General features: G+C 42.7%; 1 protein-coding gene across 9 annotated transcripts; it reads left to right on the top strand.

Moving 5' to 3' along the window:
* The first annotated feature begins 61,532 nt into the window (after positions 1-61,532).
* On the top strand, positions 61,533-136,765 carry SPIN1 (spindlin 1). 9 transcript variants are annotated; one of them, XM_056525329.1, is made up of 7 exons: positions 61,533-61,918; positions 113,920-114,135; positions 116,678-116,729; positions 123,922-124,175; positions 127,247-127,480; positions 132,725-132,757; positions 133,333-136,764. In XM_056525329.1, the coding sequence occupies exons 2-7, from the start codon at positions 114,084-114,086 to the stop codon at positions 133,530-133,532; spliced, it is 825 nt and encodes a 274-aa protein (XP_056381304.1). In that variant the 5' UTR covers positions 61,533-61,918; positions 113,920-114,083; the 3' UTR covers positions 133,533-136,764. The 9 variants fall into 9 exon arrangements, with proteins under 9 accessions (XP_056381304.1, XP_056381329.1, XP_056381276.1 ...); XM_056525354.1 differs by lacking the exon at positions 61,533-61,918 and adding an exon at positions 61,937-62,390 and having other exon boundaries at positions 116,681-116,729; positions 133,333-136,765; XM_056525301.1 differs by lacking the exon at positions 61,533-61,918 and adding an exon at positions 61,939-62,390.
* The last annotated feature ends 7,414 nt before the right edge of the window (positions 136,766-144,179 follow it).

The following is a 144,179-nucleotide window of genomic DNA, read 5'->3' as shown; positions in this document are numbered from 1 at the left end:
CCTGAAAGAAGGCTCACTACGAACGCCACCTTAGACCGTTCTGTAGGAAATAAGTCCGACAACATCTCCATATGCAGGGAACATTGAGACAAAAATCCACGGCAGAGTCTAGAGTCCCCATCAAATTTGTCCGGCAGGGACAAGCGGAGGCTAGGAGCGGCCACTCGCTGCGGAGGAGGTGCAGGAGCTGGCGGAGGAGATGGTTGCTGCTGTAGCAGAGGCAGAAGTTGCTGTAACGTGGCGGTGAACTGCGACAGCTGCTGTCCTCTTTGGGCAATCTGCTGCGATTGCTGAGCGACCACCGTGGTAAGGTCAGCGAGACTTGGCAGCGGCACCTCAGCGGGATCCATGGCCGGATCTACTGTCACGATTCGGCTTACAGGTTGTGGATCCACTGTGTCAGCGAGGGATTGGCGTGGACCGTGCTGGTGGACCGGTTCTAAGAGGCTACTGGTGTTCACCAGAGCCCGCCGCAAAGCGAGATGGTCTTGCTGCGGCAGTAGCAACCAGGTCGTATCCACTAGCAACGGCTCAACCTCGCTGACTGCTGAGAAGGCGTGGGACAGAAGGACTAGGCAGAGGCAAGGTCAGACGTAGCAGAAGGTCGGGGCAGGCGGCAAGGTTCGTAGTCAATATGGATAGCAGGAGATCAGGTAACACAGGCTTGGACAACACTAAACGCTTTCACTGGCACAAGGCAACAAGATCCGGCAAGGGAGTGCAGGGGAAGTGATGTGATATAGCCAGGGAACAGGTGGAAGCTAATTAAGCTAATTGGGCCAGGCACCAATCATTGGTGCACTGGCCCTTTAAGTCTCAGAGAGCTGGCGCGCGCGCGCCCTAGAGAACGGAGCCGCGCGCGCCAGCAGATGACAGCCGGGGACCGGGACGGGTAAGTGACTTGGGATGCGATTCGCGAGCGGGCGCGTCCCGCTATGCGAATCGCATCCCCGCCGGCAAAGTCAGTGCAGCGCTCCCGGTCAGCGGGTCTGACCGGGGCGCTGCAGGGAGAGAGACGCCGTGAGCGCTCCGGGGAGGAGCAGGGAGGAGCTCGGCGTAACAGTCAGGAGATGGAGGCAAATTTGCCTAATAGTTGTATTTAGAAAAATATTTAACTTATTGTGCCCTACAAGTTTTAATGGGTTAGTTGAGAGGAAAATACCCCTTTAACCCCTTAACCCTTTAACCCCTTAAGGACTCAGCCCATTTTGGCCTTAAGGACTCAGACAATTTAATTTTTACGTTTTCATTTTTTCCTCCTCGCTTTCTAAAAATCATAACTCTTTTATATTTTCATCCACAGACTAGTATGAGGGCTTGTTTTTTGCGAGACCAGTTGTCCTTTGTAATGACATAACTCATTATATCATAAAATGTATGGCGCAACCAAAAAACACAATTTTTGTGGGGAAATTAAAACGAAAAACGCAAATTTGCTAATTTTGGAAGGTTTCGTTTTCACGCCGTACAATTTATGGTAAAAATGACATGTGTTCTTTATTCTGAGGGTCAATACAATTAAAATGATACCCATTATTACATACTTTTATATTATTGTTGCGCTTAAAAAAAATCACAAACTTTTTAACCAAATTAGTACGTTTATAATCCCTTTATTTTGATGACCTATAACTTTTTTATTTTTCCGTATAAGCGGTGGTATGGGGGCTCATTTTTTGCGCCATGATCTGTACTTTTTTTTGATACCACATTTGCATATAAAAAACTTTTAATACATTTTTTATAATTTTTTTTTAATAAAATGTATTAAAAAAGTAGGAATTTTTAACTTTTTTTTTTTTTTCGTTCACACCGTTAACCGTACGGGATCATTAACATTTTATTTTAATAGCTCGGACATTTACGCACGCGGCGATACCAAATATGTCTCTAAAAAAAATTTGTATGCTTTTTGGGGGTAAAATAGGAAAAAACGGACGTTTTACTTTTTTATTGGGGGAGGGGATTTTTCACTTTTTTTTTACTTTTACTTTTACATTTTTTTACATTTTTTTTTACACTTGAATAGTCCCCATAGGGGACTATTCATAGCAATACCATGATTACTAATACTGATCTGTTCTATGTATTGGACATAGAACAGATCAGTGTTTTCGGTCATCTTCTGCTCTGGTCTGCTCGATCACAGACCAGAGCAGGAGACGCCGGGAGCCGCACGGAGGAAGGAGAGGGGACCTCCGTGCGGCGCTATGAATGATCGGATCCCCGCAGCAGCGCTGCGGGCGATCCGATCATTCATTCAAATCGCGCACTGCCGCAGATGCCGGGATCTGTATTGATCCCGGCACCTGAGGGGTTAATGGCGGACGCCCGCGAGATCGTGGGCGTCGGCAATTGCCGGCGGGTCCCTGGCTGCGATCAGCAGCCGGGATCAGCCGCGCATGACACGGGCATCGCTCCGATGCCCGCGGTTATGCTTAGGATGTAAATGTACGTCCTGGTGCGTTAAGTACCACCGCACCAGGACGTACATTTACGTCCTGCGTCCTAAAGGGGTTAAGGACCAGGCCCATTTTGGCCTTAAAGGGGTACTCCGGGGCTTACACATCTTATCCCCTATCCAAAGGATAGGGGATAAGATGCCTGATCGCGGGAGTCCCGCAGCTGGGGACGCCCGGAATCATGCACGGGGCACCCCGTTTGCAATCAGTCCCCAGAGCGTGTTCGCTCCGGGTCTGATTACCAGCGACCGCAGGGCGGGCGACATGTGATGTCACGCCTCCGCCCCCGTGTGACGTCACGCTCCGCCCCTCAATGCAAGCCTACGGGAGGGGGCGTGATAGATATCACGCCCCCTCCTGTAAGCTTGCATTGAGGGGCGGAGCGTGACGTCACACGGGGGCGGAGGCATGACGTAACACGCCACCGGCCGTACGGTCGACCATAATCAGACTGATTACAAACGGGGTGCCCCGTGCATGATCCTGGGCGTCCCCAGCTGCGGGACTATTGCGATCAGGCATCTTATCCCCTATACTTTGGATAGGGGATAAGATGTGTAAGCACCGGAGTACTCCTTTAAGGACCAGACCAGTTTTATTTTTGCATTTCCGTTTTTTCCTCCTCGCCTTCTAAAATCATAACTCTTTTATATTTCCATCCACAGACCCATATGAGGGCTGGTTTTTGCATCACCAATTGTACTTTGCAATTACATTACTTGTTTTACCATAAAATGTACGGCGCAACCAAACAAATATTATTTGTGTGGGAAAATTTAAAAGAAAACCGCAATTTAGCAAATTTTGGAAGGTTTTGTTTTTACGCTGTACACTTTATGGTAAAAATGACATGTTTTCTTTATTCTGTGGGTCAATACAATTAAAATGATAACCATGATATATGATTTTCTATTATTTTACTGCTTAAAAAAACAATCTCAAACCATTTTAACAAAATTAGTATGTTTGAAATTGCCCTATTTTGACCACCTATAACTTTCTAATTTTTCCGTATATTGGGTGCTATGAGGGCTCATTTCTTATGACATGATCCGTATTTTTTATGAATACCACTTTTGCCTAGGTTTTACTTTTTATAAATTTTTTATAATTTTTTTTGGGAATAAAATGTGACAAAAAAGCAGCAATTTTGGACGTATTTAAATTTTTTCACGTTTACGCCATTCACCGTACAGGATAATTAACAATATATTTAAATTGTTCCGACTATTACGCACGCAGTGATTGCAAATATGTGTATTAATAATTATTTTTTACGCTTTTTTGGGGGTAAAATGGGAAAAACTGACGTTTTACCTTTTTATTGGGGAGGGGATTTTTCTAATTTTTTCACTTTCTTATTTTATATTTTTTAACTTTTTTTTTTTTACACTTTAATAGTCCCCATAGGGGAATATTTATAGCAATCATTTGATTGCTAATACTGTTCAGTGCTATGCACAGGGCATAGCACTGATCAGTATTATCGGTGATCTTCTGCTCGATCTCAGACCAGAGCAGAAGACCCCGGGAGACAGCCGGAGCCAGGTGAGGGGACCTTTGGCTGCAATGCTGGATGATCGGATCCCCACGGCAGCACTGTAGGCGATCCGATCATCCATTCTAAGTACCACACTGCCGCAGATGCTGTGATCTGTATTGATCACGGCATCTGAAGGGTTAATGGCAGACATCCGCGCGATGTTGCGGATATCCACCATTACCGGCGGGTCCCTGGCTGCTGATAGCAGCCGGGACCTGCCGCGTCATGGCGGAGCGTGAATGTACATCATGGTGCGTTAAGTGACCATGACATACATTTACGTCCATTGTCGTTAAGGGGTTAGGGACCAAGCCAATTTTCACCTTAACCCCTTAAGGAGGCATGGTTTTTCAGTTTTTGCATTTTCGTTTTTTCCTACATCCTATCACCCTTTGTATCTATGGGGAGGTGGCGATGTCGTCACCCCCCCAGGATCGCTGCTATTGGCCGGACGATCGTCCGGCCAATAGCAGCCGGCAGGGGAGGGGTTAACAGCCCCTTCTCGCGGCTCTGCTTGCTCCCTGAGTTCATTCAGCGGCCAGAGCTGCGAGAAGGAGCCAGGGACCCCCCCTCTGTGAAGATCGGAGCCCCTCACAGAGGAAGACCCCCCCTTAGAGCAGGGAGAGAGTACAGCCCCAGGGACAGGTAGGGTTAACCAGTAAAAAAAAGTAAAAAGTAAAGTAAAAAAAAAAAGTGTAAAAAAAAGTTAACATTTTTTTCCCCCCCCTGACCCCCTAATAGGACCTAAAGGGTCCGCAACAATTTTTTTAGTGTGACCCGGGCCCTATTAGGGATTCAGGGCGCTGCATTTGGCCATTTCTTTTTTTTTTGGCTGCAGCTCTTTTTTCCCCCCCCCATACAGTTAGTTACACTAATCACACACACTACATACTCACCCCCCCACACACACACACCCCACCAACCCCCCCCCCCACCACCACCGTAGAAAAAAGGCGATGGCTCGCCAGGCATTTTCGGCAGCGGAGGCATATGCTTTTCTTGCCTCCGACTCTGAATCTGTCAGTGAGGACGATGAAGATCCAACATTCCTGTGTTCTTCATCGTCCTCCTCATCATCTAGTACTGATGATGAGTCACCTATACGGCGGCGGAGACGCCGCCAGGCGAGGCCACGCACCCCCCATGATAGTGGCCCAGTGGCCGACACTAGTGCGAGTGGTGATGCTGCTCGTCCTAGGAGTCCGACCCCCCCAGACAAGTTTACCAGAGCCCCCTTCCGGTGAACCTGTCTGGAGACCCCCAGAGGCTTATCAGCCACGGGTTCCGGAGTTTGTTGGCGACTCCGGAATCCGGATTGACAATTCTGGATTCACTGAAATTGACTATTTCAGTTATTTTTTCAGTGACAGTTTTGTCAATCTAATGGTGGAGCAGACGAATCTGTACGCCAGGCAGTTCATCGCCCACCACCCTGATTCTGTTTTGGCCAGGCCCAATGAATGGTACGCCATTGATGCAGCAGAGATGAGGACATTTTGGGGCCTCTTACTGCTTATGGGCCTGGTCAAAAAACCAAGTGTCAGACAGTACTGGAGCGGGGACATCTTCTACCAGACCCCGCTTTACAGTATGGTCATAGCACGGAGGCGGTTCGAGGCCATTCGGAAATGCCTGCATTATGCAGATAATGCGGCATGTCCGCCCCGAGGTGATCCCGCCCATGACCGGCTTTACAAAGTGAGGCCGGTCATCGATCACTTTGGGGCCAAATTTTTGGAGGCCTATGTTACCGCTCAGGGACCTCTCTGTTGATGAGTCTCTTATCAGTTTTAAGGGGAGACTCATCTTCCGCCAGTATATTCCCTCGAAGCGGGCGCGGTATGGCGTGAAGCTCTATAAACTTTGTGAGAGTACCTCCGGGTACACTCTCAAGTTTAGAGTGTATGAGGGACGAGATTCCCGTATTGAACCCCCAGATTGTTCCCCCACTCTGGGTGTTAGCGGGAAAATTGTTTGGGAGCTTGTGCACCCTTTGCTGGATAAGGGTTACCACGTGTACGTGGACAACTTTTATACCAGCATTCCTCTCTTCACATCCCTTGCCGCCAGATCCACGTCCGCTTGTGGGACCGTGCGGAAAAACCAGAGAGGCCTCCCTCTAAATTTTCTGCAGACACCTATGCCCAAGGGTGAGTCCTGTGCCCTTACTCATGAAAACCTGTTGTTGGTCAGGTATAAGGATAAGAGGGATGTCCTTATGCTGACCACTATTCATGGTAACGGCAGCTCACCTGTCCCTGTGCGAGGTACCACAACACCGGTCCTCAAGCCCGATTGTATTCTGGACTACAATCGGTATATGGGGGGAGTTGATCTTTCTGATCAAGTCCTCAAGCCATACATGGCCATGCGGAAAACACGGGTATGGTACAAAAAAGTTGCGGTCTACTTGGTACAGGTTGCCATGTACAACGCTTTTGTACTGTCCCAGTACGCTGGCAACACAGGGACATTCCTCCAGTTCCAAGAAGAAGTCCTAAAGGTCCTGATCTTTGGTGACCGGGAAAGAGCAGGCCGGACTTCCCAAGGAACTGGAGTTATAGGTGCCAGGATCGTCCCAGGCCAACACTTTCCAGGTAAAGTCCCCCATACTGGAAAGAAGGAACGATCCCAGAAAAAATGCAGAGTGTGTAACAGGAGGGGGATTCGGAAGGACACCACCACTCAGTGTGACACTTGCCCCGATCATCCGGTCCTCTGCATTAAAAACTGCTTCAGGGAGTATCACACTTCCATGCAGTACTAAATTTTCCCTTTTCATTTTAATTTTCCATAATTTGACCCCAATGTACCATGTCCAGAGTACATTCCAAATTTTAACACCATAAAACCACTAAATTGCCCCAAAAAACTCATCTAAAAAAAAAAAAAATGATGAGACCTCTGGGGGTATTTTTTTCTCTGGGTCATGGGTTACTGAGTCACTATCATCGGGGACTTTTTTTGTTGCCTCAAATGCGCAGCGCTCTCTCTCCACCTGAGCGGGGTGCGCATTTGAGGCAACAGGTTAGGGACGGCCACACACGTCACATTCCCAGAATGATGATACAGAGCATAGGGTTTGGGGTGGGCATATTTTTTAGTTTTGGCCATGCTCTGGGTCATCATTCTGGGACCATAACCTGTTTTATAATTTTATGTCCCACTGTACCCCATTTTAGTTATTTAGTGTACTCCAGTTATTTACCCCATGTAATGCCCCTTGAGGGGGGGTCCCACTGTTCTGGCTCCATAGGCCGAAACACAGAAGCTCAAGGCCCCTGAATGCGACCTGCTCCTCTCAGACCAGTGTGCAAGCTGTTTACGCCCAGACTTGAGGTATGTCCTTACTCCAAAGAAATGTATTTACAAACTTACGGTGACATTTTCTCCTTTAACCACTTGTGAAAATGAAAAATTTGGTGTAACCCCAGCATTTTAGTGTAAAAAAATCAAATTTTTCATTTTCACATCCCACTTCATGAATATTTATCAAACACCTGTGGGGTGTGAAGACTCACTGTACCCCTTGTTATGTTCCTTGAGGGATGTAGTTTCCGAAATAGTATGCCATGTGTTTTTTTTTTTTTTGCTGTCCTGGCACCATAGGGGCTTCCTAAATGTGACATGCCCCCCGAGCAAAATTTGCTCTCAAAAAGCCAAATATGACTCCTTCTCTTCTGAGCATTGTAGTTCGCCCGTAGTGCACTTCAGGTCAACTTATGGGGTACCTCAATACTCAGAAGAGATGGGGTTACAAATTTTGGGGGGTATTTTCTGCTATTAACCCTTGCAAAAATGTGAAATTTGGGGGGAAACACACATTTTAGTGAAAAAATAATAATATTTTTTTACATATGCAAAAGTTGTGAAACCCCTGTGGAGTATTAAGGCTTACTTTATTCCTTGTTACGTTCCTCAAGGGGTCTAGTTTCCAAAATGGTATGCCATGTTTTTTTTTTTTTTTGCTGTCCTGGCACCATAGGGGCTTCCTAAATGTGACATGCCCCCCGAGCAAAATTTGCTCTCAAAAAGCCAAATATGACTCCTTCTCTTCTGAGCATTGTAGTTCGCCCGTAGTGCACTTCAGGTCAACTTATGGGGTACCTCAATACTCAGAAGAGATGGGGTTACAAATTTTGGGGGGTATTTTCTGCTATTAACCCTTGCAAAAATGTGAAATTTGGGGGGAAACACACATTTTAGTGAAAAAATAATAATATTTTTTTACATATGCAAAAGTTGTGAAACCCCTGTGGAGTATTAAGGCTCACTTTATTCCTTGTTACGTTCCTCAAGGGGTCTAGTTTCCAAAATGGTATGCCATGTGTTTTTTTTTTTTTTGCTGTTCTGGCACCATAGGGGCTTCCTAAATGCGACATGCCCCCCGAGCAAAATTTGCTCTCAAAAAGCCAAATATGACTCCTTCTCTTCTGAGCATTGTAGCTCGCCCATAGTGCACTTCAGGTCAACTTATGGGGTACCTCCATACTCAGAAGAGATGGGGTTACAAATTTTGGGGGGTATTTTCTGCTATTAACTCTCGCAAAAATGTGAAATTTGGGGGAAAACACACATTTTAGTGAAAAAATAATAATTTTTTTTACATATGCAAAAGTCGTGAAACCCCTGTGGGGTATTAAGGCTCACTTTATTCCTTTTTACGTTCCTCAAGGGGTCTAGTTTCCAAAATGGTATGCCATGTGTTTTTTTTTTGCTGTTCTGGCACCATAGGGGCTTCCTAAATGCGACATGCCCCCCGAGCAAAATTTGCTCTCAAAAAGCCAAATATGACTCCTTCTCTTCTGAGCATTGTAGCTTGCCCGTAGTGCACTTCAGGTCAACTTATGGGGTACCTCCATACTCAGAAGAGATGGGGTTACAAATTTTGGGGGGGTATTTTCTGCTATTAACTCTTGCAAAAATGTGAAATGTGGAGGGAAACACACATTTTAGTGAAAAAAATAATAATTTTTTTTACATATGCAAAAGTCGTGAAACCCCTGTGGGGTATTAAGGCTCACTTTATTCCTTGTTACGTTCCTCAAGGGGTCTAGTTTCCAAAATGGTATGCCATGTGTTTTTTTTTTTTTTGCTGTTCTGGCACCATAGGGGCTTCCTAAATGCAACATGCCCCCCAAAAACCATTTCAGAAAAACGTACTCTCCAAAATCCCCTTGTCGCTCCTTCCCTTCTGAGCCCTCTACTGCGCCCGCCGAACCATTTACATAGACATATGAGGTATGTGCTTACTCGAGAGAAATTGGGCTACACATATAAGTATACATTTTCTCCTTTTACCCCTTGTAAAAATTAAAACATTGGGTCTACAAGAACATGCAAGTGTAAAAAATGAAGATTGTGAATTTTCTCCTTCACTTTGCTGCTATTCCTGTGAAACACCTAAAGGGTTAACACACTTACTGAATGTCATTTTGAATACTTTGGGGGGTATAGTTTTTATAATGGGGTCATTTATGGTGTATTTCTAATATGAAGACCCTTCAAATCCACTTCAAACCTGAACTGGTCCCTGAAAAATTGTGAGTTTGAAAATTTTGGGAAAAATTTAAAAATTGCTGCTGAACTTTGAAGCCCTCTGGTGTCTTCCAAAAGTAAAAACTTGTCAATTTTATGATGCAAACATAAAGTAGACATATTGGAAATGTGAAAAAAATGTTTTCCATTTTCCTTACAAGCAGAGAGCTTCAAAGTTAGAAAAAAGCTAAATTTTCAATTTTTTCATCAAATTTGGGGATTTTTCACCAAGAAAGGATGCAAGTTACCACAAAAATTTACCACCATGTTAAAGCAGAATATGTCACGAAAAAACAATCTCAGAATCAGAATGATAAGTAAAAGCATTCCAGAGTTATTAATGTTTAAAGTGACAGTGGTCAGATGTGCAAAAAACGCTCTGGTCCTAAGGTGTAAAATGGCCTGGTCCTTAAGGGGTTAAGGACTCAGCGTTTTTCCGTTTTTGCATTTTTATTTTTTCCTCATCACCTTCTAGAAATCATAACGCTTTCAATTTTGCGCCGAAAAATCCATATGATGGCTTATTTTTTGCGCCACCAATTCTACTTTGCAGTGACATTAGTCATTTTACCCAAAAATCCACGGCGAAACGGGAAAAAAAATCATTGTGCGACAAAATTGAAGAAAAAATTACATTTTGTAACTTTTGGGGGTTTCCTTTTCTACGCAGTGCATTTTTCGGTAAAAATAACACCTTATCTTTATTCTGTTGGTCCATACGGTTAAAATAATACCCTACTTATATAGGTTGGATATTGTCGTACTTCAGAAAAAAATCATAGCTACATGCAGGAAAATTTATATGTTAAAAATTCTCATCTTCTAACCCCTATAACTTTTTTATTTTTCTGCGTACGGGCCGGTATGAGGACAAATTTTTTGCGCCGTGTTCTGAAGTTTTTATCAGTACCATTTTTTGTATTGATCAGACTTTTTTTTTATCGCTTTTTATAAATTTTTTCATGATATAAAAAGTGACCAAAAATACACTATTTTGGACTTTGGAATTTTTTGCGCGCACACCATTGACCGTGCAATTTAATTAACGATATATTTGTATAGTTCGGATATTTTCGCACGCGGCGATACGACATATGTTTATTTTTATTTACACCATAGGGACCTATAACACTGCACACACTGATCTCCTATGCTGATCCCTGCAAAGCCGTAGCTTTGCAGGGATCAGTCAGATAGGGGCTCGATTGCTCAAGCCTGTAGCTCAGGCTTGGAGCAATCAATCCCCGATCGGACGCCACGGAGACAGGTAAGGAGACCTCTGCCTGCGCCCCAGCTGATCGGAACATCGCGATTTTATCGCGATGTCCCGATCAGCCCGACTGAGCTGCCGGGAACCTTTTACTTTTGTTTTCAGACGCGGCGGTCAACTTTGATCGCCGCGTCTGAAGGGTTAACAGCGCGCCGCACAACGATCGATGCCGCGCGCAGTTAGCTCAGGGTCCCGGCTATCATTAGCAGCTGGGACCGACCCGGTGTGATGCGGGGTCACGTCGCGACCCCGTTTTTCACACCGGGACCGGGCTTAGGGCGTACAGGTACGCCCTAAGGGGGAGATTTATCAAAACCTGTGCAGAGAGAAAGTTGCCCAGTTGCCCATAGCAACCAATCAGCTCGCTTCTTTCATTTTTAACAAGGCCTCTGCAAAATGAAAGAAGTGATCTGATTGGTTGCTATGGGCAACTTTCCCTCTGCACGGGTTTTGATAAATCTCCCTCTAAGTCCTTAAGAGGTTAAGGACCAGAGCATTTTTTGCACATCTGACCACTGTCACTTTAAGCATTAATAACTCTGGGATGCTTTTACTTATGAATTTGATTCCGAAATAGTTTTTTCATGACATATTCTACTTTAACAAAGTGGTAAATTTTCGCCTATACTTGCATCATTTCTTGGTGAAAATTCCAAAATTTCATGAAAAATTTGAAAACGTACCATTTTTCTAACTTTGAAGCTCTCTGCTTGTAAGGAAAATAGACATTACAAATAAATGTTATAATGATTCACATATACAATATGTCTACTTTATGTTGGCATCATAAAGTTGACATGTTTTTACTTTTGGAAGACATCAGAGGGCTTCAAAGTTCAGCAGCAATTTTCAAATTTTTCAAAAAAAATTAAATTTGGAATTTTTCAGGGACTAGCTCAGTTTTGAAGTGGATTTGAAGGGCTTCATATTAGAAATACCCCATAAAAAAACCCATTATAAAAACTGCACCCCTCAATGTATTCAAAATGACATTCAGAAAGTTTGTTAACCCTTTAGGTGTTTCACAGGAATAGCAGCAAAGTGAAGGAGAAGATTCAAAGTCTTTATTTTTTACACTCGCATGTTCTTGTAGAACCAGTTTTTGAATTTTTACAAGGGGCTCTAGGAGAAAAAGCCCCCCAAATTTTTAACCCAATTTCTCTTGAGTAAGGAAATACCTCATATGTGGATGTAAAGTGCTCTGTGGGTGCATAGGAGGACTCAGGAGGGAAGGAGTAGTGTTGAGCGGCATAGTCCATATTCGAATTCGCGAATATTCGCGAATATATGGACGAATATTCGTCATAGATTCGCAAACATTCGCATATTCGTTATATCCTCGTTTTATTTTCGCATATGCGAAAACTAACGTATGTGAAAATTTGCACATACAAAGTTAGCACCCGCGGAAATTCGTATATGCGAAAATTAGCATATGCTAATTTTCGCATATGCAAATTTTCGCACGGCAGTCTCACACAGTAGTATTACAGCCTTCTTTACACCACACAAGCTGGAAGCAGAGAGGGATGATCACTGTGATGTGTACTGTGAAGAAAAAAAAAAAAAGAAAAAAACGAATATTCGTAATTACGAATATATAGCGCTATATTCGCTGTTACGCCGAGCGCTCCGGGTCCCCGCTCCTCCCCGGAGCGCTCGCTTCACTCTCCCCGCGGCAGCGCTCCGGTCACGTCCTCTGACCCGGGGCGCTGCGATTCCGCTGCCAGCCGGGATGCGATTCGCGATGCGGGTAGCGCCCGCTCGCGATGCGCACCCCGGCTCCCCTACCTGACTCGCTCTCCGTCTGTTCTGTCCCGGCGCGCGCGGCCCCGCTCCCTAGGGCGCGCGCGCGCCGGGTCTCTGCGATTTAAAGGGCCACTGCGCCGCTGATTGGCGCAGTGGTTCCAATTAGTGTGTTCACCTGTGCACTTCCCTATATCACCTCACTTCCCCTGCACTCCCTTGCCGGATCTTGTTGCCTTAGTGCCAGTGAAAGCGTTCCTTGTGTGTTCCTTGCCTGTGTTTCCAGACCTTCTGCCGTTGCCCCTGACTACGATCCTTGCTGCCTGCCCCGACCTTCTGCTACGTCCGACCTTGCTTTTGCCTACTCCCTTGTACCGCGCCTATCTTCAGCAGCCAGAGAGGTGAGCCGTTGCTAGTGGATACGACCTGGTCACTACCGCCGCAGCAAGACCTTCCCGCTTTGCGGCGGGCTCTGGTGAAAACCAGTAGTGGCTTAGAACCGGTCCACTAGCACGGTCCACGCCAATCCCTCTCTGGCACAGAGGATCCACTACCTGCCAGCCGGCATCGTGACAGTAGATCCGGCTATGGATCCCGCTGAAGTTCCTCTGCCAGTTGTCGCTGACCTCACCACGGTGGTTGCCCAGCAGTCACAACAGATAGCGCAACAAGGCCAACAGCTGTCTCAACTGACCGTTATGCTACAACAGTTACTACCACAGCTTCAGCAGTCATCTCCTCCGCCAGCTCCTGCACCTCCTCCGCAGCGAGTGGCCGCTCCTGGGATACGCTTATCCTTGCCGGATAAATTTGATGGGGACTCTAAGTTTTGCCGTGGCTTTCTTTCCCAATGTTCCCTGCATCTGGAGATGATGTCGGACCTGTTTCCCACTGAAAGGTCTAAGGTGGCTTTCGTAGTCAGCCTTCTGTCCGGAAAAGCCCTGTCATGGGCCACACCGCTCTGGGACCGCAATGACCCCGTCACTGCCTCTGTACACTCCTTCTTCTCGGAAATCCGAAGTGTCTTTGAGGAACCTGCCCGAGCCTCTTCTGCTGAGACTGCCCTGTTGAACCTGGTCCAGGGTAATTCTTCCGTTGGCGAGTATGCCGTACAATTCCGTACTCTTGCTTCAGAATTGTCCTGGAATAATGAGGCCCTCTGCGCGACCTTCAAAAAAGGCCTATCCAGCAACATTAAAGATGTTCTGGCCGCACGAGAAATTCCTGCTAATCTACATGAACTTATTCACCTAGCCACTCGCATTGACATGCGTTTTTCCGAAAGGCGTCAGGAACTCCGCCAAGATATGGACTCTGTTCGCACGAGGCGTTTCTTCTCCTCGGCTCCTCTCTCCTCTGGTCCCCTGCAATCTGTTCCTGTGCCTCCCGCCGTGGAGGCTATGCAGGTCGACCGGTCTCGCCTGACACCTCAAGAGAGGACACGACGCCGTATGGAGAACCTCTGCTTGTACTGTGCTAGTACCGAACACTTCCTGAGAGATTGTCCTATCCGTCCTCCCCGCCTGGAAAGACGTACGCTGACTCCGCACAAAGGTGAGACAGTCCTTGATGTCTACTCTGCTTCTCCACGTCTTACTGTGCCTGTGCGGATGTCTGCCTCTGCCTTCTCCTTCTCTACAGTGGCCTTCTTGGACTCTGGATCTGCAGGAAATTTTATTTTGGCCTCTCTCGTCAACAGGTTCAACATCCCGGTGACCAGTCTCGCCAGACCCCTCTACATCAATTGTGTAAATAATGAAAGATTGGACTGTACTATACGTTTCCGCACGGAGCCCCTTCTTATGAGCATCGGATCTCATCATGAGAGGATTGAACTTTTGGTCCTCCCCAATTGCACCTCGGAAATTCTCCTTGGACTTCCCTGGCTTCAACTTCATTCCCCTACCCTGAATTGGTCCACTGGGGAGATCAAGAGTTGGGGGTCCTCTTGTTCCAAGAACTGTCTAAAACCGGTTCCCAGTAACCCTTGCCGTAACTCTGTGGTTCCTCCAGTAACCGGTCTCCCTAAGGCCTATATGGACTTCGCGGATGTTTTCTGCAAAAAACAAGCTGAGACTCTACCTCCTCACAGGCCTTATGATTGCCCTATCGACCTCCTCCCGGGCACTACTCCACCCCGGGGCAGAATTTATCCTCTCTCTGCCCCAGAGACTCTTGCCATGTCCGAATACGTCCAGGAGAATCTAAAAAAGGGCTTTATCCGTAAATCCTCCTCTCCTGCCGGAGCCGGATTTTTCTTTGTGTCCAAAAAAGATGGCTCCCTACGTCCTTGCATTGACTATCGCGGTCTTAATAAAATCACGGTTAAGAACCGATACCCCTTACCCCTCATCTCTGAACTCTTTGATCGCCTCCAAGGTGCCCACATCTTCACTAAATTGGACTTAAGAGGCGCCTATAACCTCATCCGCATCAGAGAAGGGGACGAGTGGAAAACGGCATTTAACACCAGAGATGGACACTTTGAGTATCTGGTCATGCCCTTTGGACTGTGCAACGCCCCTGCCGTCTTCCAAGACTTTGTCAATGAAATTTTTCGTGATCTGTTATACTCCTGTGTTGTTGTATATCTGGACGATATCCTAATTTTTTCTGCCAATCTAGAAGAACACCGCCAGCATGTCCGTATGGTTCTTCAGAGACTTCGTGACAACCAACTCTATGCCAAAATTGAGAAATGTCTGTTTGAATGCCAATCTCTTCCTTTTCTAGGATATTTGGTCTCTGGCCAGGGACTACAGATGGATCCAGACAAACTCTCTGCCGTCTTAGATTGGCCACGCCCCTCCGGACTCCGTGCTATCCAACGCTTTTTGGGGTTCGCCAATTATTACAGGCAATTTATTCCACATTTTTCTACCATTGTGGCTCCTATCGTGGCTTTAACCAAAAAAAATGCTGATCCCAAGTCCTGGCCTCCTCAAGCAGAAGACGCCTTTAAACGACTCAAGTCTGCCTTTTCTTCGGCTCCCGTCCTCTCCAGACCTGACCCTTCCAAACCCTTCCTATTGGAGGTTGATGCCTCCTCAGTGGGAGCTGGAGCTGTTCTTCTACAAAAAAATTCTTCCGGGCATGCTGTCACTTGTGGTTTTTTCTCTAGGACCTTCTCTCCAGCGGAGAGGAACTACTCCATCGGGGATCGAGAGCTTCTAGCCATTAAATTAGCACTTGAGGAATGGAGGCATCTGCTGGAGGGATCAAGTTCTCCTGTTATTATCTACACCAACCACAAGAACCTCTCCTACCTCCAGTCTTCCCAACGGCTGAATCCTCGCCAGGCCCGGTGGTCTCTGTTCTTTGCCCGATTTAATTTTGAGATTCACTTTCGTCCTGCCGATAAGAACATTAGGGCCGATGCTCTCTCTCGTTCCTCGGATGCCTCAGAAGTTGAACTCTCTCCGCAACACATCATTCCACCTGACTGCCTGATCTCCACTTCTCCTGCCTCCATCAGGCAGACTCCTCCAGGAAAGACCTTTGTTTCTCCTCGCCAACGCCTCGGAATCCTCAAATGGGGTCACTCCTCCCATCTCGCAGGTCATGCGGGTATCAAGAAATCTGTGCAACTCATCTCCCGCTTCTATTGGTGGCCGACTCTGGAGACGGATGTTGTGGACTTTGTGCGAGCCTGCACTATCTGTGCCCGGGATAAGACTCCTCGCCAGAAGCCCGCTGGTTTTCTTCATCCTCTGCCTGTCCCCGAACAGCCTTGGTCTCTGATTGGTATGGATTTTATTACTGATTTACCCCCTTCCCGTGGCAACACTGTTATTTGGGTGGTCGTTGATCGATTCTCCAAAATGGCACATTTCATCCCTCTTCCTGGTCTTCCTTCTGCGCCTCAGTTGGCTAAACAATTTTTTGTACACATTTTTCGTCTTCACGGGTTGCCTACGCAGATTGTCTCGGATAGAGGCGTCCAATTCGTGTCTAAATTCTGGAGGGCTCTCTGTAAACAACTCAAGATTAAATTAAATTTTTCTTCTGCATATCATCCCCAGTCCAATGGACAAGTAGAAAGGATTAACCAGATCTTGGGTGATTATTTGCGACATTTTGTTTCCTCCCGCCAGGATGACTGGGCAGATCTCCTCCCATGGGCCGAATTCTCGTATAACTTCAGGGTCTCTGAGTCTTCCTCCAAATCCCCATTTTTCGTGGTGTACGGCCGTCACCCTCTTCCCCCCCTCCCTACTCCCTTGCCCTCTGGTCTGCCCGCTGTGGATGAAATTTCTCGTGACCTTTCCATCATATGGAGAGAGACCCAAAATTCTCTCTTACAGGCTTCATCACGCATGAAGAAGTTCGCGGATAAGAAAAGAAGAGCCCCCCCCGTTTTTTCCCCTGGAGACAAGGTATGGCTCTCCGCTAAATATGTCCGCTTCCGTGTCCCTAGCTACAAGTTGGGACCACGCTATCTTGGTCCTTTCAAAATTTTGTGTCAAATTAATCCTGTCTCTTATAAACTTCTTCTTCCTCCCTCTCTTCGTATCCCTAATGCCTTTCACGTCTCTCTTCTCAAACCACTCATCCTCAACCGTTTTTCTCCCAAATCTGTTCCTCCCACTCCTGTTTCCGGCTCCTCGGACATCTTCTCGGTCAAAGGAATTTTAGCTGCCAAAAAGGTCAGAGGGAAAAAATTTTTTTTAGTGGACTGGGAGGGTTGTGGTCCTGAAGAGAGATCCTGGGAACCTGAGGACAACATCCTAGACAAAAGTCTGCTCCTCAGGTTCTCAGGCTCTAAGAAGAGGGGGAGACCCAAGGGGGGGGGTACTGTTACGCCGAGCGCTCCGGGTCCCCGCTCCTCCCCGGAGCGCTCGCTTCACTCTCCCCGCGGCAGCGCTCCGGTCACGTCCTCTGACCCGGGGCGCTGCGATTCCGCTGCCAGCCGGGATGCGATTCGCGATGCGGGTAGCGCCCGCTCGCGATGCGCACCCCGGCTCCCCTACCTGACTCGCTCTCCGTCTGTTCTGTCCCGGCGCGCGCGGCCCCGCTCCCTAGGGCGCGCGCGCGCCGGGTCTCTGCGATTTAAAGGGCCACTGCGCCGCTGATTGGCGCAGTGGTTCCAATTAGTGTGTTCACCTGTGCACTTCCCTATATCACCTCACTTCCCCTGCACTCCCTTGCCGGATCTTGTTGCCTTAGTGCCAGTGAAAGCGTTCCTTGTGTGTTCCTTGCCTGTGTTTCCAGACCTTCTGCCGTTGCCCCTGACTACGATCCTTGCTGCCTGCCCCGACCTTCTGCTACGTCCGACCTTGCTTTTGCCTACTCCCTTGTACCGCGCCTATCTTCAGCAGCCAGAGAGGTGAGCCGTTGCTAGTGGATACGACCTGGTCACTACCGCCGCAGCAAGACCATCCCGCTTTGCGGCGGGCTCTGGTGAAAACCAGTAGTGGCTTAGAACCGGTCCACTAGCACGGTCCACGCCAATCCCTCTCTGGCACAGAGGATCCACTACCTGCCAGCCGGCATCGTGACATTCGCGAAATTCGCAAATTCGCGAATATGCGATATTCGCGAATAATATTCGAATTGCGAATATTCGCGAGCAACACTAGGAAGGAGCGACAATGGGATTTTGGAGAGTAAATTTTGCTGAAATGGTTTTTGGGAGGCATTTCATATGAAGAAAGCCCCTAAGGTGCCATAACAGAAAAAAAAAACACATGGCATACTATTTTGGAAACTACACCCCTCAAGGCACGTAACAAGGGGTCCAATGAGCCTTAACAACCCACAAGTGTTTGATAACTTTTTGTTAACCCCTTAAGGACCCAGCCCATTTTCACCTTAAGGACCCATGCATTTTTTGCACATCTGACCACTGTCACTTTAAAGGGGTACTCCGCTGCCCTGTGTCGGAAGCTCCGCTTGCAGCGTCCGGAAGTTTATTGTTCCAAACGCTGTGTGCGGGCTTCCGTGTTCAGGGCCGCGCCTCGTGATGTCACGCCCGCCCCCTACGTGACATCACGCCCGCCCCTCAGCGAAAGCCTATGGGAAGGGGGCGTGATGGCCATTGCACCCCCTTCCCATAGACTTTCCCCGAGGGGAGGGCGTGATGTCATGAATGGGGTGGGCGTGGCGTCACGAGGGGCGGCTGAGTACCCCTTTAAGCATTAATAACTCTGGGATGCTTTCACTTTTCATTCTGATTCCAAGACTATTTTTTCGTGACATATTCTACTTTATGTCAGTGGTAAATTTTTGTCCATACCTGTATCATTTCTTGGTGAAAAATTCCAAAATTTGATGAAAATGTGAAGATTTTGCTTTTTTTTTTACTTTGAAACTCTGCTTATAAAGAAAATAGACATAACAAATACATTATATATTGACTCACATATACAATATGTCTACTTTATATTTTCATCATAAAGTTGACATGTTTTTACTTTTGGAAGACATCAGAGGGCTTCAAAGTTCAGCAGCAATTTTGCAATTTTTCATGAAATTTTCAAAATCAGAATGTTTCAGGGACCAGTTCAGTTTTGAAGTGGATTTGAAGGGCCTTCATATTAGAACTACCCCATAAATGACCCCATTACAAAAACAGCACCCCTCAAAGTATTCAAAATCACAGTCAGAAAGTATGTTAACCCTTTGGGTTTTCACATGAATAGCAGCAAATGAAGGAGAAAATTCTAAATCTAATTTTTTTTACACTCGCATGTTCTTGCAGACCCAGTCTTGAAATTTTACAAGGGGTGAAAGGAGGATAAGCCCCCCAAAATTTGTAACCCACTTCCTCTAGAGTAAGGAAATACCTCATATGTGTATGTAAAGTGTTCGGCAAGCGCAGTAGAGGGCTCAGAAGGGAAGGAGTGAGTTTTTCTGAAATGTTTTTGGGGGGCATGTCATATTTAGAAAGCCCCTATGGTGCCAGAAAAGCAAAAAAAAAAAAAAAAACAACAACAACATGTAATATTATTTTGAAAACTACACCACTTAAGGAATGTAACAAGGGGTACAGTGAGCCTTAACACCCCACAGGTGTTTGATGACTTTTCATTAAAGTCGGATGTGTATTTATTATTTTTTTTTACTAAAATGCTGGTTTTAGGAGAAAATGCCCCCCCAAAATTTGTAACCCCATCTCTTCTGAGTATGGAAATACCCCATGTGTGAATGGTAAGTGCACTTCGGGCGCACTACAATGCTCACAAGAGAAGGAATCACATTTGGATTTTGGAAAGTAAATTTTGCTGAAATGGTTTTTGTGGGGCATGTCGCATTTAGGAAGCCCCTATGGTGCTAGAACAGCAAAAAAAAAAAAAAAAAAAAAAAAAAAAAAAAACACATGGCATACTATTTTGGAAACTACACCCCTCAGGGAAAGTAACAAAGGGTACAGTGAGCCTTAACACCCCACAGGTGTTTGACAAATTTCCGCTAAAGTTGGACGTGAAAATGAAAAATTAGATTTTTTTCACAAAAATGCTGGTGTTACCCCAAATTTAACATTTTTACAATGGGTAATAGGAGTAAAAACCTCCCAATATGTGTAACCCCATTTCTTCTGAGTATGTAAATACCCCATATGTGGATGTAAAGTGCTCTGAGGGCGAACTACAATGCTCAGAAGAGAAGGAGCACCACTGAGCTTTTGGAGAGAGAATTTTGTTGGACTGGAAGTCAGGGGTCATGTGTGTTTACAAAGCACCCCGTGGTGCCAGAACAGTGGACCCCCCCATTTTGGAAACTACACCCCTCACAGAATCTAATAAGGGGTGCAGTGAGCATTTACACCCCACTGGCGTTTGACAGATCTTTGAAACAATGGGCTGTGCAAATGAAAATTAAAATTTTTTAATTTCACGGACCACTGTTCCAAAAATCTGTCAGACACCTGTGGGGTGTACATGCTCACTATAACCCTTGTTACGTTCTGTGGGGGGTGTAGTTTCCAAAATGGGGTCACATGTGGGTATTTATTGTTTTGCGTTTATGTCAGAACTGCTGTAAAATCAGCCACTTCTGTGCAAATCACCAATTTAGACCTCAAATGTACATGGTGTACTCTCACTTCTTAGCCCTGTTGTGCGCTTGCAGAGCATTTTACGCCCACATATGAGGTATTTCTGTACTCTGTAGGAGAAATTGCATTACAAATTTTGGGGGTCTTTTTTTTCCTTTTACCGCTTGTGAAAATTAAAAGTATGGGGCAACACCAGCATGTCAGTGTAAAAAGTGTTAGTTTTTTGCACTAAGATGCTGGTGTATGCCCCAACTTTACCTTTTCACAAGGGGTAAAAGGAGAAAAAGCCCCCAAAATTTGTAACGCAATTTCTTACGAGTACGGAAATACCCCATATGTGGCACTATACTGTTGCCTTGAAATACAACAGGGCTCCAAAGGCCTATTTTGGGGATTTGAATCCACCACCAAATTACCCTACAGCAGTGTTTCCCAAACAGGGTGCCTCCAGCTGTTGCAAAACTCCCAGCATGCCTTGACAGTCAGTGGCTGTCTGGCAATATTGGGAGTTGTTGTTTTTCAACAGCTGAAGGCTCCGTTTTGGAAACAGTGCCATACAAGAAATTATTTTTTATTTTTTTATTGGGGGTAGGGGGACTGTGTAAGGGTATATGTATATGTAGTGTTCTACTTTTTATTTTGTGTAGTGTAGTTTAGCGTAGTGTTTTTAGGGTACATTCACACGGGCGGGGTTTACAGTGAGTTTCTCGCTGGGAGTTTGAGCTACGGCGGAAAATTTGCCGCATCTCAAACTTGCTGCAGAAAACTCACAGTTTGTTTGTTAACTCAGTGCTTCGCAACCAGTGTCCCTCCAGCGGTTGCAAAACTACAACTCTTAGCATGTACAGTCTCTCAGTGCATGCTGGGAGTTGTAGTTTTGCCACAGCTGGAGGCACACTGGTTGCGAAAAACACTGAGTTAGGACTAAAACTCTGTTTAACAACCAATGTGTCTCCAGCATGCATTGACAGTGCGTTGACAGTCGAAAGGCATGCTGAGAGTTGTAGTCTTGCAACAGCTGGAGGCACACTGCTACAACTCCCAGCAAGCCCTTTGGTAGTCTGTGCATGCTGGGAGTTGTAGTTATGCAACAGCTGGATGCACACTTTTTCATAGAAAAAATATGCCTCCAGCTGTTGCATAACTACAACCCCCAGCGTGCCCAGACTACCAAAGGGCTTGCTGGGAGTTGTAGTTGGAACTCCAGCTGTTGCAAAACTACAACTCCCAGCATGCCCTTTGGCTGTGCATGCTGAGAGTTGTTGCTAAGCAACAGCAGGAGGTGAAAAGGCCTCACCTCCTGAGGGGACCCCTGCTGGACACGATCGCCGCCCCCGATTACCACCTTGATCACCGCTCAGCAGGGCAGTGATTGGTCGGTCGTTCTGACCAATCAATCACGTGATCGTGAGGTGGCACCCGTGCCACCTCATTCCTGCTGGGTAAGGGTGAATGGGGCTGTCTTGGACAGCCCCATTCATCCTTTTTTTCTGGGTCACCGGGTCACCAGAGATCCGATTGACCTGGAATCAATTCATTAAAAAAAAAAAAAAACGTGGAGCTCACACTAAGGAACACGAGGTTAACTGATGTCCTTCACTCAAAGGATAGGGAGAAAAGTTAGAAAATATAAAAAGATCAGTCCTCAGTGTTCCACTCACGAATGAGTGTGTAATGGATATCTGGTGATAATTGGGAATTTTCCTATCCATTGTGACGGAAAATTTGGATTTTAATAAAGACAAAACGCGAGTATTATGCTAAACCGACTTCTTTACTGACACAGCAGCAAACACATACTGTATGTATTAATGAGAAAAAATGTTTTTTATACATGTAATGCATGTAAGCATGAATCTTGTGACGTAACCTAGTATGCTATATGGTTCAGCCAATCAGTCCACAGCCCAGGTAATAAAAGTATTCCACCCATAGGTATCTTCCTCTTCTTTGCTGTGAACTGGTCAATGTGGAGAAAAAACCAACTCGAACATGGTAAACACTCAGGAAGACGGTGGATAGGAAACTTCTGAACAAATGAAGGAGGATATTTGAAGGTATTCAAGATGTACCACTCAATGTCCGTATCAGGCGAGGAAGTAGGTGAAGATGAAGAACAGTGATGATTTATTGTTGAACTGTTGACAGAAAAAACAAAATAGTTATAGGGATGGGTTTATTATCAAAAAAGGGGGGGATAATACTCGCGTTTTGTCTTTATTAAAATCCAAATTTTCCGTCACAATGGATAGGAAAATTCCCAATTTTAAGGCAAGACAAAACGCTCCTATTATGCTAGTTTAAAGCTAGATGTAAAAGACAATCATGAAGAATTATCAGATAACATATAAACATGCATTGTAATAAAATTCATTATAATAACACCATAGAAACATGAGATTCAGGTCTAAAATAAAAAGTTTTAAAAGTAGACTCAGATGACCAATTGGCAGCTTGTAATATCTCAGAAAGGGATGCTCCTGATTGAAAAATTTTGGTAGACACGGCTCCTCTAGTAGAATGAGCACCAAATTTAGAAATGTCAATACCAGCCATTTGCATGGTCTGTCTGACCCATCTAGCGAGAGTAGATGAGGAAACTGGAGCATGAGGTTTGCAAAAAGAAATAAGTAATTGAGATGAATAAGGAAGTCTAAGAGATTCCGTTTTTGATTCGTAAGAACGTAGACAACGGACGACGCATAATTTGTCATTATATGGGAACGCAGGATAGAAAACAGTCTGAAGATTGTTTTTTGTACGACGAAAAATAGAGAAAAGAACTCCCTGAGGAGTAAACTGTCTACGGGTAATGTCTAGAGCATGAACGTCCGATATACGTTTAATAGAGATGAGACAAAGAAGAACCGTCAGTTTGAAAGATAGAAGTTTAAGTGAGAGAGAAACATTATCTTCCCAATTATTGAACATGTTGAGAATAAGATTAACGTCCCAAGTAGTTGAATATTTGGGTAAAGGTGGACGTCTGAATCGAATACCTTTAAGTAATTGGCATACTAAAGGATGTTTGCCAATAGGGATAGAGTCAATAGGAGGATGATTTGACGAAATAGCAGAGCGGTAAAGATTTATTGTTCTATAAGCTTTACCCTTGTCAAACGAGAAAGAAAGGAAATTCAGGATGTCGGTAATAGATGCATGTAAGGGATCCACATCCCCTTGATTGCACCAATGAATCCATAATCCCCAGGCTGATCTGTAAGCCTTTCTGGTACCCGGGGCCCAGGCATCTGACAAGATGTCTCTAGTCGATTGAGAAAATTGGAAATCCGGTCTGGTTGACCTGATATCAACCAGGCTACGAGAGGTAGTTGGTTGGATAGAATCAGAGGATGAAAGTTCCCTTGGGGGTCTAACAGAAGATGAGGGAGGGATGGTAGCATTCGAGGGAAGTCGATGAGAAGACCCAAAAGTTGAGGATACCAGGATTGTGTCGGCCATAGAGGGGTAATTAACACTAGCGTGGTTTTCTGAACCATTATTTGAAATAGAACTCGAGGGATGAGGTTGAAAGGTGGGAAGGCGTAGAGTATCTCCCGTGGCCAGGATTGGAGGAAAGCGTCTACTCCCAGAGCTTCTGGGTTCGGACGCCAACTGAAAAACTGAGGGAGTTGTGTATTGAGGCGTGATGCAAAAAGATCCAGATGTAAAGGACCCCATAGAGAATTGATCATTTGAAAAACTGGAGGATGAAGTCTCCAATCGCTGTTGTCTGTAAGATAACGAGAATACCAATCCGCTATGGAATTGGAAATCCCTGGTAGATATTCTGCCTTCAGGACAATATTTTTGTACAAGCAAAAATGCCAAAAATCTTTTGGAATTCGTACCTCCCAGATGATTGATGTATTGGACAGCAGATATGTTGTCCATACGAAGGAGGACGCAACAATTTGAAGAGTTCCTTACAAAGCTCTTTAAAGCGAAGAAACCTGCCAGGAGTTCTAGGCAATTTATGTGTAGAGAAGATTCTGAGGGAGACCATTTCCCTCCGGTCGAAAGAGGACCACAGCGAGCTCCCCATCCAGACAGACTCGCGTCGGACTCTATAACTATATCCGGGTTCGGATGGAAAATTGCTTTTCCGTTCCATGATTCTATGTGAGAGAGCCACTAAAGAAGTTCCTCTTTGGCTTCGGAAGATAAAAGAATCTCGTCTGAGTAACCCAGACCCTCTCTCAGATGATGAATCTTTAATCGTTGAAGAGCTCTGTAATGGAGAGGAGCTGAAAAAATGGCCTGAATGGAGGCTGCAAGAAGACCCACTATGCGGGCTATCGTTCTCAGGGATATCAAGTCTTTGCAAAGAACTTGGCGAATCTCTTTTCGGATAGTCTTCAATTTCCTGGATGGAAGATTTAGAGTAGTTAACTGTGTGTTGATCAGGAAACCCAGGAATTCGATTTCTTGTGACGGGATAAGAACTGATTTTTTGAAGTTTATAAGGAAACCTAATTTGGTTAAGAGAGATATAGTCCAATCCATATGAAGAGATAGAAGATCCTTGGACTGAGCCATAAGGAGGATGTCGTCGAGGTATATTATAAGGCGAACCCCGCGACTTCTGAGTAATGCAATTACTGGTTTGAGAAGCTTTGTGAAGCACCAAGGTGCTGATGAGAGGCCAAATGGAAGGCAAGTGAATTGCCATCTTTGGTTGTTCCATATGAATTGAAGGAAAATCTGGGATGAAGGATGGATCGGAACTGTAAGGTAAGCATCCTTCAGATCTATTTTTATGAGCCAATCGTCATTCAGTAAAATATCCCTTAGGAGGTGAATACCCTCCATCTTGAAATGACGATAAACAACCAGGTTGTTGAGAGATTTTAGATTGATGACCGGTCTGTGACCACCGTCTTTCTTTTTGACTAAAAAGAGATTGCTCAGGTAGCCTGTGGAATGATACGGAATCGGAATGATTGCGTGTTTTGAAAGAAGTTCTTTGACTTCTAGGTCTACTAGATTTTTGTCTGTCAGGGAGAATTGTATTCGATGAGGAAAAAACATTTGAATTGGAGGAGACACAAATTCTATCTGGTAACCCTTGATCGTGTTTAAAATCCAGGAGTCTGACGTAATCATACTCCAATTTGTTGAAAAATGTAGGAGTCTCCCTCCTAATGGGATATGAGGGGTAGAACACAGCCTGGATCGTGGATACCCTCTTTGTCCTCGGGCGCGCCAAGGTCTGCCCCTGTATGGAAAAAATGGTGTTGGGGTGGGTGCAGGGAATGAGGGTTGTGGTTGATTGTATGAGGTTCTATACTGGGGTCTATATTGAGTTGTACGGCTGGAAGAGCGGCCCCGACCTCTTCCAGCCCTTCCAAAAATCTTTTGAGAAAAGACCTTTTTCATAGAGACCTGTGCTTTATTTAAAGATGAAAACAGGCCTACATATTTGTTCATTTCCTTTATGAACTCATCTCCAAAAAGAAACCCTTTAGTAGGGTTAGGTGGCTCCGTAGAGGCCAAGTTGGTCAGTTGCGGATCAATCTTCATCAAGATGGACCTTTTCCTCTCTGTAGAGAGAGCGGCATTGGCATTACCGAATAAGCATATTGCTCTTTGAGCCCATCCCTTCAACGTTTAGGTATCCACCGAAGTATTAGAAGTGGAGGCTACCTCCGCTAAATTCAAAATTTTTGTCAATGGACCTAGTAAGTCCATGAGTTTGTCTTGGCACGCTTTGAAGCTGCGATCTATTCCCTTTTTAGGATTTTTTCCTGTCTTAAACAGGAATTTTGTGAGTAGGGGATCCAATTCCGGAGTGGCCGAGGAATTATGTGGGAGAGATGGACTCGGATTTCAGTTTGCTTCTAGAAGCCTTATCCAAGGATTTAAACACCCACATGGCCAAATATTCAGCCACTTTCGGTTCGGGTAACCATTCCCCCGAGCGGGGATGATAGATCAAAGAGGGATCAAAGAAGGGGCCATTCTGTTCACCTGTGTTGGTGTCGTCCTGTAAAACAGGGTCATCATGGTCTGAGCCACCTTTCTCAGAGATATACAAAATATCGTCAACATCCTCGATGTCTGACTGATGAGACTCATCAGATGTAGAGTCTCTGAAGGAGTCGGGTTTATTTCTGAAATCTACTTTTTTCCCTTTAGAGGAGTGAGCCTCTTCCAGGGTGGAGGATGAATTTCCTGGCGGGTTAGGTCCCCGCATAGGTACAGAATCCTTAGGTTGAGAGTTAGATGGGATATCAGAAGGGTATCTAATAGGTTTGGAATATGGACCTACAGACATATGTTGTTTTTTAGATTTGGACTTTCCAGGTCCCTTGAAACCTTTAGCCAACTCAGAAACTGATTCCTTGGGAGACCAGTACTGATCAGATGGAGTTAAAGGGGGGATATCTAACGGATTCTGAGGTGTGGTACGTGCCAGTACCAAATTCATAGATTTTGTAATTGTATCTTGTAGTGTAGCAATGGCTGCCTGAACAGATTTGGACACAGATGCGTCCACCATTGCCTGCATATGATCATGGGAAGGGTCTGTTACTCCTTTATTTTCCTCAGACATGTTAGGATAAGGTAGAGTGTAATATGAAATGAAGGAATATACTGTAATAAAATATTAAGGAAAAATAATAATAATGTAAAAATATTAATTAATTAAATATCAATCAATTGAAAAGAAGATAATTTATAAATGTATATATATTAGTAGAGAAAATACTATTGTGAAGGGAAATATATAATATAATTTTTTAACAACTTGTAAATATGAATTAATTCCAAATTATAAAGGATAAACCAGAGTGAAATTAAGGTATAAAAAGGATATAAGATATATATTCTTGAATATATATATAGCAACCAAGTATATAGAATGTCCTTGTACTGTCACTCGTTCCGCCGCTCTGAGGAGAATGACAGAATCCCGTTCAATCCTGACAGGAGATCACCTCACTGCCGGATATCGCGAGACTTGAGAGATGCGCTCGCGCGGACGGGACCTAAGATGGCGGCGGTGACGGAGGAGATAGGAAGAAGATGAAAGAAGGGGAAAAAACGGAATGAAATGAATTCGGGATGAAAACCGAAGATGCGGTGTACGGAGGGTTATCGAGCAGTCAGCGGTAAGTATAAACCAAGTGGGAATAAGATAATTGATAGTTGAAGTAACGTATTACTAAAGAGGAATAAATAAACTGAGTGGAGGAATGGAATATGAAATACCAGAACAAAGGGAAACAAAATGTAATGAGATAAAAAACAATTATGAATGAAATAAAAAGGGATAAATAAATAGACAATACATAAATAAAATCAGTCAATAATTACTGAAGTAAATTAAGCTGTAATGGTAAAAGGTATCTATAATTCAGTCACATATAAATTAAATGGAGTATATATATATATGTATATATATATGACACAATTTTTATATGAGAGAATAGCAAGCACTTATCTGAACAACACTGCTGAGCAGCAAAGAAGAGGAAGATACCTATGGGTGGATTACCTTTATTACCTGGGCTGTGGACTGATTGGCTGAACCATATAGCATACTAGGTTACGTCACAAGATTCATGCTTACATGCATTACATGTATAAAAAACGTTTTTTCTCATTAATACATACAGTATGTGTTTGCTGCTGTGTCAGTAAAGAAGTCAATTTAGCATAATAGGAGCGTTTTGTCTTGCCTTAAAATTAATTTTTGTAAAGCCAGTTCGTGTACAAAATTAGTAATATTTATTACACAATTCTAAAAAATCTCTAGAAGTCTGCCTGCCGCTGGGCCCTTGCAGTATATAGGCTCGCTTCAGAGAATATATAAAACAGTATGAATTAAGATAATATCATGCGGTTCACCTCTGTAGTTATAGTAATTGCAATATATATAAAATAATCCTGTAATAATCCTGCAACAAAGAAAAAATTGTAAAACATAAAAGATGAAATACTTTTTGATAAAAATTGTCCTGTAACAAAGGATTTAGTAAGAGTGTCCTGTAAAGTAAAGTCCAGATCTTTTTAAAAAAGAAAAAAATAGAAAAAAATATATTAACGAATCCAATGAGAATATGTGCTAATCCAAAATATATCCTGTATAGGTGTAGATCTCTTTAAAACACTGCCGTTATATCTGTCAATCAAATTGTTGCAATACGCTTAAGTGATACAATTTTTGCAATATAATTCAAGCCAAGCAGAACCTGTGTTAGTGAGAGTCCTGTTAAAGGAGAAGTTTCGGCACACTGTGCCACTCACCGCCCTTTAGTGGAATTGATGATTCTCAAGGATGGTAGCCGTCTGGCTGGAGGTGGCGACACCTGATGTCAGGGTCTAGCCCCTTCTTGCAGCCTAAAAGCACTGCTCGCCGGTGATTGCCGTAGACGTTGTGGATGTTCACTCCGATATAATGGTAAACTGGTGAATGGCGTCCAGTAGATACGGCAGATAGTATCGGCGGCGTGTGATGCAATCGGTCAGCTGCTTGCAGGTCAGCTGACCTCGGCTGTATAGAGTCCCAATATGTCTCGGAGATTGTAAGTCCACTTAGCGGGAGATTCAGAATAGTGCAGGGTCCGGTCGTGATCTTATGATTCACGTGCTGGATTCAATGACTTATAATTTCATTTTATATTTTATATCTATTTTATATTTATTTAGTTCTTATTTTACATTCTATCATTATTATCACACCTTACCTTCCTTTACACACTTTTTATATGGATATTTTCTGTCTTTATTAAGTATGTTTTGGTTAGATGTATTACCAATAATTAGTCATTTAAAGCCAGTGTTCACATTGTGAATATTGGACCTAATTTAGCAGACTCCTTGTTTTCCCCATTATGAACACCGGATCCTATTGATCCAGACCAGTTTTTCCAATGACTATCATAAGCCCACAGGTGTATTAATTACAAACATATAAAAAGCCAGTATCGTAACTCCACAAGCATTAAGTCTCTTGTATGCACCACTGAGGAAGGGGTCAGGATATCACCTACGGGTACCCCAAAACGCGTTTGGGATTGCTACAAGTTCACATTTAATCTGCGGTTCTCCTGCGGTTTTATCCTGCGTTTATTTCATTTTTTTATTATTTAATTTTTTATATCCTGCTTCTAACATCGTTAAAGAGGACCTTATATTGGCCACATTCAGATCCAAAGGACTGCCTATATATATTGGATTAAGGACTACAACTGCCAGCAGACCTTTATAAGTCATTGAATCCAGCACGTGAATCATAAGATCACGACCGGACCCTGCACTATTCTGAATCTCCCGCTAAGTGGACTTACAATCTCCGAGACATATTGGGACTCTATACAGCCGAGGTCAGCTGACCTGCAATCAGCTGACCGATTGCATCACACGCCGCCGATACTATCTGCCGTATCTACCGGACGCCATTCACCAGTTTACCATTATATCGGAGTGAACATCCACGACGTCTACGGCAATCACCGGCGAGCAGTGCTTTTAGGCTGCAAGAAGGGGCTAGACCCTGACATCAGGTGTCGCCACCTCCAGCCAGACGGCTACCATCCTTGAGAATCATCAATTCCACTAAAGGGCGGTGAGTGGCACAGTGTGCCGAAACTTCTCCTTTAACAGGACTCTCACTAACACAGGTTCTGCTTTTATATTGCAAAAATTGTATCACTTAAGCGTATTGCAACAATTTGATTGACAGATATAACGGCAGTGTTTTGAAGAGATCTACACCTATACAGGATATATTTTGGATTAGCACATATTCTCATTGGATTCGTTAATATATTTTTTTCTATTTTTTTCTTTTTTAAAAAGATCTGGACTTTACTTTACAGGACACTCTTACTAAATCCTTTGTTACAGGACAATTTTTATCAAAAAGTATTTCATCTTTTATGTTTTACAATTTTTTCTTTGTTGCAGGATTATTACAGGATTATTTTATATATATTGTAATTACTATGACTACAGAGGTGAACCGCATGATATTATCTTAATTCATACTGTTTTATATATTCTCTGAAGCGAGCCTATATACCGCAAGGGCCCTGCGGCAGGCAGACTTCTAGAGATTTTTTAGAATTGTGTAATAAATATTACTAATTTTGTACACGAACTGGCTTTACAAAAAATTATTATCACCAGATATCCATTACACACTCATTCGTGAGTAGAACACTGAGGACTGATCTTTTTATATTTTCTAACTGGAATCAATTCAGACTGGTGATTTGCTGCGATCGCTGACATGGGGTGGATCTCAGGATCTCCCTAGGTTTGCATGGGGTGCCTGCTGAAAGATAGTACCAGGGCGTCGGGGCATAGCTGTACACCCTGGGTCCCTAAGTGGTTAAACAATTTTTGCCAGCGTCACTCTTTGGCATATGTTTACAGTTCTGAAATCCCTAATGGCCTCAGAGTATTGAAGTTTACATTGAAAGACAATACATTTTCAATGATAGTGCGGAAAAGACCGGAGTAGAGCTCTCGGGCATCATTGGCGCTCCCATAGAAATGAATAGAGCGTGTGCTGTCTACCGGTAGACGACACCGGCTCCTCACTGAGAACGCCGAGGTCCCGTCCTGAAGATCACTAGGGGCCCCAGTGGTCAGACCCCCGCGATCAGCTACTTATTACTTATCCTGTGGATAGGGGATACATTTATTTTCACCTTTAATAGTCCTTTAATTCATTATTTATGTTTATACTGTATTATACATCATACACATGAATTAAGGATAAGCCTGTGATCTGAATTTGCACATGGAAAAATGCAGAGTACTAATATGCAAATTTTCTTGCATAGCGCACTTTCATGGTATGCCATTTATGCTGGAGAAAAAATGATAGATTATAGAATAAATTATTTTATTGCAATGTCCTAATATCTGGAGTGACATCTAGTGGCTGATGTGGAGATTGAAGGTTTAAATTTACTTATATGAGAAATGTAGCTGGTAGCGGAGAGCAGTGCATGCTCCAGCGGTTCTCTGTTCATGTGTCGAGTATGGCTACAGACTATTTAAACAAGGTAGTAGAATATGCATACTTCTCCAGATGAAGAATCAAAAGGTATCTTGAAGTGTTTGCAGGGATCCCCCACAGGTTGCAATGTCTACTCCAGGTAATATACTTGAAATGATCAACAGAAATGGTTTATTTTTCCCTTTAATGTACTGCTTATGGTATTCTGTGCAATGTTTATGTATGGACCAGTTTGCTGATTATAGCATTTTGGGGGAATTTGTGTAATAACATGTGAACAGATTGTCTTGTGCACATACCATATTGCTGGGAAAAATGTAATGCAATAGTGTATTTCTGTATTATTTGGAGTGGGATATTGCTAAAACTGATACTGTATTGTAAGGTATCCATCCCTCTATTAGGTTATGTTTAACTGATGAATTAATAAAAGGTTTAATTAAATAATGGTTGTGTTATGTATGGGTAATTGGCTTGTACTCAGCTTATTTCTTCCCCCCCCCCCCCCCCCCCCACCTTCCTGCTCAAATCTTCTCAGAAAATCAGACCAGCTTTGTCCTGAGTCTGCGAGACAAGAAATACAAGTCTTTGGAGAATGGGGGGGGGGGGGGGGGGGGAGCTACGCTAACAGCTCTGGGAGAACTGGAGAACTGCAAATAAGAGATGAAGCATGCTGCATAATGAAATACACAGGTTAAATAGTGGTCAGACATAGTGCTGCTCCTGATTTACACACACAAGGCACCTTGTCCTGAAAAGCCACTCAAAATGACAGGTATGCTTTTGTTTGGTGAAACTTTTTATTTAACTAATGTGCCCAGGCGAGATAAAGGTGGTAGGAGAACGAGAGGGGATTGACTATCTGGGAGTGAAAAAAAACTGTGGAAGCAAAGTATCATGTGACATTGAATATTAGACCCATGATTAGGAAGGTAGAAGAGAAAGTCAGGATTTGGAATAAATTACCACTCACTATGGCGGATAGAATTGGATTAGTTAAAGGAGTTTTACTACCACTCATTTTGAGTAGCCCCGATCTGGATTCCAGACACATTTTCAAGGAAATTGAATGTAAGATAAACAAATCAATTTGCGAACGTTCACACGTCCGGATGAAGCAAAGCTATCTAAGCTTACCGATAGCAGAGGGGGGCTGGGAATTCCAAACTTCCGCTTATACTACGTAGCATCTGCATTGGAACTGTTAGGGCAAAGAGATGGTCTGAAGAGGGACATAAGCCTTAGAATGTGGGGCCATAATATCTTGGTATGGTTGGAAACGGGAAATGCAATAAGGATTGGAAACGGGAAATGCAATAAGGAAGGGTGGAGATTAATCCTCTTTTCAATGATACTTTGGGAAAATATGAGCATTGGTGAGTAAAATTGTTAGGTTCACAGCTAGTTTTAATTGGACACCTTTATGGGGAAACGAAAAATTTTCTGAACTTATTAAATGTCAAAATGATGTGGGTTAGGAAAAACTAGGTGTATGTAAAGTTCATCAAGTGGTGCGGGACAAGAAATTATTGGCTCGGGAAGAAATTAAATCACTGTATCAGATAGGGGAAAATCACAAATTTGCATATATGCAATTACACAATGCATTTCACAAGGATAAAGAGAATCCAAGATGGGTGATTAGGAGTCTTGTGGTGTTTGAAATGCTAGAAGGGGACATGGGGAAGGAGAAGAAAGTGGGAAAACTTTACAAGAAATTGTAGGAAAGTAGGATTTTTTTAAATTATCCTAGGAGAAGAGAAAAATGGGCACAAGAATCAGGGGAAATAACAATAGATGATTGGAATGCGGTGGTTAATTATATCTCAAGGGCTTCAGTTAATAATAATCACAACATCTCGCTTTTTTAGATAATTCATAGATTACATTATTCACCTTTGTCACTAGGTAAAATGGGTTTGATGAGAGACCCTACAGTAGATGTTCAAGGTGTCAGAAAGAGGAGGCAGGATTAGTTTATATGTACCTTGATTGTGAGAAGCTACAACATTTTTGGAAAAAAAGTGCTTGAAATGTGAAAATACATTTTTTGGTTGTGAGTCCATGGTCTGCAAGAGCGCTCATCTTAAATATTGGGCTGGAAGAGGTGAAGTATAGAGATATTATTATAAAACTTTTTGGGTTGACCAGACTTATAATACTAATAGTTTTTTTTAGCTAATTTGCACCAGTTTCACTATAAAGGTGCAATTCAAAAGATGCCATATTATATATCGCACATTGAGCAGTAACTTTATGAAGTTATCACGAGAGCTAAACTCGCTTCATAGACAATGAGTAATTGAAGCGTGATTGCTGATGTTTGTTATTAACCTCTTAACCCCTTCCCGCAGAATGGCATATATAAACGCCGGGTTGTGCAGTGCGTTCGCGCATCCCGGCGTTTATAAATGACATGCAGTTAACCCGGCGATGCGCAGCATCGCACGGGTTAACTGGCAGAAGTCCCGCTGTTTCCAGCAGGGGACAACTTCTGCTTCACCCCCAGGACCATCAATTGATGGTCCTGGTCAGCGATCACTGTGATTGGTCCCTGTGGACCAATCACAGTGATCTGGGGGTGAAAGTTCAGATCCCCCGCACTGCCCGCCCCTGGAAGTCGGGCAGAACGGGGGACGAAGGCTGCAGGGGCTCGCGGGGACCTGCGGCATTCGGGGGGAACACGTGGGGACCGGCGAACTTACCTGATCCAGCGGCGGGACCGAGGAGCAGCGCGGGACCGGCCACGTGGACGAGCAGCGACGGGTAAGTATGTGGTCCTCAGAGGCAGCAGTGAAGATCTTCACTGCTGCTTCTAGGAGTCTGAAAACTACAACTCCCAGCATGCCTAGACAGCCTTTGGCTGTCTGGGCATGCTGGGAGTTGTAGTTTTGCAAAATCTGGAGGGCCTCAGTTTGGAGACCATTGTATAATGGTCTCCAATCTGTGCTCTTCCAGCTGTTGCAAAACTACAACTCCCAGCATGCACTGACTGTCCAGGCATGCTGGGAGTTTTAGTTCAGCAACATATGGCCCTTCAGATGTTGCCGAACTACAACTCCCAGCATGCCCTTCAGCTGTCTGGGCATGCTGGGAGTTGTAGTTTTGCAACAGCTGGAGACACACTGGTTGGGAAACATTGTTTCTAACTCAGTGTTTCCTAACCTGTGTGCCTCCAGCTGTTGCAAAACTATAACTCACAGCATGCACTAAAAGACCATGCATGCTGGGAGTTGTAGTTTTGCAACATCTGGAGGGCCCCAGTTTGGAGACCATTGTATAATGGTCTCCAATCTGTGCTCTTCCAGCAGTTGCAAAACTACAACTCCCAGTATGCACTGACTGTCCAGGCATGCTGGGAGTTTTAGTTCAGCAACATCTGGCCCTTCAGATGTTGCCGAACTACAACTCCCAGCATGCCCTTCAGCTGTCTGGGCATGCTGGGAGTTGTAGTTTTGCAACAACTGGAGACACACTGGTTGGGAAACATTGTCTGTTTCTAACTCAGTGTTCCCTAACCTGTGTGCCTCCAGCTGTTGCAAAACTATGACTCCCAGCATGCACTAACAGACCATGCATGCTGGGAGTTGTGGTTTTGCAACAGCTGATGCAAGCCCCCCCCCCCCCCCGCCCCGCCACCCCCGTGAATGTACAGGGTACATTCACATGGGCGAGGCTTTTACAGTGGGTTTCTCGCATCTTGAGATGCAGCAAATTTTGCGCTGGGAAACTCGCTGTAATCCCCCGCCCATGTGACTGTACCCTAAAAACACTACACTACACTAACACAAAATAAAATAAAAAGTTAAAAACACTACATATACACATACCCTTACACAGCCCCCCTCCCCCAATAAGAACGTCCGGTACACCACTGTTTCCAAAGCAGAGCCTCCAGCTGTTGAAAAACAACAACTCCCAGTATTGTCGGACAGCCGTTGACTGTCCAGGCATGCTGGGAGTTTTGCAACAGCTGGAGGCACCCTGTTTGGGAATCACTGGTGTAGAATACCCCTATGTCCACCCCTATGCAAATCCCAAATTTAGGCCTCAAATGCACATGGCGCTCTCACTTTGGAGCCCTGTCGTATTTCAGGGCAACAGTTTAGGGCGACATATGGGGTATCGCTGTACTCGGGAGAAATTGCGTTACAAGGTTTGGGGGGCTTTTTCTTCTTTAACCCTTCATGAAAAGGAAATGTTGGGGTCTACACCAGAATGTTAGTGTAAAAATTTTTTATTTTTTACACTAACATGCTGATGTTGCCCTATACTTTACATTTTCACAAGAGGTAAAAGGGAAAAAAGCCCCCCAAAATTTGTAACGCAATTTCTCCCGACTACAGAGATACCCCATATGTGAGCGCAAAGTGCTCTGGGGGCGCACAACAAGGCCCAGAAGGGAGAGCGCACCATGTACATTTGAGGTGATTTGCACAGGGGTGGCTGATTGTTACAGCGGTTTTGACAAACGCAAAAAAAACAAAACCCCACATGTGACCCCATTTCGGAAACGACACCCCTCACGGAATGTAATGAGGGGTGCAGTGAGAATTTACCCCCCACAGGTGTCTGACGGATCTTTGGAACAGTGGTCCATGAAAATGAAAACTTGTACAGCCCACTGTTCCAAAGATCTGTCAGACACCAGTGGGGGGCAAATGCTCACTGTACCCCTTGTTACGTTCCTCAAGGGGTCTAGTTTCCAAAATGGTATGCCATGTGTGTTTTTTTTTGCTGTTCTGGCACCTTAGGGGCTTCCTAAATGCGACATGCTCCCCGAGCAAAATTTGCTCTCAAAAAGCCAAATCTGACTCCTTCTCTTCTGAGCATTGTAGTTCGCCCATAGTGCACTTCAGGTCAACTTATGGGGTACCTCCATACTCAGAAGAGATGGGGTTACAAATTTTGGGGGGTATTTTCTGCTATTAACCCTTGCAAAAAGGTGAAATTAGGGGGGAAACACACATTTTAGTGGAAATTTTTTATTTTTTTTTTACATATGCAAAAGTCATGAAACACCTGTGGGGTAATAAGGCTCACTTTATTCCTTATTACATTCCTCAAGGGGTCTAGTTTCCAAAATGGTATGCCATGTGGGTATTTTTTGCTGTTCTGGCACCATAGGGGCTTCCTAAATGCGACATGCCCCCCGAGCAAAATTTGCTCTCAAAAAGCCAAATATGACTCCTTCTCTTCTGAGCATTGTAGTTCACCCATAGTGCACTTCAGGTCAACTTATGGGGTACCTCCATACTCAGAAGAGAAGGGGTTACAAATATTGGGGGGTATTTCCTGCTATTGACCCTTGGAAAAATGAGAAATTTGGGGGGAAACACACATTTTAGTGAAAAAAAAATTTTTTTTTTTACATATGCAAAAGTCGTGAAACACCTGTGGGGTATTAAGGCTCACTTTATTCCTTGTTACGTACCTCAAGGGGTCTAGTTTCCAAAATGGTATGCCATGTGAGGGTTTTTTGCTGTTCTGGCACCATAAGGGCTTCCTAAATGCAACATGCCCCCAAAAACCATTTCAGAAAAACGTACTCTCCAAAATCCCCTTGTCGCTCTTTCCCTTCTGAGCCCTCTACTGCGCCCGCCGAACACTTTACATAGACATATGAGGTATGTGCTTACTCGAGAGAAATTGGGTTACAAATATAAGTATACATTTTCTCCTTTTACCCCTTGTAAAAAATGAAGATTGTGAATTTTCTCCTTCACTTTGCTTCTATTCCTGTGAAACACCTAAAGGGTTAAAATGATGACTGAATGTCATTTTGAATACTTTGGGGGGTGCAGTTTTTATAATGGGGTCTTTTGTGGGGTATTTCTAATAAGAAGACCCTTCAAATCCACTTCAAACCTGAACTGGTCCCTGAAAAATTGTGAGTTTGAAAATTTTGTGAAAAATTGGAAAATTGCTGCTGAACTTTGAAGCCCTCTGGTGTCTTCCAAAAGTAAAAACATGTCAATTTTATGATGCAGACATAAAGTAGACATATTGTATATGTGAATAAAAAAATTTTTTATTTGTAATATACATTTTCCTTACAAGCAGAGAGCTTCAAAGTTAGAAAAATGCAAAATTTTCAAATTTTTCATCAAATTTTAGGATTTTTCACAAGGAAAGGATGCAAGTTACCACAAAAATTTACCACCATGTTAAAGTAAAATATGTCACGAAAAAACAATCTCAGAATCAGAATGATAACTAAAAGCATTCCAGAGTTATTAATGTTTAAAGTGACAGTGGTCAGATGTGCAAAAAACGCTCTGGTCCTTAAGGCCAAAATGGGCTTGGTCCTGAAGGGGTTAAAAGGTTACTACAATACATTAAAGTACAAAAGTCTGAGTGCAGGAAGGCTGACTGCTGAGACTTTCTCACAATCTTCAGAATGGAGCCCATCTCTCTCCTGTGCATGGAGTATATGCTCCATTTCAGTCTATGAGATTGCCAGAGATACAGCACTCTTGTATCTCTGGTGCTCCCAGAGAAAATGCATAGAGTGTGTTCCAACACACACTGTATCCTTTGAATATAACATTATTACATGCTGTGCCACTTGAATTTAACACTGCTAAATGCTGTACCCTTTAAATATAATATTGCCACATACTGTACCCTCTTAATGTAACACTGTCAACAGCGTACCCTCCGAATATACAGTAATACTGCCACACACTCTACCCTCGGATATAACCCTGCCACAAAGTGTACCCCCTGAATATAACTCTACCACATACTGTGCACTCTAACTATAATACTGCCTCACACTGAGCCCCTTGAATGTAACACTGCCACACACTGTGTCCACTAAATATAACACTGCCACACACTCAGCCCCCTGAATATAACTCTGCCACAAACATTGTACCCCCTGAATATAAACCTGATGCACATTGTTCCTTCTGAATATAATAATGTCACATAATGTAGCCCCTGTAACCTTGCCACCCCAGAAATTCTTTACAATATATACCATAGCCCTGAAATTCAAAACACATTGTGCCCCTGAAATCCACTATAATATACTGTGTCCCACAATTAAATTATTACTGTACTATGCACCATAAATGTATTAATTATATACTGTGCCCCATAAACCAATACATTATACACTGTGCCCCATATTTGTATTAATATACTGTGCCCTCATAAATGAAAAAATTATATACTGTGCACCATATTTTCATTAATAATATACTGTGCTCCATATATAGTTTTATATATTGTGCACCATATATACAAATTTATTACAGTCACTGTGCTTTCATATATAGACTTTTTTTCATACACTGTGCCCCCATATATGAAAAATATGCTATGTCCCCTCATATGAATGTATTAATACACACTGTGCACAATATGTCACGTATGGGCAGGGAAGCAGTGCCGTACTGATCTCACCCACTCCTTCTATCCCTGCCTACTTACCTATCCACCCTAAATAGCGGATCGACAACCACAGTGACAGTTCCCCCCAAATATGTGATGGAAGTCACTGTCAACATAATAATCTTACAATACAGAAACAGGTCAGGATACAGTAACACAAACTAACAGAAATAATATCTAACATACACACAATACAGAAAAAGCACAACCAGCTCACCCCGCCTTGGCAGACAGACCTCACTACTATTTTGTGGCCAAACAACACATACAGAGGTATCAACACCTAACAACAAATGAACCCATAAGGGTTAAAAAAAAAGTCCTCTTGTATATGTGTTGATAAATAATACTTAACTTTTAATGTGTATAAATAAAAGGTGAGAACAAACATTTAAAACCACACCTCATATAGTGTCACTATTTAGCTATTAGTCCCTACTGTACACTAGTCAGTCTAAGCGCCACTGTTGGTCCCACTTTAGGGTATGTGCCACTATATCAGTCCACTATGAGAACATCACTGCAATAGACTCCAATTAGAGATTTGGAGTGGACATATAGTGGTAATAGCTTGTAGGCCGACCAGGGTAAATTTATTTTATGGCCAGCCCACCATTGAAGCCTGTGATGATTGAAAACATCAACCACTGTTCAAGGTAGAGTTAACCAACCCCCCACCACGCTGTGCACTGCGGGTGTGGGTTGGACGGTGGTGCTTAGGTAGGAATTAGTTATTTATGTACATTCACTATTTAGGACCCAATGAGGTGCAAATTTAAAATAAAATGCTGTCACCCCGACATGTTTCGCCCCTCACAGGGCTTTATCAAGGAGACAACTGACAGCAATGAGTGTCTCAGTGCTTCTGAGCTATTTATACCATTTTGGGAGGGTCTAATGTGGACCTCACCAATCAGAAACCGTATACATATCTGCCAATAAAGATGACACACAGCGCTTATTTCCAGCCAATCACCATGCTGTCTACTCTATTGTTGACTTACTAACCAATGTATCACTTACACATCACATGCCACCGCACTTCTGGCCAATCAAGGTATATGAACGTCATCTCTATGCACAACGAGCATGTGCCCAATCGCAGGGTCCCGCAGACGACGAGCCGTGGTGACGAGGAAAAAAGTTACGTTAAAACCAAGCACACCATTGTTTTTCTTGTGAAATTCCCAATAGGTTTGATGTGTCACATGACCCTCTTCCTATTGAAAAAACAAAAGTTTGATTCAAAATGTCCGACTTCAAAATGGCCGCCATGGTCACCACCCATCTTGAAAAGTCCCCCCCCCCCTCACATATACTAATGTGCCACAAACTGGAAGTTAATATCACCAACCATTCCCATTTTCCATATAAATGGCCCACCCTGTAGATTGTAATTGTTTAACTGATCTCTTTCCAACAATTCTAATCTATTAAGAGGTACACCAGTGGAAACGTTTTTTTTTTTGTTTTTTTAAACAACTGGTGCCAGAAAGTTAACCAGATTTGTAAATTTTTTCTATTTAAAAATCTTAATCCTTCCAGTACTTATCAGCTGCTATATACTCCACAGGAAGTTGTATTTCTTTCTGGAATTCAGTCTGACCACAGTGTTGTCTGCTGACAGCTCTGTCCATATCAGGAACTGTACAGAGTACAAGCAAATCCCCATAGCAAACATCTCCTGCTCTGGACAGTAGTTCCTGAATGGGACAGAGCACTGTGTTCAGACTGATAAGAAGTACAGAAAGAAATGCAACCTCCTGTGGAGCATACAGCAGTTGAAAAGTACTAGAAGGATTAAGATTTTTTAAATAGAAGTAATTTACAAATCTGTTTAACTTTCTGGCACCAGTTGATTAAAAAAAAATAGTTTTCCACCAGAGTATCCCATTTTTGCACTTTCGTTTTTTCCTCCTCACATTTTAGAAATCATAACTCTTTCAATTTTGCACCTAAAAATCTATATGATGGATTATTTTTTGCACCACCAATTCTACTTTGTAGTGACATCAGTCATTTTACCCAAAAATCTATGACGAAACGGAAAAAAAATCATTGTGCAACGAAATTGAAGAAAAAACGCCATTTTGTAAAATTTGGGGGCTTCCGTTTCTACGCAGTACAGTTCGGTAAAAATGACACCTAATCTTTATTCTGTAGGTCCATACATTTAAAATGATACCCTACTTATATAGGTTTGATTTTGTCGTACTTCTGGAAAAAATCATAACTACATGCAGGAAAATGTATACGTTTAAAATTGTCATCTTCTGACCCCTATAACTTTTTTATTTTTATGCATATGGGGCGTATCAGGGCAAATTTTTTGTGCCGTGATCTGAAGTTTTATCGCTACTATTTTTGAATTGATCAGACTTTTTGATCGCTTTTTATTCATTTTTTCATGATATAAAAAGTGACCAAAAATACGCTCTTTTGGACTTTGGAATTTTTTTGCACGTACGCCATTGACCCTGCGGTTTAATTAGTGATATTTTTTTTATAGTTCAAACATTTACACACGCGGCAATAATACATATGTTTATATTTATTTTTATTTTTTTTATGGGAAAAGGGGGGTGATTTGGACTTTTATTAGGGAAAGGGTTAAATCACATTTATTAACTTTTTTTCACACTTTTTGTTTGCAATGTTATAGCCCCCATAGGGGGCTATAATATTGCATACACTGATTGCCAACACTGTTCACTGCAAAGCCATAGCTTTGCATTGATCAGTGTTATCGGCGGTCGATTGCTCAAGCCTGAATGTCAGGCTTGGAGCAATTAATCGCAGATCAGATGCGCTGAAGGTGAGTGACCCTCCGCTCGCATCCTAGCTGATCGGGACACCACATTTTAGCGCGCGGCACCACGATTGCTGCCGTGCGTTATTAGCCCCGGCTTCAGTTACATGCCGGGACGGACCCGCGTTATATTGCAGGAGCCGGCCACGGACGTAAATATACGTCCGTGGTCGTTAAGGGGTTAACTATCCTACCTCTAGATTTTTACATCGGAAACCCAAAAATGCAGTTGATTTCCATCTTTTTACATTCTGTAGTAATACTGCCAGAAAATACATCTTAAAATTGGGCAGTCTTAGTCCACCTTCATCCTCAGGAAGAGTAAATTGCTCATATTTCAACCTAGATCTAGCTCTTCCCCAAATCAATCTGACCATTTGAATTTCCAGAGCGTTAAACCATTTATCAGCTATCCAAGCAGAAGTTGCATAAAACAGGAACAGCACCTGGGGGAAGGATTACCATCTTAAAGGGGTACTCCGCCCCTGGCATCTTATCCCCTATCCAAAGGATAGGGGATAAGATGTTAGATCGCTGCGGTCCCGCTGCTGGGGACCCCGGGGATCGCCGCTGCGGCACCCCGCCATCATTACTGCACAGAGCGAGTTCGCTCTGTGCGTAATGACGGGCGATACGGGGGCCGGAGCAGCGTGACGTAATGGCTCCGCCCCTCAAGACAACACAGCCCGTCCCCTTAATGCAAGTCTATGGCAGGGGGCGTGACGACCGCCACGCCCCCTCCCATAGACTTGAATTGACGGGGCGGGCCATGATGTCTCGAGGGGCGGAGCCGTGACGTAACGATGCTCCGGCCCCTGTACTGCCCATCATTACGTGCAGATCATCCCCCAGCAGCGGGACCCCGGCGATCTGACATCTTATCCTCTATCCTTTGGATAGGGGATAAGATGTCTAGGGGCGGAGTACCCCTTTAATGATGGCTGCCCGATCTGCTAAAGATATAGGCAATTTAATCCACACCTCTATTTTCTATTTAATTTGATTAATCAATGGTAAAAAATGTAGGTCTATATATTTACAAGCATCTACAACTAATTTTATCCCTATATAATGAAATATTTCATACCTAATGATGTTCACAGCCACTTGCCTCATTTCTATACCTTCATCCAGTAGCATAAGCGATGATTTTGCCCAAAATTACAGGGGTCTCAGATTATGAGGCTACATAACATACAGAAGTGGATTATTTTAAAATGTTGTCTCTTTGTAGCTCCTCTTAGTGATTTTACATGTGCATTGTAGGTGACTACCAGATATACCCAGTGGTTTTCTTGTCTTGTATTGTTTAGGGTTAATTTTTGTGGCTTTGAAAACTTGTTTTTTATTGTTCTTAGATAGTAATCTGGATTCACAAATGTTTTTTGAGGTTGATTGTCGACAATATAGAGGTTTTTTTTTATGTGTTTGGGATGGAAACTGGTATGTTGGATGGTCAGTTGTCTTAATACAGTGGTCTATATTTTAGTGTTATGTACAAGACCTTGCATACTGTAATTATTTACCCCCCTTGGACTTTTTGCTACGGTTACAAACTGTAATTCAAAAAGACAAACTTTTAACATTTGATCGACACAACATACATAATACTTGTACAGTGCAAAATACCTTTACTGTGACAAAACAATGTTGACATCTGTTGGATGCATAAGTATTTATTCCACCCCCCCAGCCCCCCCAATATTTAGAATCCCCTTTTGCTGCTCAGTCAGATTGCATGGAGTCCATCTGAGAACAGCAATTTTCAGGTTTTCCCATAGATTTTCAATTTGATTCAGGTCTGAGCTTTGACTGACCCATTTTAGGACATTAACATGCTGATTGGTTACTATGGGGAACTGGAAAACTTTTCCTTTTCACAGGCTTTGATACATCTCCTCAATTGTCCTGCTAAAAGATTAACCTCCGTCCCAGCCTCAAGTCTTTTGCAGACTACATCATACTGCCTTCATGGATTGCCCTTTATTTGACTCCATCCACTTTTCTATAAATTCTGACCAGTTTTGCTGTACCTGGTAAACATAAACATCTCCACAGCATGATTCAACCACCACGTTTCACTGAGAGGATGGTGTTCTCAGGGTAATTTTGAGTGTTGTATTTCATCCACACATATAGAGATTAATTTAAACCTGTGCAGAGGAAGAGTGGTGCAGGTGCCCATAGCAACCAGATTGTTGTTTCAGTTTTAAAGAGGACTGTAAACAATAAAAGAAGCAATCTGATTGGTTGCTATAGACAACTGCCCCACTCTGTCTCTATACAGGTTGTGATAAGTTTCCCTAATAGCATTTTGCACAAAATTTTTGTCTCATCTGACCAGGGCGCCTTCTTTTACATGTTTGCTTGGTCTCCCACATGGCTAGTTGCAAATTCCAAACAAGATTTATTGTGGCTGACATTCAATAATGGCTTTATTCTTGCCACTCTCCCATAAGGCTAGATTTGTGGAATACACGACTAATAGTTGTATTGTGGACAGATTTTCCCATCTCAGCTGTGGCTCCTACAGACCTCTTATTTTGCTTCTCTGATTATTTTCCCCTTGCCCGGCATTATCTTTGTAGGTTTGTGTTGGCATTGTCTTGGTAGGTTTGTGTTGTGCCATATTCTTTCCACTTTCTCATTATGGATTTTATAATGCTCATTGTTCAAAGCTTGGGATTTTTTATTTTTTTTCATAACATAACTCTGCTTTGTACAACTTTATACCTTAACTGTTTGGGGAACTCTTTATGCTTCTGTTTTTCAGTAATGCTGTCTGACAAACTATGAGGCCTTTACAGAAGAGGTGTATTTGTTCTGAGATTAAATTGCATTCAGATAAACCCTATTTACTAGTTATGTGACTTGCAAGTGTGACTTCTATAGGCAATTGGTTGCACTAGGTCTGCACTAGGCTGCACTTAAGGGTTCCACGGTAATGGGATAAACACATGTGCATTGAACATGTGAACTTTTAGGTTTTTATTAGTACATAATTCAGAAACCCTTGTAATATTTACCTTTACTTCCAAATGAGGGACTCTTCTTTTCGCTGACATCATCAGTTGGTAGAGTGTCTGGAGGCAGTCATACAACTTAGACAGTGGGCAAAACCCACCAAAGGTGATGGCTTCAGAAAGTTTAAGTCTGGGCACCTTAACAAAAAGAGGCTCAAGGCCTGATGGGAAGTAGGAAAGGAAGATATTAAAAAATATGGCTATGCTTATTGTGGTGCCATTTTACTTCCCATTGCTGTACCAGTACTTTCAACTGTACCATGGGGGGAGATTTATCATTGGCTGTGTGAAGTCATTCCTTCTGCCTTTTTTTTGCTGTGCTTTTACTTTTGCCAAATTTATCAATGAGGCGCACAGACTTTGATACATTTTGCACAAATGAAAAATAACCTCAGAACTTGCTGTAGAACGTCACTTTTCTAAGGCAAAGCAGATGTGGTATGAATTTGCTTTATTTTTCGAATGCTTGCTCACTTTATTTGCGCCTTTTTCAAAAAGGGGCACATGGCAATTATCTTCCACTGCAATGTCAATAATGATTTACTGCATTTCACAGTCAGCTTTGTTGAAAGTGTCCATTTTGAAATTGTGCAATGTTTTTGCGCAAAAACTAACTGCTAAAGAGTTTTGCACCAAATTACAGCCAATAAAATATCAGGGAGGCAATGATAATCTCCCACATGTGTCTGCTGTAACCAACAATCATACCGTATGATCAAGTGTGTTCTGCAACCTGTGTTGAAAGAGTGTTATTCGACTGTTGTGAGGAATATACATGTCTTATTAGATCAAAACAGTCTCGCTTTCCAAGAATTTGTGATGGACATGGTCAGCAACAATACTTAGGTAGAATGTGGCATTTGAACAATGCTCATTTGGCACTGAGGGGCCCAAAATGTGCCAAGAAAATGTCCCCACAACATTACACCAGAGGATGGTGGTGGACTAGCCTAAACTGTTGATGCAAAGCAGGATGCAAATTCTAACCATGCCATCAGAATATTTTAGCTAGAATAAAGACTCATCATACCAGGGAGCGTTCTTCCAGTTTTCCGTTGTTCAATTTTGGAAGGATGTGCAAATTGTAGCCTAAATTAGTGGCAGTCATCTGCTGCTATAACCCATCTGGGTTGGACATGCGTTGAGATGGTATTTTGCATTGCTTGCTGTCAGGATTCGGCAGGCTGGAGGTGGATCCTCTGTGTAAGAGAGGGATTGGCGTGGACCGTGCCGGCGGACCGGTTCTAAGTTGCTACTGGTTTTCACCAGAGCCCGCCGCAAAGCGGGATGATCTTGCAGCGGCGGTAGTAACCAGGTCGTATCCACCGGCAACGGCTCAATCTCTCTGACTGCTGAGATAGGCGCGGTACAAGGGATTAGGCAAGAGCAAGGTCGGACGTAGCAGAAGGTCAGGGCAGGCAGCAAGGATCGTGGTCAGGGGCAACAGCAAGAGGTCTGGAACACTGGCTTGGGATACACAAGGAACGCTTTCTCTGGCACAATGGCAACAAGATCCGGCAAGGAAGTGAAGGGGAAGTGAGGTAATATAGGGAAGTGCACAGGTGAACATACTAATTAAAACCATGGGCCAATCAGTGGCGCACTGGCCCTTTAAATCGCAAAGAGCCGGCGTGCGCGCGCCCTAGGGAGCGGGGCCGCGCGCGCCGGGACAACACAGACGGGGAACGAGTCTGGTAAGCGGGTCGGGATGCGCACCGCGAGCGGGCGCGTCCCGCATCGCGAATCGCATCCCGGCTGGGGATATTATCGCAGCGCACCCAGTCAGCGGGTCTGACCGGGGCGCTGCGAACAGGAGAACGCTGCGAGCGCTCTGGGGAGGAGCGGGGACCCGGAGCGCTAGGCGTAACACTTGCTTGTAACATGTTTCCTGTCATCTAGAGCCCACTCTCCTCTGACATTTACAAGGCATTTTTGCCCCCACTTTTTTTGTCCTTTTTGAACCATTCTCTAATAACCTAAGAGTTGTTTGCGTGTGAAAATGCCAGATCAGCAGTTTTTTAAATACTCAGACTTGCCTGTTTGGCACCAACAACCATGTCACATTCAAAGTCACCTAAAAGAGTACTCCAGGGAAGTTATGAAAAAAATAAAAATGCCCTAAAGCCATTACAATACCAGCTCTGTGTCCACTGTAGTTATTCATGTGGTTTTGGCAGCTCCTTTGGCCCCCGATGTCTCCTAAATATTATTTTTCCTTGCTTACAGCACAGACTACAACTCCCAGAAGTCAGCTCTGTGTAATTGCTGCCAGCCAACTGCTTTCACTATCTGTGTGCATGCTTACACTGCAGCACACACACACTGTACAGGTCTTTTCTTTCAGACTATCCTTCCTCCAGCAATAAATCATGCTGTGCTCTGAATGGCAGGAGTCAGTGATAAGATTTACACAGGAAAAGTGCAATTTATGACTGAGAATCTTCTTTGAGCTTCTCTCACGGCTCACAAGCTCCTCACACAGGGAGGGGAGGTGTGGCTGTACAGTCAGAGCTCTAGACCAGATTGAAATCATGTGGTGTTGTCTTGAAAGATGGGGGCTAGGTCTCACTGAGGAGACAAGGTGGATCTGAGAATTATGTTTTTCTCTCACTCCCTGCATGTAAGTGACAGCTGAAAGAAGGAAACTGTTGTATATAGCTAATGAATGATATTTAGACAAATACATAGGTTGGTGAGAGGGAAAGGATGGGCAATAGGTTTAGTTCCCTTGAGTACCCCTTTAAATCCTATTTTTCCCATTCTGATTCTCAGTTTAAACTTCAGCAAGGGGTCTCAACCATGTCTAAATGACTAAATGCATTTGGTTGACTATTAGCAATGACTAAATGCAAGTGATTGACTATTAGCAACTTGTATTACCAAGCAATTCAATAGGTGTATCTAAAAAAGTGTCCAGTCAGTGTAGATCTCCTGTTGTGTATCCACATCTGTGTTTAGCTAACAAAATAACTTTATGTTAGCTATCTGAAGAAAAACAGATGATTTTGCCCATAACAACCAATCACAGGTCAGCTTTCATATTTTAAAGGAGTTGTCTGGGGGAAACTATATTATCCCCTATCCATAGGAAAATTATTTGTTTGGCAAATTAAAAAAACAACAACACAGTTTTACATTTGCACAGAAAGGAAAAATGAGAATGCACTCACTGGTGATCATGAAAAAACTTGGTGTCGTTTATTGAAGAAAGCACAGTTACATATTCAATGGAGGAAGGGAGGGACACAGATAACCAGCTCTGAAGGAGCTGAAAGAAAAATGACGGTCCATTTTGCAGTAACCTTCGTAGCTGGTTATGTGTTACTCCCTTCCTTCATTGTAGATGCAACTGTGCTTTCTTCCACAAACGACACCAAGTTTTTCACGATCACCGGTCAGTGCGTTCTCATTTTTCCTTTCCATGCATATTTCATTGTTTTTTTCTGAGTTGATGCACCACCGCCTCATAGATACACATGCTGCCATTTGCCATCATTGCCTTCTGCCTATATATTTGTTGCTTTTTCCATCCGGTTTTCTCCATACGGTTTTTGACTTTGCACCGTTTTTTTCTTGGAATTTCAATCAAACAAGTGAAACGTAATTCTTAAAAAACGGATGCAACCGGACATCATTTTTCAAACCGTGTACGGTTGAAAACCGTATACAGATTAAAATTTGTACACACGTTTTGATACAGTCTAGCCAGGTTTTAAGGAATCCGTTTATTTTTTTTTTTAATCAAAAAAACTTGATACGGGAACTGTATTGCAAAAACGTGGTCTGAAGCCAGCCTTATTGTGATATTCTTGCCGGCTACAGAACTATGGTTTTAGGATTAGAGTAAATCAAATATGCTCCCTCACCTGACCACCTCCCAATTTTAACAGGTATTTTGGTAGAAATGTCTTGTACCAGCAGTTTAATCCTCCAAATTAACAATCAGGCTGGGTTACCACCACTTTTTTGCAATACAGTTCCTGTATACATTTTCAATTTGAAAACTGAGCGGAACCATATTGAAAACCATATGCATTGACTCTCCATTGAAAAACCATATGCCAAATGATGCATCGGGTTGTGTCCGTTTCGCATCTTGTGAGGTTTTGTCAGTTTTTTCCCTGTACCCAAAACAGTAGCCTACCACGGTTTTTGGTCCAGGTGAAAAACCGTATTAAAAACATATACTGTTTTTTTTAACATGGGAGTCAATGGGAACCGTACATAACCGCATGTGCGTACAGTTCCATCCGATTTGCACCATACGGTTTTCGACTTTGCACATGTGCAGTGCACACCGAAAGTAGTTTTTCTTGGAATTTTAATCAAACAAGTGAAACTTTAGTCATAATGGAGTGATAAGTTAAAAACGTATACTTTTTTGTCTTAAAAAAAGGATGCAACCGGACATCATTTTTCAAACCGTATACGGTTTTCAACCGTATACGGGTTATAATTTGTACACACGTTTTGATACAGTTTAGTCCGGTTTTGAGGAATCCGTTTTTCATCAAAAACTTGATACGGGAACTGTGTTGCAAAAACGTGGTCTGAACCCAGCCTCACTCAGTAACCAGCACAGTTAACATTTATTAAAAACATTTATAGCCACTAAAAACATACAGTACATACAGACAATGCAAAGGTCCATGCTCTAGGTTTAGCAGACTAGCATTGATCTACCCGACTGATACATAAATTTAAGCCCTTAAGGACGCAGGGCATATGGGTATACCCTTGCGTTCTGGTGCTTAAGGACGCAGGGTGTACCTGTACACCCTGGTCCCGTTACCGGGTTTTGAAGCTTGCTAACGAGCTGAGCACACTTCATACCCTGTGGTTCCTGACTGCAGCCAGCAGCCAGGACCCAGGGTTAATGCCAGACATCCCCGAAGAGGAGGAAAAATCGAAAATTATTTTTTCATATAAGGGGCAGTTTTTTGCACCTTTCTGTGGTTTTTATCTGTAAAATTTTTATTTTGATGGGACTTTTTGATCACTTTTTATTCATTTTTTTTCTGCTATATGAAGTTTACAAAATTCTGCAATTCTTGACTTTGGTATTTCTTTACATTAACACCATTTACTGTACGGTTTCATTAACATTGTAGTTTTATAGTTCAGACATTTCTGCATAAGGTGATACTAAATATGTTTATTTATTTATGTGATTTGAAACTTTTATCAGGGAAGGGGCTTAATCACATTTTATGACACTTTTTTAAACTATTTTTTAATCCCCATAGGGCAGGGATTCTCAACCGGTGGTATGCTACAGGTTGTGTGGGGGTAAGCAATGCTCTGACAAATACCGGCCATGCATCGGAGGGGGTATGGGTGGGGGGAGAGAGCTTATGGCACAAGGGCATTAAGATGGAGGGGGAGAGAGGGATAATTGCATAAGGGGTTCAGAGGGAGGGGGGAATTATGGTGCAGGGGGATTAAGATGAATGGGGTAATCTTTACCCCCCCTCTATCTTAATCCCCTTGTGCCATTATGCCCCCCCCCCCCTTTTGCCATATTGGATAATAATTAGATAATAATGGCACAAGGGGATTAAGATGGAGGGGGGGGGGATAATGGCAAAAGGGGGATCAGAGGGAGGGGAGAATAATGGCACAAGGGGATTAAGTATTGCCTTAGTATAAAGGTAAGCACACGCCTTTTGTCCGTGGTTACCCTTTGTGCGAATTTAGGTGCTGACGTGACGACTAGAGCTAGACCGGACGCAGCTCCGGACGGCCCCGCAACCTCAGAAGGCTCGCCAGCCGCGGGAGATGATGCTGCCTCGGGGGTAGCTGCGGGGACCCCTGAACTAGGGCGAGCCTCGAGGTTGGCTAGTCTATCTTCCAACTTATGCATGGAGGAGGAAAGCGTATTAAGCAACGCATGGATCTGCACCAGGGAGGGGGGATCCCGTTCTGCCTGATCCTGCGGGCCGGGTGTTCCCTGGGAACACAAAATCCTATACAGCTCTGCCTTCCTGGCTGTGGCCGGGAAGGGGATGCCTCGACGACGTAATTCCGCCGTAATTCTGGGTATGGTCCAGGTCCTAAGAGACTGGACACTCCCCTGCTCGGAGGACCTCGCTGGTGACAGGGGACCAGCTGCCTCTTCAAAATTCTCCGAAATATGCGACATCTCCTAAAACAAAGAATAATAGCTATCAGGCTGTGACCTGTACACCCCTACTAAATTACACCACGGGAGAGACCGACAGGAGGCGCGTGGATTGACTAGCAATCTGCCTCAAAAGTGCACATGAACGAGACAGGTGACTAATTCATAACTTAAGAATCGCAAGCCGGACTACGAGGCGCGGGGTTGACGGGCAACCCACCTCTACCGGTAACCCTTCTGTTACATAAGAACCTAAAACTGTAGACTGAGGACTCGAGGATTAACCCGGTAACCCGCCTCACATCTTGTGACAGATCTAAGAAAGGAACACAAATAACTGCTCCACCATTACACCGCGAGAGAGACCTATGGAAAGGCGCGTGGATTGACTAGCAATCTGCCTAAAAGGTGCTCATGAACGAACAGGTGACTAACACATAACTTATCAAAGCTTACACCACGAGAGAGACCAACAGGAGGCGCGTGGATTGACTAGCAATCTGCCTCGAAAGTGCACATGAACGAGACAGGTGACTAATTCATAACTTAAGAATCGCAAGCCGGACTACGAGGCGCGGGGTTGACGGGCAACCCACCTCTACCGGTGACCCTTCTGTTACATAAAAACTGCAGACTGAGGACTCGAGGATTAACCCGGTAGTCCGCCTCACATCTTGTGACAGATCTAAGAAAGGAAAACAAATAACTGCTCCACCATTACACCGCGAGAGAGACCTATGGAAAGGCGCGTGGATTGACTAGCAATCTGCCTAAAAGGTGCTCATGAACGCACAGGTGACTAACACATAACTTATCAAAAGCGAGCCAGATTACTAGGTGCGGCCAATAGTGCCTTAAGGTGTCTAAATACCAAAATGTATATGTGTATATATGTGTTTTTATTTTATTTTATTTTTTTTACTCACGGTGACTGAGCCGAAGTACAACTCAAGGCTCACTGCTTGCTGTAGGACAACTTGCTGTAGGAAAAACGCTAGGGTAACTAACCTAAGATGACAATGACATAACACATGCATGAGATACTAAAGCCCGAACCAACATTACCATAATAAAATAACGAAAGGGAAAGAGGAGAGAGAAAAAAAAAAAAAAAACTTCAAAAACCCCTACCACGGTAGTGTATAACCAAGGGATAAGGAATGGAGCGCCAGAACCGTCAACCGGGTCTAAAGAAACATGACATAAACACGCATCAAGCTAACAATACATGATGACTATCACACCTATTTAAGATATTGCGAAGTACAGGCGGGCAGATGCGCCAGAATCGTTCCTGCACCTAGCTATCTATCCCCCCCCCCTGTGCTAGATTGTTGAGGTTGCTCTACTTATTTAATGAAGAAACCCCCCCCCTTTTTTTTTTTTTTTTTCCGGATGCATGTACTGACCTCCATACACAGGAAAGGGGGAGTGAGGACCCCTCTCCTACCCCATCATGCAGTACCCCTCAGAACTTATGGAGCCCTCTACCAGCACTGGCAGGAAGCGCACCCTACGCCGCTCTGCTGTTGCCATGGAGATCACTAGGAAGTGGATCGGCGCGCCAACTGCCAGAGCCGGCCGTGACCGGAGCACCTGCTGATCAAACCCCCCCCCCTCTTATTTAGCAACCAACAACAGCCCGGGGGACGTGGTGAGCATAAAATTAAGCCCGGCACCGACACCCGCATATGAGACACATCTGATACGTACACGCTGGCTTCTTGACATATAGCTCCGGACCTGTGGGGTAAACAAAGTACACGTGCAGACGCCGCTCTGCACGTGTAGCCGCCCGTCGCTGACAGCGAGATCCTGCATGCGGCCGCCTCAAGGGAGCTCGGTACGGGTGTGAAGCCCCCTTTCCCGGAGCAAAACTAGCTTAGGAACATAGCAGAGCTACGCACTTACCTGCCCTGAGACTTTCCTGGACGACTGGAGCCGGAACCGGAAGTGGTAACTGATGCGTAGCCTGATCGGGAGCCGATACTCTGTGCTGTAAGCTGCAGGTGATATGTAGGTACCCAACCCCTCCCACAAATTCAATTAACTGTGCCAGCTAATTACCACTTATTTATGTGATTTGAAACTTTTATCAGGGAAGGGGCTTAATCACATTTTATGACACTTTTTTAAACTATTTTTTAATCCCCATAGGGCAGGGATTCTCAACCGGTGGTATGCTACAGGTTGTGTGGGGGTAAGCAATGCTCTGACAAATACCGGCCATGCATCGGAGGGGGTATGGGTGGGGGGAGAGAGCTTATGGCACAAGGGCATTAAGATGGAGGGGGAGAGAGGGATAATTGCATAAGGGGTTCAGAGGGAGGGGGGAATTATGGTGCAGGGGGATTAAGATGAAGGGGGTAATCTTTACCCCCCCCCCCCCCCTCTATCTTAATCCCCTTGTGCCATTATGCCCCCCCCCCTTTTGCCATATTGGATAATAATTAGATAATAATGGCACAAGGGGATTAAGATGGAGGGGGGGGGGATAATGGCAAAAGGGGGATCAGAGGGAGGGGAGAATAATGGCACAAGGGGATTAAGTATTGCCTTAGTATAAAGGTAAGCACACGCCTTTTGTCCGTGGTTACCCTTTCTGCGAATTTAGGCGCGAGGGGTACCCAAGGACATACTTTGGGGGTACAGTCGCCAAAAAGGTCAGCCTTTGGGGGTACAGTCGCCAAAAAGGTTGAGAACCACTGCCATAGGGGACTATTATCTGCAATCTTTAGATTGCAAACACTGCTCAATTCTATGCAATAGCATAGCATTTATTTTTTTCATTGGTACTCTACCTCTCAAGCCTGCAGAAGAGGGCTGGGGATGTAAAGAGATCTGCCGTCATGCTGGACCCTGCAATTGTACCGCTTGTTAGCGTGCTTCATACATACCTGTACGTCCTGTGTCATCTAAGGGTTGATAACAGAACTCTCTGAGCAGTGCAAAAGAGGGCTGGTTTTATAAAAAGTTCTTCTTTTAAAAACTCCATATTAATTTCAGATAGAACTGCACTTTTTAGCAAGATGTTAAAAAGTCCTGACTCATGTGTTAACAGATAAATAGAGTCCTATTCCACAACAGAGACCAAAAGTGTTGTTTTGGCCTCCGTTCGGGGTACTAACATCAGGTTTTGCCAGATGGAATAATGCAGTCTACTGCATTATTACCCCCCCCCTCGAATGAATGAATTATCAGCCGCAGCACGCTGTGCCCAAATAATTATCAGCCGTTGCGCTGTACTGTACTATCCTTGTGCCCGGGCTACAGAAAGTAAACTTTATCTCACCTTCCTACGTTCCCCCGTTCTTCCGGTACCGGCCTCACGCTGAGGATGGGAACGTCACAGAGCCGTCAGTGTATCAGGCTGAAGCCACTGTCATGTAAGGAGCTGGCCGGCTTATATATAAAACGTTTATATATAAAACTGTCTAAGATATTTTATATATAATATATTTATACATTTTGTATATAAAACTGCCTAAGAAAAAGACTGTCTGTTGCCCTTAGCAACCAATCAACGCTTGGCTTTCATTTCATTGTCTGCTCTTAAAAATGAAACCTGAACTCTAATTGGATGTTATAGACAGTAAAGACCATCTTTTAGTATCATAAATCTGCCCCTTAAAGACCAAGGCCGGCATTTATCATTGTAGGTGTAAGGCTAGGTTTCCACTTGCATTTGTCAGTTTCCTGCATTTTGGCAGTTTTTCTGGGGGTTTTTCTGGCGTTTTTCCTGGTGTGTGGAAACAGCCAATTTTATACCCTGTGGCAGTTTTTCACTGTCTTCAGGTACCACTCTGTGGGTCGGATGCTGAGCACCCGGTCCACAGAGTTTAAGGAGATGAGGAGTGAAGTGTAGCATCACTACTCACCTCTCCCGGCCCTACAGTATACAGGGGTGCATAGTGTACCCGTGTATACTATACAGGAGCCAGGAATCCTGTCACTATACTGACAGGACTCCCTGCTCCTATAGCCCCTTTGGGTGGTATACAGTATATACAGCTATCTATAGATAGTTGTATATAGTGTATACAGAAGCCGACGTCCACTTACCTCCCTTGTTCCTGTCCCGGCTGGGTTTGTGTAGATCCGCCCCCTAGTGATGACGTCATTAGGGACGGAGCTACACGGACCCAGCTGGGACTGGAGGGAAGTAAGCGTACTTCGTCTTCTGTATACACTATATACAGCTATCTATAGATAGCTGTATATAGTGTATACCGCCCAAAGGGTTAACCTACACTGTCCAGCAGTATAAGTTAACTCTTTCCTTGCTGGGCTGGTGCATAGCGCTCAGCAAGGGGTTAAGTGAGCCAGCAATGTGTATACTGAATACACATTGCAGGCTCACTGTAAGTTCTTGCTGGGCAATAGATATAGGACATATATCTACTGCTCAGCATCAGCTGTTCTCCCTGCTCTGCAGCCGTGAGCACAGCTGAGTCCCGAAATTGACATCAGGATGATCGCATCGGGTGTCAGGAGGAGTGACATCCGCTGTGATCTGTCCCTTACTGCAGGTACTACTGCTCCCAACATGGAGCACACTCTGCTCCATCCTGGGAGCTGCAGTACCTGCATTATTAGACAGATCGCAGCGAGTGTCACTCCTGACACCCGCTGTGATCCTCCTGGACCATCTGGCCATTCACAGCTCTCTGTGGGAAATATGAATAGGTGTATATATACGGCAGTGCAGGGGACCATAGAAGAGCGGCCGGCCGCATCTATACATTATACAGAAGGATCACAACAGACCTGGGGGGATCTGTCAATTAGTACAGGTACTGCTACTCCCATTAATATGGATGGTCTGAGGGGAGGCTTTCAAATGTGATTGACTGTGCTGCTATATATTTTGCTAAGTGTCGACACAAGAAAATATACACCACACAGGATGCTGGTATACACTCTTTCTTAGCAGAAAACTCAGCTGTTCCTCAAAGAGTTCTGTTTAATACAGGAAGTAAATTAGCTTTTTACATTCAAAAAAAGAGGAGGGTTAGTTATGACATCACAATTAGCATGTTACTTTTTGATTGGCTGTTTGATTATTGTGTCCGTATACATTAGCATATCAAGTGTCCATTAATTTCTTGGCAGAAGTTTCTGTTTGTCAGATATTTTGTCTTTCTACTCCTGCATGGCGTCATGGCAAGGTCTCAATCCGGAGTCACGAGCAGATAGCATTCTGATGTATATGGGTTAAGGGCTAGGGAACAAATATAGTTTTCCAGCAGCAATGGTATATAAGTATATTGATCAGTCATTAGAAACATAAGGGTCATCCCTATCACCATTATGGAACAGCGTTTCAAGCTGGGAGTACTACCTAAAAAAAATGTAAAAACATTATACTACACACTACATTTTTAGTGCCCAGCCCGCCCATCACTACTGTATCTTTATTATTTTTTTTATAATGGTACCCTACAGCATTTTTATTAAAAAAAAGGTATCTCAATCACTTTTTTGAGTCCAAAAAAGAATAAAAACCACCTGCAAAAACGCCACAGTTAAAACCCACATGGCGTTTTTCTTGGAAAAAATGCCAAAGTTTCAACAAGAGGTCATTTTTTAAAAACTACCAAGGAGCCCAAAAATGCCAAAAGGATAAAAAAAAAAAAAAAAGCCAAACTGAAAAACACCAAGTGGATATGGCATTTTGCAGTTAACTATTGACTTGCAGCTAACATCTGGCTGCAGCTTTTTTCACAAAAGAAAACAAGAATGGGTGTTTTTATTGGTGTTTTTGTCCGAAAAACAAGTGGAAACCTAGCCTTAGTTTGTGTGCTGGTAATGTGTAGGAGCACAAATTTATAAAATGGTCACAGAGCATTTGATACATTTTGTACAGGTCACATTTTCTGAAATTTCTCTCTTCACATATACCAAAAAGCTAAGCTAAGTCTAGGCTGGTGTAGTTTTAAAGACTTTTCAGTGGCTTTGCGACTTTTCACAAAAAGGTGCAGTTCATAAAACCTGTCCATATTATGTGTACTGACAAAATCAGTGGATTGCAACTCAAAATCAGCTGAAATGTATAAACCAAAAGGTGCAAATAACCCCTGCTTGCTCCTTTTTTTAGACACAAAAAACTGTCTACAGACAATGCTAAATGTCGACCTGAAACCTTAGACATGTCTTTCTAAGAAAGCTATTTTTTTTCTATGTAAACAGAGATTTAATCAAAAACTGTTTAAAAGAAAGACTGTCTCTGTTTCCTACAGCAACCAATCACAGCTCAGCCTTCATTTTGCAAGACACTTGGTTTTCAGATTAGAAGGGGAGGAGGAAAAAATTACATAATACGTACATAAAGTATTTAAGATATTGTAATATCCCCCTATTAGTAAAGTGCTCGGTGACCTCCCAAATATAATATGTATACTGAAAAAACTGGAGTCACTTATACATTTTTATAAGAAAATATAAACAATTGTATTTTATTCATAATCATATCACTTAAAAGGTAGGAGAATATCCCCCAGGAGGGGACAAGAATAAAGCAAAGGTGTCACTCAGGTATCCATTACAAAGTGCCTAGTGCATAATATATTAGAGAACTAACAAGCAGCATATATATAACAGGAAACACATGTAAAAAGAGTCTGTTGTGCCAAATAGTGCAATCACATAGGGTTTAAAGGATATACTTGTCCTGTGCCTTCTTTATTACCATGTATGGCTAAGTATATACTCGAGTATAAGCCGACCCGAATATAAGCAGAGGCCCCTAATTTCACCCGAAAAACCCAGGAAAAGTTATTGACTCGACTACAAGCCTAGGGTGGGAAATACATCATCCCCCCCATCATCATCCAGACCCCCGTCATCATCCAGACCCCCCGTCATCATCCCCCCTTCATCATCACTGCCTGTCAATCCCTTCATCAGTGGTCTTCAACCTGCGGACCTCCAGATGTTGCAAAACTACAACTCGCATGCTGGGAGTTGTAGTTTTGCAACATCTGGAGGTCCGCAGGTTGAAGACCACTGATGAAGGGATTGACAGGCGGAAAGTTCACTCGAGTATAAGCCGAGGGGGGGGGGGGGGGGGGGTAGTTTTCAGCACGAAAAATCGTGCTGAAAAACTTTGCTTATACTCGAGTATATACGGTACTTTAACCCCTTAAGGACGCAGGAAGTAAATGTACGTCCTGGTGCGGTGGTACTTAACGCACCAGGACGTACATTTACGTCCTATGCATAACCGCGGGCATCAGAGCGATGCCCGTGTCATGCGCGGCTGATCCCGGCTGCTGATCGCAGCCAGGGACCCGCCGGCAATGGCCGACGCCCGTGATCTCGCGGGCGTCCGCCATTAACCCCTCAGGTGCCGGGATGAATACAGATCCCGGCATCTGCGGCAGTGCGCGATTTGAATGAATGATCGGATCGCCCACAGCGCTGCTGCGGGGATCCGATCATTCAGAACGCCGCACGGAGGTCCCCTCTCCTTCCTCCGTCCGGCTCCCGGCGTCTCCTGCTCTGGTCTGAGATCGAGCAGACCAGAGCAGAAGATGACCGAAAACACTGATCTGTTCTATGTCCTATACATAGAACAGATCAGTATTAGCAATCATGGTATTGCTATGAATAGTCCCCTATGGGGACTATTCAAGTGTAAAAAAAAAAATGTAAAAAAATGTAAAAGTGAAAAAAAATCCCCTCCCCCAATAAAAAAGTAAAACATCCGTTTTTTCCTATTTTACCCGCAAAAAGCGTAAAAAATTTATTTTATAGACATATTTGGTATCGCCGCTTGCGTAAATGCCCGAACTATTAAAATAAAATGTTAATGATCCCGTACGGTGAACGGCGTGAACGGAAAAAAAAAAGTCCAAAATTGCTACTTTTTTAATACATTTTATTTAAAAAAAATATAAAAAATGTATTAAAAGTTTTTTATATGCAAATGTGGTATCAAAAAAAGTACAGATCATGGCGCAAAAAATGAGCCCCCATACCGCCGCTTATACGGAAAAATAAAAAAGTTAGAGGTCATCAAAATAAAGGGATTATAAACGTACTAATTTGGTTAAAAAGTTTGTGATTTTTTTTTAAGCACAATAATATAAAAGTATGTAATAATGGGTATCATTTTAATCGTATTGACCATCAGAATGAAGAACACGTCATTTTTACCATAAATTGTACGGCGTGAAAACGAAAGCTTCCAAAATTAGCAAAATTGCGTTTTTCTTTTTAATTTCCCCACAAAAATAGTGTTTTTTTGTTGCGCCATACATTTTATGATATAATGAGTTATGTCATTACAAAGGACAACTGGTCGCGCATAAAACAAGCCCTCATACTAGTCTGTGGATGAAAATATAAAAGAGTTATGATTTTTAGAAGGCGAGGAGGAAAAAATGAAAACGTAAAAATTAAATTGTCTGAGTCCTTAAGGCCAAAATGGGCTGAGTCCTTAAGGGGTTAAACCCTATGTGATTGCACTATTTTGCACAACAGACTCATATTACATGTGTTTCCTGTTATATATGCTGCTTGTTAGTTCTCTAATATATTATGCACTAGGCACTTTGTAATGGATACCTGAGTGACACCTTTGCTTTATTCTTGTCCCCTCCTGGGTGGATATTCTCCTACCTTTTATGTGATATGATTATGAATAAAATAAAATTGTTTATATTTTCTAACAAAAAGTTATAAGTGACTCAAGTTTTTTCTGTTTACATATTTCATTTTGCAAGAGCAGAATACAAAATGAACAAAGACAGTTTAACTCCCCCATTAACTAACTCATGATATTTATTTTTGTCATGGGACTGTTAAAGGTGTTATCCACCATAAGGTGATTTTAGTATGTACCTGGCAGACAGTAATGGACATGCTTAGGAAGGATCTGCACTTGTCTTGGGGCTAAATGGCTATGTCATTATATTACCATAACACCGTGGCTGGTATTTCCTGTTTGACTTTTCTTTTTTTTACAAATCCCACAATTCCATTTTCATCCCTCCCACACATCAGACACCCCACCCATTGAAACATAAATGAGCTACATCCATTCAAAAGACCTGTGGTTTTCAATCAGGGTGCCTACAGCAGTTGCATTATTTGCAGATTGATCTCTCTCCCACCAAGCGATCCCTTCACCCATTGAAGCAGACAGGCTCCCTGTCATCAGCTGACTAGTGAGTCAGGTCTCGGCCGCATTGCAACCTGGGAAAAATCTGAGACAACAGTCATTTTGTATGCTGATAAAAATAAATATTGGGGTGAAAATCACAGAAGAATTGTGAGAAAACATTCACACACAGGTACATACACTATATTATGAACTACACTAACTTTACAGCCCCTGTAGCATGGTCAAATAAAAAAAAATTCCTGGAATACCCCTTTAAGAGTGTATGGATCAGGTCCGGGACTTGTGCCTGCTTCTTACCTGATGGATCCCAACTGCTTCTAGCATCTTAGAGCCAGTGCTAATAGCCAGCACAGAACGATCCCAGATGCTATTGTTTAAATGCTGCTGTCAACGCTGACAAATTAAAACAGTCTTGCTGAACATCATTGGTGGTCGCATGGCTCAGATCAGGCTGTACTAATAGAGCACTGATCTAATGGATTAATGCAGTACAAAAGTACTGCATTGATCTGTATAAGAAATCAAATGATTGCTCAAACAAATCCCCAAGGGTGAGAAAAAAAAAATATTTATAAACCTCATAATATAATAAAAATGCATATCCCCTTATATATACCTTATATCATAATAAAATACATATCCCCCTATTCCTATTTTCCAAATAAAAAAAATGTAAAAGAAAAAAATATTTTTGGAATTACAAGTGTTCAAAAAAAGCCCAATCTATCCCAAAATTGTAATAATAAAAACTACAGATCCTGGCACAAACAATAAGCCCTAACATAGACTGAAAATAAAAAAGACAAAAAAAAAAAACTATATAGGTAAAAATGTAAGTTTTTAGCTTTTTTTTTTTATTTTATTTTTTTATTTTAGTAGTAAAACATAAAGACTATACAAATAAGTATTGTTGTGATCGTACTGACCCAATGGATAAAGATAACTTGTCAATTTTACCGCACAGTAAATGGCATAAAAGCAACAATTGTGCATTTCACTACACAATTTCACGACATTTTTTTTGTGTCCGTATATTTTTCAGTAGAAAGTACAATTGGTCGTGCAAAAAACAACCCTTCTTATGCCTCTGAAGATTTAAACAAAAGGAAAAATAAGGTTTATGGCTCTTAGGCTGAAAACGAGGTGTGAATGCAGCCTATGTTTGTCGGACCCGGCTGGGGGAGGGGAAAACCGGACACACCCTTACCCCAGCTGGACCGGCGCTGAAATCTATTTACTTTAATGAGCCGAACGGAGTCAAACGGTGACTCCGGTCAGCTTGTTTTTTACCCCTATCCGATTTTGTGAGCGGACCTAAAACTGTAGTATACTACGGTTTTAGGTCCGGTCAGGAAACCGGATACGGGTCAAAAATGAGCCGACCGGAGTCACCGTTTGACTTTGTTCGGCTCATTAAAGTAAATAGATTTCAGCGCCGGTCCAGCTGGGGTAAGGGCGTGTCCGGTTTTCCCCTCCCCCAGCCGGGATTGACAACCGTAGGCTGAAAACTAGGTGTGAATGCAGCCTTAGAAGGAGAGGAGGAAAAATGATTATGCAAAAGTGAAAATGTTATAGGTCAGGATGAGGTTAAATGAGCGGGTTACTGCTGTGGCATGAGCTCAAGTTGTGTGAAAAAGCAGCATAGTTTGCGTAAGGACACAATGAAACTGGAGTAGTTGCCATAGCAACCAATCAGGTCACTGCTTTCAATACAGGTGTGTTGTCTACCATTGGGGAAGGGGCGTGCCCTGTAAAGGGGCGTGGCTATCACGATGCACGTTACTGTTTATATATCCCTGAAGCCCATTCACAGAACCTGACTGTAGCCATGATACTTCCGCTCGCCTATATATCTCTGCAGCCTGGGCTTCTGGCTATTATTCAGTACCACGACCGGCTGTGAGGTTATTATGAAAACCTGTCTACCACACGAACACTAGACACGCTGGAAAAAATAATAAATAAATAGTAGCGAACATGCGCATTTAAGTCCTACCGCGGCGGAGAGCGGGCTCCCTAAACGCATGCGCGTAGCACAGTCCTGCACCAACACAGGGAGGAGAGATCATTATTTGGCAGGAAGGCGAGGCCTCATCCTGGCAGGAGAGACACAGCACACTGTATACTAGCAGCCAGCTCCAAATCTGGCAGTGTGTATGAAGGGGGGAGGGGGTGAGAGAAGAGTGAGAAAACGAGAACTGGAGTGTCTGAGGAGAGGGCTTGGAAGTTAAGGGGGAGAGCAGAGCGAGTCGGACCAGAGCTGCTGTGCTACTAAATACTGCTGACGGAATCTGACAAAGGAGGGAGGGGGGCTTCTTGGGAGCTGTGGCGCAGCCTTCACCTGGAGGAAAGTGGAGGGACCCCCTAGTTGTGAAGGTAAGCGCCCGTGTGGTGCAGGCACCCGGCCTGCAGCTCTTTGTTTGCCGGTATTCGCCACCATCCTCCTGTTGCTGCGAGCGCCACACAACTTCCAGCTCTCCCGTGGCGCGCAGCGACGCCCCCTTGTGTTCCCCGTTAGCCAGTGACGTCAGAGTGGCTGGAGAGTGCATGACGTAATAGAGCCGCCGCCACTGCTATTGTTCCACCTGGGCGCTGAGGAATCCTCGCTTTGTGATGTCATTTGCTGCGGCAGCCCCTAGTCAGCTAGTGAGGCGGGGATAGAGCCGGCCAGGCAGGGCAGCCTTGTCTGTGTCTCGGGCTCTAGGTTCCTTTGTCTGCCGCCTTCCGCCCCCTCCCCCTCTCGTCTCTTTCTCCAGGACGGAATCGCAGGCTGCTGCAGGTTTGTAAATAGTGGAGCAGCGCGCAACATGGCTGACACGGAGTGTCCGGGCTGCTAGGGATGGCTGTGCGGCCCCGGTGCCTCTCCGGATTGTGCTGCTGCAGCCTGGCATCCCACCGGGGTAAGAGCACAGGCCTTGGTACCCAGTGGAGGGGAGGGATGATCATACTGCGCTCCTTGGGATGCCCATGTTCTAGTGTGGGCAGACATGTCGTCTTTCCATTCTGGGCTATGCTGCCCTTATCAATCACGTCTGCTCCTATGTGTAGACAAGCAGGGAGACTATAGGGATGTGCAGCCTTTGTCATTGGAGGACTTTCATGTGAGGGAATGAGGATGGCTCCTTGTGATTGTGACCTTGATCAGGATGCACACAGTAGTTATAGATCATGATGAATCATCCCGAAGTATACAGCAGCTGTTCTCATCTCCTACATATGGTTATTGATCACATGCTGCTCAGGAGTCCTCCAAGTTGTGGACCAATAGGTTCATCACCCTAAGGCCCATTCATTGCATCTGGTAGACTATCAGTGGGAAAAGTGGCAATTTTATGACTAGGAACAGCAATGCAGGATATGATGAGTGAAGGTAAGAAGCCTAAGGGTATTCATGAGTTATTGTGTTTGCACAGCCAGATAGAAATCAGTGCTTGTCTTTGTATTCTTCCCTATCCCGTCTTGATCCTGGATCTTCTGTGCTTGTTGATGCGCCCTTCTGAGATACACCTTTGATGACCCCTTAGGGGGAAGGGATTTCACATTCTCCTAGCAGATTTCTGGTTAAGAAAAGTGACCCTCTTAGTATGGTTATATTTCGGGTAGCCCCCATTCGCTGAAGAAATTGACTAAAAAATTGTTTACACTCTTCCTATTGGACAGGTGAAAGGTTAGTCTAATGTTTGAGATGTCTTCCTCTAAAACCAGTCTGTGGACCTCCCAAATGTTGCAGACCTAAAACACCCAGCATCCCTGGGCAGCTGTTTGGGCATGCTAGAAGTTTTAGTTTCGGACCATCTGGTGGCCCACATTTGGAGACCACTACTCTAAGCTCCCCACTCATTACTAATATACCCTGCAGAATGGATAGTTACACCTGCATAAGGCCACTTTCACACCGCGGTGCTTAGGTTTGGGTCCAAATCTCTCCATTGTAGTTTTTCCATGTGTTTTGGTTAACACTTGATTTTGACTGATCCAACTACTGACAAATTAAAGAGGCCTAAAGCGAAGTCCTAATTTAGCTCATGACTTCTTTCTTTGTCTTAATTTATCAATATCACTTCTCGGAGCTGAGGTTTCAATGTTGGATAATCAGAACAAGATTTAAATGGTCACTGTCAAACAACTTACCTTCTTATGTGATTCCGAATATATTTGTATATCTCTTCATTTACCAAAAATGACAACCTTACCCCTGACAAACAGAACTAAACATTTGGCCATTAGTTGTCTGTTTCCTGCAATCTGCAGATCACTTCCTGTTGTTAGACTCAGTCAATCTCTATTAAAAGAGATCAAGATGGAACACAAGGAGTGGGGGCATGGCTTAGCTAGTGTTATGTGAGGGAGAAAGGAAGCCTGTCTGTCCTCCAGATGATCATGACTATCTGTGGGGAAAAAAAAATCAAGGTTTCCAAATCATCTCAGCCAGTTGCAGAAGTTCAATGCTTAATGCAACCCCTTCCTTACTGTGCTGCTGTCTTATTTCTGCTCACCTTGCAAAGCCAGTCCATCAGTAACCCCTTCTCTCTCTCCACATGCCTGTTAAAGTAGTGTACTAGAATTCATCTCAGTACAGCCTGCTCAGTTAATTGCACTTCAGCAGCACTATGCCATTACATAGAGGAGTAGGTGTTGTCCTGTGATCAGCCTGAGATGTAAGATAAAAGAATCTGTGTGTGCTACTGGCAAAAAGACAAGCTCTGGTTCTGCCCCTGAAAGAGAAAATGAGAACTGGCTGGTATGGATTCTTGGGGCTCAAAATAAGTGTTGAGAACACTGAACTTAGGGATGCTTTAATGGGCTATTTAAGAATTAAGCGGCTTCTTCCAGAATTAATTTTGCATACACAAAATAAGCACTGCTGTCAAGTCTGGCTGCGGTTTAGGCCTTAAAATGTTAGTGACTGCTGCTGTATACTGTTGAGTGTCGACACAGGGAATACACACCAGACAAAAAGTTGGTATAAAACTCCTCAGCAGGAAGCTGAGGAGCTGTCCCAAAGAGTTCTGTTTATTATACAGAAGCACATTTTTTTTTACATTTGACAAAAAGGAGAGGTTAGTTATCACATCAAAATAATCCTGTTATAGTTTGGTTATTTGAGTAATGCGGCTGTATATATTAGCATATTAAGCATTCATTTCATTCTCATTCTTGGCCATAGTTCATTTATGTTGCCTTTTGCCTATTCTACAAGAAAATTCCGGGTATATCTGTCCTTCTACACAGTCTATATTTCTTCAAATGTTTTGTCTTCCATCTTCCAACCTCTTGTTTATCTCGCGTCGTCTGGCCTCATCCCAACCTTACATATAATATTAGCTACAAATTGGGCTTGTTCTTGTGTTGGAGCTCTGTTTACAGAATCTGTTGACATAACAGGAAAGGACATAACAGGACAATGCAGATGTGCACTTAGCCTTAAAGCATTACTGTCATTAAAAACTTTTGACATGTTGACCTACTGGATCGTGAGTTATTAGCAGGAGAAGTGGGCAGCATTGCGTTCCGCTCCCCCGGCTGGCTGAGAGAAATGGACTGATCTCGTGGCTGGGAACTCACAATCGCAGCAGGTAGGGATGTCCCAATACCCTTTTTTTAAGACCGAGTACCCATACTTTAATTCTAGTACTCGCCGATACCAAGTACGAGTACTTTTATTTTAAAGGGAAGCAAGGTGACACTGTTTCTGGCGCTGTTTACTGTATATGTGGGTTCCTTGTGTACAATGGAGGCGGCTGCAGTAGTATGATCCAAGATTTCTCTCTTCTCCATTGGACAGAACAGGGAATTTGCATTGGCGGTGAGACCGATGACCACATGGTGAGCAGCAGTAGAAACCGGGTCACCTGCACTATCTACCTATAAATTCAAGTTAGTGCAGGTGACTCTGCTGTAAGATTGCCTTTAATAGTAGGTAGTATCCCCTTGCAGTCATTAGTAGTAGCTCCTCCAATGTAGACTGCAGCCCCCCCCCCCCCCCCCTTGTACACATTAGTAGCGGGCCCCCCTGTAGACATTAGTAGCAGCCCCCCCTCCTTGTAGACAGCTCACCTGCGGCTGTCCTCTGTCGGGTGCTGCCGCTCCACTGCCCAGTTCTCTCGTTCGCATCATGGCATCCAATGGAGGAGCATGTGACATACACGTCACCCTGCTTCCTCCGTAGCGTGACGTCACGGGGAGGAGGTGGAGTGATGTGTGTCACATGCTCCTCCATGGAACACTATGATGCGGACCGGAGGATGGGAGAACGGGGCAGTGGAGCTGCAGTAGGTATCGGGGACCTTAGACGAGTCCCCGATACCATGCAAATGGCTAGTATCGGTCCCGATAACGATAATAGAATCGATACATCCCTAGCAGTGGGTCTCAGGAGTGATACCTGTGGCAATCAACAACTTTTGAGCTTTGTACAGTTGTTTTTAATGATCACAATGCTTTAAGAGAAAAGGGGTATGTTTAAGTATTTGGTGTTAATCTGGCTACACTTAAGCATGGGTGTGGCTGTAATGCATGTAGTTGACAGCCCTTTTCTGTTTCAGGTAACTTTGCAGGATAAACTTTCCTGTTTGTGTACAAGAGTAGTACTAAATCTGTCTATTATCTATGGCATTTTCACCAGTTTCCCCCTCTATATGTTCCATCTCTAACTTTTTGTTGTCCCTTGGTGGATGAAGATTAGCCTCTATGATGTCTACCATAGACTGCACATGCGTAGAAGAGGGGATCTTCTCTCATATCTTTATAGCACATCCTAAGAAGCAGCATTTTGCAGAGCACTCTAGAGCAGCAGTGTACAGTCTAAGCTATGAATCAAGCTCTGGGGTATAATCCTTACAGTTTAGTCTCTGGGGGAAGTTATCATGTGGTTGTGGTATGCCCCTTTCTTGTGTAGATTTTGGCACACGGAATGTGATTAATTTGGTGTAGATTAAACAGCATCCAATAATTGCTCTGCACAGGCACTTTTCTAAGCGTGGATTGAGGTTGCATGAGTTTGCTCCTTTTAGGGCTATTTACGCCAGTATTATACAACTTTTCGAAAAAAAGCGGCATATAGTGAATTTGACCACTACATAAGCCAATCAAAAAAATGACTACTGTAGAACACCTTACCAATTTCTATATTTCAAAAGCCCCACACTTTCGACACACAAAAATTGCTGTTCCAAACAACTGCTCCAAAATAGACAAAATCCTTTCAAACATAATGGTAAATTGCCCCTCTTAGTCTGTCGACTCTGCTCTTTGAACTCGCTCCCCCTTTGTAACTCTTCTCTCCATAGAATGTATGGGAAGCATGTAACTTGTCTCTCAGTGAAATGCTAGTCTGCGTTGTAATAATAGGACAGAAATTTGCTTGTGACGGCAAGTTTTATCAGGGGTGGATGGGAAGAATTTAAGAAAGCTTTTTGTTTTTAAATTTTTATTAAAATAGTAGTACCCACTTAAGAATTTGGAGGTCGCAGTCAAACCACTGAATTGTAAAACCTAGTTTTATACATTTTGTATTTTTATGTCAATGTTTTACAATGATGTTTACAGTGATTTTATTACATAGGCTGAGAATAATCCATAGATACAGTCATGGGTGAACATTTTGGCACCCCTGAAATTTCTCAAGAAAATTATTTCTCACAGAAAAGGATTGCAGTAACACATGTTTTGCTATACACGTTTATTCCCTTTGTGTGTACTGGAACTAAACCAAAAAAGGTAGGAAAAGAAACAAATTGGACATAATGTCACACTAAACTCCAAAAATGGGCTAGACAAAATTATTGGCACACTTTCAAAATTGTGGAAAAATATTTTCAAGCATGTGATGCTCCTATAAACTCACCTAGGGCAAGTAATAGGTGTGTGCAATATACAAATCATGCATTAAAGCAGATAAAAAGGAGAGAAGTTCACTTAGTCTTTGCATTGTGTGTCTGTGTGTGCCACACTAAGCATAGACAACAGGAAGAGGAGAAAACTGAGGACTTGAGAACTAAAATTGTGGTAAAATATCAACAATCTCAAGGTTAAAGTAAAGGGGTTGTGCGCTGCCCTACCTTTCGAAGCTCTGCACGCAAGTTCGCAAGCAAGTTCATTACTCCGAACGCTGTGTGCAGGCTTCCGTGTTCGCAGCCGCCGGGCGTGATGTCACGGCTGGCCCTCTCGTGACGTCTCGCCCGGCCCCCTCGTGACGTCTCGCCCGCCCTCTCTACCAAAGTCTATGAAAAGGGGGCGTGACAGCGGTCACGCCCCCTTCCCATAGACTTTCGCTGAGGGTGCAGGCGTGACGTCACGCCCGGCGGCCGCGAACAAGGAAGCCCGCACACAGCGTTCGGAGAAATTAACTTCCGGATGCTTCGTGCGGAGCTCTGAAAGGAAGGGCAGCGCACAACCCCTTTTAAAGTCCATCTCCTTAGAACTAGATTTGCCTTTGTCCACAGTGTGCAACATTATCAAGAAGTTTGCAACAGATGGCACTGTAGCTAATCTCCCTGGATGTGGACAAAAGAGAAAAATTTATGAAAGGTGTCGACGCAGGATAGTCCGGATGGTGGATAAGCAGCCCCAAACAAGTTCCAAAGATATTCAAGCTGTCCTGCAGGCTCAGGGAGCATCAGTGTCAGCACAAATTATGCGTTGACATTTAAATGAAATAAAACTCTATAGCAGGAGACCCAGGAGGACCCCACTGCTGACACAGAGACATAAAAAAGCGTTTTTCCAAAATGAACTTGAGTAAGCCAAAATCCTTCTGGTAAAACATCTTGTGGACAGATGAGACCAAGATAGAGCTTTTTAGTAAAGCACATCATTCTACTGTTTACCAAAAATGGAATGAAGCCTACAAAGAAAAGAACACAGTACCTACAGTGAAATATGGTGGAGGTTCAATGAGGATTTGGGGTTGTTTTGCTGCCACTGGCAGGGGGTGCCTTGAATTTGTGCAAGGCATCATGAAATCTGAGGATTACCAACGGATTTTGGGTCATACTGTACAGCCTAGTGTCAGAAAGCTGGGTTTGCGTCCGAGATCTTGGGTCTTCCAGCAGGACAATAACCCCAAACATACATCAAAAAGCACCAAGAAATGGATGGCAACAAAGCGCTGGAGAGTTCTCAAGTGGCAGCAATGAGTCCAGATATAAATCCCATTGAACACCTGTGGAGAGATCTTAAAATTGCTGTTGGGAAAGGAAGAGCGGTCAAACATTCCGGCTGAGAGGTGCAAGAAGCTTATTGATGGTTATAGGAAGCAACTGATTTCAGTTATTTATTTAAAAAGGGTGTGCAACCAGATATTTAGTTCAGGGTGCCAATTTTGTCCAGACCATTTTTTGGAGTTTAGTGTGACATTATGTCCAATTTGTTTATTTTCCTCCCTTTTTTGGTTTAGTTCCAATACACACAAAGGGAATAAACGTGTGCATGGCAAAACATGTTACTGCATTCCTTTTCTGTGAGAAATACAAAATTTTCTACAAAAATATCAGGGTTGCCAACATTTACGGCCATGACTGTATAAGAGAAAACAATCTATAGCCTCTGTGTAGATGGACCTGTATTATGGCTACCAAGAAACAAAGGTTAGTTACATCTCCTAAAGCAGAAGCGGGTCTGTGACACTTAGTGCATGTTTACATGGACATAATAATCCAGGAGACGGGGAACCACAAAGAAATAAAGTGACCTGTCACTACTGTTCCACGTGGTTATGTGTAGAAGCTCCCATAGAAGTCAGCCTTAGACTTATTTCACACACAGTATTTTGTTCAGTATTTTTCCTGAAGCTAGGAGCGGAATGGACACAACTGTAATGAAAAGGTTTGCTGCTTTTTCTGTGTTTGGTCCTGTTCTAATGTTTGTAGTTTTTATCAGTATTTTAGTTTTAATGGAACTTTTTGAGTGTGTTCAAGGTATTCAATGGAATCCCATTGATCTGTATGAGGAATCAAATGATTCCTCCTAAAAGTCCCCTAAGGGGACAAAAAGTGTTTAAAAAAAAAAAAGTTGAAAAGTGTCAGTCAGTTTTTCCCATTTTACCACCAAAAAGCGTATTTTTTTTCTTCTTTTTTATAAACATATTTGGTATCGCCGCGTGCGTAAATATCCAAACTATCAAAATATAATGTTAATTATCCCGTATGGTGAATGCCGTAAACGTAAAAAAAAGTCCAAAAAGAGCTCTGGACTGCTTCTTACATGACAGTGGGCTCAGGCTATCACCGGCCAGGGTGGGACATCGCTGCGGCCGGTGAAATGCCAACGGCCCTGCGGTGTCCCTGTCCCCAGGAAGTGGAAGGAGGTTAGCACTGCCGGACCGTGAGGCCTGTGCTGGATCAACGAGGCTCGTGGAAAGGTATGTTAAAGTTTCTTTTGTTTATTTGAGAGACCCGGGCACGGGAATATAAACATGTTGCACTACAGTTGTCCTTTAAGGTGAAAATGGGCTTGGTCCTTAAAGGGGTACTCCGGTGAAAACCTTTTTTCTATTAAATAAACTGGTGGCAGAAAGTTAAACATATTTGTAAATTACTTCCATTAAAAAATCTTAATCCTTCCGGTACTTATTAGCTGCTGAATGCTACAGAGGAAATTTCTTTCTTTTTGGAACACTGATGACATCACAAACGCAGTGCTCTCTGCTGACATCTCTGTCCATTTTAACAGCCATGCATAGCAGATGTATGCTAAGGGCAGCATGGTGGCTCAGTGGTTAGCACTGCTGCCTTGCAGTGCTGGGGACTTGGGTTCAAATCCCACTAAGGAAAACAATAAATAAAGTGTTATTATTATAATAATGTCAGCAGAGAGAACTGTGGTTGTGATGTCATCAGAGAGCATTCCAAAAAGAGAAGAATTTCCTCTGTAGTATTCAGCAGCTAATACGTACAGGAAGGATTAAGATTTTTTAATAGAAGTAATTTACAAATATGTTTTAACTTTCTGTCACCAGTTGATTTAAAAGAAAAAAGGTTTTCACCGGAGTACCCCTTTAAGGCAGTGTTTCCCAACCCAGTCCTCAAGGCACACAAACAGTCCAGGATTTTAATTTTTCCCTGAATGTTGGTGTGCCTTCAGGACTGGGTTGAGAAACACTGCTTTAAGGGGTTAAAGTGGTACTCCTACACAAGGGTTGTGTTTTTTTTAAATAAAGATGCCAAGACCTTTACTTCTCACGCTACCCTCTGGTATTGCTGTTCCTGGGGCTAATGCTCAATGAGTCATTACTGCTCAGCAAATCGCTGGCTGAGGTGGGACACTGCTGTGGCATGGCTATTTTCTGAGCTGCTCTGTGATTCATCGATATCAGGGCAGCATAGGAGATAAGTTTAAGGTGTGTGTTTTTATTTTTATATATATATATATATTTTTTTTAAATCCCAGGCTTTCTGCAAAAATAAATAAATGAAAAGGAATTCTGCTGGATCCTTTTAACCCCTTAACGACACAGGATGTAAATGTACGTCCTAGAGTGGTGCCCGTGTCATGTGCGGCAGGTCCAGGCTGCGGTAATGGCGGACATCAGTGATTGTCAATCAGTACAGATCACAGCATCTGCGGCAGTGCGGTCGTTAAAATGGATTAGATTGCCCACGGCGCTCCTATCATCCATAATGGGGGACAGAGGTTCCCTCACCTGCCTCTGTCCGTCTCCAGGGGTATTCAGCTCTGGTCTGAGATTGAGCAGACCAGAGCAAAATATGACCGATAACAGAGGCATAGCACTGAACAGTATTAGCAATCGAATGATTGCTATAAATAGTCCTCTATGGGGACTATTAACCCCTTAAGGACACATGACGTACTGACACGTCATGTGTCCACTCCCGATCTATAACGCGGGACCCGTGGCTAATAGCGTCATAGCGGGACCCGTGGCTAATAGCGCGTGGCATTGATCGCTGTGCTGGGCGCTATTAACCCTTTAGACGTGGCGTTCAAAGTTGAATGCCGCGTCTAAAGTGAAACTGAAAGCATGCCGGTTAGCTCATTGGGCTGTTCGGGATAGCCGCGGCATCCTGAACAGCTTACAGGACAGCAGGAGGGCCCCTACCTGCCTCCTCGCTGTCCGATCGCCAAATGACTGCTCAGTGCCTGAGATCCATGCATGAGCAGTCAAGCGGCAGAATCATCGATCACTGGTTTCCTATGAGAAACCAGTGATCAATGATAAAGATCAGTGTGTGCAGTGTTATAGGTCCCTATGGGAGCTATAACACTGCAAAAAAAAAAAGTGAATAAACATCATTTAACACCCCCCCTTTTAAAAGTTTGAATCACCCCCCTTTTCCCATTAAAAAAACAGTGTAAATAAAAATAAACATATATGGTATCGCCGAGTGCGGAAATGTCCGAATTATAAAAATATATTGTTAATTAAACCGCACGGTCAATTGCGTGCGCGCAAAAAAAATTCCAAAGTCCAAAATAGTGCATTTTTGGTCACTTTTTATATCATGAAAAAATGAATAAAAAGCGATCAATAAGTCCTATCAATGCAAAAATGGTACCGTTAAAAACTTCAGATCACGGCGCAAAAAATTAGCCCTCATACCGCCCCATACAAGGAAAAATAAAAAAGTTATAGGGGTCAGAAATGACAATTTTAAACGTATAAATTTTCCTACATGAAGTTATGATTTTTTCCAGAAGTACGACAAAATCAAACCTATATAAGTAGGGTATAATTTTAACCGTATGGACCTACAGAATAAATATCAGGTGTCATTTTTACCAAAAAATGTACTACGTAGAAACGGAAGCCCCCAAAAGTTACAAAATGGTGGGTTTTTTTTCAATTTTGTCTCTCAATGATTTTTTTTGCCGTTTCACCGTAGATTTTTGGGCACAATGACTGACGTCATAACAAAGTAGAATTGGTGGCGCAAAAAATAAGCCATAATATGGATTTTTAGGTGCAAAATTTAAAGAGTTATGATTTTTTAAAGGCAAGGAGCAAAAAACGAAAATGCAAAAACTGAAAAACCCCCGGTCCTTAAGGGGTACTCCGCTGGAAAACTTTTTTTTATTTATTTATTTTTTTAAATCAACTGGTGCCAGAAAGTTACAGATTTGTAAATAACTTCTGTAAAAAAAAAAAAAATCGTAATTCTTCCAGTACTTATCAGCTGCTGTATGCTACAGAGGAAGTTCTTTTCTTTTTGAATTTCCGGTCTGTCTGACCATAGTGCTTTCTGCTGACAGCTCTGTCCATTTTAGGAACTGTCCAGAGTAGTAGCAAATCTCCATACCAAACCTCTCCTGTTCTGGACAGTTCCTGACATGGACAGAGGTGTCAGCAGAGAGCACTGTGTTCAGACAGAAAGGAAATTCAAAAAGAAAAGAACTTCCTCTGTTGCAGAAAGTGTAAAAATAAATAAATAAATAAAAAGCAAATAAATACATTCAAATTTGGCATTGCCAACATGCGTAAATGTCCGAACTATCAAAATGTTATTGATCCTTTACAGTGAACTGCGTAAACATAAAAAATTGACAAAATTGCTGCTGCTTTTTTTGTCATATAATTGGCCCAAAAAAAAAAAAAAAAAACAAGTGCAATCGCTACGTAGACTGCTTCTTCGTTACTTTATTTCTTGTCAATAAAGTAACGAACACCCCCTATATGTCGTCTCCCTGCATTATATCTTTTTGTGACAAGAAATAAAGTAACGAAGAAGCAGTCTACGTGGTGAGTGCACTTGAATTCTTTCTTTATTGGATTTCAACATAGCCAACAATCTACTGTATTGAACAGTTTAAGCCCACCAAGTTCTTCTAAGCTCTTCTAGCAGAGAGAGGTAGTTGGGCCGAAGCTGCTGCCTTCTCCTTTTTGTGTGCTGATCTGCTGCTGAAGATAGAGCAGTGGGAGGATCCAGGAAGGGGCATTTATTATAAAACATGATTTCCCTAGTAGAATACCATAGTAATGCTTAAAGTTTAAGCTAACAATCTGAGTTTACAAGTTTTTATAGCCTTAGCTGAATGACAGCAGTTTTTCCAATGGTTTACAGCTTCAGTCTTGAACTATTGACCCTCCATTCCCTTCACTTATACAAGTGTCTCTAGTCCTGCAAAAATCATATATTTACTTAATCCCTTATCAGAGAGAAGCGAGGTACCCATGGGTTCCCTATAACAGCAGAACACAACACTATGGAAAGTATAAGTATTGCCACTCCTAATTGTGCATTGCGTGCCATATAGTGAAGCACATGAAAAGCATGCTTCTTCACGGTCACTTAACGTGTTTGTTTTACCGTTACCTGAGGCACTGCATGCATTGGTCTTTATTATTGCAGTAGCGAAGTCATTAATTATAACTTTTTGTGAATTGGGACATTCCAATCTAAATTTTGTAGGAGTCGGTGCATTGTTTGCCGACTTCAGGTACCCAAAATTTCGTCCGACTCAGACTCCACAGCCCTGGAATAAAGACATGTCATTTTTACCATAAATTGTACAGCATGAAAAGGAAACCTTCCAAAATTTGCTAAATTGCAGTTTTCTTTTCAATTTCCCCAATTTGACCGCTGTCACGCTCCCTTCCCATAGACTTTGGTAGAGGGGGTGGGAGAGACGTCACAGAGGGGGCGGGCGAGACGTCACGAAGGGGCCGGGCGTGACGTCACGCCCGGCGGCTGTGAACACAGAAGCCCGCACACAGCGTTCGGAATAATGAACTTCCGGACGCTGTGAGTGGAGCTCCGAACTGCAGGGCAGTGCACAACCCCTTTAAAGGGGTACTCCGGCGCTTAGACATCTTATCCCCTGTCCAAAGGATAGGGGATAAGATGCCTGATCGCGGGGGTGCCACTGCTGGGATCTTGCACACAGCTGTCACGCCCCTACCCATAGGCTTGCATTGAGGGGCGGAGCGTGACATCACATGGGGGCGGAGGCGTGACGTCACATGCCACCGGCCCTGTGGTCGCCGGTAATCAGACCCGGAGCGAAAATGCTCCGGGGACTGATTTTAACTGGGGTGCTGAGTGCAAGATCACGGTGGTCCCCAGCAGCGGGACACCCGCAATCAGGCATCTTATCCCCTATCCTTTGGATAGGGGATAAGATGTCTAAGTGCCGGAGTACCCCTTTAAACTGTTGTTTTTATCGGTACCATTGGGGTATTGATCAGACTTTTTGACCACTTTTTACTTTAATTTTCTCTGGTATATGATTTGATAGAAAACCAAAAATAAAGCCAGTAATTTGGTAATTTTTCATATATTTTTTTAAATATATATTTTCATTTACATTATAGGGTAGATATTGTCAGGCCCAAGGCCTGATTATTAAAATCCTATATGTGTATTATAACTGTGTGATGTATTATTCAAGACATAGGTGAGAGGGCATTCAGACTGTGGGTTTGTGTATTGCATTTTATTGGGGGTCTGGCTGTTTGTTTACATCTCCTTTTGAAGTCAAAGGCTTTTTTGAAGTCATGCACTCTGGTCCCATCATATAATCAAACAGATAAGGGGCCAGGAAGAGAGAAGACCCCCTGGTGGAATCAGAGGGGAGGGGGGAATGGAGTCTCCTTACAAAAAGGCAGATATATAATATTTAACAATGCTAGTCTCAGTGTGTTCAATGCTGTGCAACAAGCTGACAAGACCATCCTAAGAACAGCTGGAACTCACTCTCATGGACTGCTATATCATCATGCTGTAAGAACTTCATCTTTTGTCTTCTGAACTTGCCTTGCTAAACTCTTTCATATTTTTGTACCTGTATGTCATTTGTTTATTTTTATGCATAGCACTGTGATACCTTTTATCAGATTAAATGTTTAATTAATCAGCTCTGGTCTTTGATCTCTAAATATAGGAGCTCACCTTTCTAAAGGCAGCTCTGGTGGAAACACGTTTATCTAAGGGTTAATTTGTTGACTTGCTGGGACTACTAGTGGATACCCAGAGGTCTGGCGGCTTTAGCCCTTGCACCATCACACTCTCTCTAATGTCTTGGCTGGACCGATAGGGTGTGATCGTGACAGATATGTTATGTTTTAATTGGACAATCGGGCACGCGGCAATATCAAATATGTTTATTATGTTTGCTTATAGTGTTTGTTGTTTTGTTTTTTTGTATACGAAAAGGGCAATGATTTAAGCTTTTAATATTTAAGAGATTAATGGTCCTTAGGGGACTTTTAGGAGGTCATTAGATTCCTTATACAGATCAATACAGTTTTATTAACCTACATTGATCTGTGTAATCTGTGATCTGTTGGTAGAGTCTGCTCCAGGCTGGCTTTATCAGTTGGAGAACGAGCCCTTCGGCTAACTCTTCAGTGGATCATCCTCGCCACTCTTGCCCTTACTTTGCATGTAGTATTGCAGATGAGTACCTGTCATGAGCGTGATACCTTTTATTTTCCTGCCAGTTCACTGCTCACATCATGATAAACCACCCCTGAATTTTTATTTTCTTTTTTTCTTCAATTTTCTAACTTTATATTGTTCTATATCTTCTGCTCCGTCAGACTGGGCTCTACGGACTGGGAAGGAGCATTCCCCAGCAGGTGTGACATTATCTGAAGCCCTGCTTGATAGAACTTTTTCTCTCAGCCTGCTATACACACAGCAGAGAGCAGTTCAGTGCGAGATGGAGAAGTACAGAAGAACGCACTCGCCCGTAATAAACTTGCTTGCAGAACTTTATTTAATAAAAGCAGACAGGTACAGTGGGTAGATACAGACTAGCAACCTCGCGGTAACAGACTGTTTCCTGCGCCCAAGCTCACATTCTTGGGCCAGAAGTGCGCTATTCTAGCAAACAGCACCCCCTGTTTATATAGATTTTGCCACAGCCATCAGTCTCACCCGCATCCTCACAGTAGCGGTGCCGGACAGACTTTCTCTACTTCTGCTTTCAATGTAAGATGGGTTGTGATTGGCTGAAACCACATAGACACACCCACCTCTGCACTGAACTCTACTGTGTCAGCTTTGCCCAGCAGCTTGCAAAGGGAGCAGAAATATTCAGCACAATTTTCATACACTGTGTGCTGAGCTGAGGTCCTGCCTGCATTTCCTGACACTTGTTTCTGCCAGACTGCTGCAGGTGACAATCTGCAAACAGGACCAGGAGGAGAATCTCTGATGGCCAAACTTTTAGGGGTTAATTTAACACTTAAAGTTACAAAATTTGAAAAGTAACTCAAATAGGCTAATCTATGACATATACCGTATTTATCGGGGTATGCCACGCACCGGCCTATAACATGCACCCTCATTTTACCAAGGATATTTGGGTAAAAAAAGTTTTTTACCCAAATATCCTTGGTAAAATGAGGGGGTGTGTGCGTGTGTATACCCCAATACACCCCCAGGAAAGGCAGCGGGAGAGAGGCCGTCGCTGCCCACTTCTCTCCCCCTGCGTTTCCTGGGGTCTAGAGCGCTGCTGCCACCGCTTCTCTCCCGCTGGCTATCTGCGCCGCGGCCCGTTCTCTCCCCCTGACTATTGATGCCGGCGCCCCATTGCCGGCGCCGATAGCCAGGGCGAGAGAAGCGGCGCCGGCAATGGGGTAGCGGCGCCGATAGCCAGGGGGAGAGAAGGGGCAGCGGCACCCATTGCCGGCACCGCTGCCCCGTTGCCTCCCCCATCCCCGGTTGTATAATTACCTGTTGCCGGGGTCGGGTCCGCGCTGCTTCAGGCCTCCGGTGTGCGTACCCTGCGTTGTTGCTATGCACTGCACGGCGCAATCACGAGTGACGTCATTGCGCCGTGCAGCGCATAGCAACGACGCAGGGTACGCACACCGGAGGCCTGAAGCAGCGCGGACCCGACCCCGGCAACAGGTAATTATACAACCGGGGATGGGGGAGGCAACGGGGCAGCGGCGCCGGCAATGGGTGCCGCTGCCCCTTCTCTCCCCCTATCTGTCGGCGCCGCTGCCCCATTGCCGGCGCCGCTTCTCTCCCCCTGGCTATCAGCGCCGGCAGTGGGGCAGCGGCACCGATAGCCAGGGGGAGAGAAGGGCCGGCAGCAGGGCTCTAGACACCAGGACAGGCAGGGGCAGAGACGCCGGCACCTGCAAAGCCGCTGCAGTTCATTGATTTAAAGCGCCCGCTTTAAATCATTGAACTGCAGCGGCTTATCGGCGTATAACACGCAGGTAGACTTTAGGCTAAAAATTTTTGCCTAAAAAGTGCGTGTAATACGCCGATAAATACGGTACTTTATTACTAATGATGGGTATCATTTAAACTAAATGGAGCACAGTTGTTATATCATACACAATCTTTTGTGCTGTGATCTGTAGTTATCTGTATCATCTTTGTTTAGATTGGACTTTTCGATTACTATCTTTTTCTTTTTTTTCCCTTGTATATGAAGTGACAAATCTGCAATTCTGCATTTCACCTTGCGGTTTCATTAGTGTTACAGTATATTTCAATCATTCAGACATTTTGCCCATGGGGATGCCAAATGTGTTATGGGGGGGGGGGGGGGGGGAAGGGGGGTATGGGTAATTTGAATTTGTTAGGGGAGGTGCAAACTTACATTTATTAACGCAGTTTTTTTTCCCCCCATTTTCTCATAAGGGACATTTGGGACTTGCATGCAATGCAATTTCTAAACCAAGCACTGTTCAATGCTATAGTATATCGGCACTCTGCTTTTGCAGCCTGGAAAACAGAGTGATGAGCAGACTGCACAGAAGCATGTGCGGGACCTCCGGCCATCATGTCAGCTGATCATTACCCTACATTTGTGCTGCTGAGGTCACGATTAGCCCCCCTTTGCAACCTGCAATGCTATTTTGACACTTTTTAAGATGCTTCAATCTACTTTTGATAGTTGCATCTGAAGGGTTAATGCCAGACATCTATAATCATGCTGGTATCTGGCATTAGCATGGCATTCGAACAGCTGATAGCAGCTGGTACTCACAGGTATGAAGCGGACCAGGGTGTACAAGGAAGCTTGTGGCTGTGCGCTTCACTTTCTGGTTGACTGCCCAATCCGACTACTTGCAGGAGACTGGCTCTGTAGTTTCCGGCAATCAGTTGGAATGAGCGGTCAGCTGGGGAGAGCCATTCACACCTTGTTCTATACCCGGCTATATCTAACAACTATAGGGGTCTCAGGATTGAGATGCCAACCAATCAAAGCTTTTGACATGTCTGTACGACATTCCATGAGTTCATTTAAAGGAAAACTGACAGCTGGTTCTTCCTCATTAAACTTAAAGCAGGGATGTGGAATTCCTATTGCCCGACGCCCGGGACATGCAGTTCCAGGCTACGGGCAGATGAATTTTTCAGGCCCTTAGCCCTGCTTATGGCAAGCACCTGAAAGCTCCTGACAAGTACTGTGGTACTCAGAGGGGTGTATGAAGTGGGCTCTGGACTCCTGCCTGCTCCATATTCTGCAGCCCCCAGCTGATTTCAGTAGCTGGTGGCCGCCGCTAATAGCCAGCATGCGGCTGGCTATTAACTCTTTAGCTCTAAAGGCACGTGAATATTCCCTAGTGGGGTGGATCGCCCCCCACAGCGTGATTGGGGGGGGGGGGGCAATCCACTATAGACGTAGTCGGAGGGCTTACCTCTGATTCCCTGGTGTCCATGGCTCTGTCATTGGATCTCACAGCACACAGATCAATGGAGTTCTATGGACCTATGATTGTACAAACTATTAAAATATAACATTGTGTATCCCGTACGGTAAATGACATAAATGGGAAAAAGTTCTGAATTTTTCTTTTAATTTAGTAAAACATTACGGAAACTATACAAATCTGGTATTGTTGTTATCAGGCCAGCCTAAAGTATCAAAACAACATGTTAGCTCAACCACAAGGTAAATGGTGTAGAAAAGAAAACCACCAAATTTGCAAAATTATCTTTTTACTATTTCAATCTCACTTCACCAATATATTTTTTTGTTTTGGGGCATATGTTATGGAAAAATGAAATTGTATCATTATAGTAGGTAGTTATGGCTATTATAGGGAGAGGAGGAAAAAACGAGTGTAAAAGCGAAAATTGGCAAGGACAAGTGGATCATCATGAGATTTAAATTAAATCTCCACACCCCTGCTAAAGGGGTACTCTCCTGAAAAAAAAATACATAAATATATAAAATAATTATTTATTAATATAATATTTTTTTTAATTTTTAATTTTTTTTATCAACTGGTGCCAGAAAGTTTAAATATATTTGTAAATTATTTCTATTTAACCTCTTAAGGCCGCAGGGCGCCACACCGGGGTATCACACCTAAAGTCTATCTGCGTGTTATACGCCGATAACCTGTTTCTGACCCACAGAAGCCGCTCCGTCGCTGCCCGCTTCTCTTCCCCTGCCTATCCTGGGGTCCAGAGACCGCCGCCGCCGCCACTATCCCATTGCCTCCACCATCCCCGGTTTTATAATTACCTGTTCCCGGGGTCTGCGCTGCTTCTGGCTCCGGTGTAATGAAGAAAACTGTGTCTTGAAGCGTTTCGTGTCCTGCGTTGTTGCTATGCGCTGCAAAATGACGAGTGACGTCTTCAACGCGACGTCACCGTCAGTGGCCCGGCGCACAGTGACAGCTAAGGATGCCTCCGGAGCCAGAAGCAGCGCGGACCCCGGGAACAGGTAATTATAAAACCAGGGATAGGGGAGGTAATGGGGCAGCGGCGTCGGCAGTCTTTGGACAGCCGGGGGAGAGAAGCGGCGGCAGCAGGACTCTAGACCCCGGAAAAGGCAGGGGGAGAGAAGCGGGCAATGACGGCCCCTCTCCCCCTGCCTTTCCTGGGGGCTTCTGCGGGGTCAGAAACAGTGTATCGGGGTATACACATGCGCGCACACACACACCCTCATTTTACCAAGGATATTTGGGTTAACTTTTTTTTACCCAAATATCCTTGGAAAAATGAGGGTGCGTGTTATAGGCCGGTGCGTGGTATACCCCGATAAATACGGTATATTGTTAATTAAACTGCACGGTCAATGGCGTACGCACCAAAAAATTCCAAAGTCCAAAATAGCATATTTTTGGTCACTTTTTATTTATTTTTTAGAAGTTTTTTTATTTTCATAATAAAACAATGTACAAATATAAAACTCAATAGGTAGCAGAAGGCACAATTGGTCACTTTTTATATCATAAAAAAATGGAAAAAAGCCATCAATAAGTCTGATCAATGTAAAAATGGTACCGATAAAAACTTCAGAACACGGCGCAAAAAAATGAGCCCTCATACCGACCGATACGTGGAAAAATAAAGTTATAGGGGTCAGAAGATGAAAATTTTTAAACGTATACATTTTCCTGCCTGTAGTTATGATTTTTTTTTTTTTTTTTTTTTTTTTTTTAACGTCAAAATCAAACCTATATAAGTAGGGTATCCTTTTAACCGTATGGATCTACAGAATAAAGATAAGGTGTCATTTTTACCAAAAAATGCACTGCGTAGAGACGGAAGCCCCCAAAAGTTACAAAATGACATTTTTTTTTTTCTTCAATTTTGTCGCACAATTAATTATTTTTTATTTTTTTTCGTTTCGCCTTGGATTTTTTTGTAAAATGACTGACGTCATTACAAAGTAGAATTGGTGGAGCTAAAAATAAGCCATAATATGGAATTTTATGTGCAAATTTGAAAGCGTTATGATTTTTAGAAAGTGGAGGAAAAAATGAAACTGGAAAAACGTTGAGTCCTTAAGGGGTTAAAAATCTTAACCCTTCCAGTACTGCAGTTCAGCTGCTGTATGTTCTTTTCTTTTTGAATTTCCTTTCTGTCTGACCACAGTGCTCTCTGCTGACACCTCTGTCCATTCTAGGAACTGTCCAGAGTAGGAGCAAATCCCCATAGCAAACCTCTCCTGCTCTAGACAGTTCCTAAAATAGACAGGTGTTAGCAGAGAGCACTGTGGTCAGACAGAAAGGAAATTCAAAAAGAAAACAATTTCCTGTGGAGCATACAACAGCTTATAAGTACTGGAAGGATTAATATTTTTAAATAGAAGTAGTTTAGAAATCTAAAAATATGGACAAAAAGGAATTGGGGCTCAAAGGTCAAAGATAGTGGATCCCAATGATAAGTATAAAATAGCAAGGGAACTAGCGCCGCATGTAACTAGCTAATAGTTTATCTACACAGGGTGCCTCCAGCTGTTTCAATACTAAAACTCCCAGCATGCCCTGACAGCCAATAGATGTCAGGGCAAGCTGGGAGTTGTAGTGGTGAAACAGCTGGAGGCACCCTGTGTAGATGAACTAAGGGCGGAAGTCCCCCCCCCCAGCAGGCATCAGTGACGTGGTGCCTGCTGGGGAAGTCTGCCTGGTAGTGAGCACACTACCAGGCAGAAAAAAAGTTATTTTTAATATAGTAAAAATAAAAATTAAAAGCAGGGAGGGGGTTAGGGATAGATTGGCAATAGGCAGGGACAGAAAAAAAAATAGGATGGTGGGAGCTACCCTTTAACATCGACTAGGGTGGAATCTGTATCTCTCTGTTGTTTAATTTGTCATACCGTTGGAGCTATTTTAATTGATAAATTAGGGGCTCTAGTGTAAACTAAGGGGGGTTTTCCGGAATAATATCACCTATAATTTTGTCTTGTTGTATTAGTGGCCAGTATCTTGATGATATTTTCTATTTTGCGATATTGGGTGTTAAACTGAATGATTAATTTTTGCATTGTCTATAGTGGAATTAGTAGAGGTACTTGGATTTTTTGGTTGAAAAAAGGTGGCCCTATCTAGTTTACGTATTTTGTCAAGGGACTGTTGTACTTTGTCAGGTGGATATTGTTTTTCCAAAAATTCATAAGTAAGGTCTCTTGCTTCGACTTCAAACTGTTCATTAATTGTACAGTTGCATTTGAGTCTGCGGAACTGACTACTAGGAACATTTGTGAGCGAAAGGGGCAAATGACAACTGGTATGAAGTATAAAACCGTTCTTTGCAACTTTTTTACGGAAAGTACTACATACCAGACTCTCCTCGCTGGCTGTAATCAAAAGGTCCAAAAATTCTACTGAAGACAAACTGATATTGGGTGTAAATTTTATATTTAAATTATTACTGTTTAATGAAAAAATGAAGTTATCAAGCTCAACTGCTGATCCTCGCCATTTAAAAAAGATATCATCTATATATCTGTGCCATGACACCAGATCCGCCCCCAGCTGTGCATCAATGGTCTTATCAGATATAGCCATCTTAAGTTCATTCATGGTTTTATCCAATTACTATGGTTTATTGACACTGACACTGGAAGTGATGATTTGAATAGAGGAGGAGTTAATGATATATAAGATCATTAAATACCATCTATACACTTTATACTGCTGCTGAAGAAAAAACAGTTTTGAAACGCATTGTGACCACCACAATCATCATTTATTCAACTTCTGTTGGCTTCTTACCCCGCTGACTAAAGGAGAGGCATCTATCTGCCACCCGACCTGTCACACGCGCACCTCGCTGCCATGAGGACGCCGCAGGTATCTACACCTATTCAGCAATTGAAGCGCTGCAGGACCGCCACCGGGAGACAAACGCTGTGCGACACTGCCCTTCTGGGAGACGGTGAACACTTCCTGGAGACTCGACCAACGCACGGAGAGCTTACCTGGGAGATTGCAGGCATCTGGAGGCGATCGCTACGTCCCCTGCTATACACATCGTGGCAGCCCCGGAGTGGTGAGAATACAAAGTATCGTTTTCCATTATCTAAGCGCTACTGTTCCACTCAGTTGAAACAGTGTAGTCATCTATCAATTGCATTTATGTCGGCAATTCATTTCTATGACTGATTGCTATTGCTTAACAAGCTAGCAGATTGTTGCTACAGGTTACCCCGGCTAGCTACTGACCAGCGTTATCAGACTTTGCACATTGTGATCCACAACTGCTGCTAGAATATTGTTTGGACTATTCTTGATTTTAGGTAGTTATCTTGGTGGACTGTTTATTTTATATATTTTTTTTTATATATATTTTTCTTATATTTTTATTGCATGTCATTTGCTTCTATATGCACATTTTAATTGTGATGGTCGCATTTATTTTTTACTATTAATTTTGTATTATTTTAACAGTGAATACCGTGATTTCACAAGGGCCCTGTGAGTCAGTGGTACCACTATATATTATACTATTCTAAATACCAATAAATCATTGCTATTTTATACTTATCATTGGGATCCACTATCTTTGACCTTTGAGCCCCAATTCCTTTTTGTCCATATTTTTAGATTTATCTGGACACCGTGGGTATTGTCAGTATTGGGTTGCCCAGGTCTATATTGGCCACTCCACCTACATATTGCATTAGTTCTGTTTAACTTTCTGGCACCAGTTGATTAAAAAAAAAAATGTTTTCCAGGGGAGTAGCCCCTTTTAAGGGTTATACACAAGGTTACAGTGCAGGTAAACCGGATCAGCACTGCTAAAGATACAAGGTGTATTAGGCTCCGTTGCTAATATGTAAATGTCATCCTTTGCACAATAGAGAACAGGATCTGGTATACCCAGCATCCCTTCATCTGTCTTCTGGGCTCTTAAATGCTGCCCACCTTGTGCTCAAAATTCCAGATTCTATCGTCTGCAGAAAGAATAGACTTGTCTGTTCTGTGGATTCTTCCCAGCAATGTATTGCCATCTATGAGACGGTGCATTTCCGAGCAGTCCTGGCCGAAATATTAAAATGTACAGAAAGTCCGTCCTTGTTTTTCAGGTGGACACTCCACACCTTTTTCGGCCTAATGAACCTTGCCTTAGGCAGGCCATACAAATTAAGTGTTTCTTTTGCAAACAACTATTTCTCCTCACCCCTCATGTGCTTGCATGTGTTCTGACTAGAGAGGGGGTAGTAGGGCACTTCCCTGACAGCAAAGAATGTTTATTCTATCAGCATGATCCTTCTCTTTCTTTACATTTGCGCTGGGAGTAAAGTTGTTTCATACACTAGAAGGAGGGCTGGTCCTTCCTATCCTGTATGGCCACAATTTTCGAATTTATATAATATATAATTATTATTATTATTTTTTTTTTAAGCAGTGCCACACGATGACTCTGGATAGTGGAATTTACCATAGTTTTGGTGCTTGTTGGATGCCATGTGGCCCTACCCTTTCCGTACATGATTTTATCAGGAGAATGTAAATAGTAGTGAAGTAAATTCATGTTCAGATGATGAGTTTATAAATGAAAACATTTTTGGATGTCTTAGTCTACCCCTTTCTTGCATTAGTTTTCCATGTTTGGATAGTGGTGTGTTGCAATAACGTTATGTAAACAAGGTAAATTTCTAGGAGTGTTTACTCTTTTGGAACATAAGTCATTTTTTCCCATGTACTGGTTTATGAGCTGCTGAGATTTACTAGTTAGGTGTGTTTAGGCTAGCAGAGTTTCATTTCGTTTTGCATGTCCTGTCCAAATTTTGGAGTAAAAATAAAAAAAGCTTGTGTTAGACCATGTAGCACTGGCAATGGTAGAAGGTTCCAGCTCCCAGGTAAAACAAAAATAAAATAAAAACTTTGCATGTAATTAATTATTCATTAAAATAATTTGCCTGGAAACTGTAACCTTCTACCATAGCCAGTAGGGATGCACCGAAAGGGAAATTTTTGTCCGAAAATTTAGGCTGTGCTTGGCCGAAAATGTATTGCCCCTTACATTTTCCTCAGCATGTTTTGATAAATCTATCCCTTATATCTTAAAACCTGTATGCTTTTTCTGTTACATTAAGTGAACAAAAATTGGCAATTCTGGATGTTGTTTTTTTATTTATTTTTTTACATGTAGACCATTGACTGTGCGGTTTAATTAACATTACATTTTAATGCGGCGTTACCAAATATGTTTATTTTTGTTAACTTTATTTTATTTGAAAAAAAGGAAGGGGGGGGGTGATATAAACTTTTTTTTTTTTTTTTTTTTTTTTTTACATTTATTGCCTTTTCTTTTTTTTTTAACAAATTTTATTTTTACAATATTTGTCCACATAGGGCAGTATTTTACAGTGTGTCTCAAGTTATTGCAAAACTACAACTCCCTGGGAGCCGCCGTGTGTATACGGCGCAGGCGGGTGTATGAAGAGAGCTCAGGAGCTGATTGCGGCGTCTAAAGGGTTAATGCCAGACATCGCATGGGTCATTGATGTCCAGCATTATCCAGTAGGAAGCGAGCTCAGCTCCTGAGCTCTCTTCATATGGCTGCACTGTATACACACGGCGGTCAGCCGTGTAAGGGTTAAGTTTGACCAAAAATGTGTATCACGGTATTTTTCAAACTTGTGGCGGTTCCACAATATTTGACAGTGTGTATATATGTATGTGTGTGTGTGTGTGTGTAATATATATATATATATATATATATATATATATATATATATATATATAATATATATATATTTTTTTTTTTTTTCACTCCCTCTCAAATGAATTATCAGCCACAGTGCACTGGGGAACTAATCATATATGACCCGCGGGTGCTGTCCTGCTAAAAGCCAGTGGGTCGCTGGCACTGCAGAACTTTTGAGTTCTGCAGCGCCCGCAGCCCATTGGCTTTCAGTGCTTGCAGGGGGAGGTGACGGCTTCCGTTCTCCGGCCTGCGCCCGCGGCTCACAACTCATTCATTTCCAGCGCCGTGGCTCACAGGAGGAGACGGAGATCAGCGTCTGCGGGTAACAGGATTAGTCCCCCGATGTGGGGACAGCGCTGCGGCTGATAGTTCATTCTTTCGTTGGCGGGGGGGAGGAAAAGCAGGACAGCGCCCACGGGTCATATATGATTAGTTCCCAAGCGTACTGTGGCTGATAATTCATTCATTCGAGGGGGGAGGGGCCCGACCGTTATTGCGGTATAGGGAAAAATTCATACCGTACAGAAAAAACATCGGTATTCTGTATGAACCGGTATATCGCCCAGCACTAGGTTAAAGGGGTACTCCGGTGCTTAGACATCTTATCCCCTATCCAAAGGATAGGGGATAAGATGCCTGATCGCGGGAGTCCCGCTGCTGGGGACCCCCGGGATCATGCACGCGGCACCCTGTTTGTAATCAGTCCCCGGAGCGTGTTCGCTCCGGGACTGATTACCGGCGACTACAGGGCGGGCGGCGTGTGACGTCACGCCCCCGCCCCCGTGTGATGTCATGCTCCGCCCCTCAATGTAAGCCCTGTAGTCGCCGGTAATCAATCCCGGAGCGAACATGCTCCGGGGACTGATTACAAACTGGGTGCAGCGTGCATGATCCTGGGGGTCCCTACGGCGGGACTCCTGCGATCAGGCATCTTATCCCCTATCCTTTGGATAGGGGATAAGATGCGTAAACACCGGAGAACCCCTTTAAGTCACCTCCTGCCAGTGCTCGGCACTGCTGGGAGGAGTGACTGTGGGCTAGATTCTTCTGTATCTCCCGGGCAATAGTTTATCTTGGCCAGCCCTGATTGATCTGGAGCAGGGAATACCAACTGCCCGAGTTCCCTCCCACGGCACAGGGAGGATAAGGCAGTGTAGCGCCGGTGTGAGGTGCCCATGTGCAGTTCTGCACCTCACACCGAAGTTGAAATTCACTCCTCTATTTTAGGCCACGCCCACCCAAATTATCGGCAGAAAATCCCCTTGGCTGAAAGGGGCATTTACGGCCGATAATTTTCGGCGGCTGAAATTTTCATGCATCCCTAATTGCCAGGGTTACATGGTGTCAGGCCCAAGGCCTGATTATGGAATCCTACATGTGTATTATAATTGTATTTGTGTATAATGTATAATCTAAGACATGGGTGAGGGTTCATTCATACTTTTTGTTTTTGTGTATTCCAGTTTTATTGAGGGGTCTGTCTGTGTTATACCTCCTTTTTGAAGTCGGGCACTCTGGCCATCATAAAACAAACTAAGATAAGGGGCTAGGAAACAGGGATGGCAGTCCTCCCCCGCCCCCCCACACACACATTGTGGGATCAGATGAATGGCCTTTTCCCTCCTAAAAAGCCACTATGTAACTGAGATGCAAAAGCTAAGATACAGATGGACTCTCACTCATAAGAACTGCTATACCATTATGCTGTAAGGACTTTCTTTTTGTTTTCTGAACTTGTCTTGCTGAATATTTTTTTGTACCTGTATGTCATTTGTTTATTTTATACCTAGCACTGTGATACCTAATTAATCAGCTCTGGTCTTTGATCTCTAAATATAGGAGCTCACCTTTCTGAAGGAAGCTCTGGTAAAATATGTTTATCAAAGCATTAAGTTGGTGACTTGCTGGGACTAGTAGTGGATACCCAGAGGCCTGGTGGCTTTAACCCTTGCACCATCACACTCTCTCCAACGTCTTGGTTAGACCGATAGGGTGTGATCGTGACACATGGTTACGGGGGATAACTGTCTCCTGCATCTGTGGTTCCAGACCATATACAAAGTGCTTGAATATCACACGTGGTGAGCTGACCTGCTCACCATGTGAAATGTTTTCTTTATTGAACTTTTGTGTTAGGCCACGTTTATGTATTATGCACCGCTACCACATCTAAAAGACTTGTAACAGCAAGTGGCAATATACATTCCTTAAAGGGTACCTCTCATCAAATAAACTTTTGATATATTTTAGATTAATGAATGTTGAATAACTTTCCAATAGCATGTTAATGAAAAATATGCTTCTTTCTATTGTATTTTTCCCGATCAGTCCTGTCAGCAAGCATTTCTGACTCATGCTGGAGTCCTAAACACTCAGAGCTGCCAGCCTGCTTTGTTCACAGCCAAACAGGCTGTGAACAAAGCAGGCTGGCAGCTCTGAGTGTTCTCCTTTGGGAACAAAGCAGACTGGCAGCTCGTAGTGTTTAGGACTCCAGCATGAGTCTGAAATGCTTGCGGACAGGACTGGTAGGGAGACCCCTAGTGGTCATTTCTTCAAAGTGGAAAATGAAATAGAAAGAAGCATATTTTTTAATAACATGCAATTGTAAAGTTATTCTGCATACATTAATCTGTAATATATCAAAAGTTTTTTTGATGAGAGGTACCCTTTAAAGGGAAATTGTCATCAGGTTAGAAGAATCTAATGTGCTAATACTACAGGGAACACTGATTATTAACATGCCTTTTATTATCCCTTTTCACTGCCAATTCTTATGTAACATACATTTTTATTAATATGCTAATAATGGTGTTCTTTGCAATCGGGTGTTACTTTACCCTGCCCTTCGCTGTAACACCACCTCCTCAGAAATCTTCATCTAGTCCTCTGCAATGCCGAGTGGCCTTGAGCTATGTCATTGTAGAAGGCTGAATAAAAATTCATCAGGAAGTGTTGTTACAGCAAAAGGAACAAAACCTTCCAAAAATATCAACAACCCAAAAAAAAAAAATGTTTTTTTTACTAATATTTTATGGTTATGAAGGATGTCATTAATGTACTATTGGTACCACTAAAAAAAATCTTCATATGGCTCTGGAGAAATAAGTTAAAACTCTGTCTTCTAACTAAGAAGATGTGGAGGAAAGATCAAAAATGGCAGTTCAAATAATTATTCCTTGAATTGTTTTACATGAACTGTGTCCCATTCTTTAGTTACAGCTGACCATGTTTCCTGGTCTCCAGAAGCCTATGAAACTTCAACATCATCCTCTCTGCCTTTTCATTCTGTATTCGTTGGTAGAACGGCACTTTTTTGTAGTTAACTCTTATCCTTTATGGACGCAGGGCATAAATGTATGCTCTGCACCACTCCCATTCTATGACGCACGCTCAGAAGTTGAGTGCATGCCAAAGTGGATGATCCTGGCTGCTATCGTTAGCCAGGACACATGGCTAATGCTGGATATCATCGATCAGGGTGATGCTCAGCAGTAACTTAGACGCTGCAATCAAAGTTGATTGCGACTGGGGGGCGTGTCCTGCAGTGCATGGCGGCGGTCGCATAAACCTTGTGCTCCGCTGCAGCCCAGGCCTAACAGCGGCTACACAGCATTGATCCTGAGCATATCGCTACGGCAACTGTGCCCACCGGTACCTGAACTATCGGGGCACCTGATGATGACCCGGAGGCGAGGGAAAAAGAGCCCACTGAAGCTCACGGCGTTCTTTCCTGCTGCAGAGGCCTCACAAGATGGCGCGGCTCAGTGCGGATCAGCGTCTCCGGCTACTGGAAGTGCCTCACCAGCGTCTTCATCCTCTCAGACGGGCTGCGCCCTAGAGGCTTCTCCTTCAACTCCTCCGATTCTCCTGACAGGCTGGTCGCCCTCGGTGCAGCAGGACCCGCAGGTAACGTTTTCCCCGATCTCCTCCAAGCCACTGGGAGCGGGGACACTGCATACTAGAGGCCCAGGAGGCCCTGATGGGAGCTCTCCGTCGGCGCCCCTAACTGAACCTATTATGAGGGGGCTTCTCGCTGAGCTACATACCTCCATTCAGGGTGACATTAAGACAGCCGTGTCCAATATACAGCATGAGATCTCCTCTCTTGGTCACCGCACTTCGCACATTGAGAACAAGATGGCGGAACTCACCTCCTCTCATAATGAAGTAGTGGACTTAGCTAATGGCCTGGAGGATGAGGTTGCCGCTCTTCAACTTAAGATAGCTGATATGGAGGACAGGTCTCGCCGTAACAACTTAAGGGTGAGAGGGGTGCCGGAGTCTGTGAAAACGGAGGACCTCAACACCTTCCTAACGGATTATTTTGCATTGTTGTTGCCTCAGGCTTCCACCCTAGATCTGCTAATGGACAGAGTCCACAGGCTTCCTAAGCCCAAAACCCTACCTGCTGCTACACCGAGAGATGTGATTCTGCGCCTTCACTTTTACCACATTAAGGAGCAATTGATGTTGGTGGCGCGCTCCTCACCCTCCCTACCAGAGGGTTATTCGGGACTCCAACTTTTCACGGATCTTTCTGCTGCCACTCTAGCCAGGAGACGTGAGTTCAGTGCAGGGACTAAAGCTCTCAGAGAAAAAGGGATCCCTTATAAATGGGGATTCCCTGTGAAATTGATTATCACCAATAAGGGGTCCAAACATGTGGTCTCTTCCCCGGAGACCCTTCTGCAACTGTGTGCGGAATGGAACCTGCCTGTTGATCTAACTGCTCAGAGGTCCCTGGACATACCACATGCTGCAAAGATAGCTGAAGAATGGAAGGTTGTCTCCCACCGCAAGAAAAAGATCAAGACATGAACTGTTCCTCTGCCTTTAGACAGGCCTGTCCGACTTGTCTCACTGGCTTGCGACTGGGGTATCCTTCCCCATCTTTTGGGTTACTTATCCTCTTAGTGCTCTGGATACTTTTCCTGAATGCTTAAACATTCGGCCTAACTGCAGTCGAATGTACTTTCCTACCCCCATTAAGACCTACCACATGGTCTTTACTACTGCTTGCTCAATTTATTTGTTCTTTGTTGTTCGTTCTGTTTACTTGTTTTCTGTCCTGTTGGTCCTCCATCACTCACTTTCTCTGATAATGGATATGAGAGGCTCCTCTTGCGAGCTGCTAAGTGTAGATGTATCCTCTTCGACGGGAGTACCTGCTCCTTTTCAGTTTACTGTGCTAATGGTTCTGCTTTGCGTTGATGTATACTTCACATATGGTTATTAAGGTTGTGTCTATGAATGTACGAGGTCTTAACTCACCGTATAAAAGGTCTCTGGTGTGGAAGGAGGCTAGACGCCTGGCGGCCGATGTCCTCTGTATACAAGAATCCCATTTATTAGCCCTAGATGCCCATAGACTCCAAAATAAGAGATACCCACATATCTATAGACGATAGAGGTCGTTTTATAATTATTGTGTGCTTACTAAACAATGTCCAATATACCTTAGGCTCCTTATATGCGCCTAATGCGAAACAGTGTACCTTCCTCAGGGCATTCTTGCGCAAATTGGAGTCCTTGAGAAAGGGACACTGCCTACTGCTAGGAGATTTTAATATGACCATGTGGCCTAGTGTAGATTCTACTTCGCCCAGTTTGAAGAAAGAACCCACAGGTTTCTTCACTAGTGTGTCCCAAAATGACCTATATGATGTTTGGCGTATATCCCACCCCACGGAAAGGGACTTCACCTTCTTTTCTCATGTACCTAAGATATACACCAGAATAGATTACGCCCTTACCTCCCGCTCTCTCCTATCATTGGTTTCAGAGGCCCAAATTATGCCCATAGAATGGTCGGACCACTCCCCCATAAGCGTAACCATTAAAGAATCGCATAGCACCCGCCCGACCCATATCTGGAGACTTAACCCTCTAATACTCCATAATCCTGAATACTCTGAAGCGACCAGGTTGGCGGTTGATGCCTACTTCCGCATTAATGATACTGGTGATGTTACAGACCCCATGCTTTGGTGTGCGTTTAAGGCTACAATTAGGGGCCATTTTATTAGCCAAACAGCCTATGACAGGAAGCTCCGCCAGACCAAAACACTAGAACTCCAGCAGCGCCTTGCGGAATTACATAGGCGTAATAAGACCTCGTACTCTCCATCACTAGTAGGAGAAATTTCTCAGGTTAGTGCTACCCTACACTCCCTCTCCTTACACAGCTATGAGATGGCACTGAGAAGGCTCAAAATGACATGGTATTGGCAGGGTAATAGATCTGGCTCTATACTGGCTAAACAACTTAAAAAACGTCAGGATAAGGGGAGAATCCCCTTCCTTACTAAATCTGATGGTTCTATAGTTACTGACCCTCAAAGTATAGCCAATTGTTTTGCAGATTTTTATAGTAAATTGTACAATCTTCAGCATGACATTGCTACTCCACAGCCTGATGAAGCAGTTATCTCTTCTTTTCTGTCCTCTATGTCCCTCCCCTCTCTGTCCGCGGACCAAGCATCTGATCTTTGCTCTCCCTTCTCCACAGAAGAAATTCTTGAATGTGTGCGTTCCCTCAAGCCCTCGAAGTCACCTGGCCCTGATGGTATTACAAATGAATTTTATAAGAGATTTGGCCTCTCCGTGGCTCCCTTTTTGACCAGAGCCTTTAACCATATTAAGGAGAACGGTGTGCCCCCTAAGGAGATGTTGGATGCTCTGGTCATTACCATACCTAAACCTGGTAAGCCATTGGACTCTACCCTAAATTACAGACCAATCTCTCTCCTAAATAGTGATATTAAATTGTATGCCCTGGCTCTTGCTGCCAGGTTGAATAGGGTCTTGCCGGACCTAATTCACAGGGACCAGGTTGGCTTCGTCAAGGGTCGTCAAACGGTGAATGGTACGAGACGCTTTCTCGACATCATCACAAAAGCGCATTCTGATCGGACGCCTTCTCTCTTGCTATCCCTTGATGCGGAGAAGGCGTTCGATCGAGTGCACTGGGGATATTTGCGAAGTGTGCTGCGTAAGTTTGGTTTTCCCCACTCTTTAGAATCCGCCATTATGGCACTATATACGCTCCCATCTGCTAGAATTTACACGATGGGTACCCTTTCTAATAGTTTCTCACTTAGCAATGGGACTAGACAGGGGTGCCCACTATCCCCCCTTATATTTACCTTAGTTATGGAGCCGCTTGCTCAATCCATCAGGGACTCCCCAAACATTGCGGGCATTCAAATAGGTAAAGTAGACCACAGGATTGGCTTGTTCGCCGACGATGTTATCATTAGTCTCTCCAACCCCCTGAGCTCTTTAGGCCCAGTTATGGACATTATTGATGCCTTTAGTCGAGTTAGCTTTTATAAGATTAACCCCACAAAGTCGTGTATCTTACCATTGCAGATACCCTCTGAGCAACAGCGAGTACTACAAGCTAAATATCCCTTCCAATGGGTCACTGACCAGATTCCTTACCTAGGCATAGTCCTTACTGCGTTGCCTGATAAGACAATTGCTTCTAATTTTGCTGTTATGAGGTCCCTGCTTACCAAAGAAATTGATCACTTCTCCAAGCTTCCTGTCTCATGGGCGGGACGTGTTGCCACTGCTAAGATGATGCTGCTCCCTAAAATTTTATATTTTTTTAGATGCCTGCCGATGATAGTTCCCGCCTCCTTCCTCTCGCAACTACAGAGAATGCTCTTACGATTTATTTGGGATGGTAAGCATCCTAGGGTTGGTGCGAATATATTGTATCGCCCTGTACATGAGGGGGGTATGGGGGTGCCGAACCTTAAAATGTACTATCACGCTGTTCTACTCGATCAGCTTAAAAAATGGTGGTGGCAGGACGCTCCCCCCCTGTGGGTAGATATTGAAGCTGCTGTCCTCAATGTTTCTACTTTCAATAACTTTCTCTGGGCATTGCGCTTTAACCCTACCTTTGCTCCCTCTTCTCCTTTCTCTACTATTGCGGCTGCTATCAGGTTGTGGAGTAAGGTGGCGCGAATTAAAAGTCTTTGTCCACCTAGAGTGAAGGATATCCCTTTAGCTGCTATAGGAGATTATATCCTAGATATAGATTTTAAGCCCTGGATAGATGCGGGCATCCTCACGGTGGCATTGATTAGCGATGCTAATGGGTTAATGCCTTTCACTGATATTGTACGCATATTTTCTATATCACAGAAAGACTTTTACAAATACTTGAGGCTTAGACATTTTTTGAGATCCCTCCCTTGGGATAGCTCTCGGCCTCGCACTGCGTATGAACATCATTTTCTGTGCAGGGACTCCTCTACTAGGGGTATCTCCCTTGCTTATGTAGCTTTGACTGAGGAGGAAGGGGGAATGGACAGTACGTTTAAGTCCAGATGGGAGGAGGACCTGGCACGCAGATTCACGACTGAGCAGTGGAGCTTTGTCTTTGACTTGCACAAAAAATATTCTAAATGTGTTAATCATTTCGAAGCTTCTAGGAAGCTCCTATATCGATGGTACTACACGCCGGTTCGTCTGGCTAAAATATACCCTACCACCTCCCCAGTATGTTGGCGATGTAACCGGGAAAGTGGTACCTTGCTACACGTGTGGTGGACTTGCCCGTTAATTGCACCTCTTTGGACCGAAATTAAGAAGTTATTGGACAACCTAGTGGATTGCCCCTTCCCATGGGGCCCAGAGAGTGCACTACTATTTCTGTCCCTAGAACAAGTTCCCCCGCATTATATGACCATTTTATATCATATTCTGATAGTTGTGAGGGCTCACATTGCTCGGAGGTGGAAGTCGACTGGGGTGCCGGGTCTTCCTGCCATTCTGGCGGAGGTGCATAGTAACCTCGTGTTGGAGGGATTGATAGCGAAGAGATGTGGGGCTTCTAATAGCCGTATAGCTACTCTGTCCCAGTGGACGGACAGATGTTCGACCTCAATTAGGGTCGTAGATTAGCTAACCGTATATGCACGATGTATCTCACTCTGATATGTGTATTATGATATGTGTATTATGATTATGATTGTATTGGTGGTCTCTCATACCTTGTTTTATACATCATATATTGAGGACCTTACTGTTGTTCTTGTTATATGAAAATTTATAAATAAAGTTTTAAAAAAAAGTTGATTGCGACTAGAGATGAGCGAAGTTACAGTGATTCGATTCCTCTCAAACTTCTCGGCTCGGCAGCCTGCATAAATTAGTTCAGCTTTCAGGTGCTCCGGTGGGCTGGAGACTCACCTAGGACTGTATCCTCCTTTTCCAGCCCACCGGAGAACTTGAAAGCTGAACTAATTTATGCAGGATAAAGTCAGCAACCGCCGAGCCGAGAAGTTTGTGAAGAATCGAATCACTGTAACTTCTCTCATCTCTAATTGTGGCATCTAAAATGGGAAAGAAAATCCCGTCTGAGAGGACAGGTCCCGATGAGCTGTGCACCCCAACCCCGCATAGCACTGTGGATTACACCCCCCCCCCCCAGCTATGTGCAGTGATTACAGCCCTGGTATTGTTTGCATGTTCATATAACCCCTGGGCACTGTCAGATTAAAATACTTTCTTTATGTTGTAAATCTTGGCAAAAAATAAACTTTTGTAATATACCGTACTTCATAAAAAAAAATGTTAGTTCCTTTTTAAAGAAATCATGGCTTATGATATGGCTTTGTCCAAGCAGAAGCACAGGCATGGACAAAGTCCAGTAAGTGAAGGTGGGCTAGCACTCCTCTGTGCTCTCTCCTGTCTAATATTTGGTATCTACGCTTGCGTAAATGTCCAAATTGTCAAAATATGTTATTGATCCCGCATGGTGAACATAAAAACCTAAAAAAACAAACAAAAAAAAATAAATATATATATATATATATATATATATATATATATATATATATATATATATATATATATATATATAATAAAGTCAAGTTGCTGATTTTTGGGCACATTCCATTCCATAAGATAAAGTGATCAAAAAGTCACATATACACTTAAAATGGGCACTGATAAAATCTACAGAACACCAGACATACAGAAAATTGAGATAGCTAGAGGTATTCACAAATAGGATGACTTAAAACATACCAATGATATCTAAAAAGTTTTTGATATTATTTTAAAGCAGTACAATAATAAAACAGCATTTAACCCCTTAAGGACTCAGACCATTTTGGCCTTAAGGACTCAATTTAATTTTTACGTTTTCATTTTTTCCTATTCGCCTTCTAAAAATCATAACTCTTTTATATTTTCATCCACAGACTAGTATGAGGGCTTGTTTTTTGCGCGACCAGTTGTCCTTTGTAATGACATAACTTATTATATCATAAAATGTATGGCGCAATCAAAAAACACTATTTTTGTGGGGAAATTAAAAAGAAAAACGCAATTTTGCTAATTTTGTAAGGTTTCGTTTTCACGCCGTACAATTTATGGTAAAAATGACATGTGTACTTTATTCTGAGGGACAATACGATTAAAATGATACCCATGATTATATACTTTTCTATTATTGTTGTGCTTAAAAAAAAATCACAAACTTTTTAACCAAATTAGTACGTTTATAATCCCTTTATTTTGATGACCTCTAACTTTTTTATTTTTCCGTATAAGGGGCGGTATGGGGGCTCATTTTTTGCGCCATGATCTGTACTTTTTTTTGATACCACATTTGCATATAAAAAACTTTTTATACATTTTTAATAATTTTTTTTTTATAAAATGTATTAAAAAAGTAGCAATTTTGGACATTATTTTTTTTTCGTTCACGCCGTTCACCGTACGGGATCATTAACATTTTATTTTAATAGTTCGGACATTTACGCACACCGCGATACCAAATATGTCTATAAAAAAAATGTTTTACGCTTTTTGGGGGTAAAATAGGAAAAAATGGACGTTTTACTTTTTTATTGGGGGAGGGGATTTTTTTTTACTTTTACATTTTTTTTACATTTTTTTTTTACACTTGAATAGTCCCCATAGGGATACCATGATTGCTAATACTGATCTGTTCTATGTATAGGACATAGAACAGATCAGTGTTATCGGCGATCTTCTGCTCTGGTCTGCTCGATCTCAGACCAGAGCAGGAGACGCCGGGAGCCGGACGGAGGAAGGAGAGGGGACCTCCGTGCAGCGTTCTGAATGATCGGATCCCCGCAGCAGCGCTGCGGGCGATCCGATCATTCATTCAAATCGCGCACTGCCGCAGATGCCGGGATCTGTATTGATCCCGGCACCTGAGGGGTTAATGGCTTACGCCTGCGAGATCGCGGGCGTCGGACATTGCCGGCGGGTCCCTGGCTGCGATCAGCAGCCGGGATCAGCCGCGCATGACACGGGCATCGCTCCGATGCCCGCGGTTATGCACAGGAAGTAAATGTACGTCCTGGTGCGCTAAGTACCACCGCACCAGGACGTACATTTACGTCCTGTGTCCCTAAGGGGTTAAACATGGGTATTATTTGAATCATATTGACCCACAGAATAAAAAGATCATTTTATTTTTTACCTTTAAAGGGTAGCTCTCATTAAAATTAATTTTCGCTATTGCACTCCTGATGGTAAATAAATATTTCTAATATACTTTGTTTACATTTTTTTTATTTGTGCTTAAAAAAGCTCAAGAGCACATTTCCCCCCATCTTATACACAGACTTAGGACAGAGGTCCAAACGCAGGAAGTGCAGCCTGGAGTGCTGAGGGGGTGTGTATCCAGCCTCATCCAATCATAGCTCCTCTCACACATAACTGCCATATGCTGTTGGTTGGACACACCCCCTCAGCACTCCAGGCTGCACTTTCTGTGTTTGGCATTCAATCCAAAGTCTGTGTATAAGATGGGGGAAAATGTGCTCCTGAGCTTTTTTTTAAGCACAAATAAAACATAGAAAACTTCATTTTTTTTAAACCAAAGTATATTAGAAATCTTTTTTATATACCATAAGGAGTGCAATAGCAAAAATTTGTTTTAAAGGGGTTCTCCGGTGCTTAGATATCTTATCCCCTATCCAAAGCGTGTTCGCTCCGGGTCTGATTACTGTCGATCACGGGGCCGGCGGCGTGTGACGTCACGCCTCCGCCCCTGTGTGATGTCACGCTCCGCCCCTCAATGCAAGCCTACGGGAGGGGGTGTGATAGCGGGCACGCCCCCTCTCATAGACTTGCATTGAGGGGCGGAGGCATGACGTCACACGCCTCCGGCCCCGTGATCGACAGTAATCAGACGCGGAGCGAACATGCTCCGGGGACTGATTACAAACGGGGTTCCGTGTGCAAGATCACGGGGGTCCCCAGCGGCGGGACTCCCGCGATCAGGCATCTTATCCTCTATCCTTTGGATAGGGGATAAGATGTCTAAGCACCGGAGAGACCCTCCAAAGTCCCCAAAAACTGCATTTCAATTTCCCTACAAAATATTCTTTGGTTATGCTGTACATTTTATGTTAAAATAAGAGGTGTTATTTCAAAGTACAATTCACACAAAAAACAAGCCCTCATCTTGGTCTGTGGGTGGGAAAAATATAAAATTATGAATTTTAGAAGACATAGAGGAAAAAATAAAACACAAAAATGAAACTGGCTTTGTCCTCAAGGTCAAAATGGGCTGTCAATAATGGGTTAAAAAAATATAACTATTGAAAATGAAAATGCTTAAAATTGTCGTCTTTTGACCGTGGCTTCTGATAGTAGCCGATCCCACCGGGTATGAAGAGTGATCAGTTCCTGAGCATGCTTAGAGGACTTAGGATGTAGTGTGTCCTCTAGGGGTTAGAGTAATACAAATGAGTCTACTAACCCATTCATTTGCAATTTATTTTATTATAATCCCGGAGGAAGAAATCCAGAGTTTTCTGGTATCAAAAAAATATTTATAACTACAGTACTGTGTGAAATATAATACTGAAGGATTAGTCAGGTATTCCCTTCTTGCATCTCCCTTGACATTGTTTTTCCAAGCGTGTTGAGAAAAACAGGACTATTTGTAATCCAGACTTTAATAGCAACACTCTCTGTAGTAGAATGGCATTTTGTTAGTGTGGAAAAAGGCTTTTCCTTCCCTATTCTGGAGTTTTATTGGAAAGGGAAAAAAGTTGCTGAAAAAAAGTGTTTTGCACAACTGTAATGCAGCATTTGTAAACTGGCAGAGTGGAGATAAGCTTATCTAGTGATGTTCTCAAGGAGAGTGAAATGTCTTGGGTGCCAGCTCTGCTTGGGAGTGGGCATCTGATAAAAAGAAAAAACTTTGGAAAATGTGGCTTTGGCTTTCTCCATTGTATTAATGAAGGATGAGATTTATTGGTTTATTACACATTATGCTGGTAAGAAATTAAGCACTTAAAAAGTATAAATGTGGATGTAGTGTGAGCAGAGCTTTACTTTTGACGTTTCCCAATTATGGTTGGTGCTGAACAAGTTGGCTTTAAAGCAGTACTCCGGTGGAAAACCTTTTTTCTTTTTTCAAATAACTGGTGCCAGAAAGTTAAACAGATTTGTTAATCACTTCTATCTTAAAAAAAATAAAATAAAAAAAAAAATCTTAATCCTTCCAGTACTTTATTATATACTGTATACTGAGGAGGAAGTTGAGTTTTTCTTTTCAGTCTGACCACAGTGCTCTCTGCTGACACCTCTGTCCATGTCAGGAACTGTCCAGAGTAGGAACAAATCACCATAGCAAACCTCTCCTGGTCTGGACAGTTCCTGACATGGACAGAGGTGTCAGCAGAGAGCACTGTGGTCAGACAGAAATGAACTATACAACTTACTGGAAGGATTAAGATTTTTTTTTTTTAATGGAAGTCATTTACAAATCTGTTTAACTTTCTGGCCCCAGATGTTTTGAATAAAATCTTTCCGCTGGAGTACCCCTTTATGCTGGCATTAGCTAGTATTGGGGATAATTGGATAACACTGTACTGTAAGCTTACTGTACCAGGATATTTAGCTTTAACATGCTGCAGATTTTGTTTGATGTTTACTCAAGCAAAGTCTAATTTGGGTAATAAAAGGGAAACTGAACTTGTATAGCTAACGATCATTGTATAAGCAATAATGTTACATGGTTCATAAGTGAGGAGACATAGTATTTTTTATTTATCCCCCTTTTATGCTGCTGTTGACAGTTTTTAGCAGTAGTCCCAGATGGTAGTTGAAAAGTCTTTCTGTATAATCCATATTCCCCTGTGGATATGAAAATGATTATCTTCTATTCCAGAGTATCTTGTTTCTTATTAAAATGAAACTTGATCTGTTCTGTCTGTTCTGTGCATTGAGTATCTACTGAACAACTCCCCTCTTTTTCTTTTTTTTTTTTTTCTCTCCCCCTGCCTGACTTTTGGTACATGGTCACACATTTTGTCTTGCAGTCAGCAGCTTCAGCACTGACGGCAGCAGAAATGCTGTCTTTTTCGCCCTATTGGTACGCACCGGCGTATAAGACGCACCCAATTTATAGGTGCCAAATCTAAAAAAAAAAAAAGATTCTGAACCCCACGTGTCCCCGCCGCTCCGGACCCATCACCGGTGCCCTGGATGTCGCTCCATTGCTGTCACCACGTCCCCATGGTGTCCCCGACTCTCCGGACTTCTTCTTCCCCGGGATCCATGCTCTCCGTCGCCGTCATCACGCTGCTACGCACGCCGCGCCTATTGGATGATGACGTGATGACGTCTAAAGAGAGCGCAGGGGATCCCGGCACAGAGGAGGCAGGTAAGGTCCCTCCCGGTGTCCTGTAAGCTGTTCGGGACACCACGATTTCACCGCGTCGGTCCCGAACAGCCCGACTGAGCAGCCGGGTTAGTGTTATTGTCGCTTCAGACGCGGCGGTCAGCTTTGATCGCCGCGTCTGAAGGGTTAATACAGGGCATCACTGCGATCGGTGATGTCCTGTATTAGCGGCGGGTCCCGGCCATTGATGGCCGCAGGTATTCGCCGTATAAGACGCACCAACTTTTCCCCCCAATTTTGGGGAAGAAAAAGTGCGTCTTATATGGCGAAAAATACGGTAGATACCTAGCGCAACCAATGAGTGGGCACCCATGTGATGTCTGTTGCTGGAGCTCAGTGGTCTTCGCACCAACACAGCCTTTACAATCTATAGTATTTTTGCAGGCCCCTGTGTATCATCATAAATAGACAGAGGAATAGTAGTGCCCAAAGCAAGCAATTGGATTTCGCCTTTCATTCTTCAAAGGCCTTTTTAAAACTTTAATTAGCAATCTAATTGGATGCTATGGGCAACTGCTCCACTTTTACTCAGCACAGGTTCTGATTTCCCCTATTATGTTTAACGCTCCCAATCATTTAGGCACAGTAGAATTGTTAGAAGGTATAGCAAAACTTCCTGGGCAGTCTTTAGCATTACTGTGCCTACTTACAACTTAGGCTATGTTTACACAGGTGAAAAATGTGCAGAATGTCCACACGAAGAACAGGACTTTACTATTCTTATTGCGGCTGCCGGAATCTGAATTTCTGCTTCAGAAACATCTTTTGTTTTAAAGTGTTGCAAAATCTCATTGAAATCTGTGGACTCAGTGGCAACGGAATATTTTGTGCGTACATTCTGCCCATTTTTCGCCCGTGTGAACTTACCCTTTAAGGACAAATTTGGAGTTAGAACAATTATCCCTTATAGTATTGATAGGGAAGAAGTGTCAGATCATTGGTGTCTGATTATGGAGTCACTAGAGATGGTGGAGTACAGTGCTTGGCTATGTCTGATGGCTCCATAGACCATGAATGCTCCATTCAAAACAAATACCCTGGGCCTCCTTCTTGAGGGGGCCCAGTGGTCAGACCTCAGGACCTGATACTTATCCCTCGGAACACGCCTTTTAGCTAAATCCTCAGAAAGGATATAATATTTTCTTGGCTAAAATACACCTTAAGGGTACGGTTCCATGTAGCGAATTTGATGCAGCTGCTTATTTTCCTACCCATTGAAGTCCATAGGTAGCAAAATACGCAGCAGCATCAAATGGGCTATGTGGGACCGTTCTCCTAATTGTTAGTATGTAATAACTTAAAAATATATACAACCCATTTTGCCCTTAAGACACAGAAAATTTGTCCTGGTCTTTCAAAAGGCATAACTTTCATATTTTTCCATCTACAGACCCATGAGAGCTTATTTTTTGCACAAACTGTTGTACTTTGAATTGACACTTTTCATTTCAACATAAAATGTAAAAAAAAAAAAAAATGGAAATTTAGCTACTTTTGGGGTGTTTTTTTACACAGTGCACTTTATAATAAAACTGACCATGTTATCTTTGTTCTGTTGGTGAGTAGGATTAAAGGGGTACTCCGGTGAAAACCTTTTTTTTTCTATTAAATCAACTGGTGACAGAAAGATAAACATATTTGTGAATTTCTTCTATTAAAAAATATGAATCCTTTCTGTACTTATTAGCTGTTGAATACTACAGAGGAAATTATTTTCTTTTTGGAATGCTCTCTGATGACATCACGACCACAGTTCTCTCTGCTGACATTATAATAACGCTTCATTTATTGTTGTCCTTAGTGGGATTTGAACCCAAGTCCCCAGCACTGCAAGGCAGCAGTGCTAACCACTGAGCCACCATGCTGCCCTTAGCATACATCTGCTATGCATCTGCTATGCATGATGGTTGCTAAAATGGACAGATGTCAGCAGAGAGCACTGTGCTCGTGATGTCATCAGTGTTCCAGAAAGAAAGGAATTTCCTCTGTAGCATTCAGCAGCTAATAAGTACAGGAAAGATTAAGATTTTTTAATAGAAGTAATTTACAAATATGTTTAACTTTCTGCCAGCAGTTGATTTAAAAGAAAAAAGGTTTTCACCGGAGTACCCCTTTAACCCCTTCCCACTATTGGACGTATGCATACGTCCAGGCTAACTACACGTTCGCGCAAATGGACGTATGCATACGTCCAAGCGATCGCCTGCTCTGCCGCGGGCAGCGTAGGAGATCGTGGGTGGGACTCAGCTGTCAATCACAGCCGGAGTCCCACCGCAGCTGCCGGGGCCGCGATCGCGCCAGTCCCGGCAGCATTAACCCCATAGATGCCGTGATCCGTTCTGATCACGGCATCTATGGTGTTTGCAGGGGGAGCGCTCTCCCCCTGCCCACCAACGGCGGCGCCGCGATAAAATAAGGGGGATCGAGGGTGTCCAAGACACCCTCGATCCCCCTTGAAGAGATAGGAGTGAGGTGGCAGGGGTGCCACCCCTCCTATCCCTGCTATTGATCGGCGGAGCGACCGACCAATAGCAGACTAGGGGCGGGGGGGTTAAAGTTCGGTTCCCCCCCGCTATGCCCACCCATCGGTGTCCGGGCACAGCGGGGGAACCGTGTAGTAGCGGCGGCAGCGGTGGTCACTTACCCGGCGGCGGAGCTCCAGATGACAGCGGCGGCTGTGATCATGGCGGCGGTGGAGGCGAGTATGGCGCCGCATGTCCGGGAGTCTGTTGCCTAGCAACATCTGCAGGTTGACAGTTTGGAGAGTGGTCTCTAAACTGTGGCCCTCCAGATGTTGCAAAACTACAACTCCCACCATGCCTTGACAGCTGTTTGCTGTGTTGGCATGCTGGGAGTTGTAGTTTTGCAAGATTTAGAGGTGTTCAGGCTAGAGATCACTGACAGTGGTCTCTAAACTGTAGCCCTCCAGATGTTACAAAACTACAACTCCCAGCATGCCCAGACAGCAGTTTGCTGTGTTAGCATGCTGAGATTTGTAGTTTTGCAACATCTGGAGGGCCACAGTTTAGAGACCACTGTCAGTGATCTCCAGCCTGAATCCCTCTAAATCTTGCAAAACTACAACTCCCAGCATTCAGGAACAGCAAATGGCTGTCTCGGCATGCTGGGAGTTGTACTTGCGTGCCTCCAGCTGTTGCATAACTACATCTCCCAGCATTCCCTTTGGCAATCAGTACATGCTGAGAGTTGTAGTTCTGCAACAGCTGGAGGCACACTGGTTGGGAAATACCGAGTTAGGTAATAGATTCTATTACCTAACTCAGTATTTTCCAACCAGTGTACCTCCAGCTGTTGCAAAACTACAACTCCCAGCATGCACGTTCTGTCAGTGCATGCTGAGAGTTGTAGTTTTGCCCCCCCCCCCCCTCCCATGTGAATGTACAGGTTAAAAACACTACACTACACTACACTAACATAAAATAAAGAGTAAAACACTACATATACACACGTACACTGCCACCCCCCCCCTTCCCCCCAATAAAAATGAAAAACGTATCCTACAGCAGTGTTTCCAAAACGGAGCCTCCAGCTGTTGCAAAACAAAAACTCCCAGCATTTCCAGACAGCCATTGACTGTCCAAGCATGCTGGGAGTTTAGCAACAGCTGGAGGCTCCCTGTTTGGGAATCACTGGTGTAGAATACCCCTATGTCCACCCCTATGCAAATCCCTAATTTAGGCCTCAAATGCACATGGCGCTCTCACTTTGGAGCCCTGACGTATTTCAAGGCAACAGTTTAGGGCCACATATGGGGTATCTCCGTACTCGGGAGAAATTGCCTAACAAATTTTGGGGGGGCTTTTTCTCCTTTTACCCCTTATGAAAAGGTAAAGTTGGGGTCTACACCAGCATGTTAGTGTACAAAAATGTTTATTTTTTTACACTAACATACTGGTGTTGCCCCATACTTTAAAATTTCCCAAGCGGTAAAAGAAAAAAAGCCTCCAAAATTTGTAACGCAATTTCTCCTGAGTATGGAGATACCCCATATGTGGGCGCAAAGTGTTCTGGGGGCGCACAACAAGGCTCAGAAGGGAGAGTGCACCATGTAAATTTGAGGTCTAAATTGGTGATTTGCACAGGGGTGGCTGATTTTACAGCGGTTCTGACATAAGTGCAAAACAATAAATACCCACATGTGACCCCATTTTGGAAACTATACCCCTTACGGAATGTAATAAGGGGTACAGTGAGCATTTACACCCCACAGGTGTCTGACAGATCTTTGAAACAGGGGTCTGTGAAAATGAAAAATAAAATTTTTAATTTGCACAGCCCACTGTTCCAAAGATCCGTCAAATGCCAGTGGGGTGTAAATTCTCCCTGCACCCCTTATTACCTTCCGTGAGGGTGTAGTTTTAAAAATGGGGTCACATGTGGGGGGGTCCACTGTTCTGGCACCACGGGGGGCTTTGGAAATGCACATGGCCAAATTCTCTCTCCAAAAGCTCAATGATGCTCCTTCTCTTCTGTGCATTGTAGTTCGCCCCCAGTGCACTTCACGTCCACTTATGGGGTATTCAGAAGAGATGGGGTTACAAATTTTGGGGGGTATTTTCTGCTATTATCCCTTGTAAAAATGTAAAATTTGGGGGAAAACAAGCATTTTAGTGTAAAAAAAAATATATATTTTTTTTACATATGCAAAAGTCGTGAAACACCTGTGGGGTATTAAGGTTCACTTTACCCCTTGTTACGTTCCCCAAGGGGTCTAGTTTCCAAAATGGTATGCCATGTGGTTTTTTTTTTTTCTGTCCTGGCACCATAGGGGCATTCTAAATGCGGCATGCCCCCAGAGCAAAATTTACTTCCAAAAAGCCAAATGTGACTCCTCTTCTGAGACCTGTAGTGCACCAGCAGAGCACTTTTCATCCCCATATTGGGTGTTTTCTGAATCGAGAGAAATTGGGCTTCAAGTTTTGGGGGGTATTTTCTGCTATTACCTTTTTTAAAAATGTAAAATTTTTGCTAAACCAAGCATTTTTGGTAAACATTTTTTTTTTTTTTTTTTTTTACATATGCAAAAGTTGTGAAACACCTGTGGGGTATTAAGGCTCACTTAATTTCCTGTTACGTTCCTCAAGGGGTCTAGTTTCCAAAATGGTATGCCATATGTTTTTTTTTTTTTTTTTTTTTTTTTGCTGTTTTGGCACCATAGGGGCTTCCTAAATGCAACATGCCCCCCCAAAACCATTTCAGAAAAACGTACTCTCCAAAATCCCCTTGTCGCTCCTTCGCTTCTGAGCCCTCTACTGCGCCCGCCGAACAATTTACATAGACAAATGAGGTATGTGCTTACTCGAGAGAAATTGGGCTACAAATTCAAGTATAAATTTTCTCCTTTTACCCCTTGTAAAAATTCAAAATTGGGTCTACAAAAACATGCAAGTGTAAAAAAGGAAGATTAAGAATTTTCTCCTTCACTTTGCTGCTTTTCCTGTGAAACACCTAAAGGGTTAAAACACTTACTGAATGTCATTTTAAATACCGTATTTATCGGGGTATACCACGCACCGGCCTATAACACGCACCCTCATTTTACCACGGATATTTGGGTAAAAAAAAGTTTTTTACCCAAATATCCATGAAAAAATGAGGGTGCGTGTGTGCGCGTGTATACCCCGATATACCCCCAGGAAAGGCAGGGGGAGAGAGGCCGTCGCTGCCCGCTTCTCTCCCCCTGCCTTTCCTGGGGTCTAGAGCGCTGCTGTCGGCCCTTCTCACCCCCTGGTTATCGGCGCCGCTGCCCGTTCTGTCCCCCTGACTATCGGTGCCGGCGCCGATAGCCAGGGGGAGAGAAGCGGCGCCGACAGCCAGGGGGAGAGAAGGGGCAGCGGCACCCATTGCCGGCGCCGCTGCCCCGTTGCCTCCCCCCATCCCCGGTGGCATAATTACCTGAGTCCGGTCCGCGCTGCTCCAGGCCTCCGTCGTGCGTCCCCAGCGTCGTTGCTATGCACGGCGCTCTGACGTCATGCGCCGCGCCATTCAGCGCATAGCAATGACGCCGGGGACGCACGACGGAGGCCTGGAGCAGCGCGGACCGGACTCAGGTAATTATGCCAGAGGGGATGGGGGGAGACAACGGGGCAGCGGCGCCGGCAATGGGTGCCGCTGCCCCTTCTCTCCCCCTGGCTGTCGGCGCCGCTTCTCTCTCCCTGGCTATCTGCGCCGGCACCGATAGTCAGGGGGACAGAACAGGCAGCGGCGCCGATAACCAGGAGGTGAAAAGGGCCAACAGCAGCGCTCTAGACCCCAGGAAAGGCAGGGGGAGAGAAGCGGGCAGCGACGGCCTCTCTCCCCCTGCCTTTCCTGGGGGTGTATCGGTGTATAACACGCACACAGACTTTAGGCTAAAAATTTAAGCCTAAAAAGTGCGTGTTATACGCCGATAAATACGGTACTTTGGGGGGTGCAGTTTTTGTAATGGGGTGATTTATGGGGTATTTCTAATATGAAGACCCTTCAAATCCACTTCAAACCTGAACTGGTCCATGAAAAATTGCGAGTTTGAAAATTTTGTGAAAAATTGTAAAATTGCTGCTGAACTTTGAAGCCCTCTGATGTCTTTCAATAGTAAAAACATGTCAATTTTATGATGAAAATATAAAGTAGACATATTGTATATGTGAATCCAAAAAAAAACTATTTGGAATATCCATTTTCCTTACAAGCAGAGAGCTTCAAAGTTAGAAAAATGCAAAATTTTCATTTTTTTCATCAAATTTGGGGATTTTTCACCAAGAAAGGATGCAAGTTACCACAAAAATTTACCACTATGTTAAAGTAGAATATGTCACGAAAAAACTGTCTCGGAATCAGATTGATAAGTAAAAGCATTCCAGAGTTATTAATGTTTAAAGTGACAGTGGTCAGATGTGCAAAAAGGGGCTGCGTCCTAGAGGTGAAAATGGGCTGTGTCCTTAAGGGGTTAAAGGACAACTGCAGCGGAAAACACTTATCACCTATTCATCTGTATAGGGGATAAGTTGCTTCCGCTGCACATGTCCTTTAAAACTATATCTGTGTTTACGTTGCTTTTCTATTGTACTGCTTTAAAAAAATTAATAAAAAATAAAAAAAAAGTTAGATTTAAAACTGCTGTAGTCTGACCCTTTTTTTTTTTTTCCCCCTCTCTCTCCGTATGCCGGGTTTAACCTTTTCCCGACCCATGACATACATGTACTGCATGGGTCGGCTCCCACATCGTGGCCCCGCGTCCTAGCAGGTCAGGCCTGGCACCAAGCAACCTGATGGCGGTGCCGCGCACTATTAACACTTTAGATGCGGCATTCAAAGTTGAACGCTAAGTCTAAAGTGAAAGTAAACTAATGCCGGTTAGCTCAGGGAGCTGTTCGGGATCGCCGCGGTGAAACAGCTTACAGGACAGCCGGAGGGTCCCTACCTGCCTCCATGCTGTCCGATCGCCGAATGACTGCTCAGTACCTGAGATCCAGGCATGAGCAGTCAAGCAGCAGAATCATTGATCAATGGTTTCCTATGAGAAACCATTGAACAATGTAAAAGATCAGTGTGTGCAGTGTGTATATATAACATTGCAAAAAAAAAAGTGAATAAACATAATTTAACATAAAGTAAGAAGAAAAACAGGCGTCCTGCACTCACCGTCAAAATTCTGATCAAACAGCTCCCATCTCGGACTGGTCCGTCCGGCACATCAGGCAAAGATAGCGTGGGACGCTCAGAGGCGAGCTGTTTGATCAAAATTTTGACGGTGAGTGTAGGACGCCTGTTTTGCTTCTTACTTTATATTACATTGACTGGGTTTCCTATCGTCCTAGCACCTCTGTCAACTGACTTATTCTGGTGCGCGTTGGGGGGTGATACTATCAATCTCGTGGAGCTGGAGCTATTCAGGTATCGGTGCCACTTTGTGAATTTCAAACATCATTTAACCCCTTCCCTAATAAAAGTTTGAATCACCCCCCCCCCCTTTTCCCATTTAAAAAAAAAACTGTGTAAATAAAAATAAGCATGTGGTATCGCCGCATGCGGAAATGTCCGAATTATAAAAATACACGCCATTGACCACACGGTCAATGGCGTACGCGCAAAAAAATTCCAAAAAATGAATAAAAAGTGATCAAAAAGTCAGATCATTACAAAAATGGTACCGATAAAAACTTCGGATCATGGCACAATAAAAGAGCCCTCATACCGCCCTTTACGCGGAAAAATAAAAAAGTTATAGGTGTCAGAAGATGACAATTTTAAACGTATACATTTTCCTGCATGTAGTTATGATTTTTTCCAGAAGTACGACAAAATCAAACTTATATAAGTAGGGTATCATTTTAATCGTATGGACCTACAGAATAAAGATATGGTGTCATTTTTACAGAACAATGTACTGTGTAGAAACGGAAGCCCCCAAAAGTTACAAAATTGTGTTTTTTCTTCAATTTTGTCGCACAATGATTTATTTTTCACTTTCGCTGTCGATTTTTGGGTAAAATGACTGATGTCATTACAAAGTAGAATTAATGGCGCATAAAATAAGCCATCATATGGATTTTTAAATGCAAAATTGAGAGTTATGATTTTTTAAAGGCAAGGAGCAAAAAACGAAAATGCAAAAACGGAAAAAAAAAACGGCCCTTAAGGGGTTAAACTTTCTATCACCAGTTGATTTAAAAAAAAAATAACATAATTAATAATAATTTTATATATTTATGTATTTTTTTTATTCAGGAGAGTACCCCTTTAACAGGGGTGTGGAGATTTAATTTAAAAAAATTAAAAAAACGAGCAAAATCTACTTGTCCCTCTGATGATCCACTTGTCCTGGCCAATTTTCCCTTTTACACTCTCGTTTTTTTCCTCCTCTCCCTATAATAGCCATAACTACCTACTATAATAATACCGTTTCATTTTTCCATAACATATGCCCCGAAACAAAAAAATTGTGCAAAACTGAAAAACCCCGGGTGATGAAGGGGTTAATGAGGGCTCCATGATCTGAAGTTTTTATCGGTCCCACTTTATATGACCTTTTTTTTTATTGTGCTTTAATCCCCCCTTTTCGGGATGTGACCAAAAATCAGCAATTTTGAATTGATATATAATATATATTAGGGATTGACCGATTATCGGTTTGGCCGATATTATCCCGATTTTGGACATTATCGGTATCTGCAATTACCTTGCCGATAATGCCCCGGCCAGAGATGGCCGTCGCCGCTGCTGCCCCATTGCCTGCCCCCATCCTCTGGCCACATGCCGCCGCCGCTACCCCATTGCCTCCCCCCATCTTCTGGCAACATGAAGCTGCCCCATTGCCTCCCCCCATCCTCTGGCCACATGCCACTGCCCCATCACCTCCCCCCCCCCCCCCCACCATCCTCTGCCCACATACCGCCACCGCCCCATCACATCCCCCCCATCCCCGGTGTTAAAACTACTTGTTTCCGGGGTCCGCAGTCCCCAACGTGACGTAACCTTCAGTGCGCACAGTGCAGTATCGCAGACCCCCAGGAACAGGTAATTATAACACCGGGGATGGGGGGAGGCGATGGGGCGGCGGCGGTATGTGGGCAGAGGATGGGCGGGCGCGGCGGCGGTATGTGGTCAGAGGATGGAGGGGGAGGCTATGGCCCAACTGTGGTGGTTAGACTCGGGACAGGCAGGGGGAGAGAAGCCGGCGGCGGTCTCTGGCAACGCAAAAGCCGCTGCAGTTCATTGATTTAAAGCGCCCGGTATAAGTTATCATCCTGAAAGGTGCCAGATTATCAGTATCGGCCCTAAAAAATCGATATCTGTCGATCCCTAATATATATTCCCTTAAGGACTCAGCGTTTTTCCATTTTTGCATTTTAATTTTTTCCTCATTACCTTCTAAAAATCATAACGCTTAAATTTTGCACATAAAATTCCATATGATGACTTCTTTTTTTGCGTCCCCTATTCTACTTTGCAGTGACATTAGTCATTTTATCAAAAAATCCACGGCGAAACGGAAAAAAAAATTCATGGTGTGACAAAATTGAAGAAAAAATTTCCTTTTGCAACATTTGGGGGCTTCCGTTTCTACGCAGTGCATTTTTCGGTAAAAATTACACCTTTATTCTACGGTTTAAAATGATACCCAACTTATATAGGTTTGATTTTGTTGTACTTCTGAAAAAAGTCATAACTACATGCAGGAAAATTGATACATTTAAAATTGTCATCTTTCTGACCCCTATAACTTTTATTACTTTTTTTCCCGCGTACAGGCCGGTATGAGGGCTCATTTTTTGCGCTGTGTTCTGAAGTTTTTATCAGTACCGTTTTTGCATTGATCGGACTTATTGATCGCTTTTCATTCATTTTTTTTTTTATGATCTAAAAAGTGACCAAAAATACGCTTGGACTTTGGAATTTTTTTTGCGTGTACGCTATTGACCGTGCGGTTTAATTAACAAAATATTTTTATAGTTCAGACATTTACTCACGTGGCAATATCACGTTTATTTTTATTTAGTTTTTTTTTTATGGGAAAAGGGGGGTGATTCAAACTTTTATTAAGGAAGGGGTTAAATGACCTTTAACTTTTTTTTTTTTTTTTTTTTTTTTGCAGTGTTATAACTCCCATAGGGGGCTATAACACTGCACACACTGATCTTTTATCCTGATCCCTGCAAAGCCATAGCTTTGCATGGATCAGCGTAATAGGGGTTTGATTGCTCAAGCCTGTAACTCGGGCTTTGAGTAATCAAACACCGATCGGACGCGACGGAGCAAGGTAAGTGGGCCTCGAGCCCTAGCTGATCAGCCTGACTGAGCTGCCGGGAAGCTTTTACTTTAGTTTTGGATGTGGCGATCAACTTTGACCGCCACTTATGAAGGGTTAATAGCGCACGGCACAACGATCTGTGCCACACGCTATTAGCCCAGGGTCCTGGCTATCAATAGCAGCCGGGACCGACCTGGTGTGATGCGGGGTCACAGCGTGACCCCGTTTTAAACACCGGCCGCAGGGCATACAGGTACGCCCTGCGCCCTTAAGAGGAGATATATATATAATATATTTTTACATGTAAGCCATTCACCATACTGAATCATTAACATTATTTTAATAGTTCATCCATTTCCGCATGCGCCAATAGAAAATAAACTTTTTTGCTTTAGTTTTTTTTATAAAGAGGGATGATTTTACTTTTAAGGTGAGATTATGTGTGTTTAAAATTTAAGTCTAAAGGGTACTTTTACATGCACAGTTCAGATTCCTAACACTTAATAATATTATTCTATTGCATACTTGGTGTCATCGGCTATCTTTTCATAATGCTTGGCTCAGTAGGCTCTTTTGTCAGCAGATTGGAGCAAGTGAGAGGACCTCTAGTGGGCGAACAAACAGATCAAACCCCCGCATACGTGTGAGGGTGTCTATTGGTTAGCGGGACAATCATTTTTGCGCTCTGCTGACACCTCTGTTGGTGTTAGGAACTGTCCAAAGAGGAGCAAATCCCCATAGCAAACCTCTCCTGCTCTGGAAAGTACCTGACATGGACAGAGTTGTCAGCAGAGAGCACTGTGGTCCTACTGGAAAGAACTACACAATTTCCTCTGGAGCATACAGTAGCTGATGAGTACTGGAAAGATTATAATTTTTAAACAAAGTTCATTTTCAAATCTGTATAACTTTCTGGCCCCAGTTGAAGTGCTCTGATTTCTGTTAATCACGGCTCTTAAGGAGTTAACCTCATGAAGTGCCAGTACGTAACAATGCGCAATTCCATATTTTTTTTTGGCTTCATAATTCATTATATGATAAAATAAAGTGTGCCACTGTAAAGTACATTTTGTCCCACAAAAATGAGCCCTAATACAACTGTCAGTGAAAAGATAAAGGGTGAGGAGGAACAAAACAAAAGCCACAAATCAATATTCAAAGGGTCGTGAAGGGATGAATGGTGAGGTTGCCATTCTGTTATTGGCTGGAAGTGCATGGCTGCTAATAGCAGCCATCACTTAGTCTATGAAGTGAGCCCCGCTTATGCGCTTACCTTAGATATTCTGACGGCCAATCAGGACATTAATGTGTGGCCTGGTGCATTAAAGCATACTGGTTATATCACAGAAAAAAAAAATTGTCTAGCTTCTGTAATTGGCTCACATCCCTCTGTACCGCGGCTCACTTACTCTGACATCCACTGCTCAGGAAGGTGTGTGTCCGAGGCAAGCATTGAGCAACTGGCTTTTACTGCTGGCACCTGCTGCCCACAGACTCTCTGCCTGGAATATGTTTGTGCTGCCCCTAAAGTGTATTACAAACAAATGATATACCCCTAAAGTAAATAGCTATTAACCTGTTATTACTTATAGCATAACCCCTTCCCCACTCTGGATGTACATCATGGATATGATGAGGGGTCCGCATCAGAACTGGCAGATGCTGTCCGCAGCAGTCATCTGCCGGTTATGACAGATCACTCTGATGTCCAGCATTTAAACATTAAATGCCAGTTATCCCTAGTGCCTAGTGGTCCCGTCGGCACCCCTGCAATGTATTCAGGAGACCATAGGATTTTACAATAGAAGACCAGCCTATCTGCCAATGGTTCTGTACAGAAAATACTTGTATTTTATTTTTTATTAAGAAATGAGTCGATTTTGCTTGGGCTGCAGGATACGTGTTAGTTTTAAGGGCACCTCTAAGCTTGATGCTACAGCGTTCAAGATACAGATTTTGCAGTTGTTGGATAGACTTGCAAGGGACTCCCGCAAAATTTGCTGTAGTCTTGCACAAATCTCGTGCTTGTAGGTGCCACCAAAATTTTAACACACATCCTAGATTTGCTCTTTAAATAATTAAAAATTCTTTATACACACATTCCCAGATAACTTACAAATAATTTTTTTTGTTTTGCAGAGAACTTATCGTTTGGCAAGAGCACTTCATGCTTAAAGAGATCTTTGTCTGCACGGTGGGAAAAAAGGTGTCTTTTTCATGTAGACTAGAGTTACTACATCAAACTTGGAGTGACTTGTTTTCACCCTAGTTTGGCAGCATTGCTGCCGTGCATACACAGATGAATGAAGACTCCATTTGGAAAGGCAGCCGCTCAGCGATCAAGAGCTGATGCAGGTAAGTTTATCTGAAAATTTTAAAGGGGTATTCCAGGAATTTGTTTTTTATTTGACTGTTACAGGGGCTGTAAAGTTAGTGTAGTTAATAATATAGCGTCTGTACTGTACCTGTGTGTGACGGTGGTCTCTCAATTTTTAAGTGATTTTCACCCCAATATTTATTTTTAACAGCATACAAAATTACTCGGGTCTCAGGATTTCCCAGGTAGCAGTGCGTCGAGACCTGATATCACTTGTCAGTTGTGCAAAGGGAGCCAGCCCTCCTTCAATGGGTGGCGCGACAGAGATAATTTAGCAACAGCTGTAGGCACCCTGATTATAAAAAAAACACTGGTCTTTTGAGCTTATTTGTGCTGAAATGGGTGGGGTGGCTGATGTGTGGGAGGGAGGAATGTAACTACACAAACATGGAACTATGGGATGTGTAGTTTGAGACCAAACTCCAAAAGGAAATACCCAGATAGCCTGGCAGGTATGTACTTAAATCACCTTATGGTGGATAGCCCCTTTAAGTGCTACCTGGAACACGAAAAGATTATATAAGTGGCCATACACTTTTTACAACAAACATTATTTTTTTTTTTTTAAATGGTCATACTAGATAGATATAGATATATATATATATATATATATATATATATATATATATATATATATATATATATATATATATATAGTTAGATAGAATATACACACAAACAGTGGGACATTTTTCAAGATCTGTGCAGAGAAAGAGTGGTGTAGTTAACCATAGAGACCAATCAGATCGCTTCTTTTTATTTTTCAGCCTACACAGGTTTTAATAAATCTCCTCTAGTGACTTCAGCCTTGGGAGTATAATACATTATGATTTCTCACTGGGCTCCCTTTCGGGCTTTCTTCTCTCCCTGCTGAGTAGCTCTGCCCCCACATGTACAGGGCACATGACTCTAACATCATCACAGGTTCTACCCCTTTAGCATGTAGCAGATACGGGCAGTCACTGAGGACCACAGATCTCTTCCACACACAACATAACAGCAGTAACTGCCTGGCCAGGACTTTCTTCTGCAGGACTAGTATGCATATTCCAGATTGGGAACTACTGCTCTAAGGGTTAATCTCTTTGATGTTTTGGTGGTTGGGGGGGGTGGGGGTGGCATTTGGTTTGTATCTTAGGGTACACTGAAGTGTAAACACATGTAGAGGGGACCCAAACTGCTGTGTCAATGGAGTGGTAAATGTAGAAGTATTGGGGTAGGGGTTTGCGCACAGTGGCAAATAACATGCTTTTGCTGAGCCATGACCAGCGTTGGGGGACCACCCTAGAATATCAATTGATTTTAATAGGAGCTTGAGAACCAAACTGCCCGGAAAGTGTCCTGTGACTTTTTTTTTTTTTGCATGGTTTACAGTCTTCCAGTCAATAGTTTTTTCACAGAAACAGTTAAAGGAAAACTGTCAGGGGAGGCACCCACACTAACCAGCGGTACTGCCTGATAAAAATGACGTTAATACAAATGATGCTTACAGTGCCCATATCAGTCTCTCTTTGTCTGATATTTTCTTCTTTCTGAATATGCGAATAAGCCGCTAGTTGCATGGGCGGGGTAATAATCCAGCCGTTTGGCACTATGACGTTAGCGCTTTTCCTTCAATGCTCTGCTGGGCTAATCATTATTCTCCTCCTCTCCTCCCTCCTCACTGCTCTGTAATTGCGTTTATTGCGCATGTACCCCTTCCTCGTTACACCCAGCAGCGGCCTCAGCGCGGCTTCATAACCATGCTGAGGCCGCTTCTGGGTGTAACCAGGAAGGGGCACATGCGCAATAAACACAATTACAGAGCAGTGAGGAGGGGGGAGAGGCGGAGGGAGGCAGAGAATAATGATTTGCCCGGCCGAGCACTGAAGGAAAAGCGCTAACGTCATAGTGCAAAAAGGCTGGATTGTTACCCCGCCATGCATCTAGCTGCTTATTCGCAGATTCAGAAAGAAGAAAATATCAGACTTACAGAGTGATGGATTCGGGCATTGTAAGCATTGTTTTTATCAGCATCACCCACAGGACCACTGGTTAGTGTGGGTGCCTCTTCTGACAGTTCTTTTAAAGGGGTTGTCTCAAAAAGCTCACAAATAGGTCTAAATTGATGCATTATTTGACATGAAACATGTTAAATGTACAAAGACTCCCCATGTGCCTGCTTTATTGTGGTAACCTGCTGCCCTTGGTTACGACCAACTTAGGCGGTCACACATGCTCAGTTCATCTGCATCCTCATGGTCTGATCGGGAAGTACTTACTAGCTTAGTTATTCTTCTTTGCACATGCAAGCAAGGGTGTTTGTGGGAAAGTGTGGGCTTTGAACAGCCATAGTTCTGAGTAGAAAGCAGGAAGTGATTATATTCAGGGGGAGAAGAAATCTACAGGGATGTAAGTTACAAGACAGCACATCTGTATTCCATTGCTTAATGCTGTCCGCTGCCTTTTAGGACAGGCTTTTGAAACACTGCTTAGTTCACATGTCAAGCAGTACAAACTAAATGTTGTTTTCTTATCTAGCAGCACATGCAGGTGTTTCTGCAAATATGATGAAGAAAAGGACTTCTCACAAGTGAGTATGGAAGAACCATTGTTTATTTGGCTTATTTGTGTGTTTGTGTGCTTAGATATAGTTGCTGCAGATACATGATTTATTCCAGAGAACTGCATGATGTTATATCACCCCCATAATTATATTATAGAGTGATTCCTTAAGTTACTTGGTCTCGGCTTGCAGTATTTTTAGCATTTAGCATAACTTGAAAGAGAACATGACACACAGTTCCAGAAGCAGTCTGGATCCATAGCCCATATGAATGGTCGAATATTAGCCAATCAAACTGGGCATTTCACCGGTAAAACAGCTCTTTACATTTGCCACAACAAACTGCTGCTTTAGACAACAGGTGAGGTATGTATATCCGTTACACTGTGCCCATTGTAGCTAGTACTGACGTTTGTAAGCACTTAACCCCTACAGGACCCATGACGTACCGCTACGTCATGACACCCTGGGTCTTAAGGACCCATGACGTACCGGTACCTCCGTGGGAATTCCGGGGTGACTTCTGATATCGATCAGCAGGCACCCCGTGCAAATGCCCAGGGGCGATGATCGGTTGCGGTGATCGGCCGGCGGCGATGACGTGCGGCTGGATCCTACAAAAGCTGGTGAGATGCCTAGCAACATCTGGAGGGCTACAGTGTGAGACCACTATACAGTGGTCTCTAAACTGTAGCCCTCCAGATGTTGCAAAACTACAACTACAGCTGCTTGGGCATGCTGGGATTTGTAGTTTTGCAACAGCTGGAGGGCTGCAGTTTGGAGATCACTGTGCAGTTGTCTCTAAACTGTAGCTCTCCAGATGTTGCAAAACTGCAAATCCCAGCATTCCCAAAAAGCTGTCTCGGCATGCTGGGAGTTGTAGTTGTGTACCTCCAGCTGTTGCATAACTAAATCTTCCAGCATGCTCTTCGGCGATCAGTACATGCTGGGAGTTGTAGTCTTGCAACAGCTGGAGGCACACAGGTTCTGTTACCTAACTCAGTATTTTCCAACCAAACTGAAGGTTCTCCAACCAGTGTGCCTCCAGCTGTTTACAGTAAGTTTCCTGCTTCAAGTTTGAGCTGCAGCAAATTTTTCCCTAGCGGGATACTCACCGTAGCCCGCCAGTGCGAATTTACCCTAAAAACACTACACTACACTACCACATAATGAAGGGTAAAACACTACATATACACCCCCTTACACTGTTCCCCCCCCCCCCCCCCCAAAATAATAATGAAAAACCGATCGTATGGCAGTGTTTTCAAAACAGAGCCTCCAGCTGTTTCAAAACAACTCCTCCCAGCATTTCCGGACAGCCACTGACTGTCCAGGCATGCTGGGAGTTTAGCAACAGCTGGAGGCACCCTGATAGGGGTATTCTATGCCAGTGATTCCCAATGTCCAGCCCTATGCAATCCCTAATTTAGTCTTCAAATGCGCATGCCGCTTTCTCACTTCGGAGCCCTGTCGTATTTCAAGGAAACAGTTTAGGGCCTTTATATGGGGTATTTCCGTACTAAGGAGAAATTGCACTACAAATTTTGGGGGGCTTTTTCTCCCTTTACCCCTTATGAAAAGTAAAAGTTGGGGGCTACAACTGTGTAAAAAATAATAATAATAATAAATATATATATATATATATATATATATATATATATATATATATATAATATAAAATAAAATATTTACACTAACATGCTGATGTTGCCCCATACTTTTTATTTTCACAAGCTGTAAAAGGAGGAGAAAAGAATAATAATAATTTGTAACGTAATTTCTCCTGAGTACGGAAATACCCCATATGTGGGTGTAAAGTTATCTGCGGGAGAACAACAAGGCTCAGGAGTGAGAGCGTACTATGTACATTTGAGGCCTAAATTGGTGATTTGCACAGGGGTGGCTGATTTTACAGTGGTTCTGACGTGAACGCAAAAAAATTCCAACATGTGACCCCATTTTGGAAACTACACCCCTCACGGAATGTAACAAGGGGTATAGTGAACCTTATCACCCCACAGGTGTTTGACGAATTTTCGTTAAAGTTGGATGGGAAAATGAAGAAAAAATTTTTCACTAAAATGCTGGTGTTACCCTAAATTTTTCATTTTCAAAAGGGAAAATAGGAAGAAAGCCCCCCAAAATTTGTAACCCCGTTTCTTCTGAGTAAGAACATACCCCATATGTGGATGTAAAGTGCTCTGCAGGCACACTACAATACTAAGAAGAGAAGGAGCGCCATTGGGCTTTTGAAGAGAAAAATTGGCCGGAATTGAAGGCCACGTGTGTTTACAAAGCCCCCGTAGTGCCAGAACATGTAATGTAATAAGGGGTACAGTGAGCATTTACGCCCCACAGGTGTAAAACTGATTTTTGGAACAGTGGTCCTTGAAAATGTCAGTGGGGTGTAAATACTCACTGCACCCCTTATTCAATTTTGTGAGGGGTGTAGTTTCCAAAATGGGGTCACATGTGGGGGGGGGGGATCCACTGTTCTGGCACAACGGGGGGCTTTGTAAACGCACATGGCCCCTGACTTCCATTCCAAACAAATTCACTCTCCAAAAGCATAATGGCTCTCCTCCTCTTCTGAGCAATGTAGTGCGTCAGCAGAGCACTTGACGTCCACACATGGGGTATTTCCATACTCAGAAGCAATGGGGTTATAAATTTTGGGGGTCATTTTCTCCTATTACCCCTTGCAAAAATGTAAAATTTGGGGGAAGAACCAGCATTTTTGTGAACATTTTTTTTTTTTTTTTTCATTTACACATCCAACTTTAACAAAAAGTCGTGAAACACCTATGAGGTGTTAAGGCTCACTGTACCCCTTGTTACGTCCCTTGAGCGGTGTCGTTTCCAAAATAGTATGCCATGTGTTTTTTGTTTTTTTTCTGTTCTGGCACCATAGGGGCTTCCTAAATGCTCACCAAAAACCATTTCAGCAAAATTTGCTTTCCAAAAGCCAAATGTGACTCCTCCTCCTCTGAGCCCTCTACTGCTCCCGCCGAACACTTGGCATACACATGTGAGGTATTTTCTTACACGAGAGAAATTGGGTTACAAATTTTGGGGTACATTTTCTCCTATTACCCCTTGCAAAAATTGAAAAACTTGGTCTACAAGAACATGTGAGTGTAAAAAAAATGAAGATTTTGATTTTTTTCCTTTATTTTGCTGCTATTCCTGTGAAACACCTAAAGGGTTAACACACTAACTGAATGTCATTTTGAATACTTTGAGGGGTGCAGTTTTTATAATGGGGTCATTTGTGGGGTATTTCAAATATGAAGACCCCTCAAATCCACTTCAAAACTGAACTGGTCCCTGAAAAATTCAGATTTTGAAACATTTTTGAAAAATTGAAGAATTGCTGCTATACTTTGAAGCCCTCTGGTGTCTTCCAAAAGTAAAAAATATCAACTTTATGATGGAAACATAAAGTAGACATATTGTATATGTTAATCAATATATAATTTATTTGGAATATCTATTTTTCCTTACAAGCAGAGAGCTTCAAAGTTAGAAAAATGCAAAATTTTCAATTTTTTTCATCAAATTTTGGAATTTTTCACCAAGAAATGATGCAAGTATCGACAAAAATTTACCACTAACATAAAGTGGAAAATGTCACGAAAAAACAGTCTCTGAATCAGAATGAAAGGTTAAAGCATCCCAGAGTTATTAATTCTTAAAGTGACAGTCGTCAGATGTGCAAAAAATGGCCGGTTCCTACACTGAAAATTGGCTGGGTCCTTAAAGGAGTAGTCCAGTGGTGAACAACTTATCCCCTAAGTTGCAGATTGTGGGGGGTCCGACCACTGGGGCCCCCGCGATCTCCTGTACGAGCCTCGACACCCGCTATCTGGCCAGAGAGCCTGGCCCGCGTACAGAGAGATCGCAGGGGGCCCCAGCGGTCGGACCCCCCGCGATCTCAAACTTATCCCCTATCCTTAGGATAGGGGATAAGTTTTTCACCACTGGACTACCCCAGTGTTTTTTTTATTTTTATTTTTTTATTTTTTTTTAATAACTGGTGCCAGAAAGTTAAACAGATTTGTAAATTACTTCTATAAAAAAATCTTAATCCTTCCAGTACTTATTAGCTGTTGAATACTACAGAGGAAATCATTTTAATTTTGGAACACAGAGCTCTCTGCTGACATCTCTGTCCATTTTAAGGAGTAGGAATAAATCCCCATAGCAAACATATGCTGCTATGGACAGAGAGGTCACCAGAGAGCACTGTACTCGTGATGTCAGCGCTGTGTTCAAAAAAGAAAATTTCCTCTGTAGTATTCAGCAGCTAATAAGTGCTGGAAGGATTAAGATTTTTTAATAGAAGTAATTTGCAAACCTGTTTAACTTTCTGGCACCAGTTAAATATATTTATATATATTTCCGCTGGAGTACCCCTTTAACCTCTTAAGGACGCAGGGCGTACCTGTACGCCCTGCACCTGGTCCTGGTGTTTAAAACGGGGTCACGCCGTGACCCTGCATTACACCGGGTGGGTCCCGGCTGCTAATGATAGCCAGGACTAATAGCGCGCGGCACAGATCGTTGTATATCGAAAGTAAAAGCTTCCCGGCAGCTCAGTTTACTTAGGCTGGGTTCACACCACGTTTTGTACTTACGGTTCCCGTATACCGCTGGGAGGAGGGTGGGCGGGGCTTGATCGCTGCGCCCGCACTCAGCCGTATAGGGGAACCGTATTTAATGCATGTCTATGAGCCGACCGGAGTGAACCGCAGCCTCCGGTCGGCTGCATTTTTGGCCTTATGCGGTTTCTCGACCATAGGCAAAAACACGGTCGACCACGTTTTTGCCTGCGGACAGGAAACCGCATACGGCCGAAAATGCAGCCGACCGGAGGCTGCCGTTCACTCCGGTCGGCTCATAGACATGCATTAAATACGGTTCCCCTATACGGCTGAGTGCGGGTGCCGCTATTAAGCCCCGCCCCCCTCCTCCCAGCCGTATACGGGAACCGTGAGTACAAAACGTGGTGTGAACCCAGCCTTATATAGGTTTGATTTTGTCGTACTTCTGAAAAAAATCATAACTACATGCAGGAAAATTTATACGTTTAAAATTGTCATCTTCTGACCCCTATAACTTTTTTGCTTTTCCGTGTACGGGCCGGTATGAGGGCTCATTTTTTGCACAGTGATCTGAAGTTTTTAGCGGTACCATTTTTGCATTGATCCGACTTTGATCACTGAATTTTTTCATGATGTAAAAAGTGACCAAAAATACGCTATTTTGGACTTAGGAATTTTTTTGCGCGTACGCCATTGACCGTGCGGTTTAATTAACTATATATTTTTATAAATCAGACATTTCCGCACGCGGCGATACCACATATGCTTATTTTTATTTACACTTTTTTTAACGGGAAAAGGGGGGTGATTCAAACTTTTATTAGGGAATGTGTTAAATGATCTTTATTCACTTTTTTTGCAGTGTTATATCTCCCATAGGGGGCTATAACACTGCACACACTGATCTTTTCCATTGATCAATGGTTTCTCATAGGAAGCAATTGATCAATGATTCTGCCGCTTGACTGCTCCTGCCTGGATCTCAGGCACTGGGCAGTCATTCGGCAATCGGACAGTGAGGAGGCAGGTAGGGTCCCTGCTGTCCTGTAAGCTGTTAGGGATGCCACGATTTCACCGCAGCAATTGCAAACAGCCCCCTGAGCTAACCTTTAATGGTTTACTTTCACTTTAGATGCGGCTGTCAGGCTCAAGGCCTGATTATTAAAATCCTATATGTGTATTATAAATTATAACTGTGTGTGATGTATTATCCAAGACATGGGTAAGAGGTCATTCAGACTGTGTATCCTTTTGTCTATTGCATTTTATTGGGGGTCTGGCTGTTGGTTTACATCTCCTTTTGAAGCAGCAGGAAGTCATGCACTCTGGTCCCATCATATAATCAACCAGATAAGAGGGCCAGGAACAGAGATGCTCCCCTGGTGGGATCAGAGGGGAGGGGGGAATGGAGTCTCCCTCCAAAAAGGCAGATATATAATATTTAACAATGCTAGACTCAGGGTGTTCAAGGCTGTGCCACAAGCTGACAAGACCATCCTAAGAACAGCTGGACTCTCACTCTCATGGACTGATACCATCATGCTGTAAGAACTTCATCTTTTGTTTTCTGAACTTGTCTTGCAAAACTCTGTTATATATTTTTGTACCTGTATGTAATTTGTTCCTGTATTTTTATATATAGAACTGTGATACCTTTTATCAGATTAAATGTTTAATTAATCAGCTCTGGTCTTTGATCTCTAAATATATGAGCTCACCTTTCTGAAGGCAGCTCTGGTGGAAACAAGTTTATCTAAGGGTTAATTTGGTGACTTGCTGGGACTAGTAGTGGATACCCAGAGGTCTGGCGGCTTTAACCCTTGCACCATCACACTCTCTCTAGCGTCTTAGCTGGACCGATAGGGTGTGATCGTGATAGCGGCGTTCAACTTTGAACGCCGCGTCTAAAGGGTTAATAGCACGCGGCACCGCGATCAGTGCCCTGTCCTATTAGCCACAGGTCCTGGCCGTTGCTAGGTGCCGGACCTGACACACTATGACTGGCCCCGTGTTATAGACAGGGAGCGGGCTTAGGTCGTACAGGTACGCCCTCCATCCCCAACAGGTTAATTTGTCTGTATTAGTTCTTTTGTCACTTTTCTTTTCATCTTTATTTTTTATTGTTTTCTTCATTTGAATGATATTTTGTAGACTTTGAAACCAAATGCCAGTTTTCTATAGTTATGGTCTCATTACATACAATAGATTCTACATACAACTAATAAATATTGTAAGGTAAGTAACAACTGTATATTATATATATATATATATATATATATATATATATATATATATATATATATATATATATATATAAATATATAATATATAATATATGTGTGTGTGTATATCATACACACACATTTTATAAATGTTTTATTTTGTAGGGTCTGGGAAGCTGCAGTTTAACATTTGCAGTTGTCATCCACACATTTGGCTTATTATATAAAACAACATTGTGGGCCCATGTAACTTTTCTCAAGGAGTTACATAACCACCTATTCTTTTGTCAGTAAAGTTGGTCAATGCTATTGACTTTAGGGTTAAATAAAGCACAGCTGTTAAATAGTATCTAAGGTTGCATACGGTCTCAGAATGATTGTTGTTACTTTTAGGAAACATCGAAGCAATATGGGACCAAGTAAACCAATCTCACAACCAAGAAGAAATATTGTTGGATGTAGAATACAGCATGGCTGGAAGGAGGGCAGCGGTCCAATAACTCAATGGAAAGGAACAGTTTTGGATCAAGTACCAGTCAACCCTTCACTTTATCTTATAAAATATGATGGATTTGATTGTGTATATGGACTTGAGCTTCACAAAGATGAAAGGGTGTCTGCTCTTGAAGTACTTCCAGACAGAGTTGGTAAGTGTTCTAATATGATCAATGTTATATTGCATTTACTGAAAACAATGTGCTAATCTACATGGTCTTTTTTGTATGTTAGAGCCTGGAAGATCCACAGTATATTCTTTTATTCAAAATACTACTGTTTGTTCCACCTGTTCTTTGTTTTGATAAGTATTAGAGTATTCCAGGAAAAAAACTTATATATATATATATATATATATATATATATATATTCAACTGGCTTCGGAAAGTTAAACAGATTTGTAAATTAGAAAAATGTGATACAGACCTCAAGATATATATATATATAAATAGTGGTAGATGTGATAGGGTGTATGGATAGCTAGATAGATAGAATTATAATAATATATAAAATAGTTAAATATATAATTTAGGAATGACAGATTAGTTGTACATTGAATAAAATGAAGACATTTATTAAATTGACATTAATAAAATGGAAAATAAATGATTGGATTTAAAATTATATATACAGTCCATGCAAGGCCCTTGCTATGGACTAGTAAAAAATATTAAAAAAATGATAGAATAAAAAAGATTATGCGTGATTCAATTATTCATGCTATAGCCACCTAGATGCGCATTGATGTTCAATGAATAGTTATTGTTACTGCAGTAGTTGGATACAATATTGCGATCTGATAGTGTTCCACAGAATAGTGCGTATGATTAGAACTGGTGCTTAGCACCGCTCTCCGCTCTGCTGATGTGTGAGGTCCCGGGATGGTAGCTCTGCATAAATGAGCTCCGTGCTGCAGACTGGCACGGCTGGGCAGCCGCCTCGATGTAAACGTCCACGCAATGGGTGGATAGATTCCCGGTGTCCTCCAGGTATGGCACGGGATGCGTCCGGCCGAGTTGGTGATGATGGATAAGATGCGGTGAGTGGGTGCAGACGATTGGCAGTCATACCAGGCAGCGTCCTCGTGGCTGGGTGCGCTGGGGGTTCCAGCTGTTGCAAATAGGGGTAAACGGAGATAATAATCTTGGTATAGGTGGTCTGTATAGTTTGGGTAGGTTAGCTAAACTCGTTTTTGAGGAGACCCCTTCTTCAGTAGCTATATATGCTTATAGTAGTAGTATAAGTAGTAGCTTATAGTAGTATAGTAGCATATATAGCTACTGAAGAAGGGGTCTCCCCAAAACTCATTCAGCTAACCTACTCAAACTATACAGACCACCTATACCAAGAATATGATCTCCGTTTACCCCTATTTGCAATTGCAACAGCTGGAACACCACTATATTGGGACCACTGTACAGGCGCGCGCACCCAGTCATGAGGACACTGCCTGGTGTTACTGCCGATCGTCTGCACCCACTCACTGCCTCAATCGCCGCATCTTATCCACCATCATCCCCAACTCGGCCGAACGCATTCAGTGCCATACCTGGAGGACACCGGGAATCTATCCACCCATTGCGTGGACGTTTACATCGAGGCGGCTGCCCAGCCGTGCCAGTCTGCAGCACGGAGCTCCTTTCTGCAGAGCTACCATCCCGGGACCTCACACATCAGCGGAGCGGAGAGCGGTGCTAAGCACCAGTTCTAATTATACGCACTAATCTGTGGAACACTATCAGATCGCAATATTGTATCCAACTACTGCAGTAACAATAACTATTCCTTGAACATCAATGCACATCTAGGTGGCTATAGCATGAATAATTGAATCTCGCATAATCTTTTTTTTTTATTCTATAATTTTTTTATATCATTTTTTAATAACTATTACTAGTTCATAGCAAGGGCCCTGTTTGGACTGTATAGATCATTTTAATCTAATCATTTATTTTCCATTTTATTAATGTCAATTTAATAAATGTCATTTTATTCAGTGTACAACTAATCTGTCATTCATAAATTATATACTTAACTCTGATATATATTCTCTATCTATATAGATAGGGTATATATATATATATATAGATATGGATTATCTATCACATCTACTACTGTATGTATTATATATAATTCTCTTGAGGTCTGTATCACATTTTTCTATTTTGGCACGTGGGTTACCTGCAACACAGTCACCTCGAGATATATATAATATAAATATATTGAGCCCCCCCCGACCTACATTTTCTCTACAGATTTGTAAATTACTTCTATTAAAAAATCTTATTCCTTCCAGTACTTATCAGCTCCTGAAGTTGAGTTATTTTCCGTCTGACCACAGTGCTCTCTGTTGACAACTCTGCTTGTCTCAGGAACTGTTCAGAGCAGGGGCAAATCCCCATAGTAAACCTCAAATGCTTTGGACAGTTCCTGAGACAAGCAGAGGTGTCAGCAGAGAGCATTGTGGTCAGAAAGAAAAGAACTCAACTTCAGCAGCTGATAACTGCTGTAAGGGTAACTATTTTTTAATAGAAGTAATTTACAAATTTGTTTAACTTTCTGGAGCCAGTAGATATATAAAAAGAAAAAAGTTTTTTTCCTGGAATAACCCTTTAATGGAGGATATTTAGTAATTTAAATGTGCCAGAATTCTGACTCAATTTGTGCCAAAGTACTTACATTTAGATGCAGTGCAGTTTTTAGACACCTTTTTGTAGCTTCCTAGACTGTTGTGAAAAGTGCCTATTAAAGGAAATCTGTCAGTGTCACCTGCACTAACCTGTCGGTACAGAAAGGTATTCAGGTGACACTGATGACAACGGTACTTGCCTTGTCCCGTTCCATGCAGGGGATCTCCAGTAATCCAACCAAGAAAGAGAAACTTGCAGGTCTAGATGTGCCAAATCTATGCACCAGGAGAAAATCAATAATTTGAGGATTATTTAATTTGAGCTGATGTACTCTTTTAATCTCTTATTACAGTGAGCAATTCTAGTTGCTGTTAATACAGTTTGAGGTTTTGTTTAGCACCTCAATCATCTATTGCTGTTTTCTATTCTCTCTCTCTCTCTCTCTCTCTTGGTTTTTAAAAGTGCACTGCAGCACAGATACTTTCTCCACTTAAAAATCCTAGAATCAATTATGTCAGAATGTGCAGGGCATGTGGATCTAAGCAGTTATGGATGGCTTACTCAGACTAAAAAAAAATGTTTTTCCATTAAAGCATCATCTCGAATCAGCGATGCCCATTTAGCAGACACAATGATTGGTAAAGCTGTAGAACATATGTTTGAAACAGAAGATGGCTCCAAGGATGAATGGAGAGGGATGGTTTTGGCACGAGCACCCATTATGAACACATGGTTTTATATAACCTATGAAAAGGACCCTGTCTTATACATGTATCAACTTTTAGATGACTACAAAGAAGGAGATCTTCGCATTATGCCAGATTCAAGTAAGTCATTCTTATATTGTTATTCCTGGCTTACTTAGCTTAGTTATGTCACTTTTTTGTTTTGTCATTTCTGTAAATCTGGCTTGGTTCTCAGGTGCACACTTTATTTGCTCACGTAGAATAACCACTGTTTGCTGTAGAGTTGAAAAGGATTGCTCTGGAATACATGCAGTATAGTATGTGCCATTCAATTCTGCTGCTACAGATCGTAGAGAGAGTGGCATAGCCCTTATCAGGGTTGACAGTATGGGGCATAGGGGTTGGAAGCCTAAGGCCAGGACTACACTGAGACTGTTTGTAGTGCTAAAAAAATAGCATACCACTTAAACCCTTTTTACACATTGCCCCAACAGTGCCATGCCTCAGCCATAGATACAGAGTTGGCAGTTCCTGCTAAGGCTGGGTTCACACCACGTTTTTCAAATACGGTAACCGTATACGGTTTTCCGCAAAAAAAAACGTATACGACCGTATCCAAAACCGTATGCATAGAGAATGCATTGTAAACTGTATTCCAAATGTTGTGTACGGTTGCATCCGTTTTGCCTCGGATACGGTTTTGCCGATTTTTCAACCGTAGGCAAAAACGCTGTCGACCACGTTTTTGCCTCCGGTTGGAAAACCGTATGCGAACCGTATGCGGTTCTTTTAACATTGTTGTCTATGAGAACCGTACACAGAATTTCAGAATACGGTTGCACACGGTTTTTCTAATCCGTTTTTGGAGTTGACACATGCGCAGATTGGAATTTCAATAGAACAATAGTAACTTTATTAAATTGCTGGAAAACTAATTCCAACAAAATAGCAAAACCGTTGGCAAAAACTGATGCAAACGGATAGAACCGCACGGGGAAAAACTGTATACGTTTTAATTTGGAGTCATACGGTTGTATATAGTTGCATACGGTTTTTGCCATACATTTTTTAGTGGAAAACCGTATACGGTAACCGTATTTGAAAAACGTGGTGTGAACTCAGCCTAAGATGATTTGTCTCGGAAGCAGGAATTAACAATGACATCCGGGGGACGGGATGATATCAGACCATGAGCTGTGGGGGAACAGGGTGTGAAACTATTACTTAGCCCTAGCTGAATATACAAAAAGTGATGGCATGTTTCCTTTCGCTCATTCTTCTACTCTAGCACTGGCAAGACAATGCAGTGTCAAATATTAGGTGCATGGATAGAATGAAATGAGACTGCATTGCTTTGTACGAAAGTCTCCTGTCTCTGTAGCAGACAATATAATGCAAATTGTAACATGGCTGAAGGGCTAAGGAGGGGTAGAAGTTTCAAAGACCGCACCAAATCAAGAGTCCGTGAAAAGAGGTAAAGTTAGGCTACTTTGACACTGCTGCTGGGCCCCGCAACGAACGGTCTTAAAGCTTTTTTTTTTTTTTTTGCCTTTTAACCGCAGTTAGTGTGACGGAGCCCAACGGGAGGCATAACTGGCACAGAGGATCACTTTCACTTGAATGGAATTCTCTGACATCCGTTATTGCGGCCGTTATTCCGCCAGAAGATAGCGGGAGAAGGAAATCACAAGCACAAATTTTTGAAAGGAGCCTTAGGTTCACAACATGTCTGTGGTATAGGCTTAAAGAATATGATGTGAAATCGGCATATAGATCTCACTTTATTAGCCAAACAAATAAAACAATAATTTGTTATTAATTTGACTTGTATGTCTGAGTACAGTGTTGTCAACTATGCTTTTAATACAGCCTTATGCAAAAAAGACTTTTATTAAAGCTCTTAAGCTTCCCCCTCCATTTAGAATCTATGCACAGATTTCAGAGCATACCCAGAAACCTCTCCCATTTGTGTCATTGGGTCAGATTCTGTCTGTTGTTGCCATGTGTCCATGGGACTTGCTCTAAATGGAAACTGACAGATGGATCAACCCTACTTACCTGAAAAGGCAAGAATACAGTGAAAAGTAACACCTCTCTTTTGCTATCTTCACACAGGCGATAAATGTGCAGAATGGCCGCACGAAAAATAGGTGCGGACATCGCGCACATTTAACTAAACGACGGGAGCTAGGTCCGCTAGGAAATGTGCCGTCTCAGAGACTGCAATGCATTCCTTGCAGACAGAATAGACTTGACTGTTCTTTCTGCGGATGCCGGAATCTGAATTTCTGCGCCAGAGGTTTCTGAAATTCTGCCGTGTGAACAGTGCTGCAGAATCCCACTGTAATCAACAAGACTCCTCAGATGCTGCTGAGGAATATCCGTGTGAAATATTAATGCGGAATTCTGCATGGACATTCTACCATGTGAACATAGCCTTATAGCATTAACCGTTCACAATAGGTGATGGTCACAGCTCTCCTTCTCCGATCACCTGTACACTGACACCTGCACGTCAGAGCAAGTTTGGAAAATAATACCATACAAGTTAAAGGAATGTGTTATCAGAAAATAAGCAGCTTAAATGTTGAACATATTTTTTTCTCATTTTTACTATGCTTTTATAAAGCAAACCTGAAATCTTCCAGTTTTCATTTTGGCCATTAGTATTAACCTCTTCAGGACACAGGGCGTATGGGTATGCCCGTGGGAATTCCGGTCCTCTCCGCTGGCCGGTCGGGGACCGGATCAGGATGACTGCGGATATCTATCAGCAGGCATCCCGTGCATATGCCCAGGGGGGTGCTGAGACCGTCAATTCAGACCGGCGATTCCGGGTCATACGGGTCTCCGGTGACCCGGAAAATAAGGGGGGGGATCGGGGATGTCCAAGACACCCCCGGTCCCCCTGAAGGGATAGGAGTTAGGTGGCAGGGGTGCCACCCCTCCTATCCCTGCTATTGGTCGGTCAGAAGACTGACTAATGGCAGATCGGAGGAGGAGGGGTTAAAGTTTGGTTCCCCCATTCTGCCCACAGACGGTAATCCGGGCAGAACGGGGGAACTGTAGCATGACTGTCGGTGGTGGATGTCCCTTACCTGCGATGGGCATCGATGACGTGCAGCTCCCTGGTGAAGACTACGGAAGCCGGTGAGTAGTTGCCTAGCAACATCTGGAGGGCTACAGTTTGGAGACCACTATACAGTGCTCTCTAAACTGTAGCACTCCAGATGTTGCAAAACTACAACTCCCAGCATGCCCAGACAGCCGTTTGAGCAAGCTGGGATTTGTAGTTTTGCAAGATTTAGAGGGGTACAGTTTGGAGATCACTGTGCAGTGGTCTCTAAACTCTGGCCCATTCGGATCTTGTAAAAACTACAACTCCCAGCATGCCAAACAGCTGTCTTGGCATGCTGAGAGTTATAGTTGTGTACCTCCAGCTGTTGCATAACTACATCTCCTAGCACTAACATGCTGGTGTAGCCCCATACTTTTTATTTTCACATGAGTTAAAAGGGGAAAAAAAGACGCCAAAATGTGTAACACAATTTCTCCTGAATACAGAAATACCCCATATGTGGGCATAAAATGCTCTGCTGCCGCACAACAAGGCTCAGGAATGAGAGCACACTATGTACATTTGAGGTCTAAATTGGTGATTTGCACAGGGGTGGCTGATTTTACAGTGGTTCTGACATAAACGCAAAAAAATAAATACCCACATGTGACCCCATTTTGGAAACTATGCCCCTCATGGAATGTAACAATGGGTATAGTGAGCCTTAACACCCTACAGGTGTTTGACGAATTATCATAAAATTTGGATGGGAAAATGGGAATTTTTTTTTTTTACTAAAATGCTGGTGTTACCAAAATTTTTTTATTTTTACAAGGGAAAATAGGAAAAAAGCCCCCCAAAATTTGTAACTCCATTTCTTCTGAGTAAGAACATACCCCATATGTGGATGTAAAGTGCTCTGCGGGCAAACTACAATGCTCCGAAGAGGAGCGCCGTTGGGCTTTTGAAGAGAAAATTTGTCCGGAATTGGAGGCCATGTGTGTTTACAAAAGCCACCATAGTGCCAGAACCGTAGACCCCCCCCCCCCCCCCCTCACACACACACATATGTGACACCATTTTGGAAACTACACCCCTCATGTTATGTAATAAGGGGTACAGTGAGCATTTACGCCTCACAGGTGTCGCCAGTGGGGTGTAAATGCTCACTGCACGCCTTATTAAATTCTGTGAGGGGTGTACCACCCGTTAATAAACGTACGTTTATTAACAGGTGAACTTCATAGTGTGAAAGCAGCCTTAGCTACATTCATCATAACTTAGCATCCTCATCGCTCTCTACCCCCCACCTTCTGAGACTTAACGAAAGTGACAACCCTCTCAGCCGCTGATCGTCTCCGAGGGTGGGGGCTTGAGGGTGCCAAGATGGGTAATTAGCGGTCCCCACTGCTCCACTTTTCCTCTGCACAGGTTTTGATCTCCACCAATTCTCCATATGGAGGAATGATCTGCCTACAAGTTTTTTTTACTTTCTGGTTTCTTGAAATGACAAGATCTCAACAAGATTTTTCCTTTTTTTTTTTTTTGTCCGTTTGTAGCCGTGTCTTCTTACTTGCTAAGCATCCTTTCAAGTCATGTTGCTATAGGACACATTTTACTGCTTTTCTTGGATTGAATTGTGTTATCACACAAAAGTACGTTTATATCTAGGAGACAGAACAGTTCTACTTCTTGAAAAGTATAATGGCTGTGTGGTTCCATGGTGTTTAAACTTGCATATCACCACCATTTAAATAGATGAACGTGGTAATTTTGGGGTTTGAAAATTGCACCCAAGAATGTACCAGACTTGTGGAGGCCCTTTTTCTGAAGTCTTGGCTGATTTCCCTTGAAGCAGATGCAAGTAGGCCTTGAAATACTGCCACAGGTGCCAATAATGTCAGTCAGCCTATCAACGCTTCTAAAGCCATGATATTGTTTTCTGGAATTTCCCAAGCTATATAAAAATACAAGCATGTTTGTGTATGCAAACTTCTGACTGACTGAATTAATAATAAAATGAATTATAAATGAAATATGTTTACATTTTTTTTTTTTTTTTTTAAAAAGGACTTGTCTGTTCTAGTTTTGTTGACTTAGTGACTTCACCCTAAGTATATGTAAACTTGTGACTTCAACTGTATATAGTTTTATTGCTGGTAATTTTTTCCTGGTTATAATACATGAGTGGTGCAAATATTATACTCCTCTATGAGCTATATTTTTCCTTTAATCTCTGATTTTACTAATTGTCATCCAAGAATGGTGACTTTATTTTATTATTCTAATTTACAAATAAATATTAATCATATTATTGTACCTATTAGGACATTCTCCATCCATGCCAAAGAATGAAAAAGGTAATGCAATTTACATTTGAACTTGTATACCATATTAAGACACGTTGACATTAAGCTAATTCCTTTGTCCTAAACCTACTACTCATGTATTATAAGGAACTGTGCATTTTATGCATCTAGAAGTAAGTGGCAGGTGGTCTTATTTCTTGCATTTCTAAATGTCTTCTCCTTGGGGTGCATTATCCCTTATATTTACACAAATGATCTATGTTTAAAGAAAAAGGATCTAGTGGCTCATAGTTTCTTAATAGCCAATTTACATCTTCCTATTATCAAATACTGTAAGATCTACCATGTCTGTCCGTTTCTTACCCAACTAATTTAAGTCTGATGAATTCTTTTCTAGCATAGATTTAGATTGTACATGAAAAATCAATCGGTGTTTTTCCTCTTGTAATTAAGTCAAATAGAATGCATTCTATAGAAAGGAAAATATATTGGAGACTTATTGTAGATGATTTCCATTGGAGATGCCTATAGTTATTATCTGAATATGGTTTAATTTTGGATGTATGTTATGTACTTTCAGAAAAGTAAACCTGTACTAATTTTCTTTTTCTTGTTGCTACCAATAGATGATTCTCCTCCAGCTGAACGAGAACCGGGTGAGGTGGTTGACAGCCTGGTGGGGAAGCAAGTGGAATATGCCAAAGAAGATGGCTCAAAAAGGACTGGCATGGTTATTCATCAAGTGGAAGCCAAACCCTCTGTTTACTTCATTAAGTTTGATGACGATTTCCATATTTATGTCTACGATTTGGTGAAGACATCCTAAATGGGATTGTGGACACCATTGCCAAACTTGTGGATCTAAATATATGTAAAATTTGTAGAAAGACTTACTGCTTTCTGACTACAGAAAAACTCTGATATTCCTGCGAACCCACAATCCCTGATGTTGCGTACAAAAGAAAGGGAAAAGTAATTTCGGTTGAACAACATGCTTATCAGTCTTTCTGTTAGGAACGAACCACTTTCAAAGATTGCCGTGTTTGGAGGGACACTGTTTTTGAGCATTCATTTTTAAAGCAGGAGTTGTCTTAGCGCAAGGACAAGACCAGCCATGCAGATTAAGAAATAATGGGCTAAAAATGTATTTCTTAAGCTCTCATTCCTTACTCTACAGAGAACTGTTTGGTATGTCTAACTTCCGTAAAGTAGGTGTCCATTATTTTTGCTTCCAGCGTCTTTGTTGAAGGCAGTAGGGGTAATTGATAAATGTGCTGTGAGTCCCAGCAAAACATTGCACTGTGAAGTATTGACTTATGGTTCACACCAACATTTTGCCAAACACTTGGCAATATTCAGTTTAGTATCTGTGGGATGTTCATTGGCTGTAAATTGGCCTAAAGCTCCACATCACATATGGCAAACTAGTGCAGCTGTGTGAATGAAAGAAAAATTGTATTGATACAAGAAATAAAGACAACATTTCCTAACTTTGGCTTTACCCTGGACATGATGTCTTAGGTTGTGGGGCTATTCTGCACCAAGTTAAACTGTGTTGAAACTATATTTCCAGTGTTACGTCTGTCTTGTGAGAAGTGTTCAGACTTCCCACACTTTCCCTTTTACTTAATTTTTTCCCTCCTCTTCTTTTATTTTCTTCCGCTTTTCTTCTTTTTGTGTTTGGCTGTCTATTTATTTTTTCTTTCCAGTCACTTGCCACTAGTGTTTCAAGTGCTATAAAAATGTCCTGTTTTTCAATGCCATTACCAGAAAAAAACTACTTTAAAATAAAATAAGGGGCTGAGTGGAGAAATTAATTTCCTATTATATGATAAAACCTTTAAAAGACTGCACCGGTCAAGTTCATGACTGCCTTTTTCTCCCCCACCGAAAGCAAAATTTTGATCTCCAGCACCAGGCAAGCATGCACGTTTCTTAAACATAGCATTAACAAAAACTGCACAAACTTTAGCTGTGCTGAATAGAAATCTATTCATGCCAAGTTTTGATATACATTATTTTTCAAGTATATTTCATTCTGTTGGAAAATGATGAACGCTAAATTGTTCTAATACACACTAATGTTAAGAATGTTGTCTGCTCAAGCAAAATGATCCTACTACATAAGTTTACATGTAAAAAGGTGTTGCTTTTAGGGATGGCTTTCAGTTTTTCTCCTTTCAGCATTGTTTTGCACAGATTGTTTAGTAGCGTCATCGTAAGCTGTTACAGTTAATCTTACACTCCCCAAAATGAGTATTGAACATCATCTAGGATGCTATACACTGTCTGAGTTTCTTCTAGTTTGGCTTAAATGTTACCATCTTATAATGTTGACTAAGCTTACAACTGTGTTGGTGCCAACATGATTCCTTTTCTCTGTGAACTTCAAGCTCTTGCTTTTGAAATATTGGTATACTTCATGAGTAATAATCTATGGTACCATGTATTTCACCCACTGTTACTATAAAGTATTGGAAGTGATGTGTTTTGTGCACAATGGATACAGAAAAGCCGCATGTGTCCTCCAATTTAAACCTTCTCTGTACGATTATTAAGGGAGCAGGTAACCTTGATACTTCTAGGGTTTTCATTTTGTTCCCCTTTGCTGCTAAGTTTTAGCACTTACCTCCTGTTAATGTGCGAGAGTGCTGAACTGTTACTCACTTAAAACCTTGTGGCGTTCTTTTTACTGAATCCTTCTGCCATGTTTCATATTTAGCCTTATGGCAAATGCCTTCTAATGTTTTTTTGTTTTTTGTTTTTTTTCCCCCTACTGCTCAAAATGTAATGTTGGTGTAGTTGTCCATTGCTATTTCAGTACTTTCTTGAATGTTCTTTTGGAAAAGCAAACGCAGAGGGTATTCAGTGAATAGCGGATCCATTTGTCTTTTTTTTTGTCATACACTAAAAAGGTCTTGATTCATCGTGTTTTTTTGTGTATTCAGCAAAAGTACTAGATTTGCAACAGTGTTTCTATCCTGCAGATCTCTAAAGTGACGATTATTGACTCTGAAGAGTCCTGCATGTAAATCTCAAAGCAGAGCCTGGCTCCGTGAGCCCACCACTATAGTTTGTAACACATTGTAAATGTGTGTGTGTGCGTGTGTGCGCGCAATTGGAAACGCACAGTATGTATTGTCAAATTGGGCCTTCTCTTCTTTTTTTTCTTTTATGCGCTCTAACTTTTTTTTTGTCTTTATGGTTACATGTGTACTTACTGTTTTATATACATTTTTTTTCTGTATTTTTTTTATTTTTTATGCTTCTGTTTATATTTGATTTCACCTGTTAAGTCAGGTGCATGAACATTAAAGAAATTTCACCATTCATCTCTTTTCAGGTTTTTGTTGGGGCTCACGTTTTAGATCTGCATGCAGTGCTTGCATTTAATGTTACCTTACATCTCGATACCTGGATAAAGTAGTTTGAAGTTATTATTCAGAAAATTCACAGGACTGAACTGCAAGCTGTGTTTTGTTTGTAATCCTATTTTTGGACTTTTTTTCTGATGTATAATTGTATTTTGTGTGCGTGATGTCAGGCTGCCATGTAATACTACATAAAAAAATATATATGAAGAATATGATTGACCAGTCCATTCTTTTTTTGCATGCCTAGTTAGTATGCTAACGATTACAAATAAATGGAGCATGTGTGAAATGTTGATTTTAAATTTATTTTTTTACATATTTTTTAACCATTGCCCCCACACCATATAATATTTGTATGTCTGTCTAATTTGCAAGCTTGCTTGCCTCGCTTTGTGACACTAGATTTAAATGCATTGATAATGCACACTTGCTGTGAACAATTAGCTATTAATCTTTGCCACCATTTATAGGTACTATAGTGTATTTAATTTATACACTTTTTTTTTTTCTTTTTTTTTTTTTTCCCTTCAATTTAAAAAAAATGTAAACACCTCCTCAATTGTAAGGTTTTCTACAGTGAAAAGATTGGACTAACAATTGCAATCCTTTTTAGCTGATACACTAGCTGAGCATAAAGTTGTTCAAAAGTGTATTCTTATGTTCTAAAACAATTGTATTGCTGTTACTGGTGAAAAAAAAAATACTTGCCTGTCACCATTACCCTGCAGCTACAGCTGAAGCTCTTGTTTAGTCCCTATTGGTCCCCCATTGCTTCTCTCTTTTGCTTGCTTCCGAGATGGTCAGACCTTGGAAAATTTTATTTAGACAACCCTTATATTGCTCAAATGGGATCACAGTGTTAAAGGGGTACTCCGCTGCAAAACAAATTTTAAAAATGTATCCTTCCAGTACTTATCAGCTGCTGTATGCTTTACAGGAGTTTGTATTACTTTCTGGAGTTCTTTTCAGTCACATCAGTGGACAGTTCCTGATACATACTAAGGTGTCAGCAGAGAGCACTGTGGTCAGACTGAAAAGAACTCCAGAAAGGAATACAACTTCCTGTGGAGCACACAGCAGCTAAGTACTGGAAGGATTAAGATTTTTAAATAGAAGTAATTTACGAATCTGTATAACTTTCTGGCACCAGTTGATTTGAAAAATTTTTTTTTTTCCACCGGAGTAACCCTTTCACCCCTTAACAACGCAGGATGTAAATGTACGTCCTGGTGAGCTGATACTTAATGCACCTGGACGTACATTTACGTCCTATGCATAACCCCGAGCATCAGCACAATGCTCGTGTCATGCTCAGCAGGTCCCGGCTGCTGATAACACCCAGGGACCCGCCGGTAATGGTGGATCGTGCGGACGTCCGCCATTAAAGGGGTATTCCAGGCAAAATCTTTTTTTATATATATCAACTGGCTCCGGAAAGTTAAACAGATTTGTAAATTACTTCTATTAAAAAAAATCTTAATCCTTCCAATAGTTATTAGCTTCTGAAGTTTTCTGTCTAACTGCTCAATGATGATGTCACGTCCCGGGAGCTGTGCATGATGAGAGAATATCCCCATAGGAACTGCACAGCTCCCAGGACGTGAGTCATCAGAGAGCAGTTAGACAGAAAACAACAACTCAACTTCAGAAGCTACTAACTATTGGAAGGATTAAGATTTTTTAATAGAAGTAATTTACAAATCTGTTTAACTTTCCGGAGCCAGTTGATATATAAAAAAAGTTTTGGCCTGGAATACCCCTTTAACCCCCTCAGATGCCTTGATCAATACAGATCACGGCATCTGCAGCATTGCAGACACTTAAATGGGTGATCGGATTGCCCGCAGCGCTGCCGCGGCGATCCGATCATCCAGCATGTCAGACGGAGGTCCCCTCACCTGCCTCCGCTGCCTTCCACGGGTCTTCTGATCTGGTCTGCGATCGAGCAGATCAGAGCAGAAGATGACGATAATTAGAGATGAGCGAACTTACAGTAAATTCGATTCGTCACGAACTTCTCGGCTCGGCAGTTAATGACTTTTCCTGCATAAATTAGTTCAGCCTTCAGGTGCTCCGGTGGGCTGGAAAAGGTGGATTTATTCCTAGGAAAGAGTCTCCTAGGACTGTATCCACCTTTTCCAGCCCACTGGAGCACCGGAAAGCTGAACTAATTTATGCAGGAAAAGTCATCAACTGCCGAGCCGAGAAGTTCGTGACGAATCGAATTTACTGTAAGTTCGCTCATCTCTACCGATAATACTAATCAGTGCTATGTCCTATACATAGCACTGAACAGTATTAGCAATTGAATGATTGCTTTAAATAGTCCCCTATGGGGACTATTAAAGTGTAAAAATAAAAGTAAACCCCCTTCCCCAATAAAAACTTAAATTGTCCCATTTTCCCTATTTCACCCCCAAAAAGTGTAAAAAAAATATAAAGATAAATATATATATATATATATATATATATATATATATATATATATATATGGAAGACACAGGGTGGGCTGCACCTCAAAAGTATAAAAAAAAATTGGTGCTTGAAAAAGGCCGCATGGGCGGCTGAAACGTAGTGATTGGAATGAAATAAATCACTTGTCACTACTTTTATGTGCTGCAGCAAATCTGTTTATATATATATATATATATATATATATATATATATATATATATATATATATATATAATTTGGTATCACCGCGTGTGTAAATATCCCAACTATTAAAATAAAATTTTAATGATGCCGTACGGTGAACTGCGTGAACGTAAAAAAAAATTCAAAAATAACTGCTTTTTTAAATATTTTATTCCCAAAAAAAATTTATAAAAAATATTAAGTTTTATATAAGCAAATATGGTATCAATAAAAAGTACAGATCACGGCACAAAAAAATAGACCTCATACCACCGCTTTTACGGAAAAATGAAAAAGTTATAGGTCTTCAAATTAGGGGGATTTTAAATGTACTAATTTGGTTAAACAGTTAGCGATTTTTTTTTTTTTTTTTTTATTTTTTTTTTTAAGTGCAACAGTAATAGAAAAGTATTATCATGGGTATAATTTTCATTTTATTCACCCAAACAATAAAGAACACATGTCATTTTTACCGTAAATTGTACGACGTGAAAACGAAAACATCCAAAATTAGCAAAATTGCAGTTTTATTTTTAATTTCCCCACATAAATAGTATTTTTTTGGTTGCGCCATACATTTTATGGTAAAGTGAGTGGCATTACAACAGGACAACTGGTCGCGCAAAAAACAAGTCCTCATACTAGTCTGTGGATGAAAATATAAGTTATGATTTTTTGAAGGCGAGGAGGAAAAAACGAAAATGTAAAAATAAAATTGTCTCTAAGGGGTTAAGGAGTAACTGTCATGAACTTGTTAAATTTTATAGTCCTCCCACCACCCCCTGTCTTTATTTTTTATTATTTTTTAGTTTTCTACCTTGATATTGCTCTGTATATTCTGCTCAGTCAGATTCAGACTGGGAAGGGGCGGTACCCAGCAGGCGTGACATCATCTAAAGCCATACAGGGGAGAACTTCCTCCCTCACTCTGCTACATTCAGCCCAGAACAGTTCAGTGTGTGATGAGCCATGATTGGCTAAGGCAGCAGACCAGAGAATTAGATCACTGATTAACACTGATCAGTGCTATGCATAGCACTGATTAGTATCTGCAATCCAAATATTGCAAAAAATAGTTCCCAGTGGGGACAGTAAGTGTTTAACCCCTTAAGGATGCAGCGGCTTTCCGTTTTTGCATTTTTTCCTCATCCCCTTCTAAAAATTATAACGCTTTCAATTTTGCACCTAAAAATCCATATGATGGCTTATTTTTTGCGCCACCAATTCTACTTTGCAGTGACATTAGTCATTTTACCAAAACGAAACGGGAAAAAAAAATCATTGTGCGACAAAATTGAAGAAAAAATTTCATTTTGTAAATTTTTGGGGCTTCCGTTTCTACGCAGTGCATTTTTCGGTAAAAATAACACTGTATCTTTATTCTGTAGGTCCATACGGTTAAAATGATACCCTACTTATATAGGTTGGTTATTGCCGTACTTCGGAAAAAATCATAACTACATGCAGGAAAATTAATATGTTAAAAATTCTCATCTTCTAACCCCTATAACTTTTTTATTTTTCCGCGTACGGGCCGGTATGAGACTCCTTTTTTTGCGCCGTGTTCTGAAGTTTTTATCGGTACCATTTTTGTATTGATCAGACTTTTTGATCACTTTTTATTCATTTATTCATGATATAAAAAGTGACCAAAAATACACTATTTTGGACTTAGGAATTTTTTTGCGTGCACGCCATTGACCGTGCAATTTAATTAATGATATATTTTTATAGTTCGGACATTTTCGCACGCGGCAATACCACATATGTTTATTTTTATTTACATTTTTTTTTAATGGGAAAAGGGGGGTGATTCAAACTTTTAATAGGGAAGGGGTTAAATGACCTTTGTTAACTTTTTGTTTTCACTTTTTTTTTTTTTGCAGTGTTATAGCTCCCATAGGGACCTATAACACTGCACACACTGATCTCCTATGCTGATCCCTGCAAAGCCATAGCTTTGCAGGGATCAGTGAGATAGGGGCTTAATTGCTCAAGCCTGTAGCTCAGGCTTGGAGCAATCAATCGACGATCGGATGCCGCGGAGAGAGGTAAGGAGACCTCCGCCTGTGTCCCAGCTGCCGGGAACTGTTTACTTTTGTTTTCAGACGCAGCGGTCAACTTTGATCGCCGCGTCTGAAGGGTTAACAGCTCGCGGCACAACGATCGATGCCGTGTGCTGTTAGCCCAGGGTCCCGGCTATCGTTAGCAGCCGGGACCGACCAGGTGTGATGCGGGGTCACGGCGTGACCTCGTTTTTCACACCGGGTTTAGAGCGTACAGGTATGCCCTAAGTTCTTAAGAGGTTAAAAAAAAATTGTAAAAAAAAATTTGAAAAAAGCCTCTCCCACAATAAATTAAATGGCACCTTTTTCCCATTTTGCCCCAAGAAGCGTAAAAAAAAGCACTAAATAAACAGTGTTGCTGCATGCATAAATGTGTGGACTGTCAAAATATTATGATACCATACGGTGAAGGGCGTAAAAAAAAAAAAAAAAAAGTCCAAAGTTGCTGCTCTTTTGTCACCTCATATTCCAAAAAAAAAACTAATATAGCACATATACACATTCGTGGTACAGATGACAACTAAAGATCACAGTGCAAAAAGTTATTTTGAAAGCAGTACAATAAGAGAAAAGTATGTAACATGTATCATTTTAATTGTATCAATCCACAGAATAAAGAACACGTCATTTTTACAGCATGAAAACGAAACCCTCCAAAATTGTGGATTTCTTTTCAATTTTCCCACACAAAAAAATAAATAATAAATATATAGAATACATTTTTTATTTTATTTTTTTGAACCACACATTTTATGGTAAAATAAAAGGTGTCATTACAAAGTACAATTGGTCACGCAAAAAATAAGCCCTCATATGGGTCGTGGATGGAAATATAAAGTTTATTTTTAGAAAGCGAGCAGGAAAAAACACAAATGCTTTCCCTCTTTGTCAAGTTTTCATTTTTGCACTTTAGTTTTTTCCTCCTCCACCTTCTAAAAATCATAACACTTAAAGGAGTTCTCTAACTGAAATCTTTTTATCCCCCGCTGTGCCCGGGCTGTAAAACTATACATAATAAACTTTCACTTACCTGCCTACGATCCCCCGTTGTTGCGATATTGCCGCCCGTGCTCCGGTCTCTGTCAGCATCCTCTTCCTGCGGGTCGGTTACTTAAATCTGCGCTCAGCCTATCAGCGGCCGCGACGGGACATTGCTGCGGCCGCTGATGGGCTGAGCGCAGAGTGAAGTCACTGACCCGCAGGAAGTGGAAGAGACCGGAGAACGGGACGGCGATATCGGAACAACGGGGGATCGTAGGCAGGTAAGTGAAAGTTTATTTATTGTATGTATAGTTTTAGAGCCCGGGCACAGCGGGGGGGTTAAAAGTTTTAGCTTAGAGAACTCCTTTTAACATTTTCCACCTAAAAATCCATATGAGGGCTTGTTCTTTTCGCCAACAATTACTTTGTAATACCATTAATAATTTCACCCCAAAATCTATGGCGAAACAAAATAATTTGTGGGGCAAAATTGAAAGAAAAAAAAGCTATTTTGTAATTTTTTTGCAGCTTCCGTTTCTACGCAGTGCAGTTTTTGGTAAAAATTGCATTTATATAAATTCTGTGGGTCCATATGTTTGCAATGATACCCAATTTATAGAAGTTTGTTTTTATTTTACTACAATTTTTTTTTTTATGACGACATGCACTAAAATTAAAGGGGTATTCTGGGTAAAAACATTTTATCCCCTATCCATAGGATAAGGGGATAAGATGTCTGATCGCAGGGGGCCTGCTGCTGAAACCCCCCGCAATTTCCCTGCAGCACCCACCTTATATGTGGGTGCTGAATCTCGAGTTTCGGAAACCTCCGGGACTGGGGACGTGACGTCACGCCACGCCCTTCCATTCAGGTCTATGGGCGGGGGCATGACGGCACTGAATACCCCTTTAATACATTGAAAAATGTCCTCTTCTGACCCCTATAACTTTTATTTTTCTGGATAAGGTGTGGTATGAGGGCTCATTTTTTGCGCCATGATCTGAAGTTTTTATCGGTACCAATTTAGTTTTGATCAGACTTTTTGATCACTTTTATTCACATTTTTATGGTATACGCTATTTTGGACTTTGGAATTTCTTTTTACGTGTACACTGTTGACCGTGTGGTTTAATTTAATGATATATTTTTATAATTTGGACATGTACGCACGCGGCGATACCACATATGTTTCTTTTTTATTTAGTTTTTTTTTTTTATGGGAAAAGGGGGGTGATTCAAACATTTATTAGGGAAGGGGTTAAATCACATTTATTAACACTTTTATTTTATTTTTTTCAATGTTATAGCCTCCATAGGGGACTATAACATTGCACACATTGACTTCCTACACTGATCTCTGCCATGTAAAAGCATGGCATTGATCAGTGTTATCGCCGCTTGACTGCTCCTGCCTGGATCTCAGGCACGGAGCAGTCATTTGGCTATCGGACAGCGAGGAGGCAGGTAGGGATCCTCCTTGCGCCCTGCAAGCTGTTCGGGACACCACGGTTTCACCGCGGCAGTCCCGAACAGCACCACTGAGCTAATTGGCAATGTTTACTTTTGTTTTAGATGCAGCAATCAAGTTTTGATCACCGCATCTAAAGGGTTAATGCCGGACATCAGCCCAATCGGCGCTGTCTGGCATTAGCCATGGATCCTGGTTGCCTATAGCAACCGGGTATTATGTGCGCTCACCTGCTTAGCGAGTGTCATACCTCAGGAGCCGCAGATGGACGTTAATGAACATCCATTTGTGGCAAAGGGTTAAAGCCAAAATGGGCTGTGTCCTTTTTAAGGGGCTAAACTCCACAGTCAGTGTCCCATTTAAGGAAAGACATGCTACTGGATCTTTATATAACAACTTATTACATCTAATGATACCCTCTCCCATACCAAAACATCTAAGGATACCCCAGAGGAACCCCCCACTCCACCATGTAAAAGGCCTTCGTTGCTTCCAATATGTATAATATCTAATCCAAGACCTGGATGAGGACTTACTCAGACTGTCTGTGGTTTTGTGTATTCTGGTTTTATTAGGGCGCTGTTTGTGTTATACCTCCTTCGAAGCCAAACACTCTGGCCATCATGAAATCAAACGGAGATATGGGACCAGGAAGAGAGATGGCAGTTCTCTCTCTCTCCCCCCTCCCCCTCCCTCCCCCAGCTATAAAACAAAAATCTTGGTCACAAACCTTTTGTTGCAAGCATGTCACAAAAGCTGGGTACAGCTGAAGCCTCTTATTCACAAGGACTGCTGTAAGGATTTTATTTTTGTTTACTGAATTTTTGTACACTTTTTATAGCCTGTATGTTATTTATTTCTGTATTTTATAAGTAGCACTGTGGAACCATTTTTTCAGATTAAATGTTTAATTAATCAGCTCCAGTCTTTGATCTATAAATATGAG

The sequence above is a fragment of the Hyla sarda genome, chromosome 1 (genome assembly GCF_029499605.1).
Source record: "Hyla sarda isolate aHylSar1 chromosome 1, aHylSar1.hap1, whole genome shotgun sequence".
NCBI classification, from domain to species: Eukaryota; Metazoa; Chordata; class Amphibia; order Anura; family Hylidae; genus Hyla; species Hyla sarda.
This window is presented reverse-complemented; position numbering and strand designations above follow the sequence as displayed.

Coding starts and splice junctions, on each gene's coding strand:
- SPIN1 (XM_056525329.1), top strand. CDS start 114,084: ATGAAGACTCCATTTGGAAAGGCAGCCGCTCAGCGATCAAGAGCTGAT. Junction 114,136..116,677: donor GCGATCAAGAGCTGATGCAG/GTAAGTTTATCT, acceptor TTTCTTATCTAG/CAGCACATGCAGGTGTTTCT. Junction 116,730..123,921: donor AAGAAAAGGACTTCTCACAA/GTGAGTATGGAA, acceptor TGTTACTTTTAG/GAAACATCGAAGCAATATGG.